At 29.5% G+C, this 144,179-nt stretch overlaps 3 protein-coding genes, 3 long non-coding RNA genes and 1 other non-coding gene across 7 annotated transcripts; 4 read left to right on the top strand and 3 right to left on the bottom strand.

The window, feature by feature from the left end:
* Positions 1-7,584: 7,584 nt before the first annotated feature.
* Positions 7,585-14,719, top strand: LOC113383102 (late embryogenesis abundant protein B19.4-like). The gene is made up of 2 exons (XM_026621355.1): positions 7,585-7,668; positions 14,423-14,719. Exons 1-2 carry the CDS (start codon positions 7,585-7,587, stop codon positions 14,717-14,719), a joined length of 381 nt encoding a protein of 126 aa, XP_026477140.1.
* An 8,485-nt stretch (positions 14,720-23,204) lies between these two features.
* Positions 23,205-26,777, top strand: LOC113383749 (CDC42 small effector protein homolog). The gene is made up of 2 exons (XM_026622005.1): positions 23,205-23,477; positions 26,098-26,777. Exons 1-2 carry the CDS (start codon positions 23,205-23,207, stop codon positions 26,104-26,106), a joined length of 282 nt encoding a protein of 93 aa, XP_026477790.1. The 3' UTR covers positions 26,107-26,777.
* A 3,290-nt stretch (positions 26,778-30,067) lies between these two features.
* Positions 30,068-31,222, top strand: LOC113383754. Its single transcript, XR_003367760.1, has 3 exons — positions 30,068-30,207; positions 30,588-30,838; positions 30,990-31,222. It is a non-coding gene; the product is annotated as an uncharacterized LOC113383754 (long non-coding RNA).
* A 2,080-nt stretch (positions 31,223-33,302) lies between these two features.
* On the top strand, positions 33,303-34,977 carry LOC113383753. The gene is made up of 4 exons (XR_003367759.1): positions 33,303-33,428; positions 33,799-34,015; positions 34,326-34,577; positions 34,721-34,977. It is a non-coding gene; the product is annotated as an uncharacterized LOC113383753 (long non-coding RNA).
* Positions 34,978-44,356: 9,379 nt separating this feature from the next.
* Positions 44,357-46,904, bottom strand: LOC113383752. Its single transcript, XR_003367758.1, has 4 exons — positions 46,780-46,904; positions 45,964-46,143; positions 45,043-45,223; positions 44,357-44,665 (listed from the first exon to the last, which is right to left on the bottom strand). It is a non-coding gene; the product is annotated as an uncharacterized LOC113383752 (long non-coding RNA).
* A 4,781-nt stretch (positions 46,905-51,685) lies between these two features.
* Positions 51,686-138,185, bottom strand: LOC113382776 (ras-responsive element-binding protein 1). The gene is made up of 7 exons (XM_026621007.1): positions 138,000-138,185; positions 118,833-118,917; positions 57,389-57,449; positions 53,570-57,032; positions 53,343-53,447; positions 52,451-53,264; positions 51,686-52,246 (listed from the first exon to the last, which is right to left on the bottom strand). Exons 2-7 carry the CDS (start codon positions 118,848-118,850, stop codon positions 51,824-51,826), a joined length of 4,884 nt encoding a protein of 1,627 aa, XP_026476792.1. The 5' UTR covers positions 118,851-118,917; positions 138,000-138,185; the 3' UTR covers positions 51,686-51,823.
* On the bottom strand, positions 104,756-104,847 carry Trnai-uau. Its single transcript is given in 2 exon segments — positions 104,756-104,791; positions 104,810-104,847. It is a non-coding gene; the product is annotated as a tRNA-Ile (tRNA).
* Positions 138,186-144,179: the final 5,994 nt, after the last annotated feature.

Below are 144,179 nucleotides of genomic sequence, written 5' to 3'. Positions count from 1 at the left end.
TTATATAATTATTAGAATATTTCAGCACTCACATTTTATAGACCTATAAGAGCTTATATTAGGGCAACAACCTTTATGTTTATAAGACAAAAAATATATATGAAGCAGTTGTGAATATAAACGATTTTGTGGTTCACTATTCATTATTGTTATATGATATAGATAGAGTGTTTAATATTGTATTCATATACTAATCCTGGCTGCCGATGGTGGAAGAGACCTTTAGTATCCGCCTGGCCTCTTTTATACCCTACGAAACGTCTATTTTCGATATTAATTTCGGGGTCCAAATTAATCTTGTGAGGTTTAAAAGATGGTGAGGGATTTGTTAAAAATCACGAAATATCACGTGAGAGGATGGGTGTCTAGTAAGATAACACGTGTATTATTTTAAAAAAAATCCCGAAATTTAACGGGGGGAGGGTCCAAATGTCCTCAAAAATCGATCACGTTGCTAATGAACGTCTCCTTTGATATACATATATATTTTTCAAATTTTCAATTTTTAAGTAGTTTGGAGATCTTTGTAGATTCTTGACTGAATCGAAATTATTTTGAAGCCGCTAGACCTTCTTTAAGGATGTTAATAAAACTCTTAGTTCACATATTTGCTTCACGATGATTCTATTCTTCAAAATTCAAAAATAAAGTGTATATTTAATTAATTCCATTACTATTACCCCGGTTCGTACCTGATTGCCATCAGCCGGGAGTAGAATCGAGCAGGGCTCTTCAACTTCAAACTCCGTCAGTTCAAAGCCAGAAGCGCATCGCGCCGGACGCGTGTATTCTTACAGCTGCATGTATTTAATCACGTATATTCAGTTTCCTCGTGTGTATTTGTGTTCATAATTCACTTTCATCTACTATTGACACTCTCCCAAATCTTTCAAATCTAATTTGAAAGTTTCATAGTGAACATTAGTAAATCTTAGTCGATTTGCGAAGAAAGTGGTAACTTGAACTACATTGGTTTTTCTTTTCTATACTTCGCCGCTGGGACAGGATTGCCTTGGTTTTAAAAATACTTTGTAGTTTGATGTGTTGAATTAAAAGGACTTTTTTAAGTTTATCATAAAAACTTTGGTATATTCGGATGTTATTAAGTTGAACTATAATAAAGTGCAAAGGAAAGTTATTATTAAAAATATTATTGCAGTGTTAAAAATTTAATATTCTGCTAATAAGGACTTGCTATAGGAAGAAATCTGGTTAAACCAGTTCACAAGATACAAGGTTGGATATATTTTTTAATTAACTTACAACGAAATATTGTATCATAAAGTAAATATATACACTTTATATTTAATTAACAGCTAATATATCTATGTGCAGGATACACATTTAAAATTATAAAATCATGAAGTTCAAATTAAAATTAATATATTTATATTGTACATTGAGTAATAAAATTAGCACCTTTTTAACTTACACTACATTAATTAATTAATTAATTAATTTATCCTTGAGATATATTTTTTTGGTTTATTTATTTTTTAAACAAAGTACCTACTCTAAACTTATATTTTTGGAAGGATGAGTGTAAAGGATAACTATCTATTGATAGTTTTCTCTATTATATATTTTTTTCTATTAAATTTTTTTTCTATTGAATTTTTAACTAATCCCAAGTAATATTTCATTATAAGTTCGTTTCTAATTTGAATTTAATCTTTGGCTTGACTATCCAGTTAAAGATCCAGATTTAAGTTTAACTATTAAAATTAGTTCAACTATTAAATTTATCTTTGACTATTCCATTCAGATTTAAATTCTGACTACTCAGTTAATTTTTATATCATATTTCAAAGAATTCTATTATTATATATCAAATACCATTAGCAAAACCATACGGGCAACTTTTCCCTTTCATCCAAAATGGAACTAATTTTATCTTCCACAATGTAATATATTATTTCAAAACTAGTCTATTTGTTGAAATTATTCTTCTATTTGACTAATTTTTCATTAAGTAAATTTTGTACAAAAAAGGATCTAGCTTAAGATAGCTCATAATTTTTTTTGTATCTAATTTTTTTCTTCTCTCCATGCATTTTGTAATTGTATACGAGTTTAATTTCTCAATGGCAAAAAATGACAGTTCTAGCCATGTGACTCATGCCACCTGGTCTTGAAGCAATATTTACATTTATGTACGCTTTTTATAGAAGTTCCTTTCTTGGAATTTTACATGCTGGAAATTTAAATTAAATTTAAAAAGAAGAATAGAATTACTTTTTGTTTTAATTTTTTATAGCTACATGTGAAATTAGGATGCAATTGTTGGCCAAAATTGGTTTTAAATTTATTAATGTAATAGACTGAATCAGTGGTTCCCAATGAGGTCTGCATGAGTCCCTAGGGGTCCTCAGGAGGTCCACATTAGCGAAAACAAAATACGGGGTCCACGGAATGAAAATTCGGGTCCCCGGTAGTGGATCACAAAACCCCACGTTAATATCTATTTACTTTTATTATACTATCTATAATAAAAAGCATATATATGCAATATTTATAAATAGAACTAAAAATAAATAAAATATTGTTCTTTTTTTTATAAAAATGTGTAAGTTCTGATATAAGTAGTCATTCGCTTTGTGGTTGCAATATGGTTAAGCTTGTAAAAACCCAATTTGCTGACTATTGAAACTTGATACTAAAAAAAAAACGACTAAATTTTTGTAAAATAGCGATCTCCTATCAAAAAAAATGCAAGTTGGGCATTATTAGTAATATTAAACTTTACAAAATTGTTACCAAATGTTGATAACAAAGCATTTACTTTATTTTTATTATTAATATTTCAAATTCATTTAATAAATATATGCAATTGTATATAATAAACTTTAGTTCAGTCGGAAATTTATAAAAATAAAATCGACATGGGTTAAATAGGTCTATAGCAAAGCCCTAGAGGTCGACGACAGGAAAACCTTTGGGAACCTATGAACTAAATCTTCAAAATGTTCAATTATAATCAAACACATTAGTCTCTTCTTTGAAGTAAAATATACACCTTCTTATCAAGCATTGATTTGAAATATAATCGCAAGTAGTATGTTACAAAACTGGTTTTGAGTCATTTTGTGGATTTATGGCTGCAGGGGTTATGTGCATAGTGCATGATATTTTTTCATGTTTAATTTGATATTCATATCTTTAATTGTCTGGTCTAATTAAAGCGAAGACTTAATTTGAAAATTAAAACATTTAATTGTCCAAAGTTAATGCAAGGGAAAAAATACTTTATTTATTATGATTATTATTTCATGACTCTAAACATTATTTGCTTACCTTTAAATCCTTCCTTCAAGTAGATAATATGAAGGCAGTTCCAATTATATCTTTTGTTGAAACCTGTATGTGGTTATTTACATTTTGACAAACTTGAATGGCATTGTCTTAAAGTTGTGCCTTTTGAAGCCAAGTCGGCATATTCGTGAAATTGAGGTCGTTGATGCGAAATTATAGTAATTTGCGATCATTATACTTAACGTTTTTGGTTTTGTGATAATTGTGTTGAAGTTTTGCATGCGCGCTATTATCCGTTATATACGCATAAACTTACATATATAAATGTTTACATATACAAATCCACGGGTGTATATTTCTAAATAATTTAAATGATAGGTTCCCAAAGTTTCTTGCATCGAGAAATACTAAAGCTGTCTAAAAAAAACTTAGAGAATTTGGCGAAGCTTTTCAATAGTCAGCAACTAGGAGCTTTACAAGCTCAACCATATTGCAACCACGGATCGAATGCCTATTTTTGCTACAATTTACACATTTTTATAAAAGATTATATTTACTTTTTAGTTCTGTTTATACATGTAGTAAACAGATATGTGACTCATTACTGTGAACCCACTTTTTCATTTCCATGAATTTTTTCTCTTGCTGACCTGTACCCTCAGAAAGTTGTCATAGACCCCTGTCATGTGGACAACTTTGGGAATCACTGGTTAAATAAATATCATAAATCCATCTTTATTATTTGCTATCAATTCAGTAATTCTTATTGCTTTTTACTTTACAATCCATATTATTGCTATGCCTCAGCTTCATATGGAGCCTCATACCACCTGCATTGACTATTGAATATTTTTACGACTGGCTTATGATTTGATTCATATGAAACATTTATCACTTTTGTATGAACAATACATTTCTTCGTTTATTGTACATCTTTTTGCAAAAATATTTGATTGTTTTATAGTTTTAATTTATATTACGTTATTTGTTATTTAATTCTTTGTCTGACTCGAACAGATCTAATAAAAAAATATAAAAAATGAATTTGTACTTCAATATTTATATAAAGATATTATCTTTAGATTTGAGATTTAATTTTTTATGAATAGAGATTTATTAGATGTAGAATTTCTATTATTTAGACGTCAATTACACGGTGTTACAATTATATGGGCAATTTAATCATGAAACAATAAAATAATAAAAATGACTATAAAAATTAATAAAGTATAATTTACAATAAAAAAAATATCACGGTTATATAAATAATTGCATAAATATAACAGGTGAGCCAGTAGTACATAAAGTCAGATTTTTTTAAGCAAAAATAAACATAGCACAAAATTATATTAAAGCTTTAGTGTTGCATTTTGTATATTAGCTTTAATAATTGAAATATAAAATTTAAAATATTAGATATTAAAAAATAAAATCTTGTGATAGAAATAAAAAGTAATAGGAACCGTTTTTAGCAGACAACTCGCTTGGGTGTTATTATGTAAATCATTTGTTAGACTCTATAATAATACAAGTTAATTAAATTTTATATACTAAACATTTTATCTCTGCTCTATAATATCTTCTATGGGTTACTTTCCTGTAATCACAAAATTAATTACAAAATATATCAACACCAGATACAATGTTCACTGCTTTTGCTTACAAAAGGATTTCTCAGCTCTACTATTACAGTTTGCTGGAATTTGTTTGATATAGTGGTATCCATATCCAGAATCTTAAAATAAAAAATTCATTTCCTAATGCATCTCAATCATCAACACGAAATCAGTAAAACAAATAAAATCCATTTACAATCGATCTAATAGGTTGAAGGAGCGACTTGGCGTTGAAAGATCCCATATTATTTTAGGCCCTCCAAGGATGACTAAAATGCGAACACGCACACCCGTTGTCAAGGAAAAAATAACTTAAACCGAATGCGCTAAAAATAAACGAAATCTCCTGTCTAATGTAAACATTTTGGGGCTTTTAATTACCTTCATGCGATAGCAATGAACGTCGCGTAATGGTTTTGGAATTGCCTCGTGGTAAAAGTTAGAATTATTAACTCAAGGGGATATCTTTAAAAAATAATGTTATTGAAGCTATTCTTTGGGCTTATATTTTATGACTCCCAAAATATTATTCATTGGGACTCTATTTTATTCCATTCTTTAAATTACAAGTGGCAAAATTGTACCTTGGACAATAAGACTCTTTTTTTTATTTACAATTGATTATTAGCTTTTGGCGTTGCAGTACTGAACATTAAGTGTAAAATATTAAATTATATTATTTAGTATTGACTTTTTTTATTAATTGATCAGTGGTGAGAACTTAAGGGTTCTACGAGCTCTTGCAAAGAGTTTCTTACAAACTACAGTTGATTTTTATAGATGGCAACCCAAACAGTTGTCCATCCCATCTCTATGTGATGATTTTTTATTATCACAATTATTGTAATAGTGATGACTATTTATTGGTGTAACAATGCCATATAAGGGCTATTTTCACTTGGAAACATTTCCAAAGAAAAACCGTTATCACTACTGCCAGACAACAGGCTGCTCGAAGATGGAACGAACCTGGGACCTCTGATCCTGGAACCTGGGACCTAAGCGAGCTCAGGATTGACATTATTGAACAAATTTTATTTTATTGCCCATATTAGACCAAAATTAACTAGCGCTAACACAGTCTGTGATCGATTGTTCCTTAGAATCGTCCTCCAATTCTTATTCTTCCAAAATTGATTTTTTTAAGCTCTTTGAGAGATTAGTTATTAAATTTTATTTTTGTGTTTACATGCTGTGTGCTCTTACTAATATGAATCAGGTATCTATTATAAATCCTTCGAAAGATGCGAAATATGCCGAGATTTTCTAATATGTCTGGTCAGGCCGGATTGTAAAACTATAAATAACTACGAAACATGTATGAAAAGTTGGCCACATATGCACGTGTCCCCTCTTCGTGTGTGTATTTTCACATGTGCAAATGCCGAGTCGTTTACATTTCATTTTATTCCTTGTCATTTTGTCTTTTTTATATGGCATTGTGTTTTATTTGAAAGAACTTGCAGATACTTATTGTTTAATGGACTTGATAGATATGGTAGATTTGAGATTTTAATCTTAGGTTTCTTGCTGTGGCGAGGTAATGAATTCTTATAATTTATCATTTAATTTGTTATTATTACTCATAAGATTGCTATTATTGCTTATAAAATGATATTTATTATGATTATTATACCATTGATTAATAATACCATTATTAATAAACCATTCAGTAATTTTGAGGATGCATGTGAATTATAGAGGTAAAGTACTGGAAGGTTACCCAATAGTAAGCCTTTTCGATTTTGATAAATTAAATTAAATTGTGCAGTCATATGAAGTATTTTTTTTTTAAAATAAATTATAACTAAAATAAGTACATATAATAAATAGCATTTTTAAAATAAAAATAATTTGAATTAGTATTAGAATATGCAATTGTTAAGAAATGTTATCAGTGTTCTTGAGAGTGGGCATTCCTGTGAGGCTTCAAATTTTTGTGAGATGGTTTTCAACTCTGTTCTTATATTTTAGAGTGACTAGTTTTATTTCCTCAATTATTATAAGCAATAAATGCTCAAGAATTTATGAACTAACCAGTTTTTAAATTTTGTTTTGAGACTTCTGGATTATGACAATGGTAGTAATGTAAAGGATCAAAATTTAGTTCCAGCAGTTTTTTTGTTTGGGCTTCACTTATTAATAAGTAATTAAGGGAATATTAATACTTCATAGATAAAGTTGGAAGTCATCGCCCTTATCATTTTGGGGCTTTTTAGTATACAGGTATATAGATTTTTTTTTATCAGTTTAGTGTGCCCTAATTATTAAGCACGCAAGCCGCTATTTTATCGAGCGAGGGTGTGTTCTTAATTTTATTATATATATATATATATATATATATATATATATATATATATCCAAAATTAAAATTTATTGATCTATTTCCGAATGTGTGCCCAATCGAATAACAAAACCTGAGCTAAAATCGCTCAATCAAGCATGAAATAGACATTAACACTTTTATAATCCACAAAAAGCGTTTACAGTTGAGCAATAACAATTAATTCAGCAATTGGCCGATTGGCTTATACAAAGAATGAAATTACGGTTTAGTGTAGTCGTTAACATTTTTATAATTTATCTGTTAATAGTCCACTTAAACATTTATTTCTTTTGTCAATGCGGCATTTAATTTAATCGTATAATTAAAAGATTATAAATAAATAATGAGTCAGATTTTATCTAATGGGATTGTTCTTGGCTGTCGGTTATCATGGATGAGGTGAATTTTAGCTTATCTCATCTAGCCTACGGATTAAGCTATAAAACTTATCAAAAATTAGATGCCCTTGGTGAGGTAAATCAACCTCGAGGGCAATCTTTCGATAATCAGGAAAAGTTCGGTTAAGTAGTAAATAATAATATTTTACCAATTACTTATCCTATATCTTAATTTATTTTTCATGCAATTGCAAACTGCTTGGAAAGGCATTGAGTCATTTTGTTGACTGTATAAGATTATGTTCTAAAATGCTACCCCATTATATCGGTTAAAATGTAATTTCTCATATTTCTGGGGTTGTTTGTGGAAATCAAGGGTTTGGCAAGTTGATTTGGATAGTTTTCCAGTCTTGTCTTGTATTTGGATGCAAATCTTCTGATTTCTTCCATTACTGTATGTATATTGGAGTCTTGGTCCGCCAATTTAGGACATACCTGGGTGCCTCCAATAACTTTTTCAGAATTTTATTCTTTGCAAAATGTTGGTTATTTTGATTTGATCCTATCTGTAAGTGATGAATTTGTTTAACCCTTTCCACTCGGATGCCGCCGCAGTTCCGTGGACAAAATACATACAAATTTTGAAATGCCCGAGTGGATAGGAACAAGGGAAAACTGATTTACCAATATTAGGTAAAGATTTTTTGGCAAAGTTTATACACTGGATGGAACACTTCGAATACCATAATAATTACAATTATTATTTTTTTTATTTTCCCGAATGACTAATTTCACAGCATTTACTAAACAAACACGATCCGATGACTTTGAAATTGTGATTCACCGTTGTTATGGCTCTGAAGTCGTAAGAAAATAAGCGGACAAGATTAAATAATGAAATAGCACATTTAACTAACTGTTGAGGTGTGTAGATTAACGGGCTCAAATTAAAAGAATTATTTTTCACAGTTACACTCTGTGTACCGCTTTTGTAATGATCAACTGCCGACTGTTTTATGGAAATATTAGAAAAGCCTTGCTAATTAGAAGTACTTACTGTGATGAATTGGTAATAAGTGGGTAATTGTGATAAACAATACAGTTGGAACAAATTTATTAAGTAACTACTTAAGTAATATTTCAGTTATTGGTGAAGTTTTTGACTACCTCATTAGGGCACCCCGTTCCTCTAATATGGCATACTTGTTTGCAGACTATCTTATTAATATTTTTAATAATATATTATATAATATTCAAAGTGGATAATTGTTCTAAACAATTCAGTTAGAACATATTTGTTAGTTACTATAGTAATGTGAGATATTGATTGAATACTTTCTGTTGTTGACCTTAAAGGCAGAGTTGTTTGCAGCCCTTATTTATTAATATTTCTTGTATTAAGATTTTTGTACAACAAGTTCAAATCTTCTTGTTTGTGCTATAATTTTCTATATTCATTATAATATAACCTTATTTTTTTAAGGTAAGTGTTACACATTTTCCAATGAATCACTATGTAATGTGATACTCTATTTTTACAAGTTGTGTGTTTGTTGAGCAAACATCATAATTTTTGAAGAGACAGTTAAATATAAATAAAAATTCTTCACGCTTAGATATCGTATGAAATCGTTCGAAAAATAAATAAGTGATAAATTTTATAAAAGTAAATTGATAAAGAAAAAGTTTGATAAAGAAAATGCAATTTTAGCTAACTGGACTTTCAGTGTAGTGATATCATATCATGAATTTATCATTAACGATTGAATATTTTATCACAATAAATTTTGTGCATTTTATTTGAAAAAGGCTTGTCCGTGGCTTAATGATTATGGCCTTGGCTTTCCAACAAGAAGGTTAAGGCTTGATACCCATTTGAAAATACAGATGGAAATATATTTCCTAGTGATAAACATAAATTTAAAGAAAGCATTAGTACTAGAGATTCTGAGTAATAAAAATCATATATAAGAGAGGAAAGCTCTTATAAATAATAAAAGATTTTTTAAGTATGAAAATTTTAATGCACTGAAATTACACTAGGTATTCCTGATGGCATAATGGATTTTACTTTAGAAGAAAATTTGAGAGCTGCGTAAATTTTTGCAGTTACTAACAGACTTAAGGACACATTTTTAGTTTTTATATATATAATAATTATTTATTTGTGATTTTTATGAACGTGGATTGTCTTGTTTTCCATACACGTTGCAACTTTCCTCTTCAATTACTATTCTGGATTATGTCCAAAATACATTTCGACTATAAATCAACTTTATTACCTTCACTTGTTTCTCGAATTCATTTAAAAACTCAATGCAGATACAACTTTTGCATGAAAATATCGTGTAGAAAACCTTAAATTTCTTCGTATTGAATATATTAAGACTCGTTTTGTATTCAACACGTCCAATATTCACAAATCGATAAAATTATTTAGTGTTGCACTTTCTAACATTACTTATGGCTATATTGATTTATTGCGATTGTTCCGGCAATAACTTTGCTACTGAATGCAATTAGTATATTTCTTCTTAGAAGAGCAGAGACGAAATCGAGATCCGTTATTTCTTTTGGATCCCTAAGATCAAGAGAAATATGTTCATGGGAAAAGTTATATTGCGACTAATTTGATAATAAGACCAATTGGTTGCAGGATTAAAACTTGTGGTATCCTACAACAAAAATTGTTAAAAAAATAGTTTCGAAACATGGAGCTGCAATATTTTGAATTTCATTATATTGGTGGAAAGTAAATGAAAAACAGTACCTTTATCAGTTAGGTTGGATCAGTATTGACTTTGTATGCGATTATCATTTTATTTCTTTATTAATTAATATCTACATGACTATATAATCATCATTAAGTCCTAATATGATAAAATTTCTATGTAATTACAATTAATTATTAGTAGTTCTTGAGCTAAAATCGCACATGCAATAAATTTGAGTTCCCACGTCGCGCATGCGAAACATGTGTGTAGATCGAATTTAAACTACTCACACATTGTGGAATGCAAATAAATATATGATGTTTGTTTACTTTTCATTACGCAATTAAATGTATATAATGTTTGAAATCTAGTAGATCGATTTGCAAAACACATGACTAGGTAGGATGCCATGGAATTGACGTAACAACTGGAATAAAATTACAACTAAAGTCCTAAGGCATACTCTGATCTCTGACTGAAATCCTTTAGCTCTCAACTACTAATGTTAGTGAGTCATATTATAAGAAATGTAATGCACAAATTTTATTTTTGGGATAAGAGAGCATTTTTGATCGAGTTAAAATTCTTGTCATCGTAGGCTCAACTCAACTGAACTATAATTTCATTCACTTAAATTTATTTGTAACATTTATGGTCTTGTCTAACGCTCATTTTAATTTAAATGATAATGTATGAAATGTTTAACTGTTAGCTTTCACGAGATAGAGAAACATCTCTTCTTCAAGTAGTTACAATTTGCTCAGAAAACTTCAACGAGTCCTTATAATAATTTTATACGGAATTAATTTTATATTCACTGATGATGAATAGTAAATGTTTATATACATTTTTGTACATTTAGGTATAAAATTAACGTTTTTATTATAATTTGCTCAAATTTGTCTTCTAAATAGGATATGATCGACGTCAGTACTGCATTATTAACAGTCGTTTGTTCAAAAACCGTTATAGGTATATAATACTTTAACAAATGAAGAAGTACGTTTAAACAAAGGTCAATAGATATATAAAGCTAAATCTTAGAAATGTAAGTAGAAAACTTCAAATGTACAAGACCTTTCGAGAATTTCTCACGTTTTGATAAAAGATCTCAAATATCCGATTTAGATCATTTATATCTTGTGAATAATACAGAACAAAAATACTATCTTTCACATTTTTGTTTTTTTTTGTAATGAAAAATTAGCATTAAAATAATCATGGGAATAATTATATGCTATTCTTAAAGATAAGAATTAAATTTTTATTCTAGTCTGCGCAACTGCATATAATCACACATCATTAATGAATTATTTTTATCTGACTATTTGCATTTTCAACGGTGCAAAAAATTAATAAATTTGCAAGTATAATGAATAAGATGTCAGGTTGGCCTTATGCCCTTTCTGAAATCATCGTGTGTTATTTGATACCCTTTTTAACGTAAAACAATTTTCTGAATTTGATAATAAAATATTACATTTTTAGTAATACTTAATCAGATTCCTATGAATAGTTTTTTATTACTTCCCAGTCTGTTGCAATTATTTTCTTACGGTCAATGTCGAATTTTTGTCGTTTCCAAAGGTCACTTCTAGAACAAAGCAATTTCATTAGTATGTAGAACGTATCCAAGTTGTTGAAATTATTTTGTTCACAGAGTAAGGAAATGATTGCAATCAAAATGCGATGTAAAGATTAAAATAGAATCTTGTAGTTTATCACGGTTTCTTCATATTTAAATCTAGCACAGGTGTGGGAAAGCTTTAATTTGCGAAAAAATCAAGCACAGTAATATAGTAATCTGAACATTATATATTTTATTTAATAACAGTTTTTATGCTACAAATATAAGTAGAACAAAATTTTAAAATGTTTTGATGTTTCACCTGCAACAAATCTTTCCATGTGATGAAATACAATGCAATTTCGTCTGTTTTTTAACATTTTTTGAATCCATTCTTAAGGTTGTTCATTTCTGTATTTGATCAAAAGAACTTCTCTCATACTTTCTGATTTTATGCAGTATTAAATATGCACAGTACTAAAATACGAGATATCCACCAATATCTACTATGTATAACCTTAAATTAAATGGAAGAAAGAAGAAGAAAGTCCAACAAAAGTTGAAATCTACGATGGTATTTCAACGAAAATTTTGACCTATAAGGTTAATTATGATTGTTTTCAAATCAAATTCTTTGAATTAGAATTGCATATAAAGATTTACATTCACTAATGTCTATATTATGTATGTTATATATGTACATATAAAGTCTCGTGACTTTCAAAATTAATTCGTGAAGTAATTAATTGTGCTAATTTTCAAAATTAACATGCTGAGTTGAAGAACTAAACTAGATGTTTGTGCAAGAAATACGAAAATAACTTGAAATTATGTACTGATTTTGTTTACTGAGTTCAAATTCAATGGTAAATATTTACTTCACTATTTAGAATTATGATATATAATGTCTGAAATAAATTATGTTCCTGAGTGTTTGCGAAATAAAACGTAAAGTCTTTTAGCAATCTAACGATGCCTATTAAAATTCAATAAAAAATCATTGTATGAATTCCAATTATAGGAGTAATTTTCTAAAATATACATATCTTAATTTATAGATTTCTATTTATTTTTTATTGAATTATTAATCAACAAAATAGGTTTTCCAAATTTTGGGGTAGAATTTTTTTATTAATTCGTACGTTGTTTATTTATTCAAGATTCATTTTTTTATTTTGTGGAACACTTTTTATTTAGGACGTCTCAAGAAATACTTTTACAGTTGAATAAATATCAAATGAAGCATAGGTCCTAACAAAATTTAAATAATTCCTGAATTTGTTTTCGTAATATTGAGCCAGTTTGAGCCATGATATTTTATTAAGTTGAACTTTCAAATCTGTAACAAAAGCCATTTTAAGATTTACCTTTCACCTTTTATTGCCGAGGTCGGAATAAATGCATGCTTTAAGAACAATATAAACTAACGTGCTAATTTATATTTCATGTTACTATTTATTATGGAAGATTGATATCAAATAATAATTTCAAGTACATTGCAGAATTGAGTAACATTTAGCAAAAGTAATCATATAAGAGCTTTAGTATTTTTTTGTACTAGTTTGACCTTTATAGAGATAGAGATACATTTTTGTATTGTACCTACTCATTAATTATTTTTATAAAAGAGTGGTCTCGCACAGTAATAGAACTATAAGATGTATAATAGATTAATACTTATAATTTAAAAATATTTTTTTATTGATAACAATTAGAACTTTACTAGTTCTAATGATCACTTCTTAATGATGTGGATTTATAGATGGCAACTTTTTGATGAAGTTATTATTAAAGTAACTCTAATAGTGATGACTTTTTATTAGACTCTTGGAAACATCTAACCATTTATATTTTTAAGTGAAAACCGATATGCCATTACTGGCAACATCAAGCTGATTGAAAGCCCCCAGCTCCAACTTAAATCTACGTGGGAGTCCCTAGTCATTCTTTGATATTATTTTTTCTTCTTAAACCGTTGTGAACTTGACAGATTTTCAAATATGAATTTAATTGTATTAATTGAATTACATCAAGATCACGTAATGTAAAAAAGCAATCATCTACACCTTTGTGAAATGCACGAACTCGTTCGCTCGCACTTTGATATAACCTCGAGTTCGTTGCATTGAAAAATCTTGTATAACGGATTCGAACAATAGACGCCTCTCATATATGAGATCGTTCTTCATTGTTCGGTATTTTTGGCGTGTCTATTGAACCGAGATCAAATCTAGGGTCGACCTCTGATCCATCCATACATTCAACTAACTTCTCACTACAATCTGTTATTATGATCGACACGAACGCACATTATTACTGTCAATGATGAGTGAGGTTCCTATCAATGCCAATATAAATCCATGAGCCGCTAGCACACGCGTTTTCGTGACTGATTGAATTCTTTTGTTGCCTTTTGATTTATTGGCCAATTGCTTTCTGATACGCATTTTGTCTGGGATAAGAAATTGGTCGTGGAAGGTGGTTCAATTCAACTTCTTTATACTTTTTCTTAGACATTAGATATTAGATATTGAGGGCCAAGGAAAAAACTTTACTGGGCACGTTCGGTAACAGGAAAAGAAACTTGATCGAGTCCATTCTGCAAAAAGAGTGCCGAAAAAGTAGGAGGATTGAAAAAAAAACTGAAAGAAGAAGGACTGAAAGAAGAAGGACTGAAGGAAGAGGGACTGAAAGAAGAGGGACTGAAAGAAGAAGGGCTGAAAGAAGAAGGACAGAAAGAAGAAGGACAGAAAGAAGAAGGACTGAGAGAAGAAGGACTGAGAGAAGAAGGACTGAAAGAAGAAGGACTGAAAGAAGAAGGACTTGAAAGTAGAAGGACTGAAAGTAGAAGGGCTCGAAGAAGAATGCATATGCGAGAAGAGAAAGCGCAAAACCTAGAGGCATGAAAGCAGAAGTTAATAAAAAATATTTTGGATATTCTGAATAGATTTTGCATTCATTTGAAAAATAACTTTTTTATATTCAAAGAGCAATCATAACTCGAAAGTTTCATGATCTGCAATATTTTGATGATATTTCTTAACAATGTAGTTTTTGAGAAGGCAATCTGACGGTTGGCATATCTCTTTTATATACATATGTAAATTATTATATTTTTTTAATAAGATCTGATGAATTTTAATTTGGTGCCGCAACTCCAGGGCTGTTTTTACTTGAAAACATGAAATATAGTTCAAGTTTCTAGACATTGTATGTGCCATTCGGCTCAATTGTTGAGCGAAGATAAAAGTAGACGCATTATTTACCTATAAAATTGATCAGGCGCCGTTGAGTCTGAAAGCTCTATCCGTGAACTCGAGTGCTCTGCAAAGAACTAGTTCTACGTGTTTAAATAATAGATCAAGATTTTAGAATTTTTCTTATATTCAGACCTAGCCTGTATTTAGATAAATATATTATATCGGTTTATAGTAGGTACTTTGTTTTATTTAAAAATTAAAATATTATGCTCGGTTGCTATTGATGTGATGATACTTCTGGAAGTATGTTGGATTTCTAAATGCTCTTGTTTTATATAATATATTACTTAATTGATAACTCTTTCATATATAAAAATGTGAAGAGACTTTTTTAACTTTTTGCACAATATTAGGTTGTCAAATATGCGCAGGAATTTATGTCGAGTTTTATTTGCTACGTTTGAATGCCATATTTTCATTATTTTATTACAAACAAATTAATGTAAATATTATCTTGTATACATTCTCATATTGTATTGTGATGCGATATGATACGCAGTAGTTTATTTATAATTTTTACTAAACTGTTTTTGAATTCATAACAGTGACAATTGGATATTGAATATGTAAATAATTTGTCTTTATTATCATTGTTAGCAATAAATTATGGCGCAGTTTGAAAATTACCAATTAAATAACCAACAAACTATACCTTCATATGATAAAAAAATCCTAATTATTCTTATACAAATTTTTATTTTTTTGATAACTGCTTAGGTGTCCGTTTTTGTGACTCTATTTTTTTGGTAATTATTATTAGACCAATGAGTTGTTTTGCTGACTTCTTAACGACGTTGTTTTTTTTATAAATTTCTCAGTGATAAATTTGTTATTAGCATTTCTGTAGTACTGATGATTTTTTGTTGATGCAGCAATTTTGGATAAAGGATATTATCAAGTGAAAATCAAAGTCACATTAGGCTGTCCGAAAGCAATATCCAACCTGGAACCTCTGATTGAAATCCCATAGCTCTCATGTATTAATTTAATCCACAAATATTTGAACGGTTGAAAGAAAAATTTATCAAACATAATTATCGTTTGAATAATATGTATTTAATCCGTGGCTAATATTATAATACAAATACACTCTCAATTACAATCAGTGGTCTATTTATTAGAACAATAAGCTCTCAGCATATTTTGTTATGTATTATATCATTCACATTGTTCGTTGTTATTGCACGTTTGAATTATATTCACAATGTTTAATTTCTTCCTTAGCGTGAGAATGGCTTCATTTGACTGGGAAATGTGGTTACGGTCTGACGAAACAATAATAAGCATAAACTTGGCCAGAATTTAGCATAAATCAGGGATTGGCAAGACAGATTTATTTGCAAAAAGTTTGTTAATAATTGGACGTTGCTGATTTATCGGCTGAGTTTCTTCTTAGTTGTTGTTCTGATGGAGATTAGAATTATGGTTGAGCCAAGAGCATATGGGCGCCCTTTCATACCAAATAGGCCTCATTGTGCTATTTAAACGACTTATGTCATTTTATAGGTCTTTTCGAAAAGAATTTTCTATACCAATTTTCAATTTTCTTCTGGCTCATCATTTGGCCTAGATATCATCGAAAATATGCCATTTTTCAAACTCACTTCATTAACTTTTTTTATCAAAATTAGTGAAAAATGAAGTGTTTAGTGTATGTACATTAACATATATAAATGATGTATACATATATAAATCTTATACATATTTAAACAGAAGTTGATTTTCCCATTACAATTCAGAGTAAGGGGCCTCAGAGTAATTTTGCGATAACATAGCGTTGTTATGGCAATGCTATCTTATCTTTTTTCTTGGTTACTAAAAACTGTGAAAATGCTAGCTATAATTTAACAAAAAAGTTCGATTTCCATGCAATAGTATACTTGTTAATATTTTTCAATTTAGTACTCTATAATCATGTAAAATAATGGAGTAGATAGAGTAGTAAGTACACATTAAAGACTAAATTAAAATTATTACTTTTACATGCGGTTTATGTATAATATTTAACCATAAACTTTTACGTGATTTTTATATCATTAATCCCTTTATGCAAAGATAACCATAAATTACAAAACCATTTCATCCTTTGAAATGCAATTAAAATTATTATTAGTTTTATTACCAGTTATTTAAAAGCTGCTTATAGTAATGGCATTCAAATAAATTATTCCAACGGTATTAGTAATTTTTTTAGTACTTAAAAACTTTATAGAATGGTTGATGTTTTTTTTTTCGAATAGAATTGTTTTAAATTTCTTTACATCTAAATTTTTTTTAAGATTCTCATAGTCTATATTTCATACTTTTTATTTATCATTTACTTTTTTGATCATTTATTTCGTTCTACAAAAGATTCAAATTATTGTGTATCACTCTCTATATTCTCGGTTTATTATTTCTTCTGGAGAATTTTATACTCTAACACAATAATTTAAAATATTCTAAATTATATTACTACTAAATGATTTTAGGAATTCAAATTTATCTTCGATGAATTAAATATTTATATGTAATGCAATAACAAATTGTATATTAACAAAGCAAAATTTAATCTCTTAGACAATTTTGTTATGGTAAGAAATAACTTGCATTGTCGAGCTTGGAAATAAATGTACTGTTATAAAATGCATTCGAATTATATTGATGGAAAGTTTATGTATATAGAAATAGGCATGTAGTTCGACTACATAAGATAAGGATAATTTAATATCATTGGTAATGCTTAGATTTAGATAGGAAATATTAAACAAATTACCTATATGTGAACTTACAAGTACAATATACAATTTTTTTTTACTTAAATTATGTTTACATTATATGAATGTTACTAATTGGGTTGGAATTTAAAACAAAAATTGGCACCAGACTCTGACCACTAACGTCTTATTGTATTTCATTTGGCTTTAAAGTGTTTTTGTCAGCAAGATGAAGTCAAAGTTTCCATATGCTCGCAGTGAATCATGAAATTATTTGCATGATTCACGTTTTCGTGATACGATTGTTAATAACATTTCACGAGTCAGCAAAAACAATACTAATTTTGTGGTTATATCATTCATGCAATTATTGGATATAATGTTTATTTTATATTAATTGCTGGTACGTGGTCTGTAATTTGGCTATCACAAATTTATCTACATGTTTAATGAAATATTTACTGTTTAGTATATATTTCTAATCTTCTTTCTAATTTGCGCAGATTTATTAACAGATAAAAAGAAAATCTTACCTAACTATCGATCAGCTGGTGTAATTTCTTAAACTGCCGTTAGAATTAACTCTAGCCTAGAGATCTTGATTTATTTGATGCTTGTGAAAATTTGACCTTAATTGATATTAACTTGTATAGAAGTACATATTAGGTGGAATATATGGCCTATATATATCATGGGCGCGGTGTGATATATCTTCTGTCCTTATGGGCGATTTATCATTGATATCATAAATAGATGCATTTGAACGACCTCCTACGCTAAAACAAAATAGGAAAACTGCTGCATAATGGACATAAAAATTATTAATGCATACATATATTAACGTAACGGGGTTTTTATGGTTAATATCTGTATTTTGTAGCTTTGTTAAAAGCAGAGTCCATGGCACATATTCGATTGCTCTAGAATTCTAGAATAACAATGTTTGTTATCTATTATTTGTAATCCTAGTAAAATTGTCAAATGTCAAAAATATTAGCATCCACATCTAGATTTTTCACTCACTTCCATCTCGTAAGTCATTTCTATTTCGTGGACTTCGAATTTTTTTCGCTGACGTGGATCTCCTGAATGTTGACCCTTGAGTGTTCATGTGGACCACTTTTGGAATCACTGGTCTAAACAGATCTTGTTCGAAATCAAGGGTTTTCGGGTTGAAAAAATAATTTTGTGTTTTGAATTGTGAACGTGTTCGGTTATCATGGTTTTAAGTTGCTTTTGAATTATTACCGTGTTGATGGAGGCATGCATATATAATATAAAATAATGTAATATAATTTGTGTGTTTGAGCGGTTATCTGTATGTGTCACCCGTATCTTTCAAGACTCATGTATTACATAAATCAATATCTAATCCGGCGTTGACAGAACTATCGTTACAAATCTTTCACCACTAATTAGGCACAAGGAAATGTTTCATCTGAGCGTTTAGACTTCTTCAAATAAACGACAAAAACAAAAGAATCAGTGTTGGTGTCAAGTTTTATGCATGTCCCGTTATAAGCAGACACTTTCTACATATATGTGCACGAATGCCCGTGGCGTTTTTTATCGGCCTTTTTTAATTCATTTCTCTGATCTGTTACAGCTGACGGGCGTTAAATCACTTTCGCTCGATTATATGCGATTAATTCAAAGCATCCTGTGGGAATTTGTAGGTTTCGATTTGGTTTATTACGATTGCAGACTGATTTTCCGTTTTGCACTTTAATTGCGAAATATCACTTTGGGAATACTTGGAAGAACAGGCTGATTTGTGATCAGAATGTTGAAACTTAAATGTTAATTAGTTTTATTTTTTGAGCTGTGAAAACAATTTGTAAGAGAGTAGTTGCGTTTTGACAAACTATTGGTTAACTAAAAGGTTTACTTTTTTCTAAAATGAGCAATCAGAACGACTTAATCTTATGTGCCTTTTTTGCTTAAGACTTAACCTAATGTTTCATAAGAAGCAACCCATCAGTTTACAATTCTTTTATATGTGGTGTTTATATTACCTCTTACGTCTAATATTTATCTAGAATAAATGTCGCAGCTATGCCCATGAAAGGCGATTTCCACTTGAGAATTTTTATCTGAAGACTAGGATGCCAGCCGAAACGTATAGATATCGAATAAACTTATAACAATTCATACGATTTTTATTGATGTAACGCCCGATCTATAATAGGTACATAAATATATATTTTCAAAAATTTATTTGAAAATATGTCAAATTATTTCAGAACTACTTTTTTAAAAGTATCTTCAACAATAAAATAAAAGAATTCACAAAAGTAAAAAAATCAATGTTGTTCGTCTAGTAGTTTTCTCTTTCAGAATGTATTTCGATAGTTCATCGTACACAGAATGATCAGTTATTTAAAACAATGGTTCACTTTTACTATTTTTTATCGAATGGTTATTATGTTACAATAATTTCGTTTTCGCGTGTAGTTCAATCGCAAAAAATCTTAACAATGAAGAAACTACTTTCGTAATACCTCATAGGCCAGGAGATACATTTTTGTTGATTTTTTATCATTGCCTACGCTTGAGGATAATTTAATGCCAGTTTGTTATGCAATTTCTAGTTTTTTTTTAATATTTGATTAATGTATTTATATGAAGTGATCATTAGATCGAAAGCGGAAGGTGTGCACTTGAACAAAATAAAGCTCTTAAATATTAACTTGTGTAGGAAGGAATATAGACAAGATACATTTTGTAATAACAAGTATTCTCGTTTACATATATATTTGAAATCAAGTAATAAGTAGAAATGAAATTATGAGAAAATGGTTATAAAAGTACTATGGTTTTCATGTTATAATCCGTGCAACTTATACTGTAAATTTGAAAAATTTATTTGGAAGCTACAGAACCACACTTCTACATTATTACTAAAAGATTTAACAAATAAAAATATCAATATATATCGATCATTAAAAAAATGAAAATATGAAAATATATTGAAACTCAACAGTCCTTCATTCTGAAAAAAATTTATTTAAGCAAAACAGATACGTTTTGCTGAAGGTTGTTTCACTCAACTACACATGGTATTCAAAATAATACAAACTTGTAATTTGTTGCTTTATGTGCATTCTAAATTTCAAAAAGTATTTATTACTTCGATTTATATTTTTTCCTTCATTTCTCAATTTTACACGAATAAATTAATTCTTCTTACATAAATATCTTTAAGCATTTAAGGTATAAGCTTTCTCTGACTTATATTTTATCAGATTTCGCAATTATAATGAGTTGTAAATAAGTGATATATTATATCATCTAAAATTCATTATAATTAAATCTTCTAATTATGTACCTTTTGATGTTTTTTATTACTTTATCGCATTAGTTATGCAAAAATTGACAATGAATTTACATAAGTTTTTATAGTTCAAGCAATAAAAAGCATACAAGTAGCAAATTGTTATTCTGTTTTAGTAATTATTTAATTTAGAACACTTTCATTTGTTACGCTACACCGCCGGGGACATAATTTAAAGTAGTTTTTATAAATAGATTTTTTATAAAACTATTCATAATTAACTATGCTTAATTATATAATCGTATTGTAAAGGCAATGGAATAATACATGGAGTGAAAAGCATTTTTGCTGAATAATTTGAATATTAATATTTTCATATTCATTGCGAGTGCAGAGTTCCATATGGTTAACATATAACAAACCTATACAAATGTTTTTAGAAGCGCAAATGATAGTAATATTTTATAATATTACACTATTTTGAGTTACAATTAATATTTCGAAATACAATTATGAATATAATATTTTGCTGGAGTTTCCAAATTTTCTCTCAAATCCAAAACCTTTTTATTCGATATTTACCATGATTATTGTACCATGATGCATTTCATTTGTACCATATTAGTCCTAGTTCTGTATTAATACACCAAAATGGGTCGTTATTGTTTAATTTGGTATATTTTTGTTAATAATCTCTTTTAATTATATTCACCGCTCAATAATAATATAAGACAATATATCAAATAGTTGTAGTAAACAAATCAATCACAAAATGTGACAAGCCAAGATAAGGAGCACTGTCAAAATAATAACATTCTAAAACAAAGAACATGATAAATGGATGAAGTAAATCTAAAAATTAAATACCTAAATATAAACAAATTATATTTTAATTTAAAACGTAATTTGATACTAAAAATCTAATAAATTACTAATTCTAAAAACTAGTTAATAATTTAGTAATAGTTATTACCTTCTTTTATTATAGTCCAATAATAAAATTTAAGTCGTACATAAAATTAAAGGCTCTGGGTGCATATAAATTGTTTTTTGAACCGCTCTGAATATTAATTGTAATTTTAAATACCAACATATTACTGTTACGAATAATATATTCAATCGTTAATGTTAATTACAATTACATCCTGCCAATACGATTGGAGGTTTTGGTAATGGGAACAGAATAGTATTGCTTGAAATGCTTAAAAATTTGACTTGCTTATTTTATGTGTTCTTGGGATTTCAAGTCATTTGGGATCGTTCAAGTATTTCTTCTGTAATGCCAAAAATATGAATTTATTTCTGAAATTTTAGAGTTATATTCTTGGCTAGTTTTGGAAGACATTTTTGCAAAAAAATCGCTTTTTTAAGGGGCACAACTAGTGTGAAATTTTCAAAAAATCAAATTTCAAATTGATATCTTAAATAGTTTTTGAGTCGCAGCCATTTAAAGAGTATTTATATAGTATATAGTTATAGTAGAGTATTTATATAGTATAAACGCGTTTTTCTCGAAACAGCATTTTTCGAATTTGCTGCAGCGAGATTACTCAAAAACAAATAATCCGATCACTATCAATTTTTTTTTACATGTTCTATATATAGTTCTCCGTAAAATGAACTATCGATTTTTTGATCGGATCAAAAATCGAATTTTGGCAGTCCAAAAACGACCAAAATTTTGGGTAAAATTCGACTTTTTTTAAAAAAACGCCGTCATTTTGTCAATTTTTGATTTTTTTTCTTTATCGTAGTTCATTTTACAGACAATATTATCTAGTTTAGCGAGATTTTTTTTTTAATTTCATCCACGTAGAAGGACGGAATCACTGCAGCAGTGAAGGGCCTTTTTTTGTCGCACCGTTGGAGATCGACGATAACTTAAAAAATATTTAATCTTTTTTTTCAAAAATTTCACTATGTATTCTTAAAACATGTATAAATATATTCCTAAAATTTTGAAATGATTGGTTAAGTAATTTTTTTAATATAAATTCCCAAAAATCACCTTTTTTTAGGCGGTTACACTAGTTGTGCCCCTTAAACCCTTTGAAAAATGCCAATTACATCTGATTTCATTATCCAAAATGTCGAATCAAATATTTTTTATATGTTGGCCTCTATTTATCAATTCACTAACTTAACTAATTTTTTAGTTAAAATGGCAACTACGGCGTCCGGAGATCTTTGGCTGCAATGGTTCACTTGCTGCGTAAATCCGGCGGCTTCGAGTTCTCCACCGGCGGTCGCTCGTCACAAGGCGGCCCAGCACCGGCGGCGCATCGACCGCGCTGCTATCGGGCCACCGACGAATTTCCAGCACACGGGGCACATTGGTTCCGGCTCTGAATTACTCAACGGAGCCCATTTGACGGCTGTGCAGAATCAAATGCAAGGAAAGGGGGGATATGGGGCGGCTTCCTTCGGACTCAAGGTGAGGAAGAGGATATTGATTGATTGTACAAATCATTAATATATATTTATATTTATACTACAGTAGAGCCTTGATTAACCGGACTAATTGTTGTCGATAGGCATTCGAATAATCGAAAATCCGGATAATCGAATGTGTAAAGAATAATGTTGTGTATTTATTAAGAATAACAAATACATACGTAGTAGGGATGGGTAACTCACTTCGGAGTTATCACTCCGATACAACTCCTCCCTCGGAGTAAATCCGAGTGGAGTTGTCTTACAGGATTCGTCATATCCGACTTCCCTAAACTGGTACTAAATCTGTTAACATGTACAGATATTTGCTTGAGATTTTTTACTAATACAAAAATTTGAGTTGAAAGAAGTGGTCTTTTTCTATATATATATATATATATATATATATATATATATATATATATATATATATATATATATTTGAGATGGGCTTATCATATCCGGATCCGAACCTTTGCTTCAGGGAGGAGTTATATCCGCTTAACAACTCCACAACTCCGACAACTTTGAAGCATAATACTTGGCACAAATGTGTTCTCTAGTGTGCTGTTAACATACCTAAGGATTTATTAAGACTTTGGAAATAGTTTACAAATAGTTCAAACATTTTTGTTCATTTTATTATAATAATTACTATTTTATGCGTTTCGTTTCATACAAATCTCAAATTGACAAAAAACTTAGGAATCAAAATGAATTTTGTAATTATTTTTGAAGAGAAAATATAGAATTCTTTGAATACGTTTACTTTTATATGAAAATAATGCAGTGAACCTTATATATGAAATAAGAACAAATCTTTGTGTATAATATTTTTCACAAAATAATAATACCTCACATTCTTTTATTATTTCATTTTCGAGAATTAATTATACATCGGGTATTTTGATTAGCATACTATTACTTTTACACAATTATAAAATCATAATTGTGTAAAAGTTATAAAATAATACTAAATATTTTTTACCTGGTTTGTATACCATTGAAAAAGCTCATTTACGGACAAACATTATCGTATACAGAATATAGAATACAAATAGCATTATTTTGAAATATTATATACCTGGAAAGTTCTAAAACTAGCTGTGAGACGAGAAAAAGACCACTTTTTTCGACCCAAATCTTTGTATTAGTAAAAAATCTCAAGCAAATATCTGCACATGTTAACAGATTTAGTATCAGTTTAGGGATGTCGAATATGACAAACCCTTTGAGACAACTCTACTCGGATTCACTCCGAGGGAGGAGTTGTATCGGAGTGATAACTCCGGAGTGAGTTACCCATCTCTAATATATATATATATATATATATATATATATATATATATATATATATATACATAAATCTATACACCTACATTTGCAAATTTACATCTTCACAAACACATTTTTATTTTTTAGCTTTTCATTTACATTTTACCTACTATGCCTACATTTACATTTTTACATATTAATCTGCTTTTACATTTTTTTGTTATTTTAAAATTTGCTTTGTTTGACTTAAATACATACATTGATTTTTACATAAAGATACAAATTGTATACACCTATTCTGGGAATATCATTAAACTATTATAATATAATATTGTTTGCATATACATATATATATATATATATATATATATATATATATATGCAAACAATATTATATATATATGCATTATATAACATTTATAATTTTACATCTACAACTATATTTGCATCTACATTTACATTTACTACATCCTACAAATGCAGTTATATTTAAATATAAATCAAAAGAAAAATGTCTTTATTGTACTAACATTGAATCTAACTCCGGGGACAGTCCCGGATTTTCACTTTTTGTCCCGGATTATTCTGAAAACAATATTTGTTCCGGATTTAGATGTTATGTCCCGGATTGTCTCGGGTTTCCAAAAAGTAGAGGCATAAATTGAATATTTATAATAATTGAATTTTACAATTCGTTATGAATGAGAAAATGCAAATTTTCAAAAGCCGATTAAAATAGCCCTTCACATTAATTTCATTCTCAATTTTACAAAAATTACCAAAAATTATGAAAACGAACTCTTTGAACAAGTGCTAATTTTTACTTAAGTTAATTATGAAGAAAAAATATATGATGTAATATAGCTAATAACAGAATAATGAAGTCCTACTAAAAGTCAGTTTTTCTGATTAAAAAATATATTATATTTAATGAAAATAAACTGATTTTCAATCATATTTTAGATATTGAGGACAATGCGCCTACCCGTTCCGGGCTTTGACTTTGAAAAGTATGGTCACCTTACTTTAAAAATCATTTCATTTATTATATTTACTTTATTTTAATTTAAATTTAAACAAAATTTATATATAATATTGGTATATAATCATGTGTTCTGTTAATTAGTGCTCTCATTTCTGTGTTATTTGTTTTGATTATTTGTATGAAGATGAGTTGAATCAAGACTGGAAACGTATGCTACTACAATAGACATTTTTTTTATTAAATTTTGATCAATCATTTTTGATCAAATCAATCATTTAGATTTTTTATGGTCTGTTGCAATTTTAATATCATGTCTTCAAATATTTATTATCATAATTAATAATTTTTTTTTTTTGTTCAGGCCTGTTAGCCGCCGTTTGCATGAATCCTTCTGGGCAGCATTTGTTATATTTAATTTGTTGAATGATAGAAAAGCGACGTCAATTTGTAAAAAAGATGAATACTATTTATTTGTGTTGTGAATAGTGTCTTAAGAACAGTATTACAAGGAAGAGGAGTATGTTATTGTCATATTGTTGATTTTATCAATCCTAACGTATTGTTTAATATTATTATTATTAAGAGTTTAGTTAAGGAGGATTAATAAGTGTAATAGTTTTATGCAGAATTTGGTTAGCATATTTAAAACTAAGTGTATATATTGATGTTACATTTAATTGTGTGATTGAGTGAATGAGAATTTTGTAAGGTATATTTGAGTTCTATATCTGCAAATACATCACATGAATAAATATTGCAATGCGAAAAAAATATTTTTTTAGAATATTTGTAATTGTAAATTAACAATATTATGTTTAGAAACTCCTGTGCCTCAAATATATGCCCGAGATGGATGAACGTTACTTTGTGAGATTAATAATAGTTTAAGCTAAATTTTGCAATATATTCAAGAACATTATTTATTATTCAGTAATATTCTTAGCATTTTTTCTACTCAAAATGACTGCAAAAGATGTGTCTTAGCTTTCTTTATTTATCCTTTAAAATATTTTCTTTATAGTGTGGTCGTTATTTTTATCCACATGCTATACTATTTTTAATTTATTTTAATGTTATTTATTTTTTACTTTTTGTTATTTTAATAGAAATATTTTCTGGCTGTGTTCTGATATGCATGTTTTATTTTGAATTTATTTTGTGTTAGAAATAAGCAAATAAATAAAATCAACTAATTCAATGTAAGCATTTCAGTCATAAATGGGCAACATACAAGCAAAATGTAAATAAATTTAGTAATCTGTATGCCTTACATGGGACTTAATATTCAATGAATTTTCAGTAATTAATGTTATAATATTAATCATAATTTTATTTTTTCCTCATCTGAAACGATAGATTGAACATTAGTTTGATTAAAAATATTTGTCATAATATAAAGTCTCATATACATTTTGTATTTCTAAAATAAAGCTTATCTTGTAATATAATTTTTATAAATATAATAAAAATAATTAATTATATAATAAACTATCTATAAACAAATAGTTTTGTTTTGCTAATTTTAAGTTCTTCACTTTTTTAAATGTTGATTTGAATGTACAAATACCTTTTCTAGTCAGTTATTATTCAGCAAATAACAACTGCAAACTTCGACAAAAAGCGAAAGCATTTTTTATAATTCATTCTATATCCCGTTATTAACTAGTAAATAATTAAGAGTTGTCATGATTTTAGAGAAATATCTGTATATATATATATATATATATATATATATATATATATATAAAGGTATATATATATATATACACCTTTAGATAAAATACAATTTTAATAACTTTATAATATACTTTCTATATATTTTTTAATTTAGCTAAATTATTGCTAATGATTTAATTTTTTTGCCTCTAATTATTAGCAAATATCAAATTATTAATCAAGAGAACAATGGTTCTTGTCTAAATTTTATCCCCTAGCACAAGGCTCCAATTTTAATTTTATTCAAAAAATTGTTTTTATGTATTTGAGAGAAAACTGAATTTTTTTTTCAGAGTTATTGAAAATTTCTCTCAATTCGCTAAACATAGCATAACATAATAAAAAATTACTTACCCTACGGGAAGTTAATAAAGAATGTTAGTATTTTACCCGTTGCAGTGTGTAAATTATAAATGTAATTTGTGTTAACTGCCTCTTTTATTTATATACCACCATTCAGAATTAGTTATTAATTTTTTATACTGGGTTAAAAAGGTTGCTTTTCCTTGTTCTAGACTCTATAAATTTTTATATAAAAAATTGTACATTTGAGTTCAAGAGTAATAAGAAATTTATATAGTTTATTTAACAAAGACAAGTTTGTACAAAAGTACATTTTGCGCACGTTAATCCAAGAAAATATCAAGCATACATATTGGTGAATCAATTGAATTGCTCACTATAACTATAGTTTTAAATGAATTCTTTATCGAATCAGGTTTATACTTACAATCTTTTTCATAATGAAAAATTAATTCCCTGTACCATCAAATACTTTTAAGCAAAATTGTTACTGAGTTGTAATTTATTGACTATTCATTGAAAATTAATATTGATCTGAACTAATGTAACTTTTATAAATATATTGTAATTTATAGGAATGTCTCGGAACTCATAATGTTTATTAATACCACTTTAATGCCAAAGAACAAGAAGGTGTCAATTGAAATATGTTACAAATAAATATTTTAAGTAAATGAAGGCAAATTAATGAATAAATATGAAATGATATAATGAATGCACATTAATGAATATATGCTTAAAATAGAACTCAGATATGATGAATGTTATGGCAATAAATTACTCAATGTTGAACTTACATAGATGTGATCTCATCTCATTTTGTCAGGTAAATTTCAAATATTTATTTTATATATTTGAATAATAGCCATCAATATTGTATATGTTTCATTTAATGATATAGTTCATTATTGAAATAATGTTGGTAATGATACTCCATTTTATTGTTTATTACTAAAGCTAAATTTGTTCCATTACAGGTGATTCTGAGACTGTAGAGCGGTGTATCTATCTGGATTTTCTGCGAACACTAGACAATCCTGATTCCTGAGTTCTGAATCTTACAATAGACAGCCTCCGACACACAATTTTGGAATACTACTTACTGTATATATTGCAGTTTCTCACAGACCCCTTGCACACTATGTTTGTTTATACAAACACCTCTTAATAAAATCAATTTAAAACAATTTGGTGACATCTATCAGATGCTACGAAGGACGAATAAGGAAGATAAAATATCTGAGCATGAATATTATAATAATGTGAAAAGCGAGTTGTTCTTGTACCTTTGGAAGCAGTGATATGACATTGTTAGGACTGCTTTTAGTTATATATGATGTTCTTTATATTAACTTTATCAATTGAAGTCCAGTATTTCTTGTAAAAGAAAATTTATAGAGTTTTTAATGAACTGTTTGGAAACAGATTATATAGATAGTTCAAGGTATATATATATATATATATATATATATATATATATATATATATATATATATATACATATACTACTATCCCCGGATTTATATATTGTTTTTCCATGGCAATAGTTTGTATGGAAATTGGATATATAAATGTATATAATTATTATGTATTATATATTGGATTATTATATTATATATATACCTTTATTATCATTAAATAATATATATTTAAAACATTGTGATTTTGCTAATTACATATGAGTATATTTGTAATATTTTGTAATTATATAAATAAATATTTAGGTAATTTAATTTGATTTTTGTTAAACATGGATGTGTAATTTATAGAATTTTTCAGGTTGGTTTTGGCAAATAATAATTAATAGCTCTATAATTAATTTTATTTACTTAATCATACATAAAGATCCATTTACATAAAGATGTATCCATTTTATTTTATATGATACTCATTAATTTATTCAAAAATCGTTTATTAATAATTCTTAAATTAATTTAAGTTTTTAAATTAATCTATTCAAAAATCCTATCCTTTTGCAATATTAGGGTAGCTGTCAAAATTTGAAATTACCGCTTCCTAATTTAAAAATATTAAATGCATGATTCAATATTATATATATTAATAATGGACACTAATTTTAATATGTTTATCCGTTAAAAATCCGTTAATATTTTGGGGAAATTTTTTGTAAGGAAAGTCACACTAAGGGTTTTAAATTGATTATCAAATTTAAATGGATTAGTTGTTCATATGTATGACATTAATATGTCAAAATGAATGTCATGTAAACGAATAATACTATTTAATTATTCAAATTATTCAAAAAAGCAAAATTATCGTTAACGAATAATATCTTCAAGTTTAGTGAACTACAAAGATGAAATTATATAGAAATGTATATTAAAATAATTTATTTAATAAAGGTAGTGTTATTATAAATAATGAAAGTGCAAATATATTACTTATATATTTTTGGCACTTAACAGTTTACAAACGTATTCTAGAGCTGCAGGTATATATAAAGATAAAATTTGGTCTATTCTATATTTCTTAATCAAAATAAGTAATCAAAACTGTTTCAATACGACCCTGAAAATGCATTTTTTGTCTAAGCTAAGATGTTCGGGATAACCTATAAAATTTATTGTCATTAGTTGTATAACTCTATTTTCTTTATTATTTAAAATTTCATCAAAGGCAATATGAGAAAATTTTTGTCAAAGCATGATTTTTTTATATAAACATATATATAATATATAAGACCAGATTGTAAGTATAGAGTAAACTTTATTCTTTATTAATTTATTCTATTTAATATTTAAAATAATATAGTTAAATGCTTTTAGTTTCAGACAGAGAGATCTCGACTTATAAATATATTGTAATTTGTAGGAATGCTTCGGAACTCATAATGTTTATTTATACCACTTTAATACCAAAGAAAAAGAAGGTGTCGATTGAAATATGTTACAAATAATTATTTTAAGTAAACGAAGGCAAATTAATGAATAAATATGAAATGATGTAATGAATGCACATTAATGAATATATGCTCAAAATAGAACTCAGATGTGATGAATATTATGGCAATAAATTACTCAATGTTGAGCTTACATAGATGTGATCTCATCTCATTTTGTCAGGTAAATTTCAAATAATTATTTTATATATTTGAATAATAGTCATCAATATTGTATATGTTTCATTTAATGATATAGTTCATTATTGAAATAATGTTGGTAATGATACTCCATTTTATTATTTATTACTAAAGCTAAATTTGTTCCATTACAGGAGATTCTGAGACTGTATTGCGATGTGGCTATCCAGATTTTCTGCGAACCCTGGACAATTCTGATCCTGAGTTCTGAATCTTACAATGGACAGCCTCCGACACATAATTTTGGAATACTACTAACTGTATTTCTTGCAGTTTCTCACAGACTTTATGCACACTTTGTTTGTTTATACAAACACCTCTTAATAAAATCAATTTGGTGAAATCTATCAGATGCTACAAAGGGCGAATAAGGAAGATAAAATATCTGAGCATGAATATTATAATAATGTGGAAAGTGAGTTGTTTTTGTACCTTTGGAAGTAGTGATATGACATTGCTAGGACTACTTTTAGTTATATATGATGTTCTTTATATTAACTTTATCAATTGAAGTCTAGTATTTATAGAGTTTTTAATAAACTGTTTGGAAATAGATTAGATAAATAATTCAAGGTATATATATATATATATATATATATATATATATATATATATATATATATATATATATATATATATATATATATATATATATATATGGCAAATTGTATGTATGTATTCTGAGTGGATAGATAGATATTAATTTAGAAATATGAAATAACAACACTTTATCAATTGAAGTCTAGAATTTTTAGAGTTTTTAATAAACTGTTTGGAAATAGATCAGATAGATAGTTCAAGGTATATATATATATATATATATATATATATATATTAATATACAAGGTATATATATATATATATACACCTTGAATTATCTATCTAATCTATTTCCAAACAGTTTATTAAAAACTCTATAAATACTAGACTTCAATTTGTCGTGTTATAATTTAAAATTTTTAAAATACGGAAACTTAAATTAGCATTATATGTGTTATCCTTTACAAGTCATTCAATATACATATATATATATATATATATATATATATATATATACTACTATCCCCGGATTTATATATTGTTTTTTCCATCATTATATATGGTCTAGCTGCTGTATAGTTTGTATGAAAATTGGATATATAAATGTATATATTGAATTGTACATTATTAGACTTAAAAAATCCATGCAGTATAATGAAATTAGATATATAAATGTATATAATTATTATGTATTATATATTGGATTATTATATTATCATTGAATAATATATATTTAAAACATTGTGATTTTGTTAATTACATATATGAGTATATTTGTAATATTTTGTAATTATATAAATAAATATTTAGGTAATTTAATTTGATTTTTGTTAAACATGGATGTGTAATTTATAGAATTTTTCAGGTTGCTTTTGGCAAACAATAATTAATAGCTCTATAATTAATTTCATTTAATTAATGACAATCATACATAAAGATTCATTTGCATAAAGATATATCCATTTTATTTTATATGATATTTAATAATTTATTCAAAAATCGATTATTAATGATTTTTTAAATTATTTTATTCAAAAATACTATCCTTTCACAATGATAGGAAGAGCCGACATCGAAAGATCGAAAATCTTCATAGTTTTCTACGTCTGTAATCGATTCGAAGTATCAGGAGAGCTGACACGATCAGAATATATATATGAAAGTATAATACTATTCGCTCGAACAATAGAACTTCATAGAAATTAGTGGATTTTTATATTAATAATTCATAATTTACATATTTATTTAATTCTACATATAATGTTTAAAATGCGGCCCTGATTTGTTCGTAAATGACGTCCTGCTCTCTGATTGGTCGTCTCCTTTTGACAGCTCCAAGTGTATGAATGACGGACAATTATCGTTAAGGTGCATCCACACTTAACGAACGAACACGATCGAACATGATGAAAAATATGCGCAGACTAAAAATTCCAAACAAAAGCGAACCAGACGCCATGTTCGTTCGTGCTCGTTCGCTAGGTGTGGGCGCATCTTTACTGACTACTCAGTGCATGATTGTGATGTTGTGATATAATTATTTAAAATTAGATCATTTTTTAATTCATTACTATAACGAATTTAAATAATGTCAAAGTAAACTTATTTGTTTCTGATCAGCTGTGTCGAGAAAGGCTTTATGATTCAAAAGTCAAGATGTTATATTTATAAACAAATATGTCATTAAAAGTCATAATAATCCAATTAATAAAAATATCCAGTAAGTACAGATTAATTCTTATTATTGTATTACAAATTTAAATCATGGTTGCAATGATTTAATTCTTTAATAAAAATTAATACTTGTTGCAAATTGCTATAATGTTATTTCAAATGCTTTTCCTTGGAATTAATCTATATTCTCAGGTGCTCGTAACTACAAAAATTAAATTAACTACAAACATACAAAAATTATATCAAATATATGATTGATGAATTATGTAAAGGTACACCATCTTGTACTTTTTAACCGTCTTAACAAACTTATAGTAAACAGAAAAACGAGGACGATGAATAGAAGCTCACATCTTTGAGTAAGTTTTGCAACATTTTATACACAATATTATATATTGTTTTCTCTTGCTAAAGATCATGAAATAATTGTTTGTTGAGTACTGTTACTGAGATTTATTTCATTTACATAAAAAATTAATCATCCAACTATGATTATCCAATTATATTTTCCAATGAATTAAACAATTTACGCTAGTATATTAAACTTCTGTTTTCTTCAAATGAATTGAGCTCAAAAATAATAAAAAAAATTATATAGTTTATGTAACAAACACAAGTTTCTACAAAAGTATATTTTGCTCACAATAATCTAAGAAAATATCAATACTAATATAGTGGTATTTTAGGTGAAGGTAGTTTAATCATATAAATTGTTTACATTATGTGTAGTGGTTTGGACTCCAGTTGCAAGTATACAAACTTTGAAGGAAGATAATTGCTCAGGAAGTTAACAGACTTATTTTTGTACTTCGGGGACAGTGAGATATATATTAATGGAAGAATGTATTTAGACGGAGTATGACACTTTTATTAAAGGTTACAATTACCTTAAACAGTACCAAGTCTAAATTTCCAAATGATATGATCTTTAAAAATATAAATATAGGTAACTATATAATTATTTATATGAATTATATGACGAGAATGAAGAATAAAAATCATATTAAAAATAATGGAGCCTTCGGGCTTTCAAATATATTTGTAACAATCTTGTGCAAGCATGATTTTTTTATATAAACATTTTTGTATATAAATATATAATATAAAAGACCAGATTGTAACCATATATCTTCTTGCCTTATTAAGAAATTCATTTTCTTATATTTAATGTTTAAAATAATACAGTTAAATGCTTTTAGCTTCAGGCAGAATGATCTGAACTAGTGTGACTTTTATAATTATATTGTAATTTATAGGAATGTTTCGGAAATCATATTGTTTATTTATTCCTCTTTACTGCCAAAGAACAAGCAGGTAACAATTAAAATATGTTAACAAATAAGTATTTCAAGTAAATGACAGCAAATTGATGAATAAATATGAAATGATGTGTGGAATGCAAATTGTTGAATAACGGTTTATGATAGAACTTGGATTTGATAACTAATATGGCAATAATTTACTCAATGTTGAACTTACATAGATCTGATCTCATCTGATCTCGTCAGGTAAATTTCAAACATTTATTTTAAATATTTGATTAACATTGTTGCATGTTTCATTTAATGATGTAGTTCATTATTTAATTAATGTTGATAATGATACTCCATTTTATTATTTATTACTAAAGCTAAATTTGTTCCATTACAAGAGATTCTGAGACTGTATAGCGATGTGGCTATCCAGATTTTTTACGAACCCTAAACAATTCTGATCCTGAGTTCTGAATCTTACAATGGACAGCCTCCAACATGATTTTAGAATACTACTAACTGGACTTCTTACAGTTTCTCACAGACTTCATGCACATTTTGTCTGTTTACACAAACACCTTTTGATAAAATCAATTTAAAACGATTTGGTGACGTGTATCAAATGCTATGAAGGACTAATAAGGAATATAAAATATCTGAGCATGAATATTATAATAATGTGGAAAGCAAGTTGTTCTTGTACCTTTGAGAAGCAGTGATATGACATTGTTAGAACTACTTTTATTATATATGATGTTCTTTATATTAACTTTATATCAATTGAAGTCCAGTATTTCTTGTTAATGAAATTTATAGAGTTTTTAATGAACTGTTTGAAAATAGATTTGATAGATAGTTCAAGGTATATATATATGCCAAGTTGAATCCATGGACTACTATCCACGGATTTATATATTGTTTTTTCTATCATTATATATGGACTAGCTGCCTTAGTTTGTATGGGAAATGGATGTATAATTATTATAATTAAATAATATATATTTAAAACATTGTGATTTTGCTAATTACATATGAGTATATTTGTTTTATTTTGTAATTATATAAATAAATATTTAAGTAATTTAATTTGATTTTTTTTTAAACATGGATGTGTAATTTATTGAATTTTTCAGGTCGCTTTTGCCAAACAATAATAAATAAACATAAATAATTTGACAAACAATAATTAATTATATTTACTTAATTACAATCATACATAAAGATGATATACCATTTTATTTTATATCATACTCTTTAATTTATTCAAAAATCGCGCCGTTCACAGCATGCTCAGAATATATATAACCAGTCTATATAAATATATGTTCATGCTCTAAGTATGTTCAATTTTTATTGTACATATTTTTAAAATATGTCAACAGTCTGTGTTGCCTGGACTTGGTTGAACAAGTTTCTTTATAATAATAATAAATGTACAAGTCATAAATTTAAATAGATTTAAAGTTGAAGTGTGTTTATTGTGAAAATATGATTTAGGTAAGTACAAAATAATGTTTTATATTTTAATTTTAAGGCAAAGTGGTTCATGTTTATGTATTTCTAAATATTTTGGCAAACTGTTGGGCATAATTCTAAACAAATATTTGTTTCAACACATTATGATATTCATTCAAGTCTAAAACGGGTCTAAAACAATGAGATTAATACATGAATTTGTTTCTTTAAACGTCAAAAGTGAATTAGATTGTCAAACGTCAAAATTGACAGTTGTTTTCGTTTGAAAATGTCTGTTGTGACAGGTTTATTCTACAAATGTGTTAATTATTAAATATTTTATTTGAGAATAAAACCACAAAAACTTTGTAAAAAAATCCGTGGATAGATATCTTTAAATTAATCAAGTAGAACAGGTCGCATTTAGTTCATTTTTTCTTACTTTTTCAAACTACTCAAAGTCAGAAATATTTCAAAAGAGGAAAATACTTGTTTTCATTATTCAAACAAAAGGTGTGTTTTTTATACAAGGAAATACATTTTTGAATGTTTTCTTTGAAAACAAATATTTGTGTATTAATTGTCGTGTTAATAATATTTATTAAAAGTGCAGTTGTTATCAATATTTCAATATTTACATCATAAAAGGGTCCAAATTCTTAAATACTCTTTGTAAATATATATATTTTTTGAAACATAAGTGCCATTTTCAATTAAATTAATTAATTAATTATTGGCACAAAATTAAATTACCAACATTTTTTTTTAATACTGGAATACTTTAAAATATCATTCAAAAGTAGAATAATGATTTTAGCGACCTAACAGTATAATTATTCCGTTTAAGATTTATGAATCATTAACCATATTGAATTCATGGACTACTATCCGGATTTTATCAAACAAATTTTATTCAATTGCATTCAATATGCGAGTTTGGGACATTTTTTTACATTTTGTCAAATGATTTTTCTAGAATTCAATGTATATTGTTATATTCACTTTTATATTAAAATTTTGAATAATTTGTAGTTGAAGCGCAGATTTGAATTTGATAATTGGCTATAAGTGGATTTTGGATGTTTTTTTACATTTTGTGAAATAACTTTAAAACTATGTTCAGAACATGTTTATTTGTTTATACTAGTATAAACTAGATGAAATTTACTAACAAATAGTATAAATTGTGTTATATACTTGCATATCAAAATTTTGAACAATTTTCAGTTGAAACACAAATTTAAACGTAATATGTAGATGGACTTTTTTTACTTTTCTTCAAATAACTTTTAATTTTCTTTTCGGGCGCGTTAATTTGTTTACATTAGTTACTACATTACATTACTATATCAAATTTACTAGAATTTAGTACAAACTAGTACATATAGTTGGATACTAAAATTTCGTATAATTTTTAACTGGAACGCAAATTTGTGTCTGTGTACATTTTATCAAACAACTTGAAAAATTTGTTCTGGGCATTTTAATTAATTTATATTAGTGAAAAATAGATAAAATTGAGATTTATGAATCATAAACCTATGCTTTGTTATAACTACAGTAATGATATCAAATTATTCGATTATAATAAATGATTTATTTGAAGTTGAATCCATGAATACTATCCATGGATTGTTTTAAGAGCTTTTTTTTAAACTCGATTAACATAAATTATGTACTTACCTACAAATTATTCGAATGTTTTTATTTTTTCACTAAGTTTTTGTGTATTGAATATTTGATTTTCAAATAAAATATTCTAAGCTTACTTATTGTTACTGGTCTGGTATTTAGTAACAAATAATCTTATTTTAAATGTACATCCATAAAATAAATATTTATTCTTATTACAGGTACTTATGCACTTATAGGAACAGGAACCATAAAATCTGGGTCTCCCCTATACTAAAAAAAATTTATGATCAAGAACTTATTGGACAAAATTTTTGGATAATTTTTTATTACGCCAAAGACGAAATTATCCTGTTTGATGAGCTTTCAGGGTGTGTTCCACTTGAAAACAACAAAAACTTTGGTTGCAACATCGGAATTTTAGCACAAAAATAGATTTGTTTTCGCAATTTTGGAAATATTTTGACTGATTCCAAAAGATTTTTGGACGCTGATTTCAAAAATGCTATCTAGTTTTGGATAAACCCACATACACGCCGCAAAAAATCGAAATCTTTGGTTGCAAAATCGATTTTTTTAAAAAAAAATCGGTTTTTTTTCGCGATTTTCAAAATGTTTTGATTGGTTTTGATTGATTTTGGGACGCTGATTTTGAAAATATTATCCGTTTTTGGATAAACCCACATACAGCCCCTGAAAAATCGAAATCTTTGGTTGCAAAATCAAAATTTTACTAATGAAATGAATTTTTTTTTCGCAATTTTCAAAATGTTTTGACCGATTCTGATAGTTTTCGAGGCGCTGATACCGAATGTGGAATCAGTTTTTGGAAAAAAAAAATCTTCTGCCCTTGGTACCAAATTGAAGTTTGAAAAATTGCCAACTTTGAAGCTGATTTTAACTATGAAGACGATGATAAATTTGTATTTTTTTGGGTTTGGTATAAAGATTGTACTTTAGTCTACACAAAGCATTAATTAAAATTATTAATTTCATTCATTAAGTGCCTTAAAATTGCATTTGAAAGTCACGATTTTGGCCAATTTTGGCTGCTCCTGATAGACTGTTAATTCATCGGAAAAATAATAAGATTTTGAAATTACACCAAAGTAGGTTTGGTTTACTGCTAACCAGGCGTGAATATGAATTTATTAAAAATTATCTTTCTCTTATTATTTCTTATCTTTTATATATTTATATATTTATTATATATATATATATATATATATATATATATATATATATACATTTATATTTATATATATGCACATGTATATTATGTCAATTTTTGTAATACTGGCAGCACTCAATAAATTTAATTATTTATCTATATATCTTATTTATTTACACAGTTAGAAAAATTATTGAATTTAATTTTTTTTCAGATAAATGGGTTCGATCTAGCGAACCTCGAATTATTATTCTGTCCTAAACCGACCGTATCTTTACGACCTCGGCCATTCGCACAATTGGCACACAACTTTTTTAGGAAGCTTATATCTTTCATTATCAAAATAAGACTTTATATTTTTGCAAATAGAGGAGGGTTCTTTATAACCAATTGGCCGAGATCGTTAAGTTGCCACTACGGTTGCTCATTGTTTCTCGGTTCAAATCCCCAAGATGTTTGAAAATTCGAATGTATAGTTTTTCATAAATATCAAATATTAGTTCAAAATATTAAATTCAGGTGTCGCATTTCGACCTTGACACTTAGTGAATTTCTGAAAAACTCAAGTTTCGCACTTGACTGTAAGAGAGATACATAAAGATAAAAAAAAAAAAGTAGAGGAAGAACTGGGGAAAGAGAGGGGTAGAGGCAGATGATGAATAAGAGAGATGTGTATGATACATATTCTTTATTAAAATTCAATATTAATACAATATAGGAATAAAAATAACTTTTATCATCAATAACTTAAATAGCCGAGCGGTTTAAATGACCGCATACTCGGTGAAATCGCTCTGGAGGCAGGCACAAGGTGAGACGGATCGAATCCAGCTGAAGGCGACGACGACCAACACGGAAGCAGAAAAAATGGAACAGTGCTGGTGGCTGGCTGTTGGCGAGCGCAAAGGGTCCTGAAACGAACACACCAAGTGATGGTCAACCTGAGGTCCATGGTGCGAGAGGTTACACGCAGGGAGACACATTGCGGAAGATGCATGCCGGATCCAAAAATCTACCGAAAAACCACAACATGAAAAAAAATGAAAAAAAATGAAAAAAAATGAAAAAAAATGAAAAAAAAAGGAAAAAAATGGGAGAAGAAGGGGAAGGAGGAGGGGCAGGGGAGGTGGAGGAACCTAAAAAAACCCCCCTAAGTCCCAGATGAATTTTTCTCTTTTCTGTTCAATGCTGAAACTTTTTTATGTTTTTTAGTGTTCCCTCACACCAATTCCCAAAGCCAACACTCGAATGAAATGAGGTCAACGTTGAAATTTTCACAACGAGAAAAAATTACTGGGACTTAGTTAAAATTTTTTAACTTTGTCCCAATAAAATTTTCTCGTTGTGAAATATTCAATGTGAGCCTCATTCATTCGAATGTTGGCTTTGGGATAATACAGCATGCATAAATAACTCGTCTGTCTTAATTGAAAAGGTTTCAGAAAATTTGGACTTAGAAAAAAAAATTATCTGAAAGAACTTAGAAAATAAAAATTATTCGAAAGAATTATAATCAGAAAATTTGGACTTAGAAAAAAAAAAATATCTGAAAGGACTTAAAAAAAAAAATTATTCGAAAGAATTATGATCAAAAAATTTGGACTTATAAAAAAAAAAAATTATTCGAGAGAATTATTTAATTAATCGATGAAATGAAATCATATTAACCGAATTAAAATCGTTTATACGACTTGATAAAATATGTGAAACGTTTACAATTAATCGAGACAAAAAATATAGCTGACTTGAATAATATACAAATTATTGGAAAAAGCCAAAAAAGAAATTTGATAAAACTTGTAAAATGAAATAATAAAAAATATTCAAATGTAAACATTAACTACTTTAAAACTGTTTAAATCTGATTGTTATCCTATAGAAATTGAGTTAAATAATTTTTACAACTTGATTCGAATAATAATCTTGTAAACAAAATTATGTTTTGTCTAATCATTCAAGTCAACTCTTTGAAACTTTGATTGCTAACACTCGAATGAAATGAGGTCCACGTTGAAATTTTCACAATGAGAAAAAATTACTGGGACTTGCCCCAATAAAATTTTCTCGTTATGAAATATTCAATGTGGTTCTCATTCATTCGAGTGTTGGCTTTGGGATAACATAGCATGCAAAATTAACTCGTCTGTCTTAATCGAAAAGGTTTCAAAAAATTTGAACTTAGAAAAAAAATGATCTGAAAGGACTTAGAAAAAAAAATTATTCGAAAGAATTATTTAATTAATCGATGAAATGAAGTGATATTAATCAAATCAAAATTGTTTATATGACTTGATAAAACATGTGAAACCTTTACAATTAATCACAAACGTAGTAACAAATGTAGTTGACTTGAATAATATACAAATTATTGGAAAAAGCTATAAAAGAAATTCAATAAAAGATGTGAAATGAAATAATAAAAAATATTCAAATGTGAACATTAAAAACTTCAAGACTGTTTAAATCTGATTATTATCCTTTAGAAATTGAGTTAAATAATTTTTACAACTTGAATCGAATAATAAACTTGTTAACAAAATTATGTTTTGTCTAATCATTCAAGTCAACTCTTTGAAACTTTGATTGCATGTCTTGATCAAAATTGTTTTTATCAATAAAAGAATAAAAATCTATTATTTAGCTATGCAGCAATATAATTGAATAAATTTAAAATTAAACTACAGTAAAAGACTTTTAAAAGCTGCATTTAATTAACAATTTGTTATGTCGTATTTGAGTATTTGAAATAATTTGATCAAAACCAACAATCGTGTTATCCATAAATAAGAATGTTCATGCAGACAATGTCGCTACAGGAAAAACACATGATTCTTGATACTGGAAATGTCAAATACAAATACAAATATTTTTTCTGTATAATAATGAACAAATTGTGTGATAAAAAAGAGATTTTTGTAACAAAGTAAATTTGTAATTTGCAACAAAATACCATCAATTTAGGAGTTACCTAAGGAAGGTTGCTAGGACCCCTCCAACAAATAAGTAATCGATGCTTATAAAAAGCTGTATTAATTAACTAATAATTTGGTAACAAAAATTTAATATACATATAAAAATTCTGGATTCCATATAAAATCAATTCATAGTGTTATTTATAGAGCAAGAGAATCTCTGGTGGAATATTATTATGGAATTGTAATAATATAAATTACTTTCAGCGTCTTTGATACATAAGAGAAATAGAAACTTTTTTCTTTTATATATATTTAAAACAAGTATAAAATGCACTTGAATAAATAAATAAAAAATCTGAATCAACATGTTTTCCCCATAACAAATTAAATAAGAACCTAGTTTTTCATACATATGTCTGCCAAATAAATTTAAAATCTTTTATTTGCAAAATAGTTGTAGTTGAATAAACAAAAGATAAATTGTATTTTATGCATTAAAGATTAATAAAGTATACCTTATTAAGAAAATGATATTGACTCAAATATTATAATATAAACAATATTTTCAGCAGATATATGTATATAACTATATTAATAATGCACAAGCCAAAAAATATTCCACTAAAATATATACAAGCTGCTTTATAAATGATATCGTATAACAAAGAAACAAGTTCTCAAAGCACCTTTCAATTAATTTCATTTAATATGAAAAACTAGCATAAAATATTATTATTGAGAAATATTATTATGACAAGCATAAAAGTAGCATGTAATACAAAATCGGTCAGTAGTACTAAACCCTTTTCAGGAAATAAATTATAAGTAATATTTTTTTATTCATTAGTATTCAAATTATAGTTTCACTGAAGATGACAAACAATATTGTGTCGAACATCAAAGATTTTCATAATTATTTGATTCTTGTTTGAATTCAAAATTAAGCTAAATATTAAATAAATAAATAGTACGTTAAATGCCTGTATATAATATCAGAAATATATTCTTTGCCTCGCTTTATATAAAACATGCTCTGCACTTACATTGTTATAAATCCTCTACAGCATCTGCCAGAAATCTCAAGTACTCGACACAAAATCACTACTTTAAAACCACTACATAACTTTGTCTTTTACAAGTCTATTTGACATTTTACAATTGTCCGAGTAAATTCTCTACGAAACACGCAAGACACGACTTACATTAGAGACTTTTGTGAACTTAAAATTGAATAAATAGATATGTGGAAATGTGCTACCATAACCTACAAAAGTATACACATTCATATATAAATTATACAATTGCTAATTGCATATATATAGATAAAGGATACATTAGCACTGAAAGTAAAAGGTTTAATTATAATATTGATTCGAAATGGGGGTCCTGAAAGAGATAACTATTACTATTCAAGGTACACATATGCATTTCCACACATATCCATTTTTTTAACTTTTTACAAATGTTGCACGATATATTTTGTATGTCAGATTGATCTACAGATTTAATTAAACGATTTTATGCATAATTTAATTAAAACTAATCAAGGATTTAATTAAAAACTCTTAATTAACGCGAGATTAAGATCATTCACAAAAATCTCTTGACATTTGAAGCAATTGAAGTTAGTAAATTGACCGCTGCCCCAATCTTGTACAATTTAAAGCGCGAAATTCAAACAGAAAATTTAATCTGCAAAAATTATGAAGTATTGTTATATAAAGTTATATTGTTCAGAATGAATAAATTAGCTTGAAAATATATTTTTTTCCAGTTAAAATTGTTTATGAAATTATTCTAGCTCATTAATAAATATTTTATTTCAATTTCATACTTAAAACGAGCTGAAAATATAAATTATATACCATAAGCTTTTACAATACAATAATAATTTATGCAGTTATCGAAGACTCAAATACAATTTTAATTGCCAGAACATAATTATTACTAATCAAATTAATAAACATTAACTTGATTACTATCAATTACATTTTAAATCTAAATAAATAAATGGACATATATTGCATTGCATAGCACATCATTCTATAAAGGCCATTTACATGAACTACTTGACTTGATTTAATAAAAAGAAAATACAAAGAATATCATATGTAACTAAAGCTAATTTTTAAACATTTACACTGTCGTTTCACTTCTTCTCAGAGATACAAAGGCAACTTGCTTTTTACATCATTATAATATTCATTCTCAGATGTTTCATCTTCCTTATTACTTATTCAAGATGACGACAGATTGTTTCAAATCTATTTTATCAATAGGTGTGAAACTGTAATGATTTAACTGTAAAAGTTCCAGTTAAAGGTACTCCTAAAGTCTGATATGGAAGTGGTCCACTGCAAGGATTAAACTTAAAAGATACTGAGGATGATGGCATGGGTAAAAAATTTGGAATCTCCTATAATGGTATTAGTACTAGAAATATTATTGCTGGCACAAACAACTTTAATTTGCCTTAAAACATATTTATCAAAATATAATTAAAATGTATTTAAAACTTAAACTTGTTTAATTGTGATCATATGACAATAAAGCTATTTCACCTCTAAGAATAATTAATTATTTGCTCCATTTGCGACATTTTAGCGAACTCATTATGCTCTGTATTAAGTGTAGAATTTGATAATTCAAAAAGAAGCCAGCATCATTAGCCTGTTAATCCAGAAATAGCAGCTTCAAAAACTTGCTAACATCATTACAAAATCTTAAGTTTATTGCTACATATTATATAATATTTATTGCTATGTATTATATTGATCATCACAACTTTAAGTTGTATAAAAACTTCTGTTGTAAGTTTCAAACAGTTGATAAAAAATTATATAAAGTAATCTACAAGAAATACTTTTGATAAAAAGTCAATATAAAGAAAATCATACATAGCTAAAGCTAAGTTTCAACTATTGACACGGACATTTCATTTCTTCCCAAAGGTACAAAGGCAATTTGCTTTCTATATCATTATAATGTTCATGCTCAGATATTTCATCTTCGTTAATTGTGCTTCATAGGTTAGTTCCAGTTAAAGGTACTCCTATAGTATGCGTTGGAGGCGATCCATCGTAAGTTCTTAACACAGAAAATGCACAGCATTATCCATTGCAGACACAAAAAATCTGGATAGACACATCGTTCTGGATTCTTGGAAATTCCTATAATGGAAATATTTTAGTTGTAATAATGAATAATGATATGTTACATTACTAGCAAAATCAATTACATAATAAACTATATGATAAAAAAAATTCTTATTTTTGGCAGTAAAGTTCATATAAATACTTTATTATTATAAAAAATTATATTAATTCAGATCATTCACTATCAAATTAATTAAATTCTTGTAATTACACTGTTTTAAATATTAAATATTCAAAGAATAAATTTATTTTTATAATGTTAATTGAGTAAAATATTAAATATTTTACATTTGCCTTTTGTTTATTGTATAAATGTATTTAAAACCTTGAAGTTTTCTTATCTTATAATTCTTCATTCTCATTTTGTAGTACATGCACAAAATTATAGTTACCTATATTTATATTATTAAAGACATCATCATTTGGAAATCAGCGTAAATGCATACTTCTACTAATATATGTACCAGACTTGTCTCGTTATCTCTGAAGTACAGGGACAATCCTGTTACCATCCTGAACAATTATTTTTCTCCGAAGTATGTATAACTTGCAACAGTGAAAGAATCCATAACACTATAAAATAGAAATTCAGTTAAATTATTGTTAATAATTAAATACTTGTTTGTGAAACATACATATTATATGCACTATATAAAGTTCTTATTATTTTTAAACTCAAACTAAACTGATGTTTAATATACTGGCATTACTAGTTTGATTTACCATGTCATTGTATTCTATTTACACATTTTCTTGGAATTTCCTATAATAGAAATATTTGAGTTGTAATAATGAATAATGAAATGTTATATTACTAGCAAAATTAATTAAATAATGAACTATATCATATGAAAAAGTATCATCATACGAAAGTATGAGTCAAAACATTCTTATTTTTAACAGTAAAGTTTCTATGAATTACTTTATTGTTATAAAAAATTATATTAATTCAGATCATTCAGTATTAAATTACTTAAATGCTTGTAATTATACTATTTTAAATATTAAATATTTAAAGAATAAATTTATTTTTGTAATGTGTTAATTGAGTAAAATATTAAATATTTTACATTTGCTTTTTGTTTATGAAGTTACATATATATTCCTTTCTTAGTTTTGCGATTTATCTATTGTATTTGTAGATATCATGAGGTAAAATATATGGTTACTATCTGGTCTTTCATCTGCATGTGATGAAAAATGTTAACGTCTCCACAAGATTGTATAAATGTATTTAGAGGCTTGAAGTTTTCTTATCTTATAATATAATTCTTCATTCTCATTTTGTAGTACATGCACAAAATTATAGTTACCTATATTTATATTTTTAAAGACATCATCATTTGGAAATCAGCATAAATGCATACTTCTATTAATATTTGTATCAGACTTGTCCCGTTATCTCTGAAGTACAGGAACAATCCTGTTACCATCCCGAACAATCATTATTCTCCAAAGTATGTATACTTGCAACAGTGCAAGAATCCATAACACTATAAAATAGAAATTCAGTGAAATTATTGTTATTAATTAAATACTTATTTGTGAAATGTACATATTATATGCACTATATAAAGTTCTTATTATTTTTAAACTCAATTCATTCAAAAAGCATTGTCATAGTAGAAACTAGTATGTATATTATTCGAAGCACATCAATAATTATCAATTCATTGACAATTAATTAAAACTCAGTAATGCTTTTGCTTCAAAGTACTTTTGATAGAACAAAGAATTCATTTTTCATTATAAGTATAAATCTGATTCAATAAAGAATTTATCTATAGAATGACTTACAGTGAATTCACTCATTTCATTTGATTCAATTACATTCACATGAAATTCTAATAGGTTTATGTGGTAATTTTTTCTTAGATTATTGTGAGCCAAATGTACTTTTGTACAGAATTGTGTTTCTTAAATAAAATATAAGCATTTCATTTTTTTGGCTCAATTCATTAAAAAATATTTGGCGTTTTATGTAACTACAACTGAAGTTTAATATACTGGCTTTACTACTTTGATTTATCATTTTATTCTATACTATTATCACAATATATAATATATAATAGCCACATGACACTTCATTTGAAATATAATAATCATAATGATAATCAATTTGTACTTACATTAAGGTTATTTGAATTCGTAATAGTCACACCATACATTGTGCACGAATAATATTGCACTTTCATATATATATTCTGACGTTTCTGCTCTCCTAATACTTCGAAGCGATTACAGGAGCATTTTCGTAAGAAGTAACGAGAATTGTCCGCCATTTATATATTTGGAGCTGTCAAAACGAGGCAACCAATCAGAAAGCAGGACTACATTTAACAAGAAACCAGGACCACATTTTGAACATATTTATATGTTGAATAAAACAAATATGTAAATTCTTTTAAAAAGTCGGAAAAACACGTTATTATAAAAATTGCACTGATTATAATATTACTAATAAATGTAATTTCACTTTAAAATATACTATGTGTCTAATTTATAAAAGTTAATAACAAAATAAATTTTATTTTATATTATTTAACTAATTATAAAGAAACGGCTCGGCCGATCTTTACCAAAAACTGAGAACTATGATTCCCCAAAAATATCTTTCAAATAGTTCATTAATTTTTAAATTCGATTTAAGGATTTTATAAAAAACGTGGGCAAAATTTTTGCACATTTACACTAATTTTAAAGAAACGGCTTGACCGATCGTCGCAAAAAATTAATCGGGTAGAGTGCTCATGAAACCACATCCGATGCTTTTTAAATTTTCAAAATCGGTACAGCCGTTCTTCTGGAAACGTTGATAAAAAGTCGAAAATTGTAGTACGCACACACAAATAACTAAATTTTGCAATTATCAGCTACATTATGCACATTTACTTCTTTTTTCAATGCTTATACAATAATATTAATGTTAAAGAACCATTCCCAACACAAAAACCTATCACAATATCCCAAAACAATAAATTGCATTTTTAATTTTAAAAATAATTACCCCTAACATTTCAGCAGCCGGCCCTGTGAAATACGAGCGAAATTTGATTGAAAAATGTGTCTGCTACCCTAATAGATCGGCCGAAAAATTCGTATGGAAATGTATGAATTGTATGAAGCGTACGCGAGTTCGATAGGTCGCGCGTATAGTACTATACTTTCATATATATACTCGGAGCGCGTCTGTTCTCCTGATACTTCGCAACGATTACAGACCCAGTTTACTATGAAGATTTACGGTCTTTCGATGTCGGCTCTTCCTATCATTGCGAAAGGATAGAATTTTTGAATAAATTAATTTAAAAACTTAAATTAATTTGAAAAATTATTATTAATAAATGATTTTTGAATAAATTAATGAGTATCATATAAAATAAAATAGATATATCTTTACGTAAATGGATTTTTATGTATTATTATAATTAAGTAAATAACAGTAATTATAGGGCTATTAATTATTGATTGGCAAATTATTTATACTTATTTATTATTGTTTGGCAAAAGCGACCTGAAAAATTCAATAAATTACACATCCATGTTTAAAAAAAATACAAATTAAATTACTTAAATTACTTAAATATACCAATGGTATATAAATAACTACCACCACATCCATGTTTTAAAAAAAGAATCAAATTAATTTACTTAAATATTTATTTATATAATTCTAAAATATTACAAATATACTCATATGTATAATTAGCAATATCACAATGTTTTAAATATACTTCTTAATGATAATAATATAATAATTCAATATATGATACACAGTAATTATATATATTTATATATCTAATTTCATTCTTACTGTACGGAGTTTTTAAGTTTAATAATATACAATTCAATATCTAAATTTATATATCTAATTATATAATTATACAAACTAAAGCAGCTAGTCCATCTTTAATGATGGAAAAAACAATATGTAAATCCGTGGATAGGAAAATGGATATATAAATGTATATATTGATATTCCTCGAAAATCTGGACCATAATTATATATCTAATAGCGTATAAAGCGATATATAAATGTATACATTGGTATTTCTCCTAAGCCATCATTATATATAAAAGCGTATAAAGGAATCCAATAAGATTTCTAGATTCATAGAGGCGATTGCATGCAGCGCCTCTATGTGAAATCGTTCCCAGTTCGTGAGGAACTAACGTGAAACGTTTGACAGTTCTTGTGTGAAAAGGAATCCAATAAGATTCCTGAGCAATCACCGTAGGAGCCGACATAGCTTTTTGCTCTTTCGATGTCGGCTCTTCCTATCCATGGATTCAACTTGACGTTAGTCTCTCACGAACTGGGAACGATTTAGAAACTTAGGAATCTTATTGGATTCCTTCTTACTCAATCGTTTGACATTAGTTCCTCACGAACTGGGAACAATTTTGCATAGAGGCGCTGCAAGCAATCACCGTAGGAGCTTAAGAATCTTATTGGAATCCTTTTCACGCAAGAACTGTCAAACGTTTGACGTTAGTTCCTCACGAACTGGGAACGATTTTGCATAGAGGCGCTGCACTCTTCATAGAGTTTGGCGGGATATTTAAATGTGTCTTTACGTTCCAAGAAATAATTAAATATGATATTATTATATATATAAGTATATATGGGCAAAGAAACAAGCTAGGTGTCGAGATCTACAACAGGTTTTCCAATGAGTGGAAATGTAAAAGCAGGAATGGTTTTAATGCTGCCATTAAAAAACATCTTACAGATCAACCCCTATTCTCTATTCAATTAATGATTTTTTTAATCCAAGTTAATTATTAATTGTCATTAGGTTAATCCTAGAGTTGTTCATAAATATAATTGATATTATTTTAGTTGTAATATTGTGATAAAAATAATAATTGTATTGACGTAAATTGTAAATATTGAATTTAAATAAATTATATAATTGTATATCTATATACACTTATTAATTTAGAGTCATATCTTTAACAAAAATAAAAAGACAATCTTTAATTTTAAATTTTATTCATCGCTCTCTTACACAAAAACATGTTTTGGGTGCAATCATTCTCAAAAATAAACCTAATAATGCACAATATATATATAAATAGTATTTGGTATTCTGTGGTAATTTTAATGACACTTCTATCAAAGTAAATATTTGCTTAATAATAGTAATAATTATATATATATATATATATATATATATATATATATAATGATGTGCTTAATATTATAATAACATCGCAATTCATTCAAGTTATTCTGATCCAATAAATTATTTGCTAGTTTATAGTACACGCATATATTTAAATAGTATATTTTGGTTATGAGATAATGAGCAAAGTATTGCTTTTATAGTGTAAATTTAACTATAGATTAGAATCAATTTCAAATACTAATAGCTAATATGTTATTAATATTAATCATATAGTTTTCGCATATAAAATAACATCACAAATATATTTAAATTAAATTAAAATATAGAAAGAAATAGAAATACAAGCCATTATGTAGACAAAAATACAGTAATAACCTTTATCTAAACTTTGGTATAGCTGTATTTAAACTTCTCTCAAGAACATTTAAGACTAAGCACTAAACTAATCATTAATATTAATTCATTACAAGCTTATGTCTAAATTTAATTTTAAGTCCGATAATTACAGGAAAATATAACTAAATATATATTTCTAAAGTCATTTATTAATATACTATATTAATAATAAATAAATATATAGATATATATATACATATATATATATACATATATATATATATATATGTATATATATAGCACACCAAACAAAATTTTTCTGTTATATTTGAAAATTATTTTATAAGTTCTATACCTATTTAAATTCACACCAAATAAATAATTTCCTATATAGCACACAATGCAAACGATCATCTAGTTTCATAGTTTAAGTCAATTAATATTCTACACTGTATAGAAATTTATATACTCAATATTTAAGCCACTCGTGGAATGCATCAAGCTTACAAATATAAATATTAAGACAATGATAAATGATAATACTACTTCCAAATAATGAAAAAAAATTAAGAATGGTTCACAAGAATATAACTTTCTAATTGTTTTACAATTTGCTTTAAATGCATAAGTGCATAAGTGGTCAATGGTGTATAATTTGTTACAAGCAATTGAGCAATTCGACTAAGATTTGAGCAAAAATAATATATTGTCAATTAATAATACTAAACCGCTTGATCACAACTAATATAAAAAATATATTTTTGTAATCAATATTTGTGAAGTTAATATTATAATATATCTTTGTCATTAAGGCCTTTTGTTTGTTATATCCTATTGTTTTTTATAATCTGATTAAATACTACATATTTTATCGTGATATATACTAATATTTAAATATTTTAATAAATAATGTAGGCACTCTTTTATTATTATATTACGATGTGAGATAATACTTTAAATTTGATTCAAGAATTTGAGAAATATGAGACCCTAATAACTATCTTAATTTTATTTATATAAATTCTATTATTGGCAAATGCAACTGAAATATAATTGTAATTTAGGCAACTATCTTCAACATCCATGTATAATTCTGACTAGATCCAAACCATTTTAATAAAACTTTTGTTTTTCTAAGTCTAACTCAATATTTAATAAACTATCTATATTAACATTTTATCAAACGCAACTTAGGCATAAAAATATGACTGATAAAATTCGAATATAGCAAGTCCAGCTCTAAAAAGAGCTTATAAGATCACATCTTAAGAGATTTTTTATCATTGAAATAGAAGTGTATTTACAAGTCATAGTAAAATACTCTCAACATTTTTTTGTGCTGAATAGTTTTTAACTCTTCTAAATGTACTTTGAAGGAAAATATATTATGATGTTCTACATCGAACTCGAGAAGTTTAAATTTCATTTTAAATGAAGATATTTAAGATTAGCAAAAATACTTCTCATAGTAACATTAAAGATAATTATTAGTAAATTCAAGATAATGCCTGATGTACAAAATGCACATAAATATTATGAGCTACAATTTTTTAAAATATGGCTCTTGTATAATTTGTATTTAATATAAAATTATTAATTAAGGTATTCATAGAATTTGGTTTTACTATTGAAATGTACAATACATTCAAGCATTTACTGTTACACACATTCATAAGTTATAAATTAGTGATCAAACTTTTCAATTTTATTTACGATGATCAACGCCAAGTAGCATAGCTGCTTCATGAGCAGATGCTGAAAAGAGTACTTTATTCAGCACTCCTCTATCACTAATTCCTAATAAATTGCCAATTAGATCTCCATCTGGTCTTCCATTAGCAACAGCAGTGTTTTTAGCTTCCTCATCACTTGTATCGGACACAGAGTCCATTCCTCCGTTATTTTCAACCTGGGAAGATTCACTTTCGGTGGTCGTGGATCGCAGGCGTAAAGAGTGTCTGCTTTGGGCTGAATCGTGCTTCTTTCGATGGCGCAGCATCGAATGTTTCAGGGTGAAGCGACGCCTGCAGACATCGCACTGAAAAGGCCGAACGCCGCTGTGGGTGCGCATGTGCCGGCGAAGATCTTCGGCGCTCCAGAAGCGGCGCATGCAGAAGGCGCATATTACCTATTCAAGATAAGAAAATTTAATAACATATTTAAATAGGATTAAGTGGTATTTTCCCTCACAAGGGTATTATGGTCTAGATTTAAAAAAAAATGTAAATCGAATATGTGTATAGTGTACAGAGAGGTTTTTCCAAATTTAAATTATTTTTGGAGATATAGGTGTTTGACCAATGCATGCATTAAGAAATCGATCATCACTCACCTTCCTGTTGGCATAATCTGGAAAACGTCCTTTTCCTGCTTCAGATGTGGCCTCTTCATTATCATCATGCTGGTTGAGATTTTGAATTTCTTGTTCAGCATCCATCGCACCCTTTGATACAAGTAATTCATATTCTTCAGAATGAGAATCCTTGATATGATCCAATGCTATTTGTCTTTCCGGATAAGATCCTTCGCACAAATGGCACTTGAATGGGAAATCGGAGTTCATAACATTGCTAGGATGATGATTTTCATTTCCAGTTGTTTTCGTGCCGATTTGAGCTTCCCAATCAGTCACTTTAGGTTTCTTCTCCATGTTTTGATCTGATGCATTTTCCGAAGCAGGACTAGCAGGTCTCGAGCCGCCAGAAAGATGTTCAGTTGAACTAGATGTATTAGAATGTTTGCAGGACATATGCTTCTTCAAATTGCTGATAGTAGAGAAAGTACTGCTAGGGCAAGAAGAACACTTGTAAGGGCGCTCAGGAACATTGCGAGTTATAAAGCCCATGCTATTGATTTCTTCACGAGCGTTTTGGTTATTTTCAATATTAATCGAAGAATTTGGTGTCTGTTGCGCAAGATGACCATGCTTACGTAACAAGTGTCTATCGCAATTCGATTTTGTTGTAAACAATAAAGGGCAGTGAGCGCATTTATAAGGTTTTTGACCTGTGTGAGTTAATATGTGGCGCCTGAGAGACGAAGACCACGGAAATTTGCGATGGCAGTATGTGCAGGATACCCTATTAGGCGCCAGGCTGTAGGCAGATTTCTTTTTTTCGCCACCTGGCCGCTGTTCCGATTCAGATCTATTATGAGAAAAAATTGCAAATATTAATAAACCATCAATTTTTGAATTTTTTACTATAATAACTAGATATACGTACTTATTTTCATCGCTTCCTGAATTATTTTCTTCACTTGCTGATCCACTAGCTACTAAACCTTCTTCTTCGCCTTCACTCTCATCTACACTTGGCGCTTGATTATTTCTAAAAACGAAATAAAATCTTGATTAAAAATTCACATAAACCATTTTAAAAAAATGTTTCATAATTTTGAATTAGGTTGAATATTTATGAAAAGAATAATAGTATTAATTTAATATAATTACCTAAAAAATTGTCCAAATGGCAATTGTGAATTAGCATTATCTAGCAATTTTGATACTGATGCTAAATCTGCTTCTTCCATTTTGCCTTTAGCTTCAATTTGTGACTTTTTAGACAAAGCTTGTGCTAATTTTCCATCTAAATTCAATGGGGTATTTTTCACTGTAGCTACTGGGATGAAACTGTCCGACTTAGTAAGATCCATCGGCGACTTCGGAATTAAATTTGATACGATTTTCAAATCGAAATCTTTTTCTTTAATACCAGCAGCAGTAGCTTCCATAAATTTAGCTTGTTGCAGAATTTCATTAGCCACTTTTCGTGCTTTAGCATTATCGTTCATCGTTAGATTAGAAGGTTCTTCTTTGATTTCTGGTTTTTCCTCATGAGCTTCTTCATCAATAACCAATTCTACGTCTTCGTCGTCTTGTTCCGGTCGTTGAGGAGGTAATTCAGAACGTTGCAGTTGTTGCGCCAAAATTGCGTACTTTACTTGATCAGATATATTAAATCCAACTGGTTGATTTTGATTATCAATCGGATTTGTCACCTGCGAGATAGTTTGACTAACAGGTCCTCTTCGTATGACGTGTCCTCCTGATCGTTGCCTTTGGGCCCAATGTTGTGGATGCTGCTGCTTCACATGTCGCTCCATATTAGATCTCAAAGTAAAACGTGCAGAACAATGTTCACAAGAGAAAGGTCTTTCTGTTCTGTAACGTCTTTGTTTTTGTTTAGGCATTAAAACACCATTTTTAATAACCATCTTCACTGCTCCTGGGCTGTGTGATGTTGGAGTGGATGTTTCAACTTGTTTATTTATCGGTGAATGATGATTTGGAGAATAAGGCGAGCTATTATCCAAACTTGATGGCGGAGTTGTATTCACTAGTAAAGGATTTTTTATATCTTCATTAATAATAGGTACCTTATCAGTTTTGGCAGCTACAGCTATGTTGAAAGCCTGTTGTTGAAAAGCTTGTAAACGTTCTGATGCCAAGGCCATGTTATTCATAATTAAGCTTCCGCCAGATAATTGTAAGCCACGGATTATTTCTTTTTCTAACTCTTTCATACTTGCTATATCTTGTGCATTATTTGGAGGTGTAAGAAATGGATGCGCTGCTGTAGGTGGAAGAAAAAATGGAGAAAACGCAGTCGGTGGCAAAGGAAAACCACCACGATACCATTCTTGAAGTTGAGCAGCATAAAAATTTGCAGCAGGTCCTTTGAGGCGCTCTTGTTGTTGGGCCATTTGTAACATCGCCGCTGTAAAATCTAATCCATTTTTAGATAAATCATGTGGCTCAGAAGTAATCGGTGTTACAGGCAGAGGTTTCTCTTCTGGTTTTCTCTTTTTGCTCAAGTCAAGAGCATCCATGCTTAAGTCTATGGGTCTATAATCATCTTCTTCACTATCTGGTTCACATTCGATATAACTTGGCGGTCTCGATAATTCTTCTAAACTTTTTACGTGTATTTTCTGTGGTGGAATATTTTCGATTTGCTGATTGGCTTCAAACATGCGAGTGGTTAAATTGCATTGAGGTATGACAATAGATAAATCTCGTGGCAAAGCTAAATTTGTGGTAGATCGCTGAGATATTAAGTGAGATAAAGGTGTAGATCTATCATTAGGTATATGTTCAGGTACACTCTCAGGATCAGTTTCGGGGGTACCGAAAATGGACGGAGTAACAGTTTGCACATGATTAATTTGTTGATCTCTTTTTAAATCATCATTGTTCGGATCTTCTGAAGGATGGTAAATAATAGATTGTTTTACCTCTTCTCTTGTAACTTTAGCATGGCGATTACGTAAATGTCTTTCACAATTGGCTTTAGTCGTAAAAGCATAGTTACAGATGGCACATTCGTAAGGTCTGTCTCCGTTGTGAGTGCGCATATGGCGCACTAACGCGGCCTTATCGGTAGAAGAGTGAGGACACATATTACATCTGTAAGGACCTGGTCCATTTCCAGTCAAATGCAATCTGTTATGCCCTTTTAAAGCTCGCAGGTTAGGGAAAACCGCCGTACATAAACGGCAAGGAAACTCACCTCTAAGCTTCATTTTTCTAAACTCAGCTGAGAAAAGATCTTGCGCTTCTTCTTCAACGGGATTTTCCTTAGCGCCTTCTTGAATCGGCACTTCTTGAGGTTTAGTTGAAAGTTGTTTTAGTAAAGCTTTTGCTGAGGCCATGGATATGATAGATTGAATATCCGCTAGATCCTTGTTATCATTATTTGTAATCAGAGGATTCAGCAAATCTTTATCTATGAGTTTCTCCTCCGATTTTACTTTTATAGTTTTGTTTTGTAAATTTAAGGTAGCAAAAAAATCTTCGCGTTTAACGTCATCGTCTGTATTGACATTCGCCGATGTTTTGTGAGATACTGCAACAGATTTGCAAGTTTTTTCGTGTATTTCTAAAGCGCTGGCACATGGAAAAGCCAACGAGCATCTCACACATTCAAAACATTTGCTTCCGTTTGCAGGTTTGTGCACATTTAGTTCACAAGCAGCACGTGCTATATGCGGAAATTTTTCAGCAGAAAAATCTACAAATGTCAAATCAGAAAAACCTACAACAGGTTTTCCATTACCTTCGTCGCTTTCCTTGTGCTTCATAAATCGATGAAGATGTAGAGCACGAAAATTGTCGAAGTTCAATTCGCACTTCCCGCATTCTATATCGTGATCGGGATGAGCACTTTCAAAATGCTGTTCAAGTAAATAAGTCGTCTGAAAATCATTCTTGCCACAAACGGGGCACGACGAGAAGTCCTTGTCATCCGTGTACTTGAATTGTCTTTTATTTTGAACATCGTTAATAATTTCTTCATCGCATTTGCGTTTGATGGCTATTCTGTTATTGTTGTTCTCAAGTCGTTGACTTTGAGCATCGCTATTGGAATCCGTGGAGCCGTCACTTTCACAACTGTCGGTGCGCGCGGACGAATCGTGGCTCCTCATATGACGATGCATATTGCCATTGGTGTTAAATGTAACAGAACACACGCGACATCGGAAAGGTTTTTCGCCACTGTGGACCAAAATGTGCCTATCCAGACTAGAATTCGAACTAAGCATTTTGTAGCAGATCTTGCAGGTATAGTCTTTCTCGTTTTCATCGACATTGTTATGTGTTCGAATGTGTTCAGTAAATTCGTGTGCCGTCTTTACTTCAAAGTTACATACCGGGCACGGAAATTTTGTCTGATCGTCTCTATTTGTTCGGTAGTCCATGACGTTTGTGTCCGACAACACATCGCCATAGGCTGATTTCTCTTTTGAATCTTTGGTAATGGCTGTTTCCATCGCTGTACCGGATTTATTACAATCGGCGGAGGGACAGTGATTTTTGATTGGTTCTTCTTTTGGCGTATTATTCAATGATGTCAAGGTTTTGGTAATGAAGGTTTGGTCATTTTCTTTGGTTGGCAATTCCATTGTTGTTAGATCTGAAAAACAATAAATTATTATTTATTTATCTTATAAAATCTTAATGAAACAAGTCAATGTAATAATAATAACCCCATCATACGTGTATTAAAACGTAAATTATTTTGTTGGCATAATAATAATAAAAAGCCTCTATTTTTATTATTATTATGATTAATTACGACTTCTTAGAACCCTTACATTATTTTAGGTAGTGGCATGTACTATAGTTTTATTATTGATAACCCACTTTAATCAAAAATACAAAAAAATTAAAATACAAAGTTTAAAACAAAATTCTCACATTTAAGACAAATAAAGCTCTTAGCAAAAGTAGAGAAAATTATTTGATCGATAAATAATTTTGATAACTAACCTTTGGCTATGATTCGATTCGCTCTTGTTATTGAACGTCTCAACATTTCAATAAGTGTCACCTGGAAATAAAAAAATAGTTTAATCAAAAATCGTTATAGCAAACAAATTATTTCAATTTTATCAAATCTTTGATATCTAAGGAATCTAATACTGTTCGAGTTAGATACTCTAATTCATAGACAATATGATGTCATATATGACGCAATAAAAAATAATAACTATTGAATATTATTACGATATATGGACATATTAGCCAACAGCTCGTCTTCTTACATGAATGCTTGTCTATCATGGGCCGTTAGAGATTGTGCATATGCCACGCCGCTGCATATATAATTTGTTGATATAACATAGGCATCATGCAAAGAAAAAATTGCACGGAATTTAAAAAGTAAAAACAATGTTGTTAGCATTTGTGAAACTGAGTGAAACACACATGCGCTCAGTAGCCAATGTGAATTCGAGTGGAACCCTTGCAGAATAGATTTTAACTCGATAGAAAGATATTATAGGGATTAACACTTTGGTAAAAGATATAATATAAATGCAACTTGAGATAAACAATAGTTGTAACAGCCACAGTTGTATCAAAATAGATACAGTAGTAATATTGGACAATACGAGCATAACGATTGATCATTTCTTTAGCATGAATCTAACCACATTAGTACTGGTTTGTTCACACTGAGTTAGTTCCGAATTACCACCCCCATTATCTAAAAAAAAACGATATCCCCTGTTTTTTAAATGAGTGGTATATAGAATAAAAACGCTGGAATAAGTTCGCTTAATGCGCGGAACCCCTACACTAAACATAGGTTCCCAGATATCCCCTGATAGGTTTCACATTTTACAAGCGAATTGTAACACATAATATTGAAACAAAATTCGTATTATATGGGGTAGAAGTATCTTTCACCTGTGCATTTCGACACACCTGCGAAAGAAAAATTATGTTAAAGCCTAATGTTTATGTGCTCAATGTACCGCAGAAAAATGAAGAATGAGTGAATAAACATTAGTTAATTCGATTTATTATAAAAAATATATTTAAAAACAAATTATATATGTATTGTATATTGTGTATGTGTGTTTATTTATTATGTCAATTAATTCTAAGAATGCAATCATGTAATTCACTCGTACTGTATGCATTAATCTAGCAGAAGTAGGTATACGAGTACATGTGCAAATTCAGCGCAAAATCAAGAAAATCGGAATACTAAATTGATCCAGAAAGTTGGGTCAAGGATATCAGGCTGTAGCACGCACCACATTCATGTTATCAGAATGCAGTGGTTTACTTAATTATTAGATAGCTGCTGCTCTACGCGATCGATGGGGTGAATACATCGCACAAATACATATTGGAGAAGAAATTTGTAAAAATTAGGAATGAGGAATGGGGACAATTTTTGTAAGTGAATTTAAAATTTTTACTTGATCGTAACCGTTCTAGAATAAGATAGAACGCATAATATGATACTAAGATCCATCATAAAAGCCCCATGTCAGCAACCAAATCATCTATAACGAACAGAAAATTGATACAGTAAGCACAAAATTTAAAAAAATATCAGTAATAGCTATTATTGATATTTTTATCATTTTGCTTACTGAAACAATTTTTTGATGCCACTTAAGGATTACTCGACGCTCAAATCCTAGCATGTAACAAATAGTAAATCACACGCCGACTTTGTGAAGGTTGAAAAAAATGGCCAAAAGATAGAAACCGTTTAATTAAATTTCGCATTAAATAATTAGCCCTAGCATTATTTAATATAAACCTTATATTAAATAATTAGCCCTAGATTACTTAAGATAGAGCGAAGCTTAAAGTTAGCATCTTTTGACAACAATATTTGAAAGTAGAGAGAAAAAGATGTGCAATCAGCCATCGCCTTATAAATCAAGCTACGATAAACAGCTACACATTTAAAAATCTGTAACAAATGTTGTTTAGTTTACAAGGTCTTAATATAATTTTAGGTTAACTTTACTTAATTGTTTTATCAAATTATTCTTTATTTTAATTTTGATTCAACACAGGTTTTTATATAACCTTTATAATATTATAAAAAATACTAACTAAGCCTGGCAAAATCGTAAATAATAAAAAAGCAATTTTGCACAAAATAAACTAAATTAAAGCTATTATATAGTAAAATCCCTTAAAAATAAAAATAAGACATTGCATCGGTTTGCCCCCAAGCTGCTCCATTTGACCCCGTCTATGGGGTAAAATGGGACAGATGACAAAATTTAGAAAACAGTAATAAAACATTTCTATAATCAAGAATTTAGTGGGAATTTTACTAAGCATAGTCGATAGTTGTTGTGTTGTGATGTAGTTAATTTAGTTTAGACAGCAAAATTACTTAAAGTCAAGTTGGACCATTGTGCCCGACCCTATCTTACCATAGAGGGTAAAAAGAAGATTAAAGAAGATTGTGATTCTATTCTATATATGTATGTGATTAGATCCATGAAAAACTTTATGATTCTATTGTCTGTACTGAAGAAAAAAAGGAGTACAAAATCTTGAATTATTTTGAAGAAGTACGTGGAAAAATGTAAGATTCTATTTATTGTCCGGCCCCAAAAAAACATTTTTCTTCGTGATATAATTTTATTCCCGATACTACGATCGTCAATCTCTCACGGCATCGTCCGACATGATGGTTCCGCGCCAGCGATTCGCCGCTGGTACCTATTTCATCCTGCGTTTTTTCCTTTTTTATCCTACGCGGTCGCCCTTGGCTACGGCCCGCGTAGGTAGTATCGACCTGTGCGCTGGCTTGGCTGGCCACCTTTCGTCTCCGCTCCCGCCGCGCTGACCTGGGCGAAGCGCGACGCGCGGATCTATCGTCGCCTGGGCGACGCATCTACACAAAACCGGCGTGGTACAGTCTCGTCGGAAAACTGCGGAGAAAATGGCGATCGAAGGGGGAAGATGAAATAGATACTTGGTAGAAAATTTTACTGGTTAAAGCCTATTTCTCAAGAAGTTGTATGTTCAATAGTTGAAGAAAATTGGGGAAAATGGAAAATGGAGAAAATGGCGATCGAACGGGGAAGATGAAATAGATACTTGATAAAAAAATTTGCTGGTTAAAGCCTATTTCTCAAGAAGTAATATGTTCAATAGTTAAAGAGAATTGGGGAAAATGGAAAATGGAGAAAATCGCGATCGAACAGGGAAGATGAAATAGATACTTGATAGAAAATTTTACTGGTTTAAGCCTATTGCTCAAGAAGTTATATGTTCAATAGTTGAAGAGAATTGGGGAAAATGAAAAATAGAGAAAATGGCGATCGAACGGGGAAGATGAAATAGATACTTGATAGAAAATTTTACAGGGTTAAAGCCTATTGTTCAAGAAGTAATATGTTCAATAGTTCTGGAGAATTGGGGAGCTATTGAGAAAATATAACATGATCAAGATGAAAACGCTGTTTCCAACATTAATACCAAAAATTTCCTATAATTTCAAATTTAAGTAATCAAAAACAAAAGAAAGATGAAATAGATACTTTATAGATATTATGACTTATCATAGTTCATTTCCCAAGAAGTAATATTTTCAATAGTTGTAAAGAATTGAGAAAACGTAACGCGACTGATATAAAAAACATTCACACATATAATGAATATAGGGTTTATTTTTCTAGAAATAATATTCAATTAGCGAAAGGAATTGGGCACAAATAAAGAAAAATAGAATCCCTATTTCGTACATCAACGCCAAAAATTTGCTACTAAATTATTATTTGTCTTTTTTCCTTTCTTTTATAGTTGATCGCATTGTTATTGACAAAAAGCAAGAAATCCACAAAATTCTAAATAATTCCTGTCTGGCTGGTTTAGTGATTTTTTTTTATCACAAATTAAGAGCAAGAATTCAAATTACTAATTAAATTATTCATATAATCAGCGCTAATTTTAATTAGATAGATATCATTAAGATCTAATTATGAATAAGTAATGTGCACATATTATTTATTAATTGGTTTTGTAGGTCATTTATAATTGGCAAATTGTGTACCTACTAAATTACAATAAAAGTGAAAATTTTACAATAAATTACATTATTTACAAGATTGGATATTAAAACTTTCTTCTAATAAAACAGTAATAAATATATGATTTTAATTGCTATGAACCGATAATTACATAAACATGATTATGACAACATTTTTTGGCACATACATATCATCATACTCGTAATGGAAAAGTGGCAGAATTTTGTGTATTGACGAGTATATTCATCATGCGTATAGATGTTTGACCAATGGCTATTTAGATTGTATTTTTTAAATAAAAATATAGAATAAATAGTTGTAAGTGGCACTACAAAACAAAAATTTAACACTATTCTGACGGTACAAAAATATGCACAATATAAAAAAGTATTCATCATTGTTGAGAATTTTAAAATTCAACGCTGAGCGATATCAATCACTTAATCCTTTCTTGTATGTATAATTAATTAGTCTGATTTCAATGCGGCGATTCGCTCAGCCGATGGAAACTAGTTTCGAGACGTAATAGATGAAAATAAAATGAAAATAAAATCGACCGTAAAAAGGGAGCTTTGGCAATGGGCGTAGACATCGCCAAGTATTGTACAAAAGTGGGGATATAATAAAACGTTCGCTTTCGAGATCTCGGATATAGCGAGAAGAGGAAAATCTTAAGACTACTATACATCAGTTGATGTACTCTTCTGTATATATGACTACTACACCACTATAAGAAGAAAATCGGTGCTGCTGTTAAATATGGTAGATTTACTAGAATTTAACCTAGATTTTTTTTTTAATTTTGTCCAGAGTCAGATTCAAACCCACGACTCCGTCTACACGAGTATGTGCGGTAGACAATTACGCCATAAAATACCCATATTATATATATATATATATATATATATATATATATATATATATATTCATTATCGCCCCCTTGGCACTTAGTTTGCGCAGTATAACAACATGTAAATGGTCCGCGAGTTTGTCTTGTCATGGCAGCAGCTCTTTTATTTCGTTGACCCTTCTATAGTGAAAGAATCGACCTGATACTTGGCGTTCGTGCGACCCCAAAGCAAACAAAATTGTGCAACGTGTTTGATTTTAATCATAATATTACTGTTTAGAATAGCACGGTCACATAAAATATGTATGTAACATAAACTAATATTAAAGAGTAACTAGGATTGATTTTTTTTTAATTTGGCGCTCTTGGAATGATTTTTTTTGGTTAAGGTGTTTTTGCCTCAGAAATTTATATTTTATAGACAACATTTTTTCATTTGGTAAATCAAAAATATTCTATATGTATTACGAGTCGTTGTATTTTCAATCCTCCTCCTTTTTTCTTTAGAAACACTTAATAAGGTGACTAATAATAATAGCTTCCAAAGAATATTTCAAAACAACCTCTTCATACAACACATCAAAATGTGTTTATGATGTCTATTGTGTCTTTCGGAGAGTGAGGTCGCCGTGAATCACCCACAAACACCCCGATGTCCGTGCGCATTGTTCCGGTCGAGCGGGCGTTTGTGTTTTGATTCTTGCCCGGGCGACGGTAGCTATGGAGACCGTGCAGGTTACATTCAGAGCTATTCGTTTTGCCTACCTTTGTACATTTCTCGTTTTGCGTTGCGTTGCCAGGCAGGGAGGCAGGAGGCAGGTCACCTCGACCCGGGACGAAGGATAGGATAGGGCTTCTGTTCACTCGGGGAGAACTATAGCGGGTGGCCATGATAGACGCCAACATTGGCGGAGATACGGGTCGTAATAAAGCGATGTGGTAAAGGTTGAGATAATAAAAGAATAATAAAAAATCGTGATTTTCAAATTATTACAAATTGATAATATTGTAAGTAGATTAGTTATTTGATCTATGGTAAAAATCGAATTTGGGGATGAGAATGAGAGAGAAGTCTATAAAGAAAATTCCCTGAAAACGTGTACATCATATTGAAAATGACAGTTTAGAGAAAAACGCATTCAAAGTTTCGCAAAAGAAAGAACCAGAAGACGTTATGATCAAATAGATGTATCTCTAAATAATTTAAATTCTAAAAAATGCTCTCGTACATATATTTTTGAATAGATAAGTTTTGAAAATATAAAAAACGAAAAAAAAACGATTTTTTTTAATTTCTACACTAGAATACTCCCTTAAAACGATCTTAAGTTCTCATTAGTTCCCAATCTCAATATTTAAATTGCTGCCTAGTATCTTTCTCAATAAAGAGTCCCATGTCTCGTTGAATTATATTGATATTCCACCCAAACATCAGTCATCCATCTATATCGACGTTGATGTTTTGACATTGCACATACTAGAATATCTATCGAGCTAGGGCAAAATGTGGTGAGGGAAAGCAACGTTGCCCGGACGCTAACCTAAATAGCTGCACACAGAGGTCGAAGGGATGAATCATTAGAAATCGCAGAAAAAACATTAGTACCTGCTAGAGTCAAGATTATCTACTATTCATATGTGTCTTCAAATAATGTGGCAACAAAAATAATATCTTACGATCAAGATAGCTCGAATTTATTGCCTACCAATATGTCTCGCAATACGTTATGTAGAGCATGTATGTTCAGTTATTTCTCAGCCGAAGGTTAGCAGAGGGGATACAAATCTCGCATACGCCAACGGTTGGGCGCAAATCGAGGTAGTTCATATAAATTTCATGGTGGGTGTTTTCTTGGCATGCAACATCCTTTAGCAAGCACACGGAATCTACTATGCAGTATCAAGGACATAAAATAAATTCATGGGGGATTTATTTTTCCGTTTCTGTATTATCTCAACTTCGGAATTATTTATAAATATACTAGCTAGCCCAGCAAACGTATAAATGTTTATAAGGCGTATCAGTAGTCATTGCAGGTGCCAACTTATCTGAAACTGATTTCATTAAAATTAAATTGGCACACTTGGATACTACTCTGGCAATTACTACGAATTGATTATTATTACTAAATAGGTGTAATTCTTAACTCAGCATTGTAATTCTGCATTCCACATAACAGGCTTGATATAATCCTTCCCATATGTATATAAATCAAAAGAAAAATCATGTTGGGAAACAATCATTCGCCGTCAAGGCAGATACAGCGCCTCATATATACCAAAAGTCTCACGTCTGAAGTCTCGGACTGAACAATAAGACGACTCCTTTGTTTTGAATACCTGGACGTCAACCGCGTGTAACGAGTGGGTACGCATACTCGGAGATCGAGGATGAAAATTATTTGTTTTAATTCTTTAAGATAGATTTGTTTGTTGCAAATCTTGATACATATTTGCGTTGTGGAAAAACACACAGTGTATGATATCTTTGCTCCATGACAAATTCATACAGTATCTTGATTAGATAATGGAAAATTGTGTATGAGATGTGGTAATAAAATTCCGTGTTTTTTGATGAAACTTCCCGATTTCTCTGTATCTCCCTTTCTAAAAAAAGCAATCAATTATTCATCTCATCAATACAAGTAAAAAGTTTTTGAATCATTCTAATCGGATGCTCCGGGCTCTTAAAAATTGCAATTTTTGGCACATTTTGTCCCATATCTTCTAATCGACTAAACCAGCCTTTACCAAAAGCTTCTCTCCTCATCAATACGAATCGATGCCATTTTCGGCACATTTTGCTCCGTATCTTTTGTAATTCTCTATTCTATCCCTGTGTCACGTGAATTCGTTTGAATTCATTTTCTAATTACTATGCGAAGGAAAACTTTCCTGATCTCTACAGTACATTAATCAAGTCCAAAAGGCATGCATACATAACAATATCGGTATGCTCATTAGTAAAACACATTGTAATCTTTGAATTACATTACACTAGCTGCCCGATCGAGTGCGATCATCATTAAACGCCAATTACTTAAATTCCGGCTGTTACATCATAGAATTCCATTCGTAAATAAAATATTACTCGTGGTGAGTAGATATAACACTTTCTCGAAGACTGACATATAGGTAATGATATAGTGATGAAGTAATGGTATATTGTAAAAATTCTCTTTTGTCAGAAATGGTTGATCCGAAGTACGGGTCTAAAATTTATCGATTTAGTATTTCAGTTGCATACTAATCTGTGCCAAGTTATATTTTCAGTTAGAACAATATTTTTATGATTATATTTTAGATCAATAGTACACCAGATGAAATCCATACAATGACAATAAAAAATATTGATTTCTTATTGCTCTTCTTTAATTATATAAACAAGAACCTCCACAAATACGTTCAAAAGTAAATTTAACATCTTTATTATCCAATTTCACAATATCTCTAAAACCGTTCTCTATAAATCATAAATATGTTCCATGTATCGAATATCTGAAAGTCTCTACCATGACCAAGTGTGGCATTTATATGCAAAGTATTGATCAACAGTGATTTAGAGAAATCTTGGAAATATCGCTTCATTATTCTTACTGTTACAAAACCGAATATGAAACTTAACTTCATGCTTTTCAAATACACATGAAGATATAGAAATAATTTTATGTACAATATACGTAATATTGATATTAGGCTATAGATGCTAATACTTGTAAAAAATTATAAAAAATTGGTTCTTGGTTCATGACTTTATATTGAGCAGTGGTGTCAGATTTTCACTTGAGATTATCGGTCGAAGTATACTATCAGGTGAAAATAGTTTTTTGGGGTATTGCTGTAATATATATTAATATCACAATTTCAGATATATCTAATACAATCTCATCAGAAAGAGAATAGATAACCACTGAGTTGCCTTTTAAAAATTCTACACAGGTTTAAAAGTGTACTTCCCAGAGAAAACACATAGGTCTGATTGCTACTTAATATATAAGTGAATGCTAAAATAGCAATGAAGAACAAAAAAATAAATTTTGATTCAGAACAAAGTAAAAAAAATATGTGGCTAAATTCTTTGCTGAGGGCAAAACAAAAGCTATTATAAACATTCAACACATCTGCATTTCATTGTCGATAAAACTTAAAAATATATAGTATTCTTCTCATTTCTACCTCGCCAGGTATATCTATTCAAAATTCGTTACGCTCAGAAAAAGATAACATTTTCTGCGGGTTCCGGTCTCTCTATTAACCAGATCGTTCGATTGTGACGCTTTTCGGTTATATCGGTTAATTTATCTAGTTATCTATTAACCCGGAAACGATACATAGTTCTGAGTGGTAAGATAAGCCTTCTGTAAAATAGACCTGAGCGTCTGTAAAACCTGGGATCTGGATATCTGTTTATATTTGTTCGATTCTTAGTGCGAGTTTGGTGTGCGCAAAAGTTTGCGTGTAAAACAATGACAACAGGACATCGAACTTCGGATGTTTTACCGATCTGCGGTCAGTACTCAGACAGATTTTTGTCATGTTATTTATGACTAAACCATAAAATAGACAAGCCAATATTGATACATACTATTAACAAAATGCTGTTCGAAATCACATATCTAATTTTTATTTTCATAAATATGGTATATATCCGGTGCAATTTTCTTTATATATAATAATAATTTTCTGTTGTAGTATAATAGTATCTCCATTTATTGCATGTGCATTTTTGCTCATTTATTATGCATGCAGTTTTAACACTTCTTTATTAAAACATACTCTACTGCATGAGGTCGACAGCTTTGCGGTTAATTCATTATAACCCTTGGCTTGAGCAAAAAAATCGCTAAATAATTCTGCAGATATTTTTTTACTGCATAACATACATTTTGGATTCATGTAATTGATAAAAAAATTCTAGTCGACATAAATTAAATTTCAAGAGGAATGTTTAACTTGCGCAATGAATAGAGTTGTAAAATACATAAGTTTCTTGCGAAAAAAACGATTATCATATCATACATTTCAGAACAACGTCTACTCAAACGGATGTCCCACTAAGAATCATCATCTACTGATTATTATGATTATTGGTTTCCAGTGGCGTCGGAACCAAATTTTTGATGAGTGGGCTCGTTTTTTTTTTTTGGTAGACAGCCAGTGGGCTCGTTTTTTTATATAGAGATATTAGCTCATATAATTTTTTGAAATTGATGGGTGGGCTGAGCCCCCCCATCAAAATTCATGGGTGGGCTCAAGCCCACACAGCCCACACGGTTCCGACGCCACTGTTGGTTTCATAATTAAAATAAATGATTTCAACAAAACTATATTAAATAATTTTTTTATAAAACTAGGAAAAGACAATGTGAATTTATCACATAGAATAGAAGGAAAAATAATAATTTAAAATTAACTCCATTGAGAGAAAATTTAGTGTTTCAATAACAGAAAAAAAATTTGCTGATTTTTGAAACTCAAAAATAAGCTACTTATTAATTTTTTTTGCTGATTTTCAAAATTCAAAAATAAGCTACTAATTCCATTATTTTATTGTTCGATATAACTTTCAATTCCACGATAATTCATAAATCATAAGAATGCGTGCTGATATTATACGCAAGTACATTAATATGAAAGTTATAAGTACTTAGCATTCTCATAAAATAACAGATTTATCAAGAATCCAAATTCAATGGAATTATTGATTGCTAAACTTTGAAATTATATCGGTAATGACAAAACAAGCCAACCAATATTTGTAGTAATAGATAATCATTTCAATTTTTTCATTTTTCCTCTATCTTTTCCGGCCCTGTAGTGTACGGGAACAATATTATATACCTTTATATGCTCGTGGGCAGTGGAAACTTGGCTCTGAGTAAGAACATAAAGAACGGGGACCAAATAAACAGATCGTAGAAACGATTCTTGCAAACTAATAATCAACAAGAGTTCAAGCTAGAAAGTGCGTTTCGCTCCGTTGGTCCTTGGTACACATCTCAAATGTTCTCAACTCCATTATATTTGACAAAATTTTGAATAATTGAGTAAAATTGATTAAAATTCTAGCAACTTATTATCGGTACCTACTCTAACGGTATTAAATTATTGTAAATATTATATTTAAGATCATCTCAAAAAAGTAATTTTGAATATACCGACGTATGATTATATGCACCTACATAGAAACATTCGTTACCGAAGCTCTACTTGACTTGCGATCATCGGAAAGAAGAAGAGCGAATGGGACCAATTAGGATGAAAGTTGAACTAAGAGTGGGAATAACAAAATTTTAGAGCCTCCTCCCACGGGGACAAAAGGCAAGAGATAAACTGAGGTTTTAGTCTGTATTATACCCGGGCGGTATTGAGCCTGACATACCCAGACAAAAGACCTAGTCTGAAAAAATTTAGTAAAAAAACCTACATAAACATTTAACCAGTATTAACATCTGAGGAAAGTATTTTCCTCGCTATACATAAAACAACTGCCTGAAAAAATATTTTATCCAATTTCCTTTACTATGCGTTGTCTAAAGTTAATGAGACCAGAAGCTGAATTCCGAATCACCTCTGACCAATTAAAAAACATCGAAAACAAAATAATTAAAACTAAAACGTCTAATATAGTCAAATATGTAAATTTGACCAACTTTTAAGAATCATTGTACCTGAGAGGCAGACACGCGCTCAACAAGCATGCGATGTTTTTGGAGACGTATCATCACAATTCATTGTTCTGTACCGGTTGTCAGACGAAATTTAGGGTCCGAATCGGAATACACTCATTTAATATATATATATATATATATATATATATATATATATATATATATCCCATAAGATGTTAATGTTGTAGCTTTAATACCCATGTCGTCTGAGCCAACCGAACAATGAAATTCGATGCTGATTACTGCTTGACAAATGATTACAGGTCATTATTTCAGTATATAGGAATCTCGCAATTACTTCTGCACGCTCTCCGTATGTGCTTTACGCACTATAAGCATTTTTCAGTCACGAATTTGAATATGAAAAAAATTGCAGACGGCTGACAGAAGTTTCTAAATTGGATAAGAAATAATTTTAGAAATTTATTCTGTTTGGAATTGTATTTGATAAAATACTTTTTGGTTATTAGAATTTATTTAATATATTATTTAATTAAATGCAGCAATGCCCGAGAAGGGTTATTTTCACGCAAGAGCATATTTTGGGTCTTTATTTCCAAATTAAAATAGACTTCACTACTTTGTCATATCAGGTGAAATTAGTGAAATGTATTTAAAAATTGTACATTATTCATTAGTACATACAAGCACGATCTAAATTTTACTTATAGCATAATTTAATTTAAAAAATTGCATTTATATAATCAAGAGCGGTCCAAAATTTGATATTCAGAGGGAGTGTTGGAAGAAGTAAGTTTGAGAAACACCGGTATAAATATATTTTTTGAAATTAATCATTTCAGGCACGCGTTCTAACTATCCATTAGGCAAAATACTACAAACATTGGATCAAATGCACTCAAATTAACAGGAAGCCAACCAAGGGATTCTTCCCATGAGATATTTAATATACATATATATATATATATATATATATATATATATTGTGTCAAATTAGCAATGCATCCCTTCAAAGTTTTGAACAGTGCAGTTTTCATGCAGTTGCATGTTGAATGAAGCGTAAATCGATTAATTGCCTGCACTATTACACGCATTGATAAACCATCGAAATTATACCGTAACAGATAAATGGATAATATAAAAATGCAGTAATAGACCGTATACGGTAAATATATGTTATGTATTGTAATTACAATTGCAGCAAGATTTTTCTGAGTCATAATGATAGAATAAAATAGGCCGATCTCGAGAACGAAACGGTCGCAAATCACGTAGAAAAATTGAAGAAGTTATTGCATGATATTTTATTTTACACATGAAAATTAATAATTCCAAATTAATTACTTTTGAAGTGTTTTATCTAACAATGTTCGAGTGATATGCTTTAGTAAGTACCATACCAAAATAGATTTACCTATATCAATTATCATTTTCCTGAGCAACAAAATCAACAACGATGAGCTATATGTGGATTTGGGTTTCGGAAAAATCAGTCTTTATCTGGCGGAAGATAAAGCCCACCGCGCCCTGCGGTTTATCTAACGCTCTGACGCAGAATTCCATATGAAACATTAAATCTTATCTAATTCGGCGGTTTAAGAGTTTACAGATAATACTCGCGATGATGAGAGTATTGACTTAATTGCTATAAAAACGCGGAATTCTGCGAAAACTGAATGGTAAGCGATATTTATAATAAATATACAATTTTGTCTAAGAAAAATATTAAAAATAGTAAATTGGACCAATAAGAAAACTATGAGATAAAATAATAAATATTATACAATAATTTTTAATATTATTTAATGATAATTTCAAATTAGGAAATATTCTCTTATTGATCTAATAAGAATCGACCCGACCTAGATTCCCATGAGAATTAACCAGGAATCTCGTTAGAATCTAGTTTTTAATCATTGTGGTTAACCGCATTATTCTATAATTAGTAAATGTGCAATGTTGCACATTGTTATCATGATTAAAATTAGACGTAAATGATTGCTTTTATCGATCTCGCTATTATATTTGGACTGGTCAGAGTAAAATATATTTATAGAATTCTGAGATCTAACGCAATTCCTCGAGTTGACTAACCTGCAAAGAGTTAGAATAATAACAATGGGAAAGTTACTCAAGAAAATCTATCAATAAAATAATATAGATCTTTGGAACAAATTCAAAGTTAATTTATGAAGAAGGCTTGCTTATGGCCTGGAAGTTGGAGCTAGGGATTTCGAATCAGGACGTCCAGGATTGGCAGCAGCAGTAACATCGGTTTCACGTCAAAATATAGATAGCAATATAGAAAAATATAGATAGCAAGAGAGAAAAGGCCTGTCCCCAGTATTACTGCACCAATAAAAAATCTAATAGAATTTTGGTAAATTATTTCAGGCGTCAAATAAAAATTTTATATTAGTAGCTTTCATTTATCAAATGTGCCAAGCGTGCAAGTCCGCATCAAAACTAGTCTTTTCCCCCGATCGTGCGTATTTGCAAAATAGAATTTAATATAAAGTGCGTTCTATTTCAAGTGGCATCGCAAAAGTCTTTCAATAATTGATTAGCTAGCACTTTTGTGCAGGCTGGTTTATAATAACGTGAGCAAAAATTCCGTCGATAGAATTTCCTAGATGGGGCGCGGGCACGCACGCACGTAACGCCGGCGAAATAAATGTTTTGAAATCAACAACGAAATCGGGACAGAGCGAAATGTTGGATGCTCGCAAAATTCGGGCGAGCAAATAAACATTTCGATATTGCCGAGTTGAAAATTCGGCCATGAAAGATAACATACTTTTTCATCGTAATAAGTTACTCATTCAATACATTTTTAAACGATAAGCTAAAAGTTGAAGAAGATAAATACATTTTTGGAGCGCAACGTAACCATCGATGACCCTTATCAACATCGTCAACAACCCTAATTATATTTAGAACATTTTATTATTGAAATTTCTTTAATGCCGATGATAACCGAACGGGTAAATAAACATTTCGATATTTCGGCAATGAGAGATAACATACTTTTCATGGTATTGAAAAGTTAACTAAAAATTCGACGAGATAAATCCATGTTTGGAGAGCAAGCGTAGTCTTCAACAATGTTTAGGTAAAAGTAAATAATATTGAAGTTTTTTTTATTTTTTGATCAGAAATTAATAAGAATTCTATGAACAGTTGTAACAAAGCTTCATCTTAACGATGCCCTTTAAAAGGCAACCCAATGTTTATTATAAGATCAACTTATGATGCACTTTTCAAATTGATGCAGCGATAATGCCATTATTTCTAGATGTTCTAATATATACTCGTATTTGAAGATAGAAATAAATATCACCACTCTTTGATATCAGACTGCCCCAGATAAGAATTAAACAAGCAAACTTGTGGTTGCAAGGCCAAAGCTCTCACGATTTGAACCAATAAAATGGATTGACTTTACTTCGTGATAATGCCGAAGATACAACAACAAACTACAAGAATATGAAAATTAAAAAAAACTAATTGTAAAATCAGAACAAAAAAAAGTTTTACGTATTCTGATATTAATTAATTATCTGATCCAGTTGTTCTAATATTTTTCAGAAAAATCTATCTATTTTCTAAAAATGAGAAAAAAAGATGATTAAAAAAATTTCTACTATATTTTATTGGGTTTATTTTTTCAAGGTGTCGAACAAGAACAACAAATTCAGTCCACTATCACAGTGACACCAAAAGCCAAATTAAAACATTAAACAAACACTAAATCGTTTTCACTAGAATAAGTTTTCTTCGCACGATTCACATTGGAATGCTATAAGATTATCGGCGCGTTCACACCTATTTTGTGAATCATCTTCCTTATGAGTACTCGGTAAATATAATCTATATTCTCAAAGAGATAAAATGTATATATGGTACATCTCAATGCGTCATGATCATCCGACGACGAATATGTGTGTTTCCAAATAAAACCTCAAAAAACTAAAACAAATAATATTTGTATCTTGTGTTTGTACAGTGATAGCGAAGATATCGACTTTGAAAAATTAGGTGTTTGAATCAGTTATCATATTGTAAAGGATTAATATTGATTAGTAATAGATCTAGGAAGTATGTATTCTCACGTATTTAATAAATTTGATAATAACAAGATCGGATAGATCCCAAAGATACTTCTCACGCAAAACGATGAGCCGTATATATATTTTTTCGTACCGAATTCCAAACAAATCAACAAAATATAATAAACTAGCAAACCCGACGAACTCCGTTTCGCCACCAGATGGTTTCGTGAGAAAGATGAAGAAATTTTTTGTTTGTTTTATATTTTAAAAGGAAAAATTTGATTTTATTATACAACAGTAACAAATTTAGTTTGATTACAAAAATGAAATGTTTTTTAGTTGAACTTCTCTAAGTAAATGAAAGTGAATCCGCAAATTATCCGTTTCATGGAAGTGATCTTTGGTAAACCACATTTTTTGTTTTTTGGTCTGACGTTAACACAAACAAAGCGGATGGTTTTCCAACTCGTGAACCGGCAACGTATAACTGCCCATACACCGTAATTAAAATTAAAAAACAATGATTTTCTAAATAATCTATTTGAAATTTATCCCGCAAACACTAAGCGATTGGCCTTGCGACATGTTATTGCGAACGCAAGGCGAACTGGATATTGCAATCGTTTGAAGTCAAACGGAAGACCAGTCAGAATCAGTGGTATGTCACCAAATCGCCAGCAATTTTTGATTGAATGGTGAAATTCAGGGCGTGTACATCATTATTCTTTGCGGCAAGAATTGCTCGTTGACTTAACCAAGCATAATTCTGATAATTCTCACTAATGTCATTACTCGAATTTTTAATTACGGTGCGTGAAGTTCCAGCAGCTTGCATTAAGGCACGATGCCATGCACAACTAATTTTCTTAGCTATAAACCTTGCGGAGCCCGAGACCTTTCCAACGAATGCAAAATTGTCGAAATCGGTTCGTGCGTTCTGGAGTTATTTCGTCAGGAAGAAAAACCCGACTTATTTTTATATATATAGAAGATAATCTATTTGAAATTATTTAAAACAGTTGTTGATTATTTTTATTACTCGAATTTTTAATTACGGTGCGTGAAGTTCCGCAACTTGCATTAAGGCACGATGCCATGCACAACTAATTTTCTTAGCTATAAACCTTGCGGAGCCCGAGACCTTTCCAACGAATGCAAAATTGTCGAAATCGGTTCGTGCGTTCTGGAGTTATTTCGTCAGGAAGGAAAACCCGACTTATTTTTATATATATAGAAGATAAACAAAATCTGATATGAAATATGATTTCTTACTATAAAATCCCCCATAAAACATAGATCGGCAAACATTTACAATAGAATTTTTTTTTTTTTTTTTTTTTTTTATTTATTGTTTGAACAGCAATCAGAACTCCTATATGTTCTATAAGCTGTTGGTTAACGACTTAATACTACTTTATTTCATGAGAGGCAATCCATCGATTAACCATTCTCTTATGTGTGGGATATTTATGATATTAGCTCTTACGTCTAATAGTTGCATATGATTGGATGTTGCAGCTATGTCCACGAAGGACGATTTCCACTTGGAATTATATTGTGATCTATAATCCCAAGTGAAAATTTGACATCAAAGCTGCCTGATGTCGGGCTACGACGGTAGCGGGAATCGATCTAGCGAACCTGGAACTAGTGGCTGCTAGTCCACGCTCTAACCGATATCGCCACCGCCGGCCCTACAATAGAATAAGCACGTTTTCAGATGAGCATCGTGCGTTTCATAAAATAACAACTGAATATTATTCTATTGTTGTTTAAATAATACACAGTTGATACAACCAGTTAATTTTACATAATGGTGCATCGCGCGGCAAGTGTTAAATTTGAATTAGATAAGAAGATTAGAAGAATCTTTTTATTTGAAATCGAAGTGTATCGGGAAATTTATTTTGTTATGATTATGGATAGAAAATAAAGATAAATAGTTAGCACGTTTGCGGACGTGAATGCTATAGCATTCATTTTCATTATGATGCAGAATGACATGAATGCTATAGCATTCAGATTTTAAAATCAATTAGTATGAATGTATTTTATATAACCTTACGTTTTTGCAAACATTATGCCTGTCGAGGTAATGCCTAACTGATTATTCTCGTATTATGCTATCTTCTCTCGTAGTCACCAATTAGCAAACAAATTGCGTAAATAATAAGTGTAATACTTGGTGGATGTTATAGCATTCACCGTATACAACGATTAAAGTACGATAATCTGTCTACCCTTAAAAACGGTGTTAAACAAATTTTTGATACCAATTTAAACATATAATTACACTTACACATATCACAATCAAATATTATCAATACAAATATATACAACATCGAAAAATTTTTTTTTACTATATGATCTCTGAATCAATAAAATCGTAGGTACGAACAGGTATGTAATTTCAGCATCTTTTCTACTATGCTTTTATTAAAAATACAGTTATCAACGCAAATTGTAAATATTTTTTTATAAATTTTTTGTTCTAATGATCTCAAGATCTATATGATTCAGATAAAATATTTATACATAAAACTGGGGGTACGAGGTACTCCCTATTGGTGCAGAATCACAAGAAGGACATTTGCGCAAGGCATGCGCAAACAAAAAATTTGATAAATTATCAGTATGAACTTTTTTTTTCGCATAATATTATTTTAATATAATATTTATAATTTGATAAAATTATTCGCAAAATTAAATTAGAATCAGATTCAAATAATCTTCTCGGAGAATCACAAAAAGACACTGCGCAACGCATGGGCAAACAAAATAACTAAAAATGATCAGTGAACTTTTGTTTTCTTATAATATTATTTCAATATTATTTATTTGTTATAATTATTATGAATATAATTATTCGCGAAATTATATTAGGATCAGATTCAAATAATCACCTTGAAAATCAGTGGGTACCTACAGCATTTGCTCATGAACAGATTTTAGAATATAAAAAACATTATGTACTAGGAAAGGAAAATAATATAGTTCATAAAATTAGCATAACTTTATATATACATGTTTGTACTGGTATATTATTGTATGTACGTTTCTTAGAATATCAGGTGTTGGCAATATGATTTATCCCAAATGCCATTACAATAAATAAAAAAAAATAAAAAAATCAATGGTCATAAATCCATAATAATACGAAGAACCAATAATGGCATATTTGAAGTAAAATATACTAAAATTCATCATTTATATTTTGTATATAATTACATAGATTAGTAGAAATAGTAATTGATTTTTTGTTACATTAGTTTTTAATATGCTTATATAAAGTTTGTTAAATTAAAGAAAAGACAGGTAAGTCCAGTACTAAATAATGTGATTACATATTTGAATCCAATCCCTTCAAACGTATCTATTCCATTTACAAAATAATCCCTTACCTTATTGTCATATTAAAGAAGCACTTTTATATTACAGCAACAATAAGAGCAGTTCATTTCACACAGTCTAATAATAAGGCACATGAAATACATTCATAATATTGCTTGTTTTTCAAAATTATCACAATTTTCATTCAAAAATGACATAAAAAATAATTAAAAATAAAACTATCCACAGAATACTAGAAAAACACAACACTTAGAAGAAATTAAATTACAAACACAACTTTTATCCTTAAAAAATAATAAACAAATAAACAAAAATTGCGCAAAATGTTCAACAGTCTTTTATCGAGCTCAGTGTTAAGAACTTAAGAGTCAAACATCTCCGTCTGACCGACTGAGTCCATCTGCTCAGATCGTTCCACGCAGTACTCGTCTACCGGCCGAGATGAAAGAGAAAAGAGACGGATGATCGGCAAACTCGAGGCAAAAGTGGGGATCGGTGGCTCGAAATGCACTGCGACAGAAAGAGACGGCCTGTGGCTACGAGCTGAGAGTTTGTAGCGGGTGTGAGTAAGCGCGGAAGATTGAGAGAGCGAAAGGCACCTGGTAAGCGGCAAGAGAGCGAGGTAAGAGGTAAGAGTTAAGAGATCGCGAGAGAGCAGAACAGCGCTCTCTTCTTGAATGGGTTGGAGAGAAGACCAGTGGGTGTTGGAGAAATTTCGATAGGTGCACGCCCGGATTCCGGATTTTTGATTGATTAGTTTAGCACTGATTTTATTAGTTTGATATCTACAAAACTAAGATGCATTCATATACATACATCTAATCCAACCATTAATAAAGGGATCGTTCAAGTATTACGTATGCAGATTTATTACAATTATTTACCCCCCCCCCAACCCCTTTGTCAGCAAAAGTAAGCAAAAGTAAGCATTTTGCAATTATTGTAAAAAAATAAAAATACAACCTATGACGTAATCATCATCCAGACTCCCCTGCCCCCCATGTCAACCCAAAATAAGCAAATCAACAACCCCCCGCCCCCATATAGTGCTTACGTAATACTTGAACGGCCCCAAAGAAACGGAATTAAATATCTAAGTATTTGAAATTGGAGTTGAAACAAATTTTGTCAACATCTCACAAATCGTGTCCAGACAGATATCAAGCAATATGTCAGATTTTTACTTGAAATTATGTCCAATTCATGTCATCCAAACATACTTGTAATAACTGTAAATTAACTTAATTTGTTTAAAACATTTCATTTCATCTATTTCGGATTCTAAAAATGTATTTTATTTAAGTGTGGACATAAACTGTAATCAGTAGATACTCAGGATCAGTAGAACCTTCATACGACCACGGGCGACATAGAACTCTGATTAGAATCGCACAAACGCGCGGAGAAATTTTAAACTTTGATGATTTTTTATAAATCAACCGCTTGTCGTAAGCCTTTTATATTTCAGTATGTAATTTTAGACTACGAAATTTAACGTCATACAAAGTTTTATCAAAATCATCAAACATTTTTTTCAATATTTAGTTACAAAAAAACGGCCAGACTAATCTTTACCAAAAACTAATAAACGTGATTCCCCATTATATTTCAAGCAGTTTTTGAATGTAAAAGGTTAAAATTGATTCAAAATTGTGGCCTAAAACGTGGACGAAAATTTTTTAGTTATTCACTGCATAATTGGCTAAAAATTTGAAAATTATGTAAAATAGAATTATCATAATTGACTAAAGTAAAAACATTCAAATCTTATCATAAGTTTTTAATTTTTTTTCCTATCTGAAAATTAATATGCATACTAAATAAAGTGCTCGTGCACCATATATTTGCTAGCCTTGCCAATACGAAATATTTACAAATGATGAAATACTTAGATTCTGGTGAATTTACAGTTACCTTGAAGGTTTCTAACAAAGTTCTGAGATTCCAGGAAAGTGATTTCTTATAAATTTCAAGCATGTCACGAGAAACAATATTATGGTAAATTATTGCTGAATTTTTGTTTATCACAAACATGTTCTAAACATTATACAATCGTGTGTATTAGGATTAGGTAGTCAGAAACATAATGAATGCATTAAACTTTGATAATATAAGCAGCAATCAAGGATATAAAACTAGCTGTAAGTGGAATTCTGTCTTGAGGCAATTATGGCATCGTGCCTTGAGGCAATTATGGCATCGTGCCTTGAGGCAAATTGCTGGAACTTCCCGTACCGTAACGAAATGTTCGTGGAATACTGAATGTTTTCAAATAGATTATTATAAATATTGTAACATTGTCTAATATTTATAAGAATTATATAAACTGAATTGCAGAGTTGAAAATATTTGTAAAGTATATTAGAACTATAGTCAGAATTAAAAATAAAATCTGAAATATTTCGATATACAAAAAACTAAAAAAAAAAAAAAAAAAAAAAAAAAAAAAAAAAAAAAAAAAAAAAAAAATTGGAACAAAATTTTTTTTTCCAAAATCAATTATTTTGTTAAGACAAGCAGAAAGTTCTTTGAATCATTTAAATCGGACGCTTAGTTCTCTCAAAAATTACCATTTTTTACATATTTAGCTCCGTATCTTCAAAATGGCTGGGCCTGCCTTTGCCAAAAACTAATAAACACTTCTCCCAATCATTACTAATTGAATGTTTTTTAGATCATTCAAATCGGATACTCCGTTCTCTCAAAAATTCGATTTCTATTTTCTGCACTCTTTGCTCCGTATCTCCGAAACGGCTGGACCTGCCTTTGCCAAAAACTAATCAGCTCTTTTCCCTATCAATACGAATCGAATGTTTTTTGAACCATTCCAATCGGTTAATCCGTACGCCCGAAAACGTGGACGAAAATTTGTATCCATACATACATACACACACACACACACACACACACACACACACACATCCATTTTTTCTGAGGTATGCCAAAACGTTCAGAAACCTTCAAAACGTCGAGAAATGTAAAAATTTTCAATTCCGATTTTCGGCCCATTACAATAACTTACCCTACGGGAAGTTAATAATGTTGCTAAATCATCTTTTGTTAGACTAGGGGATAGTTGTTAAGCTATCTAGCATATCTCGAAAACTATTGCCTGAACCGATTTATAAATTTTGTCACAATCTTGGTAAAGTATAATAACAATGTGTGCCAAGTTTCATCAAATTCGCAAAATCCGCTTTTGAGAATATACAATGGTGCATTTGCTTAAATTCGTTAGGCTAAATGTGCTCTCAACCTAAAACTACGCTAGTTTCAGGTCAGAGTGCGTTGGTCCGTAATCGCCAATACTAAACTTGTTCAGTTGTTAAGCGATCTCGCATATCTCGTAAACTATTGCATGAACCAATTCAAATATTTTGTCACAACCCTGGTAAAATATAATAACTATGTGTGCCAAGTTTCATTAAATTCGCAAAATCCGCTTTTGAGAAGATACCATATTTTTAAATATTAGTACTGAAAATTTATTCACCACTATAAGTCATAAGAGCTTTAGGTTCTGATTTCGGTTCAGAAAACAAAATAATAACTAATTAATTTCAGTATCACGTAACTCCTTAACTTCTAATTACAAAAATATAGTAATCTTTATTATTTATGCAATTTATAATCAGACACAAGTATTTCTCAAGAGCTGTACCTTACCTACGTACATCGTTCGAATTACCAAGTGTCGCAATTTGTGATAGCGACAAAAAATCCGCTGTCAAATCATTTTCAAACAGCGATGAACTTATTCTTTCGTGCCGAATAAAATCATAAATGTAAGCAATAAATAATTCAAACAGGCCGTTATCACGTGCAAACGATCTACAATGTATAGTGCAGAGTATAGAAATACCAAGCTCCAACTCCGAAGGTATTGTTTGTTTGTGAGGCAAAGAAATTGTATGCGGCACGCGCCCGGCTAGTAATAGTTTTTATCTAATTATAATCCGCCAACAACGGAAATATAAGTTTCACATAATGTAAAATTTTAATTATGAACCAAGAAACGTTTTACTTACTGTTAGGATAAATGCTAAGTTTATGATTTTAATTGAAGATTTGAGATAATGACATGAATTCTTGCCTATGACATGCACATGCCATGTGGCTGGCAAATCAAGTAGAAATATAAACGATTTATGCACTATATTTTATACATTTTTGAGAAAATATTGCTTTGCATACGAAAGATGAGGAGCTTCTTGAAAAAAGTTAAGGCTTGATTCGAATAGTCGATTCTAAATAGTTGAGTTAAATTAAAAGTAAGAAGAAAAATAGATCGGAACACGCGACGATAAAAGGAGAGTGAAGATAGATATTAAGATAAGTATTTGAAAGACTATTTTGCAAGATCTTCAGCCATTTCAGAAATAACTTTTTAAGATTGATACGAAATCTTCTGTCATTTTCATCCTTCAAAAGCAGTCATATAATTAAATTTACGCGACACATATTTAATATTTCTGTTCCAGTTTCGCCATAAGTTTATCACTCGGAATGGCCATTGCATATTCGTAATTAGTGCCTTCAAGTTGTGTGCAATGATAAATAATCGTTGCTTTGGAATTAGAATTACACATACTCACATATTTAATAAGAACCCAGTTCTGTTTACGATAGTTTTGAATATATTAAAATATTAAATTTCAAGGCGAATAAACAGGAGAAAAGGACGCATTGTGTGCATTCTGAATAATGGTAAATCGTTTAAGTTTATTAGACTAATTATTGCTCGCGATTAGCACGGATATCGGCGTCATTGGAGAAGTCATTGGGAAGTAAAATATAATCGTCACTCTAAAAATTGAAAAGCAATTGCAGGATTATGATATTGGTTAAGTAATTTTGCATAATTTCTCGTATAATTTTCTTAATTATCGGCATTTAGTAATTGAAGAATTTAGATTTAAATTTGAAATTAAAATTTAATTTTATAAAAATAAAATATTTCGAATAATTTTAAAAATTATTTTTTAAATTAAAAAAATAGAGTTAAAATCAAAGCCATATTATCCATATAAAAATGATTTAATAAATTATATTAAAATGTATATATGTTTCTCGAGCCAGCATCCAAATAAATATTAGTTCCACGATAATTCGTTATCTTCTTACACAGGCACTTGTGTTTATTTTATAAGAATGATCGAAAAATCAATATTATCTCTTGTGCAATGCAACAAGAGCTCATCCAGGGGATCAGTATCTCCTAAGTACATTGGTAATTCTACCATTGTATAGATATGGGACAATTTACGATATTTATTACCTATATTGCTTTTAGACGTCTAGACTTCGTGGATTGACTTTGCGTTACACCTCGGGACGAGACAACTAATATGTACGCAAATGACGTGATCAACCGAGGCGACGGCGGACCCGAAATATTATCGACGATCTTCCTATATTGCCCATAGTTAGAGACGCGACTGTTTAAAATATTTTTAAAATATGATTTTAAGTTGATTATTATTTAGATATATAGTATCGTTCAGTATGATGCATACAATTAATCACAGTGATCATCACCTAGGACCAAATGAAAAAAATAGAGAAAGGCAGATATTAGAAACTATCAAATATCAAATTACTGTAAAGAGTTTTTTTACGTAGATGGTTGGGTATAATTTAAACTTTATTTAATTTTATTATATAATATTTAGCTAAAAAATAACAATGCATTAATTCCACGCTCGTATACCACCATGCACTTAAGTTAATTATTCTCACCAGCGCAGTTTTAAGATGCTAATTGAATATAATAAATACATTTCCGATACAAAAAATAGACAATGGCATTACTAATATCTATTTTAGATAAAGATGTTTTTAAAATGAAGTAATATGTAATTAGCACATGCTATTTGAAAGAAATGCACATCGCGCCAACGGATGTGCTGACGCAAAAAACTTATTTCGGAATTAGATCATCAATGATGAACGCATCAGCAATTTGGGTATGCAATCGTTATTCTTATATAACATAAATGCCATATTAATAATTGCTAAATATTTTGTAGAGTAGATGTATGCAATTATAGAGATATAAGGTCATTTGGGAATAAATCACCCCGAAACAGAAGAACTATTGAGCTAAACAATGCACCACTATATAAAGTAATAGAAATAGAAAAATGGAACTTGATACATGAAATCCAAAATAATAAATAATAAATATCCAGGATATTTATGATTACCCATAAAACCATAAATAAATAATTATAATATGTGATGTTATTATAACAACAAATTATCTTGACAAAACGATCATAGATTTTTTATATCGACTTAATTAATTTAATTTTATTGTAACAAAAAGATTTTCATAAAAGGTACAAGAAACGTGTGAAAAAGCAGAACATGCAAACTTAACAAAGTTGTGAGGCTTTGTGTTTTTTATCATGTTGATCTTGGGACCGCATTTGAAGATGGTTTTGGTCAGAAGTAAGTGATGCATGACAAAATAATAAAATAATCGTTATGATGATTATTTGAAAATATTCGTAAATTATAGATTGTACAAAATTCATTTTTATATTCTGCTAGTGTGGGATAGATAAAAAAATCATTTATGCTTGGTAAACTACAATTTTAACTAGGCAAGAGACAGAAGTATCCAAATATGTCTAAATAACCCATTTGAAATTTACTAATTTTTATAATGGTGACGACGAAAGTTTAAAACTTTGATACGGTTCATCATTCCAGTCTTTAAATTATAATTAAACCACTTTCAGTAGCCCTATAATATATTAAAATATACCTCAAGATCACAAAGCCAGTCAGCATACAAGGTATCATGAAAATCATCAAAATAAAGTTGTACAATATTTAATTACGAAGTAATAGCACGGCCAATAGTCTCACAAAACTCATCACCGCTGGTTTTTATGGAATAAATAAAATGCAAAATATTGAAAACCGGATAAAAAATAATCTACTCTGATTATAGAGTATTTCCATATAAAGTTTGACCCTGGCCGGACCCTCAACGGATGCATCCCAGAGACATAATTAGAGAAGATCTACCTGTTTGGACACGCACGGCTAATTTCAACATAAAAGAGTCAACTAACTGAAGAAAAGACTTCAGAAAACAGCAAAACTTGTATTTGATAATTAAATTTTTATAAAATATTCAAAAAATACTTCTGAACTATCAAATGTAGTAAATACATTCACACTCTTATTTTTGATTAGTTCAACAGAGATCTTATAGAGATCCAACAATCATCAACAGAGAATTAACCATTATACTTATCATAAGCATTTGATATAATCCATAATAATTTTATTATAATGTTTATTATTTTCTAACTTCTAACAAGATCATAAAACATTAATTCACACAATAGATCATCCCCCGTAATGTTTGCTAAACATTGCACGCCCAATTCATTTGAGGGTGCTACATGGGGATGTTTTGACTTCAGGGCTTTTGTCACGGGGATTATCGTCCCAGATGAGAGGTTTAGCCGCACAATAGAATATCGTTTAGTCGGTGATGATGCCGTTTTGTATAGAGGAGGAGAGGATTAAATTTAGAAATTTTAATTTAAGTTTTATCAGAATAATTTGGTAATATAAAATATTAAAATTGTATAATGATTGTGCTTTGTAAAAAATATAGTAATTTTGTTGAAATTATTTGTTTTAGATCATCCGGAGCTGGAGTGGCTCATAATATATGAAATTAGACCAATATGCAAACCCAGAAATGCACATAAATTAATAACCATACTCCAATTAGGAGACTCCAAAACTAAGACTTACTAAAATCATTCGAATATTATATTTTACTAAGACAGATTATTATCTATAGGGGCAGCTTCTCAGAGACTTCTATATGACATAGCATGGATCACTTAGAAATTGTTGTATTTCTAATTGTCTGTGATAAATAAATAAACAAAATATGTTCTGAAGTTAAATTTGGTTGAGCTGTGCATAAAGTAATTCTTAATTATGAATAGTATCAAATATAAAATTTCTGGTTGCACAAAATCGGTTTCCAAAATACAAATTGAAGACTTGAACCTAAAAACACAACCTCGAAAGGCTGCATACACGGTATGTGAATAGGTTCCAAATCCAAATTCATTTTTAAATCGTTCCTAAATTGTCATACATCCCTATATCAAAATTATCCACCCTTCAAATGATGTTCAGCAAAAGGTCACATCTCATCACTTATTGTGCAAATAAATGATCTCCGTTTTATATGGGGGTGTTTGACAACAAAAAGCTGCTCTCATCAAGCTTAAATTTGATACGCGTGGGCCATAAGGGATGTAATACAATATAAAATTAAATGAATACCGAATTTTGAATTGCAGAACGGGTAACATAAAGTTTACATATCTAATTATGGGTTTGTTTTGATAAAATATTGTAAATTATACGTAACGATTACTGAAATTAAACAGAGAGCATTTGTAATGTGAATTTGAATCATATTCTCAGTGGATGTAAAATCGCTTTGTATTACAATGTTTAACCAGCATCATTTATCGACAAAGTAAAATACAAAATTAATATTTCACTCAAGTGCTATTGATAGAAAAAAATATCAATAACACAAGATTTCTCACCTGTATCACTTGAATTGATAACGTTTACGATAAGTTCGTTCCTTGTCAATGCGCCGTTTTCATCTTAAATTATCATCAAACGTCTACGTGCTCCGCATCCAAAGGTTATTACATGATTATATATCTCTCAATTTTATATATCTCGTAATCAAAATTTATCGATGGGTATTAATCAATTTAATCTTAAAAGCTACGTGAACAGTCACTTAAATGATACAGTCAAGCAATAATTAAAAGATATTTATAAATGTTCTATGTAGACGTTGGAGTAGAATTCCCAGAAGAAGTAATTGAATGAATGTAATAATAATTAATATTATGGGTAATTTGAAATTTCTCATTAAATGCTACATGGTATTAACGTGCTCGAGCTAAAATGTATTGATTATAAATCTGTATTGCTTACCATAGATAAATATATTTTAGGAGCATCTATAAGGAAAAGTAGAAATGCTTCTGATAATTTTCTTGCTTTCCCTTCCCTCTTTACCTCTCTACTTGGCTATCTGTCCACCTGCTTACCTAGCTACCTGTCAACCTATTTACCTGTCTACCAATCCAACTATTTATCTGTATACAGTTTTGCTCGCTTCATGAATAAATTTCCATAATGTTTATTAATTGTAATCAAAATTTTTGTCTATTTAGAAAAACCACGTCCCATTATCAAAACAACATCAATATACACATCTCAAATAACATTAATTATTTATAAGCACAATCTTCATATCTTGATGGACTTTAGTATTTTGGTATACGTGCTCAAGCTCATCATTATTACAAAACATTTTGCATGATATGTTTTATCACAGATATATCTCCTTACGTCAGAGGCTCTAAATCATTTTATATCTAAAATTCCAATTCCGTATTTCTTTTAAAATACAGTGAGCGAATCAAATTACTTACTGTGAGAGACAATGACTACCAATAAACAAATATTTAAAAATTATTCTTATTATCGAGATAACGTACATAGTTCGGCATAATTGTTCGACTCAGAAATGATTGTTTTTTTATGCAAAATTTCGCAAAATGAATAAATATTTTCAAGAACGAGGCCGCAATGACGTACTTGCTCAAATCGGGGAATGCACAACACCATTTATTTACAAAACTATATTTGCACCGTAGATAATTTATCGTGATTTTTTCACCGAAAGTTCAATAACTATCAATATGATTACATTGTTGATAAAATTGTTTATGATTACATAAAGATAATACTGTGAATGGGAACAATCTAGTGTATTATTGAAAAAAGCATTGTGTATATCTCATTTTTATCATGATTATTTTTGTTCTTTAAATTCGTGGAATTTTTGTAATTGTAACAAATTGGAATCCAAAACACAATTCATTAGTATTTTTCATTTAACTATTTTTAAAGCCTCAAACATATTTGATAGCTATAGTCTCAAGAAAAATTTGATTCTACCACTTTATATCAAGCTGACCTAAGCGGGTATCGAACAAGTAGCCAGTGGTTGCTAAACAAAGTTCTGAGTTCAAAGTTCAAACCACTGAGCCAAGAAAAGCTCATATATATACTACTGCTTTAAAAAATACTTTCAAGACCATTATTTGTCAATAGGTTTCTCTATTTTATAAATCTGCCTCGAACTCCCAACCCATATAAACTACCTTTTTGATTTTATTGAAATTTATTATCAATTTTTAGGTGAATTAGTGGAATGTATTTAAATACGTTATTTTGAACAGTGTAAAACGTATTTTTTTTCAAATATAAACAAAAACATAAATAAGACATTATTTTGCTTAATGTAATGCTTTACATTAGACAAATTCATAACAATTTTAAATATTTTGCTAATTAAGTTAGGTTTTATACTTGCAAATATCGTTTGCTAATTGTTATATTTATACCCTGTTAGTAAAAATAGATAGTGTAATCTTAACATAATTATGTTGAAAATAAAAACAAATAAATTAAACATAATTGTAGTAGGTTTATGGTTTGAGTTAAAAGTGTACGTTTAGATTTAGAAAAAAAAACGTATGATAATATATCTACAACGTTTGCTAGTATTTTTTAGTATAAATCTTCATTGATATTATTTCAGCGTAAAACTATCAGGGCTGTTATGATGAATATTCCCCTTGACATTGTCGCTTTTTAGAGAACAACTTTAAAGTTGGCGTAACCATATTCAATAAATTTTTATTGTTAAAATTTTTTTAATTCTGATAATAGAAAGGACCATTTTCACCTTGAAACATATCTAGAAAATTTTTCCAAGTGAAAATGGATACCATTACTGCTTGATAGAAGTAGTGGTGGTAGTAGTTGAGGTGTAGTATCAATCCTAGAACCTGTGGTAGCAAGGCCAAAGTCCTTACCACTAAGCAACGACAAGTCTAATTTATAAAATTGACATTTTAAATTCTGCAAATAAAATTCGAAGCCTGAACCTAAAAATAAATCTACTAAAATGTTTCGAAACAAGAGTAACTGTCTACAACTCACAAACAAATATAAATGGTTAGATGTGAATGCTTGATTAGAAATTGGTATCTTTTCGAGAAGTCAAAACAGTTAATTGCATGTGATTGCAAATATGCAATAACTACCTGATGGACGCCGCTGATAATTATTTATATACGCAAATGTAAATGTAAATGGTCTTACCCACCTGTAATTACTTTTACAAAACTTTCCATTAACACAAGAATGACATCACAACGATGACATCTATCTAGAATATTTTGGAGGCAATGAACAATTTTGGATTTTAGTTTGGAAGTAATTGATAAAAATAATTAGTAAAGAAAAATCTAAAAATATTTGTGACTAATTGAAATACATACAATTGGAAATCCACCAGCAGCACTTATTGTTATTTACCATATATTCGAACTTATCAAGTTTTATTTGGTAGTTTAAGTTAGAACTATAAACAACCTAAACCAAACATGAATTAATTAATTATAATTACTCAAAATAAAACTATTATTTTGTTTTCTAGTAAATTCTACAAATTTTCCTATTTCTCAACAACCGTTTATCAGTTATGGAAATTGAAGAAGCTATTTTTATCTGAAAGTTTCAGTTATGCGCAATAAGCATACAAATGCATCTAAGCGATTCGTTTTATCGTCGGTTTTTTCTAAATAGAACAATTATTTTTATCATAAAATTATAAATATTAGGTTGGAAGTATTTTTACGACTGCGTAAATGACTGATTGACGCAAAAAATTATCTTAGGTTAATGAGAGACAATAAAAGACAAGTGCTCATAATTATATCTTTCAGCTTATACAAGTAAAATAATAAGAAATTAAAATCTAAGGCACAATACATATAGTTTGCAAAACCCCAAAAATATTCATATTACAAAAAAGTATAAAATATGAACTATAATTGAGGACCCACTTAACTATTACGAATTCATAAAGCTCAATGGAATTAATTTAATAATTATGATTAGTACAAAATACTGACAAATTAATAATAAGAAGATAAATTTAGAACAAAAAACAGAAATATTGTATGTAGCTAAATGATATAGAAAGACTAATGAAAGTATAAAAAAACATACCTGCATTGGAATTTCGCACATTTTGGAAGATCCCTATTACAGAAATTGTTATAACAATTCATCACACCAAGTTAAGACAACTGTTTAAGTTTCCATCTGCAGATCCAATTAATATCAAGTACATAGCATTAGGTCAACTTAGCACAAAAACTTACAGGACTCTTAAGATCTGATTGCTGTTAAATAATAATAAAAAAAATCTGCATTGCATAACTAACTAATCGCCAGAATCGTAATTCCTTAGCTGCAGACAATCTTAAACTAAAACGAAATCAATTCCGAATCGTCTACTGAGAAAGTACAAAAATATTTGAGATAAACTCGAGTTACCTGCGAACATCATAAACAAAATTCATCGACGTGTGAGTCGCTCTTGATATCAGCAGCGCGGTAAGGCACGGGTATTATGTTTCATCATCAGATTTTTATTGCTTCGTGATATAAATACATTTGCAACGCATTATTTATTAGCACTTTCTATAATCTCCAAGAATGTAGAAAAATGAGTAGTCCGTTATGCAGTCAACAAGCGAAAATTATAAGATTTATTGTAACACGCGATGCCTACTGGACTTTGCATAATGAAGCTGAAATACTGAAGATGGTGCAGCTTGTAAATATCATAATTATCGAGATAAGCAATTTGTTTGTGAAATTTGAGTAAAGGACATATAAAAACAATTGATACAGATTAATGTCTTGTTTTAGTTTTGTTAATGATGCGACTAAAGCGTTTCGATAAGAAGGAACTGTATGCACAAGGGTCAGGCATAGGTACTTACTTTAGATACTTATGGTTTGATAATAAAAACTAGTGGGGTGTATGGCATCGTGCCTTAAGGCAAATTGCTGGAACTTCCCGTACCGTTGTCAAAACCTAATCAGCACTTCTCCCTATCAGTAGGAATCGAATGTTTTTTGAACCATTTGAATCGGTTGATCCGTGCGCTCGAAAGCGTGACTGGAAATTTGTATCCATACATGCATACACACACACATCCATTTTTTCTGAGGTATGCCAAAATGTTCAGAAACCTCCAAAACGTCGAGAAATGTAAAAATTGATAACCCCACGGGAAGTTAATAAACCCTTGTATGAAAGCTCTTAAAAAAATGCAAAATATGTTTTAAAAAAGTTGATACAATTTCGAAAAAATTATCCAAAATATTCTAAAAATTCCTTGCCCTTTGTCGATAATTAATATTAACCCTTTGCGCTCGCATGCTTATTAAATGCTCTTACATCTCATTTATCTACTTACACAAATGATTAATGTTATATTTTTCGTGTGGATTTTTATAATATTTCAGAGTAATGAATGAGCCAATTTTTGATCTTCATAGATAAAAATTAATTAAAAATAATTTTACTTTTAAATATAATAAATTAATTTTTTTGTGAAAATATTATTTGGTACCTCATCACGACCATCATCTTCTATTCTTTCGTAGGATCTTAAAAAAGTTAACCATAATTAGTTAAATGTTATGCAGTGCTAATTTCAAAAAACCTTGAAAATTTTTTACCTTCGATGCGAATTGAAATCAGGTATTTTTAAGGCGACAAACAAACAGATGACATTGTGTTTTGCAAATTGCAAATTTTTTACTTATGTAAAAACAAAGCTTAACCAGTATTTTTCCATGCACGAGTTCAGTTCAAAAACAAAATATATTTTTCTGAATCCATGTCTGGTCGTAAACTGTTACGAGTACATTACTGAACAACAACGGTCGTTTAAACGGTGGCCCATTAAGACAATGGAGCAATATTAAACGCGCATAAATGTGAACATTATAATAGAACGAGAGCTGGTGAGATAATTAAAACATTCATAGAATCACTTTTTGAACAGCAATCTGAAGTATTCTTAATGTTCTCTGAGCTGTTGTGAAGTAACTTTTAAAACCAAGAATTCTTGAAAGCAACCGTTGTGGATGACCTTTCTCTTCTTAATGAGATCATTTTTAGATATTTCTTATAGTGATGTAACTTATACTGTGAAAAGATTTGTAATTTCAAGTAAAAATTGATAACACTACCACTTTATATCAAGCCGACCAAGAAGACATTAGAACCTTATAGTTGCAAATTCAAAACTTTATTGATAAAACCCTATTGATGAATTGGAGAAACTTCAATAAAATCCTTTCAGATCAGGCAATCCTTTATGATCGGATTTAGCCAAAAATTATTTAAATTTTAAACATGATTTTAATTAAATCAAATGAATAAATTGACAAATTAATAAATGAGCAAAACTGATATTTTTAGATATTACATCACAATTGAATTAATTAATCACTACATACATTCTTTTAAAATTATTATTTTAAAGTTATGAAAAAAGTATCAATAAATAAATGTAAAAAAATATATCACATTTTATATTGAACAAGATAGATTCTCAACACAGTCTTTAAGAGCTTTCATGTTGTTTTAATGGCAACATGTTTTTTGGAATATAATATGCGAGTTGTATTATTAGTGTATCGAGTTTTAATAAAATATTTTAATTTGTTAAATTTTAAGCATTGTAGAATTGTTGGATGCAGAAGACTTCTTTAAAAAAAATCTAAAATCAGTAATCATTGTGGTAAATGACTTAATTAAAAATTAATATCAAATTAGTGCAAACTTGCGTAATTAATTAATATTTTTTTTATTATTATCTCTTTTATTTACAACTGTCCAGTAAAGGACAATCAATAAATTTCATGAATTTACAATAGTCGCCCGAAAAGGGACATTGTACATACTACAAGGGCATGTTGGAAAAAACAACTCAGTAGTTGTTTTTCCATTCGATATAAAATTCACAATATTTTATTGATATTTATATAATTTTAACTATTTATTTATTAAATAATTTCTTATAAATAATGATTAAGTTATTTCCATTTTTTATCAGGAGATTTTTACCATTTACCATTTTTCCACTAGCTGCTAATTACAAAAACTATTATAACGACAATGACGCGAGGAAATCACTTGTCGCTTCTGTGGACCAAGTGACATATCAAAACCTGAACTATGACCAAATCTGTTTTTTTACAATTGTGAGAATTAAAATGTATTTGCCTTGTTCATGTTTTTTGGCTGAAATGTCCGAAAAGATGACACGAGATGAACGCAACGACATTAGATAACAGTTGCTTCTGTAACATTTTTATTTGATGCGTTTTAATGTTGACATATGTATCTACAATTTGTAGAAACACGAGGATAAAATTGTGCTGGGAATTCTCAGATTTAAGGTGTTTGATATATATCTAAATATACAATAAAATGTAGTTCTAGAAATTGAAACATCTTTCTTGAAACGAATTTTTGAACATGGAAAATCATTGTGGGTTGTAGTTCTATGGAAATCATAAATGATTTAGATAAAATATGTCTTAAGGTTTTGATTGATTGTTTAAATATGTATATATACCTATATAAATACACTTACAATTCTACCTATGTGTATTTTTTTCTGAATTGTTAATTGAAATTTACTGCATTGGATCTCTCCACAAACGTTTCCATAATTCCCTTGAATCAGACTCTAATTCTTTTCTCAATTTAACAAATCAACAAAATCACTTTACAATTCCTTATAAACCAACTTATGTCCAATGTTTTCTCATCTTCCTTTGTATTAAATATCATAATTTGTCACAAAATATCTTGTCCAGTAACCTGATCTATTGGTACGGTCTAGTATCTAGGTCTAGAACTATTGTCATCCGTGGAATACATGAAGATTTCTCACATAAATCAGAGAAAAAAGGATTCCGGTATCATAATCCGCGGCATTGCGACACAAGACTTGATTCTAGTGAAAATGCAACATGACCAAAAGAACTTTATTAAGAAAAACTCGTTTTTTCCTGCAAGGGAACTGCTGAGATGACACATCTTTTTCTCTAAAATAATGCTCGAAATCCGGCATGGATTAGATCTGAATTGCGCAGCCGATTGACTGATATGAGGAATGTCAAAGTTTTAAGAATAATATATAGATAAGTGCAAAATTTTTCTGTAGATTTTTTTCTTGACTATTTTTATGAGACCTTGTATGATGATCTTATGTATTATGATCTTCACGAACATCCTAAAATAATATAGGCCTACAAAAAGTAGTTAAATAAAAAATCATCAATGAATAGAATAGTGGGCTGTGTCAAAATACCAAAATTCCATTTTCACAATTTTAAAAATTTGAATCACTTATTAATAAAAGAGCATGTTAAAAGTATAGAATGTCATAAATTGGAGGATGGCCTCTGAAATAACTCAATACTATACCCTGCTTTTACTGTTTCACATTAAAGTTTATAAATTTAAAAACGGTTAATACATCAAGACACCGACATGATCACAATAAACAGTGAAATACGACCTGTCTTTACAAAAAACCAATCAGCTCGTCTCCTCATCAATAGGAATCGATTGTATTTTGAATCATTCGCATCGGTTGATCCGTGGTCTCGAAATCGTCGACTAAAATTTGTATTCGCACACACACACCTACACAGACACACACATACATACATCAATTTTTTCTAAGGTATGCCAAAATGTTCAGAAACATTTGAAACGTAAAGATATATAAAAAATTTCATTTTCGATGTTTTTGCCGATTACTATAACTTGTCCTACGGAAAGTTAACAAAGCTCAGGATAAAAAAAATTTGAGAGACCCTGGCGAACGCGAGCCAGAGGCGCTGACTCGTGTTACCGTGATTCTCCCGTTGCACCTCTGAGGTGTGTATTTTGTAACAGCTTGCGTTTCCTTCATATGATCATAATATAATAACATAATCTTTTACTACATCTCTTCTCTTCATCTCGACAATTTTTATCTTCCACGGTATCATGTACAGTACGAGTACATGAGTTCGTACAATGTGTGGAAACAGGAGGTTACGCGCGTTGACTCTTGTGTTTTTCGGTTGCTCAGCACTTTTTATGTGGCTCATGGGAAAATTTGTCTGAGGCGACTGAGGACAATGATCGGGGTGAAAAAAGGGACAAAATTGATAAAAAGATGTATTTAAAGTTAAACTAGATCATCTACATGATAAGGTATTTTCCATATTGATGGAAGGACTTGTCCGCGATTCAGTGGTAAAAACTGAGGTCTCGACAAATTTTCGCGGCTCAATTTCCTCACCATCGCGAAGTTAATACAATAAATAGAATATTAAATTACAATATAATTAGGTATCATAATTTTTTTTATTGATGATAATTCACGTCAACCATCTATATCAAGTGTCCTTTCTATGTTTGATTTGGATGTCTTTTTGCTAATAGTGACAATGTAATTTAACTTATTGCAGAAATGTCGGAGAGATCCCATTTTTACTTGAGAAAACATTTTGATCTTTATTTTCTTCAAGTTACAACTGATATTATCTCTACAAATATCAAGTTATCGAAACGCGGATTTGAATACCAATCTGAAACGTTTACCACAAACACAGGTATTCATTAATAATTAATTGACCATAAATAAAAAACCAATAACATAAAGCGATAAATCTTTCAAATAATTGTGTTTATCAATTTGAAGAATTTTTCTTCGAAGCATACATTCGAAGGAATCCTGCATCACCTGGCAAGATAAAAGTCAAAACAAAAGACAAATTATGAATATTAAAATTTCTAAGAAATTCTTCTCAAATGCAAGAGACGCATATTGTTCATTGTGAAGTCTGGATGAGAAGTCGGGCCGGATGTGTACAGTATCCCATCGTAAGCACGATCACGCATCGCCTTATAAGATGCGGCCGACAGTTACATTAGCCTATGTCTGTACGCAATATTAGGATATATGATAATCAGGCTATGATCTAGTCAACAAATGATACTTGTGCGTGTCCGTTATGGAGGAAAATAATAGCGCAATAAACGCAAAGGACATTAGAAAATGTTATACCATAAATAATTGTTTTCCCAGCAACGATCAAAGCGCCTAGTACACTTGGGGGACGTCCATTAACTACATGATCAATTTTTTTAGAGATTTGTTGAACTCCCTCCTCCTTAGTAATATTTAAAATTACCCCCTCTTCCCCACCAAACATTACGTGTATTTTTAGTTACGTATAATTTTACTTACAAACTTTTCAAATTTATGAAAAAGTATATTCCTAATTTTTTTTGAAAATTTAGGTAAAAAATAAATACACTAGATATCTTACTAGACCCCTTCCTCACGTGATTAATGTACACCCCCTTGGCAGTATGTAGTAAATAAAAATAAATATTACCAATACTTGATTTTCAAGTAAGTCTACTACTAGTTTCTCATGAATTAATCAAAGCCTAATTTTTAAATTATAAATACTTTTCAATCCTGCCTATCTAATAGTTGTGAAATATTGTATTACTAAATGTATTTTTTTATCATGGACATGTAAATTTGTATCCTTGATATATATGATGGGAAATTTTGTTACATAGTATTTGTGAATACGAGAGAATTCTGAATTTCGGATGTCGGAATATGATGCTGACTGGAATTACAAATGTATCATCATCGTATTGTTTTGATGCATATTCCCACACAAATTCTTTGGACCTAGTGAGGTGTACTGACCGAGAAGAAAAAACATTTGGTGTGCAATATTAAATGATTATTAGAATAATTGATGTTATATTGGATATTGAAGTGTTACTAAAAATAAAAACACGTGCCTATTTTATAAGTTTATAAAGAATCTACCTTATTATTAACTCGTAAGGGTTACAAAAAATTCTAATGTCTAAAATTTGCTCATATTTGTGGTTAAAAATTTAGCAAATGTTATATAGTTTTCATATATAAAAACCAGATTTGCTCTGAAATTTATCATGCAAAAAAACTGCAAAACCAAGAATAATTCCTAAGGTTACTAACTATTGTAGAGTCTAGAACTTGTTAAATTTGTGACTTAGCTTATGGAAGTTTTATCTCATTTTTGTATATAAACAAAATAACTTAACATTAAAATAAATCAAACACAACTCTCTTATATTTGTTACTAAACTTTGGAAAAATCTTATCTAATTTTTATATATAGAGAAAAGAACTTTGCTCTATTACTGATCACATAAAAATTGCAAAAGCCAGAAAAAAATCATATGTTTAAATTTATTATCAGTTTGTTTGTCGCACTAAATATTTGAAACTCTAACTGCAGTTAATAAATTTGATAACTTTTGTATAAAAAGCACCCTTCACTTTTACGAAATAATTCACATCTTACATAAATGCAATAAAACACACCCTTGTCACTCAATTTCAATTACATTTATAGAATATATTTTTCGTCAAATATATATATGTATATATACTATATATATATATATATATATATATATATGCGGAAATATTTTGTGTTTCATGATCTCCCCTAAGTAAATCTTTGACCGCACGTTCTGATGTGACCCCTCATTCAGATTTTGACCTTAGGGTCAATCTAAAAACACTGACCAACGACCAATAAACAGAAAATCTCTGCGCCTCGTTTCCCATCGGATGACCCTTGGCGGATAAATCTCATGTCAAAGTCTACAGCCGGTCCGAGGGCTACTTGACCATAATTCAAAAATGAATTTAAATAATTTTACAACATAAACACTTTATTAAATTGTAGACAGCTGATTTAGAAGAAGATGGGTGTTTGAAAGTGATTTGGTTTTTCTGAACTAAAAGGATTCAGTTGATAATAAAGCATATAAATCAAACTATGATGGTCCAAAGATAGTACATTCATAAAGTAGAGATAATGATTTAATTTTTTAGCATTTTTGAAAATTGTCACATAAGTATAAATTAAGTAATTTTTGACCATTACATTGCTCTTAAAGCCTTCGATTTAAACCACAGATATTTTTCTCACGAGACAAAACAGAAAATCTCTCACATGATCGTGGAATCAGAGAGTTGGCTATATAGCCAACAAAATAGTTCGAACACGTACATCCATACTACGTTCAAAGAATATCAAAAAGCATTCCTTGCACCAGTCTCACCATCAGAGATATCTTCCAGTTCTCAAGATGATTCTATCAACGTCCGAAGATCAGAATAAAAAATCACAAACACTTGGGACAGAGGCAAAAAAAATATACTAAATTTTTGAAAAAAAAAAAAAAAATGAAGAGTATTATTATAAGTCCAGTTATACAATGAAATTTAAAACGTAGTTATAAATTTATGCTGTAAATTTACACATTTAAGACATAAGCAATAAATAACAAAACTATCTCAACCAGATTTCTTTTTATCCCACTGGCCCACTTACCACCAAATCTTTCCTATCATCTCATCTCGTTTGAACAAAATTCTCTAAATCTGAAGTTCGAAAATAATTCGAATCCGTCTAATATGTGGTTTATGCTCTACTTAAATCCAAAAAATAAACATTCACTACGATGTTTACTGAATTGTCTCAACCTCGATAGCCGAGACCGATAGATGATGAAGGCAGACTACAGGCGAATAAGAGATTCTTTATTATATTTATTACCACGGTTCTGCATCGCTCGGATAATTTAGAAACAGAAGATGGACGCATGTTACGCCTACCTGGATAAGACGTGGGTAACATGGAAATAGAAAATTATTTTTTCTTAAGCCTATAATATTTTAGACCTTGGACTCTACTGTGTGAGATATGGTAGCAACACGCGTTGGCGTAGGTTTTGAGAGAAAAGAAACCAATAGCATCTCAATTTTTTCATTAGTAAATAAGATCCAATTTAGAAATTGGTAACCCCGACCGTCATTAAAATCTTGCTTTTCTATACTGTGTTGCATACTAAAAACAAATGAATAAAGCCTAAAGTAACCTGATTAGAAATTTAATCTAACTTGATCTCGATGAACCAATTAATAATCTGTGAAATGAAAAATTGAATTTATTTTTATTCAATTTTAATTTGAAGAGTTGGCTGCTAAGTATATCAAAAATGTTTCATATTTGCATTTATATATTTATATTTATATACGATTTACTCGTTTTTCTCTATCAGGTGTCCCAAGCCTAACATATTAGACATTAAGAGATTTAAATGGAATTTTAATATTAACAATCATGATGATAAATGAGTTTAAGAAAGTTGTTCTACTCTTATACAACGTACGGAACTTTTCTATTTAGATTGTGCACAATGAATTGCCATATAGATAATTAGCATTTTCTTTCATATTTTTTATAAATTATTTGTTCTAGAATAACATCTCTTTCACATTAATTAATTATACTAATTATTTATAAAAAATCGCGTTCAAATAAGATTTATGAGTGATGTATGGTAATGCTAAAACAAATATTTTTTTTCAGAAATAAGTGAATCACAAAATTGCATGATGGATATTGAGTATTGATTGATAAATTTTATGACAAGGTACGTTTTCAATAGAAACTTGAATTTATCTGTTATAATGATTACTTTGCAAAATTTTAATCGAAGCGGAATGATGCAAAATGTGAGATTGGTTCTTGAAAAAACTGGACCTGATAATTAACAATCTGCAAAATCATTTATCAAATGCGCATTTATCAATCAAATAGATTCAATTAACTTCTCAAATTTTTAAGATACTTAAATTAGAGAGAGCAGAGTAATTTTTAAACTAGGCTGGTGTTTACAAAACAATAACCGTTGTTCTAACAGAATATGAGTTGTCCAAATAAAACCAAACCAGTTAATAATGATAACATTAACGTCATATAAGTTGGTCATTTAGAAGAAGCTGCCAAAAGAATAAAAACGAGTTGTGAAATGTCGAAATAGGATTACGGACCCGAGATCGCGACCCAACGCAAAAGTTAACTGTGTGAACTGCTCCAGTAAAATACATTATGATTGTGGACAGTTGAAATTTCTTTTGTAATAAAAATTTCATGAAACTTATTTAATGAAAATATACTCATTTTTAAATTACTCTAAAAGAACCTTCAATTTTATATAAATTTTAAATTTTAAAACGTCTAATTATATGTGCAATTAATAATAAAAGGCATTGTCAGAGACAAAAAATGAGTTGTAATTCAGGTGGAAACTTGTTAAATCATTTTTAGAAATATGAGTTAAGGACAAAGATTAGGTTTTATTTATATATGTTTGATTATATATACTATGTATTGTTTAATTATATATACATACAAGTCGTCGTCAAAATATAAGCACTTATGTTAGAGATCTATATATACAGTATTTAATTAATTAAATTAATAATTAATTGAAAATATTTAAAACAATTGCTATTGATCATTGGTCAATTTTTAATTAATTATTAATTATTTTTATTATGCGAATATTTATCTAAAGTACGGGAAGTTTAAGTCACAATGGCTGCACTAGTTATAAGTTACGTTTATTATCTTCCCGTTGGCTAAGTTATAGTAATGGGCCGATATTCGAAAATGTTTGCATATCTTCACGTTTCAGAGGCTTCTAAACATTTATATACGTAAAATATGAATGAAATATATATGTAAAGATGATTTATGTAATAAATAAATTGTAGAGAGCTTTGCAAATGACTCAGAATCTATTAATCGAAAATTCTGCCAATAAAAACTATAAAAAATTACAAAATTTAACAATTTCATACTAATAAACCGAAAAGGCAAACATCTTTTGTTACTAATGATATGATCATATCACATAACACGCGTCCCTAGAAAGCGTGACGAATAATCTCTCCGGCTTGCGCCAGGCGCAGAGACACTATTCCACAATTGCACCGCGTTCTTTGGAAATGTTTTAAATACACTCGTCTACAAATTATTTCTTTATGAACATCTTGATACGCTTATTCGAATCTGGAGAAAGCAAATAAGAGTAGGAAGCGCAGATTTAATTGCTTTTTGGATGCTCAAGTTAAATAGTACGAATAATCAGCTTTTGTCTGCGAACGAAATGGGAGAAAAAATTAGAGAAAAATGACAGAAAATTGTTAAATGACACTGAAGCATAAGTAAAAAACTTTTGACTGTGGTCCTAGAAAAGCTATTTACAGTTGCTATTTCAAATTTTAAATTCAAAAATAATAAAATATAATGCAACAACCAAAAAATGATCACAGACCGAAGCTATAGGTTGTACTTAAATTTTCTCAGATTTTTCAAAATGCTTAAGTTTTTTTTATTTTTTTTTATTTTTATGATAGCTGCAATCATACTATCACCCTGTTTTGAATTGACGTTAAGTTCTGGGACACCCATATAAAATTATGTGATAGTAGGTAAACTAATCACCTAATCACGCCTTCAGCTAGTTAGTTAACGAAGAATTTTTATTTAATAAATCCATTACATTATTTCTCTATTCCCCATGTGTTATGAGTAAACAGAACGATAATTCACACACTGCGTGATATGATATGATCCTATTAGTAGCACTTTCCGTATTCAGGTAGATATGTTTCCTAACGCATACCCGGAAGATGTTAAAAAAAGAGAAAATGAACTACATGTTCGACCACTAACGTAATCATCGTACTGGCAAAGTCATACAATAATAACATCAGTTGTATAAAAAAAATATTTACATTTAGGCGATGAGCTAAAAATATGATGAGGTGTCGGGTTCAATATCCACCCCTGCCAACTTGGTAATATGGTATCAAGAAAACGACATTGGGACATTGTTGCAAATATATCTCATAAATGATCGTTCAAGTATTACGTAAGCAGATTTATTACAATTATTTACCCCCCCCCATCCCCCTTGTCACCAAAGTAAGCAAAGCTCTTATCCCCTACCCCATGCTTGCGTAAACATTTTGCAATTAATGTAAAAAAATAAAAATACTACCTATGACGTAATCATCATCCAGACTCCCCTGCCCCCCATGTCAACCCAAAAGAGCAAGGAAATCATTTATTGTGGTGGCTCTCACACCATGGACCTGCCTTCGGGCAGACTACCATTTATTACATTATTATTATGATTATTTTACCAAGGTTTTCATCGTAGGTGGCTTCAACAGGTGCCACACGTCTTCAGTCTTATGACTGGAGACACAATACATGGGTAGATCATAAAATAACTGATGAGTTTCCTAGTCATAATAATCGTCCAAGTGACATTATGTCCGGACAAACAGGCGACTGTTATGATGAATCCGAGATTAGATAAAGAATCAAAGATGTACTTATAAGTCTAATGATATTGGGGCAGACAATTATGGCAAACAAATTAGAAACACATCAATATTTTGAGGAAATGAAAAGGATTTTATGGAAACATCAATTAACAAGAGATTAACTTTGTAATTTTTCCATTGTGTTAAGGAATATTGGGTGATTGCCTGAGTTTAGTTCAAAAACAGACCTCCAAAATCCATTTTATACCTATCGTATATTAGTGCCTTCTAATATACTTGTTACTAACACACCTATTTGTACTCTCCTTGGCAGAGGAAACGCAGATAATTACATTTTTTTTAATATTTCATGAGGAAGCTTCCTTTCACTCTTCCTCAAGAGTACTCACTATTTGAAGAAGAAGCAACATTGGTAACTTCTGGTTTTATAGTCATATTTTTTTATTTATTTGCTTGATAACCATCTATGTAACCATAAACCTATTATGCTTGTTAACTAACTTTTTATCAGGTACAAAATTCTCTAATATAGTGACCATATTTATTTATTTATTTATTTATTTAAATATATAGCCCACAGATTACTCCAAGAAGACTCATATATTTTTTAAAAAAAGTTTCTTTAATCATTTCCATGTAAGTTCGTTTTTTTACTGTATTATCTTAATTGTTTTTCAGATGTTTAAACAAAAATGTATATATAAATATATATATATATTTTAATATTTCCAAAATTAATTAATTAAGAAAAATGGAGTACTATTTTAATTGACTGTATATGTACAAAATCATATTATAAATCCTGTCATAACTATAAATCTGAACAAATTAGGAAAACACAATTACTCGAGTCGTTTTTATAACCGTTCGTGATCTGCCTAAGAAATCAATCACTAATAATAAAATTCAAAATAATGTAGTATACTATAAAACAAGTTGAAATCGTGAGATAAATAATAATATAATTATAAACAATAACCTGTTTATAATTAAATTTTAAAATTAATTCTGATCAAAATTGCTATTAAGTTGCACACTCGATGACTACGACTACAAAGATACTTATGAGATAATTTTCTATAATTTCCTGGAACTAAATACAATCAACTAATAATGTTATCCATTATCGCGAAAGATTAAATATATTTTTGAGTTTTTTATTACTATTTCATCATTCTGATTTTGTTATCTATCATTGAGATGAGTACAACCTTGATAATTTCTAAAATTAAATAATGTTTATCATAGACAAAGTTGATCTACTCAAATGTAATAACATTCGTAATTGATAGATTTGGTTGCAATATTGCTGGGAATTACAAAATACAAAGGTTTACACGATAAACCATTTGGTCTCTGCATTGCATATCAAATTACATTTACAAATTTGAAAAATGAAAGATAAAACTACAATTAGTTAAAGGTGTACATAAAAATTATTCAGCGTGGGAGCATTGTTCAGAATAAAATATTCGCAGAAATTTATCTCAGCTGAACTAAATAAATACTTGTGTAAACGGCGCACCTTTTTCTCAAATGAAATATAAGATACTGTGAATTATTATCTTTATACATTTTATTTGAAGATTAAAGTTATCTCATTAAATTAAAGATTATTATGGGAATAAAAAAAACACTTGCTATTCGATTCAATGACCTTAAGATTTTATTCCACACAAATGTTGATATTTTTTTACTAGAAACTAGTGATGCATGACATTGTGCCTTAAGGCAAATTGCTGAAACTTCTTTGAAATCCTGCTTTGAGAAATATGAAATTTTTCATAACTCGTCTCTCCATCAATAAGAAGCGAATGTTTTTTTGAATCATTCAAACCGGCTAATCCGTGGTCTCAGAACCGTCGTCAAATATTTGTATGCCCACATATATACATACACACGCACACACATACAGACATCAAATTTTTCTAAGGTATGGCATAATCCTATCAAAAGTATATAAAATGAATAGAATTACTTTAATTATTATTTTCCATGATTTCTAATAATTTATGTGTAGGTAATTTTTATTAGCATTATATGTAAATCTTTTAAAGTGATACTTATTATCCCAGCGCTACCTGTCTTTCCCAACAGAATTTTATCTTACCTACCGCGCGTCAGAGGCGTCTGAAAACTGAAACTGCTTCTTGTACCAAGAAAGGCGATAAGAAGTCTTAAACTGTCCAGAAGGTGGATTATATAACAGGTGATTAGCAATAAACAAACGAGATGTCAAATAGAGAACTTTACAGGTAGGATCAGATTGCTGACGATCAGTGCACGCAGACGAAAGAGTTTCGAATGACCAAAAATGAAACGGAAATCCGGCAAAAAATTGTAAGATAATGTGTAAAGGAATATGAGGCTGAGAAAGTTAAGTTATTGATCTGAGTAAAAAGAAATTAACTCTTATGATAGCATTTTTTAAATGCTGTAGTATATTAGACAAAGCTGATAACAATCTTCATCAAGGTAAATGAAGAAAATACTTTTAAACTTAATAGTTCTATCAGCTTTTAGTGATGTCTTCTTAATGATGTGGCTTTGTAAGCCGCAACCCAAAGGTTGGCCTATCTTTTTTATAATGACTCTAATACTGATAGTCTTAATGAGCTAGTCATATTTTTACAAAATATGAATTTTATAAAAGTATGACTCACACAAGATATTTTTGGATATTTATGGCACAAATTATCTGTAAACGGAGCGCCAGTTTAGCTGGAACAGAAGGGAGAGTCCCCTTATTGATAAGAGATAACGATAATGAAGAATCAAAATCAGAGTCGAATTACTGGAGATAAAAATATTAATTTCATTTATAATAAAAATTAATCACAAACATAGATATATCTATTTTTTATATTTATATATACTCTATTTTTCAAATTTTATATATATATTTCTATATTTATTTATATACTCTCTTTTGGAAATCCTAAATCAACAAAGCTATAGGTGAAAATTAAATTTATTGCAATTACTTTTTGAATGCAAATTTTTGCAAAATAATAAATTAGAAGTCCACTTAATACACAAAACGCAATAAGTTGCCCTACTTAAATGTAGTCAGAGAAAAATATCACTGATATATAGATTTTGCTACAATGAAATATTCCACAAAATTAATAACAACATTTCAAGATATTTTTTTTATTATAATATTTGATGAATAAATTTGGGTCGAATGTCTTTTCGTTTTCGACGTATAAAATCTTTGCATTTATAGTAAAATGTTTTTTACAAAATTGATTATTATTATTATAATAATAATATTAAATTGGTTATATTATGTGTCATAAACAAATGTGTGAAAATGAGGTATATGAAAAAGGGTTAAATGCCTGTTTGTTTCAAGTAAAATATTTTAGAAAATTAATAATAATAATAACAAAAAAATATTTAAGGAAGCGTCCATAAATCACGTAAGGTTTTTAGAGGGAGGGGGGGTTGACAAAAATCACGAAATATCACGTGGGGGAGGAAGAGGTATAGTAAGATATCACGTGTATTTATTTTTTAACTGATTTTTTTTAAAAAATCGAACATTTTCAAAAAAATTACTTTATTTAAAAATTTTACAGTTTTTTCACATAACTAAAAATACACGTAATGTTTGGTGGAGCAGGGGGGGTAATTTTGAATATCACCACGTATCACCAAGGGGAAGGGGGGGTCCAAAAATCCTTAAAAACTCGCTCACGTGATTAATGGACGCCCCCTAAATTGTATTGCATTTAATGATATAATATAAATATATAAAAAAATCGCTTTGGTATGCTCGCCCTTTCGTTTTCCATATTTTTTAATAATTTACAAAATTAAAATTACAATAATGATAATAGAAAAAAATATTCCTAATCGTATAAAATTTTATGAAAAAAGATGAAAAATTTTAGTTGCCAGGGTTTTAAATTGCAGTAAAATATTTTACAAAATTAATAATATTTAAAATAATAATAATTGTAACAATTTTCTTCATTGCATTTTTGTATTACATTTGATAAGTAAAAGTGGATATATAAAATTACGTTTGATCGTTCGTGCTGAATGATTTTTCACTTTTGAAGTTCAAAATGTTTAAATATTCCCAAAATACTATTTTTCTATATTCGAAAAGTGCATTGAGTCCAATATTTTTAAAAAAAATTATAAAATAAGGTACAAATTATCTATTACGGAGTGAGAAAATATTTCCCCAGGTGAGGCTCGAACTCACAACCCCGGCATCGCTCACGTACACTGACTTATAAGTACCGTGCGCTAACCAATTGCGCCACTGGGGAGATGTAGGAAGTGAGCAGATAACCGCACGGCCAGCTTATAGCGCCAAAAATATGAGATACAAGTAAATATTGAATCGTATATGTAAACCTTGATATGTTAGGGAAAAAATAAGTATTTTAAATGGGTTAATAATAATTTAAGATTTAAAATCGTACAGTCACCATATTTATTTAAACAGATTACTGCTAGATATATTTTTCTTATAATATTTAATTCATCAATCTAATCATTCTCGATTCGAATGATGATTTCAAATCTAATTTTAAAGCTTTAAGGGGGTATTCTAGTGTAGAGCGATAAATTTTAGGTCATTTTTAAAGTGTCGTAAAAGAAAGCAATGAATGTTTTTACTATAAATTTTTATACCACGTGTTTATTAATATTATTAAAATACAGATCAAAAATTAAAAAATAAAAAAGTTGTAAATTGTAAAAACTGGCAGCTGACGAAGTGGGTGATCTCAAAAAATTGACACCTCAGTCTTTACATGATTTCAACCCTCCTAGCCATCGGAAATGCAAAAAATAAAAAGATTATTAATCTACAATGATGTCGTAATCGCCCGAACTAGCGATGAGTAAAAAAAATTTTTTTCACAAATTGGCGACTGTTTGAAAAAAGTGTTATTTTTACTGTTTTCTTGAGTTTCTCGAATTTTTTAAAAATAGTGAAAATTGGAATTTGGGAATAATCTTAGTTCGGGCTATAAATAGGACTATAAACAAGACTCTCTGAACATATCAAGTGAATCGGTCGATTAAAACTCGAGCATCGTGTCAACAGTACTGAATAAGTCTTTTCTGAGAAAAACGCATTCAAAGTTTTGCGTGAAGCCAAACCTGTATGGAGACCGAGTCAGTAAAATGCCTTTATCTCCGAAAATAATTCAAATTTTCAAAAACCTTCTCGTACCCATATTATTAGATAGCTAAACTTTGAAAATATGGAATAAAAAAATCGATTTTTTTGAATTTCTACACTAGAATACCGCCTTAATAGTCAACGTGTTAAAAAAGCTCTACTAGGATGATTTTTTCGCAGTTTCGAAAATTCGGAGCAACTATAATAGCAGTTTTGAGAGAACAGCGCATCCGATTACAGTGATTCTAAAAGCATATTGCCTGTGTCGTCGCTTAAAATAAAATACTATGATACTATGATGAAATGTACAGTATTTATAATAATTATTTTATAATATTTAAAACAATTGTTATTACTCATCGATAAATTTTTACGGATGCTTGATTATTTATTTCGAGTATGTATAATTACTGTACGAAAAGCTCCAGCAATTTGCCTTATGACACAATGCCATGCACCACTAGTAATTCTGGTATATAAGCTCTTTCATATAAAAAATACCCCTCCTAACTGATTTCAAATAAATAAATGAATATTACCATACCCTATAGATATTTGGATTACCATTCCTATCTCCAATAATTATCACCTCTGTTTGATTATTGCGATGCAGTCGCACCTCTCATCCGACAGATGTACAGAAAACGAGATAACGTTTTATTCGTATTAATCGTATAAATATATTACATTTATCTGTACTAACGCAAATAGATCAATGAAATCTGTCTCGATTACACAAAAATATTTCACAACTAAAAATCAGATCAGTTGTAAAGGACAGAAAATAAATATACACAAATTGTAAGTGAAATCATGAAACTGAGAAAATGTAATAGATGAGCAAGTACAATTTGAATTCAAATTAATTCTACATTTTAAATCAGCTCCAAAATATATAACAGGAAAAATTTGTTCTTTCGCCAATATATTCATTAACAACATTAAACTTTGGTAGGAATATGAATTGAATTTCAATCATAAAATTCTCGAAGATAAAAATCACAAATCGCGCAGGTTATCAGAAATTCGCAAATCGCTGAAACGATATCTCCTATAATCGTTCTTGTGTTATTTTACAATAAGTCGACAATTTTCTAAAACTCAAATTCTAGTTCAACGAACCTTCGTCTGCATCAAATTTTCAATGTGATACATTATTGCAATTTGAACTCGACTAAGTTCTTCGGAAATGGATATAAAAATCTATTAAATGACTGATACGGTAATTAATAACAAAAGAATGTGTGTTTATTGTGAATAAAGGTAATTGAACTTATCTTATGCGAGGAAAAATGATCAAACAAGTTCAAAATCGTTTGTAATTGCAAGACATGTTCAATAAGTAGGCAGTGATGTCCGTAGATTCAAATTAAATGGATTCAGATATTTTTACTATTTAGTCATAATTTTCATAAATATTAATAATCATGATCTTCGTAAATAAATGGAAAGATATAGTTTCAACTCGTTTGGGAAATATAGTTCTACTATCAAATCAGGTCGGAAAATGAACAGAGAGAATTTTCATGGGAAAAACCTTGAAAATATCGTAAAACAAGAATACGAAATCATTAGCGGTGACATCCACGTACAATATTATCAATGGCTTTTATAAGTTTTTTTGCGATAACTAGAAATGAGAACATTAAATACTAGCATGTGTAAAGCCGACAGTAGGTAAGTATTATAATTATTAGATAAAATAGAGTATTTGTCCAAGAAATTCAAAGTTTTTTTTTTTTTTTTTTTTTTTTTTTTTATTTATTTATTTATTTGGCTTCAACCTTATGGTTATCTAGCACATTACAGACATTTATAATATTAATTATAACTATATATATATATATATATACATATATATATATATATATATATATATATATATATATCTAAACTTAACTATATACATATCGATACATATATACACATACACACATGCACATACATATTTACATATACACATACACATACCTACATATACACACAGATATCAATTAAGAAATTTAAATTTTTATTTTGCATTTAGTAATAAAGTCCAAAACGATTTTATAAATTTGTATATTGTTTGTAGCGACTAATATGACTGTATTTATTGGAAATGACATTCCCTTTTCACTCAGACATTTGTATAGTTTATTACGATGTTCATTATGAAGATGGCATTGCCAAAATAAGTGATCAATTGTTTCTGCAGCTCCACATATGCATTTGTTATTATCTACGATCCGAAACCGGTATAACTGGTCCTTGCACAATGTATGATTGAATCGCATTCTACAGAAAATTGAAATCAATTTTCTGTCGATGTCTAGCCTTTTATTAAACCATGTATTAAATTTTGGAGATGGATTAATTGTAGCATATAGCCTTCCCTTCCTTTTTGATAAGGTTTTAAACTCCTCTTGCCAAGTTTTAATGGTTTGTGACTTTATCCAATAAAATAGATCAGTACATGGAACTTTATAAGGGTCCACGTCCAGATCCCATGCCTCTTTCGCAAGATTGTCGGCTATGTCGTTACCCAATATGTTGGAGTGACCTTTTACCCATAATAATTTGATTGAAAATTTATCTCTAGTTAGTTGTATTAAAATTTCTGTAGTTTTTAAGATAAGTTTATTTGGTTTAATATTTGGCTTGTTGATAGATTTTAATGCTGCTTTGCTGTCCGAAAGAATTATCACTTTATTGATGTTATTTTGTTTGATATACTCTAATGCTAAATAAATTGCTAATACTTCTGCAGTGAAAATCGATGCAATGTCCGGCAACCTCACTTTTCTTTTATAATTAAAATTGGGGATGTAAATAGCACAACCTGTTTTTCCTTGTCCCCTTGACCCATCTGTATAGATTTGTATGTGATCAGGCCATTTTTCATTTATGTAAGTCTCCAATTCCCTGTTTCTGACTCCAATGTTTAAAATATTCGGTTCAATTGGAAACGATGTAAATATTATATCGGGTTTCTCAAACTGCATTATCCACGGAAATTCAAAAAGTGGTATGGTCTTATTTATAGTTATATATTCATCAAACTTTTTGAAAAAATAAAAACTTGATAATAATGGTGGAGTATTTTTCTTGAACCAAAATTTTTTGGTAATATGGTGATTTGATAACAGTTGTAATTGATTTGGAATTTCTTCGCATGCCGAATTAAATTTTTTCGTAAGATATTTATTTGATAACATTTGTATTCTCAGCTGAAAAGTTATTTCACCTGCTTCCGCAAGTAAACTATTTGTAGGAGTTGATTTTAGAGCTCCTAGGCTCAATCTAAGTGCTGAATATTGTAATTTATTTAATTTTTGCATTTCAGAAGAGTTTATTGTGCCGTAAATAAAACATCCATAGTCCATTTGAGATCTTATTAAACTCTTATATATCATCAAGCACGATTCTGGGTGAGCTCCCCAACTGGTATTCGCTAGTTTTCTCAAAATGTTTAAACCTTTTTCACCCTTTTTGCATAATTCTTGAATGTGATTTTTAAAACTCATTTTGTTATCCAAATAAACACCGAGTATTTTTACGCATTTTTTAATGGGAAAGTCTAAACTGCCCAACCTAATTTGGTCTTGCTGGTATGATTTGTTGTGTCTGGTGAATATTGTTATTGAACTTTTACTTGGGGATATACTTAGATTGTTTTTATTGAGCCAATTTTGTAGTTTCTTTATTGCTTCACTAGCCTTCTTTATGCATATCTCAATTGATGGTTTTGCTACATATATAAACAGATCATCCGCATACTGTAAGATTTTGATATCGTTTGATTTTATTATTTTGATCAAATCGGAGGTATAAATGTTAAAGAGTAGTGGGCTAAGTATTGACCCTTGGAGAATACCCGTATTTGTTGTTCTTGGCCCTATAATTCCTTCCTTAGTTTTGATATAAATTCTTTTTTGTGAAATAAGATTCATAACGCAATTAATTATAAGTTTTGGAATCTTAAACTTTCGCATTTTATTTTGTAGAATTTCCTGGTTTACGTTATCGTATGCTTTTTCGATATCTACTGCAATAAATAGGAGGTAGTTATTATTGGAATTTGAGATATGAATATCGTTTGAGATAATGCTTATAACATCCATAGTGCTTTTACCTTTTCTAAATCCAATTTGTAATGGACTTAATAGATTTTGGTTTTCGATAAACCATTCCAGTCTTGTTTTAATTATTTTCTCAAATGATTTTGCCACGCATGACGTTAATGCTATCGGCCTATATGAATTGACGTCAAATGGAGATTTATTGGGCTTACATAATGGTAACAAACAAACATTTCTCCAATCTTCGGGAATCATATTATTTTTAATTATCTCGTTAAACAGATTTACAATGATTTTTTTAAATTCCCTAGGGGATTTAGAAATCATAGAGTAATGGATGTTATCCATTCCTGGCGCAGAATCTTTTTTATTTCTCAAAACATTATCAAGTTCTTCGGTATTTATTGGACAATTTATTGCTTCCTCGTTAATATTTCGATTTCGAAGTCTATCATTCTTGTAGTGACGGATGCAACTTCTAACATAATCTGGCGTATAGTTTTTCAAAATATTATATCCAAAATCCTGCGATATTTGATTATAAGAATTTACTTTAGATTTACTGTTTGAGAATATATTGATTTTTTTCCATAGTTGTGTAATAGGCATGGTATTATTCAAGGAGTTAGTAAAGTCTATCCATTTTCTTTTCTTTTTGTTGCGAAGCATTATTTTTATCTCTGCATTAATTTTTTGATAATTAATATAGTTGTTATAGTTGAAATTATTTAACATTTTTTTATATGCTATTTTTCTTTTGGATATGATTTCCATGCACTCTTCATCCCACCATGGAGTAGGTCTAAAAGTCCTAATGTAATTCTGTTTATTTTGTTTTATACTACTTATTGCTGCTTTTTCTATTATGTTTGTAATAGATTTATATTTTACTTGGATGTTTTCTGTGTGATTAAAGGTTGTTGTCATTTTGTCAATATTTTCTTCAAATTTTGTCCAATTTGCTTTCTTAATATTCCATCGTTTATTTATATTAATGTGTATCATTGTTTTTATATACACATTCGCCGTTATAATTATTGGGAGATGGTCTGATCCAATACTCTCATTAACTATATTCCAATCCAACAAACTAATTAAATTGTTGGAACAAAATGATAAGTCTATTGGTGAGCTTCTTTTGTATTTTGATTGAATTGTTGTTGTTCTTCCATCATTCAGTATACAAAAAGAATAATCTTCTATTAACTCATATATTGTAGCACCCCTTTTGTCTATATAATTGCTGCCCCACGCAAAGTGGTGGCTATTGAAATCACCCGAAATCAAAATTCTTGCTCTTTGACATTGTTCTATTAGATTTTTAAAATCCGTCATATCTATACTTGTATTAGGAGAGTAATATACGGACATTATATAAAATGGTGTATGGGTTTTAATCAAAACTGCACAGAGTTGTATATTATCGTTATCATTAGAAAAAATGACTTCTTCGCAAGCAATTTCATTTTTTACTAAAATAGCTACCCCGCCATAACCATCATCTCTGTCATCACGAAATATTTTATACCCAGAGAAGTTATAATTCCTATCTGGTTTTAGCCACGTTTCTTGTAGTGCCGCTATGTGGATTTGGTTTTGGAACATAAAGTGTTGAATACTTTCCCTATTTGATACTAGTGATCTGCAATTCAGTTGTAAAATTTTTAATTGATTCATTTATATTTTTATTTTTATTATTTATTTATTTATTTGTTTTTTTAATCAACTATAATTATTGTCACTAATATCTTTTTTCTCATTTTCTTTAGAACCAACTCCTATTGTGTTTTCTACTTGAGAACTTACTATACCCAAACTTTCGATTATCATTTCTAATCTAATTTTTATGTTCGACATATTAGTTTCCTTGCTTATATCTATACCATATCTTTTGTCTTCTAGTTTTTTAATTATGTTTTTAATGTCGCTTCTCAATTGAGTCCTTCGCGCTGCTGAAATTTCTTTATCCTCATTGCTTTGTGACCTTTTGTGAGACCTAATCACGTCAGTTCTGTCTACCCTACGTTCACCTCTTCGATACTCATAATTTGCTTTATAATAATTTCTTCTATCATTTCTGCTTGAGATATTTGTTGGTTTATTCATTCTCATTAAGTTATCTGTGTCATAAACCTGTTCTTTTTCTATTAGATTTGCTAATATTTCATATTTATTAGCATTTGGTTTATCTGAACTGCTTCTCATATTACTATTAAGACCTGGAAAGTTATTTTGATAGGATTTATATAAATTCAAAGTTAACAGATCTATGAGCTGAAACTGTGATCAATTGTTGGATTGCTTTCTAAAAAGGCAACTTCAGGCAAAAAATCATCACAAAAGCTCTTGGAAATGTAGAACTCTGGTTGCTGTATATGAATGAAAATCAAAAGAGTCGTGTTCACACCAATAGGTTGATATTGAATGATCCAAAAATATTAATCCAAAGTAAATTAAGTAAATATTAATAAGATTTAGATTACTTTGGATCTATCCTCGTTCATTAATTTATAGTTCATTAATTATTTTCTCACGTAAAGGTAGCTTTACGATAACTAAAGCAAACTGATATGCATATTAACAATGATTAGTCGACCTAATCATCGTTGCCCTAATTGTCTTTTTGAATATGAATTTCCTAGTTTGTCATGACAGCTTGTTATCTATTCGAAGGCTTTGCGGTGAATAAAGTTGTGCCAGTGATAAACACGAAACGTGTTCCAAACAGATTACGATTGAGAAAACAATAAAAGTTTTCATAATTTACATATGTACTGAATAAGGATTTTTGACTTTTGGGGTCATAGAACTCCGAGGTAAATAAACACTTTAAAATAAATTATAAAACCTAGGGGCGTTTTCACCGTTCTAATTTAGGAATTATCAAGAAATGTTGTCAAAATGCCAGATCAAAAGCAAATAAACTGAAAAAATCAGGTATAAGATTAATGGGATTATCTAAGTTTTCACAAACTATTGAAATAAAGGATGAAGAATTTTTTCTAAGACTCTATTTAGTGAATCAAGAACATTCTATGTAGTATTAATCTATCCTTTTAATTTAAGTAGTTACCGATCCAATTGATCCAATGATCAAGAAATGACAAAATACCGACGAAAAGAACAAGAAGATAAATTCTGAAAAATTCAGGTATATTACTCATGGGATTATCCAAGATTTCAAAACTATGGAAATAACGCTATAGGAATGTTTTATTCTGTTAAGTCGCTATTTATTAAATCAAAGCCACTTCTTATACTTTTCTAGGCAGTCTTAATGAACGCTTTTTATTTCAATCGGAATGACGCCTAATATAAAGATCTCTCACCGTAAAGGCAAGATAGCGGTTGAACTAGATCTGCAAAAAACATTTAAAACAAAAAAAAATATGAACATTAATATCAACAAATATTATTTACTACTGATTGAAAATCGGTAGCTTTCAGTCATTCATCCTCTTTTCATAGAAAAGCTTCTTTCCCCACGTGGGTGATCGCTTCCCACCAGCCCGGACACCTCCAGGTTATTGCCGCATGGTTCATAACTAAACGTACACTCGTTCAATGGTGATAATTCAATACCTACGTGGCGGAAGTATTTCAGATAAAAAAATAGATACACATATATGTACAATAAACTTTTTGAGCTTGCTTGTATCAGCTCTTCCGAGAAATAACGCTGGCACTGTCGTAATCGCGCATTTCGTCGTGAAGTGATAGCGAATACCTGGCTGCATTAATTATTTATGCTAATGCGAGCAGAAAACGAAAACAGTGCAGATAAAAAATAAATATGTACACGATAGACGGAAATCATAAAGAAATTTTACTCAAGAGTAAAGGATACATGGAAAAAACTTTGAGCAATTATATAGTGAAAACCAAACCAATTACATCCCAACAAATACCACATATCAAACAAACAACTATCTGACTAACCAACTAATCACTGTAGAAATATATTTTAAGCAGTTTTTTTCAAAAATTTGTCACTTGGTCCTTTTTACCCCATATGCGGAGAAGAATGGGACAGCAAAGGAAAAACAGGTCAAATCTAAAATTTTAAATTTTAAAGAGATTTTACGAAATAGTAGAAATCTTCGGTTCAAGTGAGTTGAACTCAATGGAGTTAAATGCATGTTCTTTAGGAGGTAATAGACTTATTTTAAAATTAAAATAGAAAAGAAATTGAGAAAAATAAATGTAAAGAATATATTTAAGAGACGTGTTAACCCTTCAAAGGTCGGCGACAAAATAGCTTCATTATTTAACCGATACAAAAATTAACTTTCAAGAGTATATTTTTTACAGAGATAAACACTGTATACAGCCTTGATCTTGTATTTCGTCAAAAGCAAAGTTAAAAAAAAAAACAATTTATTTTTCTTATCTCTTGTAAAATAGCTTTTTTAACTTATTTTTTCATTGGTTATACCTTTGCCAGGGTAAAGGCTCTGGTGGTCCTTTTTATCCCAGCTACATATAAACTTAATAAGTCAAGCTTATATTAAAAATATATTAAAAATCGAGATAATAGTTAGTTATACATATTTTTTCCTCTACTTTCCAATATTGTTGTCAAAAAACTCTTAGTTTTACTTGTTTTTGAGATATTGGTGGTGGATCCCAGCTCTTCTCTATTATAATAATTATCCTATTATGACATCGATTTTAAATTGATATGAAAACAATCTATTATAAAATAAATGTCTTTTTTAATTTTTGAGTAAATGTCGACCAGATTTTACTCTAATTGTAATACTCGCGTTTGCTCAAACAATAACAGCACGTGTTCCGCATCGTTGTAAATCGGAATCAGGCAATAGAATTAATGATTATGAATGATAATTTAAAGAAATCGAATTCATAACACTTCAAGAAAAGTGCTAATGGGATATTTACTGTAAAGATTCATTTCCTGTATAATTATACGATTTTACATGATGAAATCCTTATTATTGCACTGATAATTCAGTTGCCATCATATTCATCATAATTTTTTCCAAAATTTATTTTTTATAAAAATTTATCATGTATATCAATTTTGAAAACTTAATTCTTCTGATAAAAAATCACTTCTTTTTGAAACTGAACTCATTTCAATTTGAACCTATGTCAAGGTTTCACTTATAAAAAAAATCGAGCGGTTATTTCAAGTCATTGTGTGCAAAAGAAACTAGATCAAAATAAATAAATATTAAAAAAACTTTTGTAGACTAACGAATTTCAGTTACATATACACACAGATATATATATATATATATATATATATATATATATATATATATGAATTATAAAATATTACTATATAAGTCCTGTCAGAGGCGAATTTATTTTTGTATTGAACTTCATACCTGTACGAATCTAATTTGTCAAAAAATTCCTAGAAATTTAAGTCAACCTTTAATGCTAATAATCAAATACGAGGCATATTCAAGCAAATTCTATATAAATTTTAATTTTTCAATTGATCATCTTTCTTGGAATTCAAAATAGTCATCTATTACCACCCTCCCTTTGCAAGAACAAAATACACATACCTTTATATCTTATCTTCAAAAATGTATGTATTCTTATATTAATCAAAATAGAGCTTTGAGCTTTATTTAAATCTAATTTTACATTTATTTAAATGGAACTATGTCCTTTATTTCCAAAATTCATCTCTGTGCAAAAGGTTGGCCCACTTAGAATAGGACAGAAAATATGGCGCTTTTTAAAATGAAATGCTTTTAGCTACCTAAGAAAAACTAGTTACTCGCAATCATTTAACAATGATTTTAAATAATAACGAAGCAATCTTTCATGTTTACAAAAGTTTTACAACAATAGACTGAAGAAGACGACCAATGGCTTTTAGACAATTTCAAAAATGGTGGAGAACTAGATCAAGAAAACGGTTTGAAATGAATAGATAGTAAATAAAATGGATCTTTCTTCGAAACAAGTACAGTCATGATAAAAGATAAGAAAAATAATCGCTAATATATTTATAAAACTGAAAAAGGTATTATATTTTATAAAAAATATAGCTATTTAATTATTAATTTTGATGAACCAGGATTTATAAATTTCAACAGTCATATTTAACAAAGTCAAGTTTTAAATTTGAAATCTATACCCGGTAGTTAATATTGTTAAAAAGTATTTCTAACAATATGCATATGGAAAAAATGAAAGTAATCATTAAGTTAAGAGTAATAAATTAAAATACATATGTTAGAAATATGTAAAATTAATCTTATGCATGCACGGAAAATTCTTGTAATACTGATGTTCATTAAGCGAGCTTTCACGTTATATTAAATTAGCAGTAATTACAGTAAATTTATACATATATAAGATTCTTTGATAATTATGATAATTACATAAGAATTTATATTAGATGATGATTATATGATGATTAATAAAGAATTTTAGCACGTTGCAGGAAAAGTGAAAATGGTAAAATGAAATTTTTCATAGAATTTGAAATTTTGAGTTAAAAATTTAAAAATAGAAGTAAGAAGTAAAACTTAGAATAGTTCAGAATTTGAGTTAAATTTGAAGAAAAATATAATAAATATTAAATTTTTCGAGCAATTGCATTTTTGTACAAAAAAGTTCAAATAATTCCTTAGTTTTTTTATCATGACTATACCCAAAAATACGTTACAGAAAATTCGTTATAGGTAGGTATAATTACTGGTCACAGCACACCATAATGGCCACTGCATATATCACAAACTAACAGACTTTTCTTATATTCGTGTTAGTAAAAAACCGATCATATTGCAAAGAACAAGGAGGTCCGTTTTGCGATCTATATAATATTATACTGACCCCTTCCTTTCCGGGTTCCGACGCGGGTCATTCCTCGGTGACCTCAGAGGCAAATTTAAACTGGGGTACAGAATGAAAAAAACTCATATTGTTCGTGTAGGTTCAACAGGTAAACAAGAGCAACATACCTGTAAACTAGTTCGATGCGGACGTCGGGGTCTTTAGAAACATATATCAATTGAACCAGTTTAGATAGAAATTTTAAGGTATCAGATTAAATGGCTACCTTAATAAATTTTGCTAAATATAATAAATACTGAACTAAAAAATTGAAATTCCGGAAAAATATAGAACAATAATAATATATACAAAAAAGCTTTGAATTTTGAAAAAAAATAGTTGAAGCAAAGTTTTACGTGCACCTAAGAATAGATAGAAAATAGAAAACTTAAGTGCATATAGAAAAACAAACGATAAGTAACACACAACTTTGTTAAGTATATTAGAGATTTGAAAAATATATAGCCATATAGCAAAATATTCATAATAGTAAATAAAATTATTTTTAGGTTTTCTTTAAAAAAATAATAATAATATACAACTATATTAATTTAAATATTTTTTATATAGGTATATTATAATAACAAAAAATAAAATTATTAATAAAAGTAGTTTCCTTATATATTTTTCAAATATTATTTTCCTTAAACCCTTTAACTCTATGTATAAATCCATGTCCTCAACGTGTAAGACACCAATTGACTGGATGTTTTATATCCTCGTATAGGCCATAACAATAAAAATTCGGACACCCAATATCCCACATGAGCGAAAAAGAGACAAAATTTTACAAAAAACTCCCTGGTCCACTTGTGACCAAAACTTCCATTGTGAGGTCATTCGAAATAGGGCGATTCTCCGCGCGCAAAAGGGTCACGAGCAAAAAATCTTAAAAGGTTATATCGCAGATGACCTATGGTCATAGGAAGCAGAAGGGAAGGTAGGTCCTTAGGGATTAATAAGGTCCGGCCAGAACTATCCACGGGTCACCGTTTTACCTGCTATCATTTGGATATGAAAGACCCATAAAGTATCAGACAGATTTAAACGTTTTTTGATACCAGGGATTTAGGAATGTTTGTTTGGCAGCAAAATCAGGAAAGCGCAAATTTAAAATAGGTTACTCGCGATGTATACAAAATTTTCTTCATTTATACCTGCAAACTCCGAGTCTTGAGAAAATTTCTGGGTTGCGTTACCAAAATGACCGTTTGGACGAAGGATTGCGAATGCAAATATGTTTTTTATTACCGTTTTATCTTTTTAAGGATAACCATTGTCCATCCGCGTTGCTCTAATTTCAATGGACTTTATATGGAGCATAGAGTTGTGGGAACCGTTTGAGAAGGTAGTCAATGGGTGTATCCTTGATACCTATTTTAGACCGTTGGATAGTCCATTCACGTAATATTTGCATTTCGTACGAAGGTTTGTATTTTAAATTTAAATCGCACACATGTGTAAAACTGACAGTGGTTTTTTGTACTAAGACACGGGCAGTAAATCTTCAACGGACATTTTAAGAATTTGTTGGCTGGATAATAGACATATAAAAAATAAACTAGATCATATAGAGAATAGTAAATATGGTCGTTGAGCTTTTGGCGCAAATAAAATAATTCAAGTAATACTAGTAATAAATCACCTACCTTAAGAACATGTTATCCTCATTGATATATTGAGCTAAGAGATATAAAAAATCAAAATTTTAAATTGCATAAGAAATACATGAATATTCCCAAAACCGTGGTGAACTCGATCAAGCGATTCATACAGTTATTACAAAATAATTATAATACTCTGTAGTGAGTCAATAATTTGAAAGACACGCGAAATCCTGTTATAAAAAGTAATCGACAATCAGTTATCAAACCTGACATTTTATGTTTACGAGAAATTTATCGTTATTCCAATTTTAAGTCTATTTTATAATATAATATTGTTTAATTATTGATTATTTTTCTAAACGATTGCTTTTAAATTCAATGCTTTAAAGTTTAAATAAACAATATTTAGACATACTATATGAGATCATAATATCTATTCATATCACATCTCAGTTTGATCCGTTTGTGAGAATTGTCCAAATATCCGCCGGACCGTTATTTAACAATGAGATTCCAAAACTTCCGTCATAAATTTGATTAATGACCTCAAACACAAAAAACTGTGTTGAGAAAACACAAGGGAAAGGGGTTCGCAAATATGATTATGCATAGACATATACGGTCAAAAATCCTACCTTTCGGCTGAGGTCCATGTGATGCAGTCGCTTCTCTGACCCAGGCAACCCTCCTAGAATTAGGATGGTAATAAGAGCTGGAAACCTGTGAACAAAATAATTTTTTTACAGATGTTGGTTTTTGATTGAGTAGATAAGAATAATTATATTTTTGTTGTTTAATAGAAGTGTCAAAATGATAAAGCATAGATAGTGAAAATATTTACATATTTACAATTTGAAGACAAACATCAAAACTATTTTTTAAGATATTCTGCGAACCAATGGATACAAGACTTCATCTTTTGAAGATGGTCTAAATTATAGATTCCCAAACTATTTTGTGTGTGGTTTTGCCACAGACCGTTATTTGCCCGACATCGATTTTTAATATAAATGTATAGAAATACACAATTTTTTTTACATCATAGGTGCATTTATAAATATTGTATATGACTGAATTATAGATAGTATAGTATAAGTAAATACTGAATATTTATAAACATAGTATGTTGTAAAAATGTGATCCTCAACCGCGGATGCCTATTTCCATTTGGTGGACTCCAAAATTTTTTATTGCTGACATGGACTCCTTGAAACTTGTCATTGACCCCTGGGGGTCCATAAGCCCACCTTTAAAAATCTTTAAATGGAGACATAATATCAAGCCTCATATTATCAAGACATTAAATTATTTAAGCAATCTTATTGTATTTGTATTTAGATTTTGTTTGTTATCTTTAAATATTGTGAACTTATTTTAACTTAATATTGTAAGATTCTGTAAATCTGATAAATCTAAATCTATGTCCTTTGATCCACTACCGCAGATCCCCATTTCCATTTCGTGGACCCCAAAAAGTTTTATCGCTGACGTGGACCTTTTGAAGGCTTTCATTGACCCCTGGGGGTCTATAGGCCCCACTTTGGAGATCTATAAATAAAGACATAATATCAAGCCTCATAAAATTATTTAAGCATTCTCCATTGCATTTGTATTTTGATTCCGTTTGTTCATTTTTAAAATTGTGAATTTGAGTAACTGTGAAATTGTGAACTGATAAAGTAGAAATCTAAAAGATATTGAGATGATAAAAAAACTCATTTAATCCTATTTTCTGTATTGGTATGACAACTTTTACACCAAAGCAAACAAACTTTTAACCAACGGCCAACATGACAATCCAACAATAAAATATTTAAATACAACATAAGGTTCTCTATTATTCTCGATCACACTAATAAACTATTTTTTCCATCATCCCAGGTAGCCATCGGTCCTCGTGCATAATTTTATGCAAACATCACGGGTTTGTTATGCAAATGAAAAGAAGACCCGAGTCCGCGCTTCCGCACAGCATCAGTACTGATGGCGATCTTAGGAAAGGGTGAAATGATTTGTTTCTTTTGTCACAATAAATTATTAATAGTTTTAATGTTTGCTTTTCAACGGAGAAACAGACGGTTGGAGAACAATGTTTGTTATTCTAGATGCCCATGACTTTAAGGTAATTAATAGCGGGGCCCGAAAGGTGCAAATGACTCGGTGATTCTATCTAATGAGATCATTTGTAAGATATATGAATATAAATGATGTAATATAATATAGAAAAATAGTTTATTAGTGTGATCGAGAATAATAGAGATCGAGAATAAATGATGTAATATAATATAGAAAAATAGTTTATTAGTGTGATCGAGAATAATAGAGAACCTTATGTTGTACTTAAATAATTTATTATTGGATTGTCACGTTGGCCGTTGGTTAAAAAATTGTTTGCTTTGAATAAAAGTTGTTATACCAATACACAAAATAGTATTAAATGAGTTTTTTTACCATCTCAACATCTTTTAGATTTCTACTTTATCAGTTTTCCAAAATTCATTTCAAATATAGTAAATTGAAATAGTATTTTCCTTGAAATATCCATTAATCCATAAGATTAATGTGTTGAAATACCCATTAATCTAAATTTGTTAACAGTGACGAATTCTGTTATTGTTCTATCAAAATCAAAAATAAAAATTCATCTAAATTGTATGTCTAAGTCTTCGTTTTGCATACAATGAATTAAAACAGTCTATATAGAATATACAAACAGAAAAAAACAAGACTATAGACATAAAATGCTATCATTCACGCATGGTTTTGCACGGCGCTCTTCGGCGCACTCCGCTTCACCTTTTGTGCGTGTTCTCTGACTTAAGAAGATGTTCCCTTGATCAATTCTGAAAAAGGGTTGAGACTGCAAACCGGTTGGCCTCTTTACTTTGCGGACGTTACAACAAAATAACGCTTTATATTCGCTTTTATTTTTATGGCGAAGGATTAATAGAATGTGATTAAAATATTTCATAATAATAATAAACATTTTGAGATGCGGACTTACAACAGACAGCGTTTGGTTTCAAAATTATTTTATTTGCCAGAACTAAATATTCAATCTCATAAGTGTGTATCAAAGTAAACATTAAATATAATATTTTGGTATAACATCACATCACAAAAGATCATCAATTTGAAGGTGGTGCTGGTTACACGGATTATCTTTTACCTCTACTTTCAAAAAATGTTAATAAAAAATTCCTAACGTATGTCGTTTACAAATATTGTTCTTGAAATTTTCTTGGCGAGATGCGAATTTACGACAATGTTCGGCTACAAAAATATTTACAAAATATTCAATTCCAGTACAATATTTTCGTGTCGCTTTACAAACAAGCCTGGCAAAAGAGCATCAATTATGCGAGTAATTCAAAAACAATAAACAATCACAGCGAGACTTGTATCATCTAAGTACGTATTATATTCAATAGAGAACCTAGCAATAAAAGCAACATAAAACTTTAATGAATCAACACATTCGTGAAAAATACCAATATGGATAGAAGACGTCATTCTTTTTTATAGTGTATGATGATTATAAAGAAAATGCTTGCAATCAATATGCAGCAAGAAAATGTATGATGACGCCTGGGTAAATGAATGATGAAGAATCATATTTTGGTATGCGGAATAAGTAGTCATATGAATAAAAAAATAGTAGTAGTAGTTCAAAAGTTTAAATAGTTGCAAAAGATAAATGATATGAGTATCATCAACACTAGATACAAAAAAAAAAAAATAAACGAAATGCAACAATTATCTACAACAGTATCCATCACATGGTGCGCATGCAAGCAAAGTCCTTTGAACTTAACAGAAACGCCAGCTGAATTCAATTCATCCGTAGATATATTATATTATAGAGGTAACAAACACACCTCTAGCCTACCTAACATGCGGGCTTTTTAAAACACACCGATTCGCGCCCAAGTCCAGCTGCGGAAGTGTTCATCTTCGAGGAGAAATGACTAGAATTAATGAAGTTTACGGTTTCATATCATAGGCATAGTTAGCGGCACATTGAAAACGTCGAAAACTATCTTTTAAGTAGCATTTTTATCTGCTCATTTTAGTAGTGTTTTGTAAGAAATTTTTTATTAAATTCAATGATTCTATGATCAGCCATTCAATGACTCTGAGGCTGCTATTCTATAACAAAACGTAAATGATGTTTAAGTTGGATTTTGGCACATTTTTGTGAGCTAGTTAGTAGCAGTTGAAATTATTTATTCTGTACGTTTCCATTATGTATGTGTGTCATCATTCAATTTCATACCAATAACCAGTAAAATAAACATTTTTTGTTATTGAACAATGAACACAAGAATTAAAAATAAAAATAAAAATTAAACAAAAATACAAAAATTCATGTTCCAATTTAAGTCCGGCAACTATGCCATTGTCATAAAGATAAGGACCAATAAGCTAAATGTCCAATATGCGCATAATTATTATGTTAACATACAATTAAAAATATTTACGAACAAGCAACTCCTTGACACACATATCCTGAATTATGTACGAGACGGTTCAATATCGAATATGACGATTAAAATGCAAATTCACTCATATTGCATTGAGGCGATAGCAGTTCATAAAATCAAATGACAGGAAATATCAGCTCGTCTTCATTTATTATTGAATTTAGTTTATATGAAGCAAAGTATCGTATTAGACTTACGTACCTCTATATATCAATAAAAGGAAATAAATAATCCATTGAATCCATTATTAATAAACATACATAATATTGGATTTCATTCTAATTGTAAAAGATTACATTGTTGTATCGAATAAGCAATTTCGTTGTAGGTGAAAGAATACGATTCGCAACAATATTTTAATAAAATAATTTTCGAGTTAAATTTTTAAAATAAACTAAATAAGACTTTTGCATAGATTTCTGTCATCAAAATCGAGTCAAGATCAGCATATTTTCAGTTTTTCAACCATTGGTGCAGAAATTATTAATATTTTCTATTTGTTTGTTTTACTCCGGATAAGCCTCAAATTTTTTTACATATCTTGCAATTCAGTAGTATGTTTTGTTTTTCTTCAAAATTGCAATTTAAATTCCAAAGACAAAGAAGAGAGACTTAAATGTTTGCGGTAAAAAGATCCACCACCAATATCCCAAAAACAACTAAAGTTAGGAATTTTTTAACAACCAGATCAAGGTTGTATAAAGTGAAATCTTTGTAAAAACGGGTCCATAAAATTGTAACCAATTGAAACAAATGTATTTCACATTGATTAAATAATGTAACCATTTTTTCTAAAGGGCTCGCCCGTAGGTAAGCGGTTAAGAGCGTCGGGACTTGTTTCAGAGGTCCCGGGTTCGATACCCACTTCGAGCAACCTGTTGTCAGGCAGCAGTGACAACGATTTTCACTTGAAAATATAGATAGTAATATAGTTTCCAAGTTAAAATAGCCCTTGCCCGGCATTGCTGCACCAATAAAAAGTCAGCCCTATTAGATTAATTCTAATAACAAAAATCATCAAATATGGATGGATTAACCATTGGGTTACCATCTAAAAATACGAAGTAAGGAGAAGTTTCAACCCAACAGCTCATAGGACGTAAGGTTGTGATTGCTGTTAAGAAAAAAAAAAAATTTCTAAAAATCTTTTTGAAATTAAAAATAAGAGATTGGAACTTTCTGCCTATCTCTTTTCTTGTCATATGTACCTCGCCATGGCGTACAGGTAAAAATTTTAGAATTTTTTTCTGAATTGTTGTAGTCATAGAATAGTCATTGAATTTAACTTTTCCGTATAATAATTTATTCACGCCAATCATAATTTATTCTATATTTTGTTAAAATTTAACAAAAACAGTTTCGCTCGCAATCGATTCAATTTGAATTGTTTACTTCCCACAACTGTTTACTGGTGATTCTTTGTTGGAATTTGTCTCCGTTGTTTACGTCACCTATTATTTTCCACATTCTTTGATTCGGTTACACGTTCTTTGAGCACGTGCTCTTGATCAATGTTGTGAATGTTGTATTAGACGAATGACGCACTTTTCTTGAGCTCATGTAACCCTCTAGGTAGATATATTGTTCGGTTATGAATATTCCGCTATTGTGAAGCGCGGTCAATCAACGCGACCTCTTCATCGGCCATCGGCGAACGGGAAGCGGCCGTAGATGCATCAGTAATGTGATGGCCCGGCTCCAAGGGATCATTCGATAAGGATGGGAATAATCGATAATCGATATTGATTCGTTGTTCGATTAACAAATTAATGGTAAAAAATTTGTATCCACACACACACACATACACGCACACACACATACACACATACACATACACACATACATCAATTTTTTCTAAGGTATGCCAAACTGTTCAGAGGGTTTTGAAACGTAAAGATATGTAAACATTTTCATTTTTGATTTTTTTGCGATTACTATAACTTGCCCTACGGGAAGTTTAAAATAGTGTTTATCGATCATTCGGATGTACACCTCACATGGTAGGCATCTATTGGAGATTAGATCAGATCTTGTTTACTGAGGTATTTCTTGACTCTCCGAAAAAGTTTGTTTTTGACAAAAAATCCCATTTGCAAATCTTAAGTTTTTCGAAGTCTATAGTCATTCTGAATCCTTTGGCACAAAAATTGGAAATAGTATGTGTGTGAGCCAAAATATGTAATTTCGTCGACGTTTTCTCAAAAATATGTGCACCGATTTCAATAAGACAAAAACAATTTGGTAAAACTCAATAAGAACTCCAGTTGGTTAGTTTTGTGCGATGATTGCCTAACCTAAGCCGTTTATTAATAATTGAAAAATAAATAGTTTATTCTTGTTTTCGCAAACAATCTCAAACCGATGATGAAAATTTGAAAATTCTAAAGATTTAAATTGGGAATCGTAATGATTTGCCAAAGATTAGCAAAACTGTTCTTCCTAATTAATTGTTAAAGAAATTACAGTTTTGATAAAATTTGTATGATGATAGAGTTCATTGTCTCATTGAAATATTATATAATTACGGAAAGAAATTTCATAATAGAATTACATTCATGTTTCCAATATGCATCAATTTGAAAATTATACCCTGATGTTTTAAAAAGTTAAAAGTTTTCATTCTTGTTGATCAATTGAAGTCAATTGCTTGCACATATCGAGAAGTTTAAAAACTTGCCTCAAGACAAAATGCCACTTACATCTAGTTTGATTGTGCACCTATTTCATAAGTATCAAATTGTCTATAAAAATATTAACTTGAGTACAATTTTAGTAGTTTATATATTGGCATATATTAGCTCTGATTTGGTCTTACAATCAACTACTAACGAACAAAATAACAAAGGCAGTAATGGACAAAAGTACAAAGACTCACAGTTCATCAGTAACTTGCAAAATAAATCAGTAAATCATATAATAATAATAAATTTAAAAAAATAAAGAAATCAAAAACTAATTGGTTTTGCTACACCCATATCAAAAGTGACGCCCTAGAAGAAATTAAAACTAGAAAAATCTTAATAGTTACATACGATTTCTTAAAGAAATATGTCGATCACTTCTCCAATATCGATATCGATCAATAATTAACCATATTGACTTCCCTAAGTATTGTCATCGCGGTTTTAGAACAATCGATTATAAAGCATAGTCTTTCATAGCAGGCACATCCGATCGCTTCTGAATCTAACGGATGGCTTGTATTTTTTAAACTTTATCAAAACTCTGATGTGGAACCTTGAAATTTATGCGTATTGTTTTTTTGAGCCATTTGACCCCTGGCGAGACCCCCAGCTCTTGTGCGGTTTCAATAGAGAGAACTCTATTGTGTTTTTATTTTTCTTAATTAATTATTTTAAAGATACGAAACGAATATTAATCAGTCGGATTAAATGAAATTTTGATTCTAAGTAGCGTTTAGTATCTTTTGGTATTTAAATACAATGGAGCGATAAAAAGATTCCTTAAACATTTTTAGTTCAAAGAAACATACAATTGACGTAATAATTGAGCAAAGGCTCAAAAAATTAAACAATACAAAATTATTAAATCTTACAAATATATTTAACACCCACTATTGGCTTTCAAACAGACCCAATTAGCTGGAACCCCACAAGTTCCTCTTACATAATCGAATCATCCATTCTCAATGATTTAGATGATTTACCACATCATTTACCAGCAATCTGCACCATCATCGCAATGTATTCTATCTTTCCCCCAGGTTCGAAGCAAAGAGTAATTTCCTATATGTGATCCAATAGACTAATAGACTATCTAATTTGCCGTGTCTCGAATTGACTCGGCGCCAGATGTTGTGTGCTTTTGTAATCGAAAGAAAAATTGTGTTTTGGGGATGCTTTTTGTTAAATATAATGGAAAATATATGAAAAATATTTAGAAAATAGACACGTTGAATTTGGCATATATTGGAAATATTAAAATCGCTTTTTTACTAGACAAGATCTACAAAAGAAAATTATTGATGATTTCATCTTTATGATAATAGTGATATCAGGTTGAAATGGAAATTATTGTTTCTGAAAAATACAAGCGAGATTAATTACGAAGAACAAAATTCAAATAAACGTTCTTTTAAGAGTTCTAATATACGCAATACGCATAATTTCATGGTTTCATCAAGATATCAATAAAATCATGCATATTTTTCAAACTTAATAATTAATATAAAAATAAACTAAAAACTACTTTCTTCAGAAAAGTTCGAGCAGTTGCAACTAGATATATACCTTTTTTATTAAAAACAATTTTATTAATATTTAATCTTGTTAGAACAGTCTCTGGTGTTTTTGAATGTCTCGCTTATTTAATTTTCTCCTCCAGATTATATTCCAGATATACTAAAAAATTTTGTTCATAACAAAGAATAGATTATATTAAAAAAATAGAGAAATTACCAATGAATCGTAACAGATGTTATTTTAACCATGGTATAAAATATTACAAATGATCAAGGATTTACTGAATCACAAAAAAATATATGAAATATATTTAATTGATTAAAAACTTAGAAGGTTTATGTGAATGCATAAAATAGAATTTGGAAATGTGCAGATAAATCAAACTCAACAATAATCCACAAGATATAAACTAAAAACTTATGCAAAATTAAAACTAAAATTACCGTAGTGCTTCACAAACTAATTTAGAATGATATATAAATAAAAGCAGTACAAGATATAATGAAAAAAGAACCACGAATGGCAAAAATGTTACATATTCGAGATGTTAATCAATTAAAAAAACAAGGCCATTGAATAACTCATTACTTTCTAAGAAGAATCTTTGATTTTTGTTTCTTAGATATTAATAATATTAAAAAATTTCATTTAAGTAAAAAAAAGTCTTGAAAGGGTTGAATAATTTAGCTATTCTTTCGTGAAATACCTTCAAAATTAAAAATAAGACATTGAACTCTTTGCCTCCTGGTTGTCCCTTTTAACCCGGCTATGGGGTAAAAAAACTAGGTAATAAATTTTTGAAAAACAACAATTTTTTACAATGATGATCTAGTTGGGAGTTTTACTGAAGATAGTCAGATATTTGTTTGTTCGATATGTGTTATTTGTTGTGATAAAATTCATAATATAATTTACTCAATGGCACATTGAACCTTTGTCAAATTAAATCTTTGTCAAATTGGCCACCCTACCCTATATAATATATATTAAAAATTTTCAATTTAGTAACAAAATCTTAGAGATTTGTATTTGATTGAAAAATGAAGCACAGAAAGTGTATAAAACTAGTATTTAAACATGAGTGAAATATTCTTGTTTTCCAAAAATAATAAATGTTATACCTACTTAATTATCATGATATTAACAATTGAACATTTTCAATTTTCAAAATGGTCTAGAATTTTTGTTTTCAATAAAATGGTCTAGAAATTTTGAAAATGTGAAATAGTTTAGATTAATTGTCAATTGCCTGGTGTATTAACGTTCAAAGAATTTAAGGAAAAATACAAAGATAAACTGGAATCGCATTCAAACCCATCAATAGGCGACATTTTACAACCATTCGGCGTAAGAAGATTATAACGTCAATGGCCTTTAGATTTAGTCTTAGATTAGTTTCGATATATCGTTATCTTTTTAATTGTTAAACTAAGAAGATCTCATTATAGCTCTCCTTAGACATCGCTCTCAAATATTGTCACTTTAGCTTATAGGAATTCTTATGTATTTTTGATTGCTGAATAAAACAGAGTTAAAAAAAATTGACTGGTGTAATATTTGTTAAAGATTCCATGGTATATAAACACACAAACAAAGAAATGAAGAACTATTCGGTTTTCAAATAATAAACATTATATGACATTTATACAATTTAATTCCATATCCTCTCTGTGGTTTTTGCCCGTGCAAACAAGCGAGATGCTATCACGTGTCAATTTCATAATTCCAGGGATGAAATTTTCTGTTCTCCCCGAGTAAGGTCGCGTGCTAGATTTAGGTGCGGCCGTGGGCGCTCACACCCTCGACATCTCATGCTATCACGGCTCGCTATCAACATCATCAACTTGATGTGCCGTGGTACGCGCTGTTACGGATCTTACGAGCCAAATGTCAGAGAAATACGAATTAGAGAGAGAATATTTAGATATCAGAGACAGGATAAATGTTAGAGCATAAAATTAACACGGGGGTAATGGAAAGTTTATATTAGTAACTTTGTCTTAGGCAAGGAAGTTATTAGTCAAAACTTGAATCTAGTTCAGTACAGACTATTAAGAGAAGATGGAATATTAGTTATCTTTTGTAAGCTCGTCTTGAAAGAAAGCTCCCAAATGATCTAAAAAAGACCAGTTCATGATAACTCATTATTGGAGAAGATGGAAATATTAGTTGTTATTTTTTGCAAGCTCGTCGTAAATGAAAGCTCCAGAATGATCTAACACCATCATTATTGTCGAATGTTAATAATATATTTATTAAAGGTAAAGTAGTAAAAATAATATTATTGCATATATTTTATTTTAGTTTTATAATAATCTGCCACGTTTTACAAAAATTCCTCAAACAATACTATGTTATTCTTTGGAAATATTATATGGTAGGGCGGTGTTAAAAGATCCAATTTGACTTTGACCTATTATATTGTGAAAACCAAACCAATTACATCACAACAAATACCACATATCAAACAAACAACTATCTGACTATGTTCGATAAAACTCCCAGCTAATTCATCATTGTAAAAATATGTTTTTTTTTTATTTTTTAAAAATTTGTTACCTGGACACTTTTATCTCATTAGCTTGGTAAAATGGAATAACCAAGACGCAAAAAACTGGTTCAATGTCTTATTTTTAATTTTGAAGGAATTTTACGAAATAATAGCTACATTATTCAACCAATGAAAAATATTCCCATAGGGACATTTTTTGTGTATATAGTCTTCATCTGGTATTTCGAAGAAATATTCATCAGCAGAGTTGGAATAACTAGTTTTTCAATTTATTCCTTATAAAATGAGTTCTTTAAGTAAATTTATATTTTTTTAGTATTTTTTATTGTTTACGCCTTTTGCCAAGGTAAAGGTTCAGTGGGTCCTTTTTACCCCACCCATATGTGAGCTATTTTAGAGGTTAAAAACCTGTTGAATTTTAGAGGTTAAAAACCTGTTGAATCTATTAAATTTAATACTACATCTTATTAAACAAAGGTAATATTTTCGAACTTCCTAATTTCCCTAATTCCTAATTTGCCAACTAATATTTGTAATTTATAAAATTAAATAAAAACTAAATTTCTGAATTTCGTGCGTCCCTACGTTATATCTACTCTCTTCTCTATTAAATTAAAGTTAATCCCAAATTTTATCAAAGTAACCACGAATAATACACTTATATGCATCATTCTAAAGCTAATATTCTAAAGTAATCTGTTACTTCACATTTTTATAAAAGTTAAGTTTTTCTAATAAAAATATTTATATTGTTAATTCAATATTTATCATATTGAATATTAAATTTATATACTATGTTTATAAATAATTCTGTCAAACGCATTCTAGATCTGTTTAATAAATTGAACAGATCATTCTAATATGATCACGTTTGAATTAAACCTTGAAAATGCAATTAGATAGATGTTATTATTTCTAAATGAAAATAACGTCATTAACACTTCTAGAAAAAAAAATCTTTCCAAGTACATATCAGTGATAGCACAATGATTGTACTGGTATGACCTTACTTAATAATTTCCAAGCATTTATATTTACGGAAGCAACGTGCAATTAAATCAAAATAATCTGAGCTGCAAAAGTTTTATTTAAAATAGAACGAGTAATTTTTATATGTCTTCGTGAAAGATCTAGAAGGTTGCATAAATAAAAAGAGAAAAATTTAAGGTAACAAATTGATTTGAATTTTAAAAACAGTATTTAGAATATGTGCCACATCAAGGAATACCGCTAACAACAAAAATCTGTCTATGAAGAAATTGGTGTATATGAAATATTGACTTCTTAAGGTAATCAATCTAATTTTATAATTAAACTACTTCTCATAGGCCTATAATATTTTTAACTGTTGGAATTGATCATCAACTGTGACCATCACCATGCAGTTTCATCAAAATCCAAAAAGAGTAAACCTGAAGTGCCCCTTCTCAGTATAATATTTTGTAACTAATCTACAAGATTCTATTACAATGCGGTTCTGTTCTAATATGACCTTTTGACTGGTATATTAATTTCATCTCGTGTCACACTACCGTAAAAATATCATCTCCATTACCAGGGAGAGAACGGGGACGAAAGTCTACCTACGTACTACTACTAACATTAGCTCAGTCAATTTCCCGAGGAAGGGAAGCAAACAACTTGGGGAGAAGAGTATGACACAGGGATGATACTTTTACTAGTATCTGGCGGGGTAAAGCCCTTTTTAAACCAAAATAAAAAACAATCCGAACTTTATTCAGAAGTTCAATTTAAGGGGGAAGAGGTCCACCAGCGATATCTCAAAAACAAGTAAGGATTTTTTTATTAAACAAGTAGGATTTTTTTTTATCAAAAATATTTGAAAGTAGAGTGGAAATATGTATAACCAGTCATCGCCTTGATTCTTTCGACTACGCCATCAGGAGATAAAACGGTAATTTTTGGAATATAAAATTACCACCCAATATATTTTTCATTAAAAGGCAACGCAACATTTTTAATAGTGATGATTTTTTGACATTTTGCAGTGATTTCCGAAAGAGCTATTTTTATTGGAAAGAATATTTTGGTCTACATTTTGAAGTATTTCACTACTACTTGTTATCCAGTTGCACGCAATTGTGGATTTGAACTAAGAGCCTAAAGTAGGGCTTCTTAAACTTTTGTCTTTCGCGACCCCATTTAAGATTGCAAGCTTTTTGGCGACCCCACTTATGATTGCCAGATTCTTGGCGACCCCACATATATAAAAAATACATTAAGTGTTTTATTTATTTGTTAACAATATACATATACATATAAATATACATATACATATATATTTTGAGAATTTGTCGGGAACATATAAAAACTAAGACATAATGATATGAAATGGTGTAAATATTTGGCATTAAAATCTTTCGCAACCCCAAAATTTTTCCTCGCAACCCCAGAAATTTCCCACTCGACCATATTTGGAGTCGCAAGCCGCGACCTTTGACCTGACCTAGAGTGATGTTCATAATGCACCAAAAATTTAAGAGAACAATGTTAAAATTGATATTGAAAAATAATTTTTTTCGTGATAGTTTTTCTAAAATACGATCGTTCTATTGTCTAAAGTCCAAATAGTGCCTAACCCGGCTAGACGGACTATCCCACACGGAAGGCAGACTCATGAAATTATTTCACGGTAAAAGGTTAGTTAGTTAGTTAGTTAGCCAATGCGCGTTAATGGACTGGAGAGTTAATTGGATGAAAACTGCACATATCTAAGAGAGGACAGCGATAAAGACCTTGATAAAATTTTATTTCGTTGTAATAGGCACTAAATAGGTTTATTATGTTAATATGAGATTTGACCCTTGGTTAATGATGGTATAAGAACAACGCATTTGCATTTGGAGTAATAAAATATAAAATAACATTTTATTAAATATTTCACTAGGTTATTAGAAAATTAGTTATGTATGAAGTTAATATTATGGTTTGCAGGTATGCAGAATTGAAGTAATTTATTAAAAAAAAAATCTGCAGAATTCTGTGTTTGATCAAATTATTTCATTAAAATTACACTTTTAAAAAATATTGCACTAGGTCACTCATAATGCACAACGATGAAAAAACAGCATTTTTAATAATTTTGAATAGTTACTACTAATTTTTAAAATTTTTCCAACGCTTCTGAACTATTTCGTTAGAAAATTTGTTTAAGTATATGAAAAAAGATGAGCATATCCGTGACACAGTGGTAATTGCTATTGTCTTGCAAAAACAAGCTGCAGTTTCTCTACAATTAATATTTTTATAGTCAAAAATGAGAAGGAAGCATTAGCATGACTTAAGTCTCATCATTAGTAAGGGTAATCAAAAATTATTGCTAGTACAAAATGATTGCTAGTAAATTGATATTTATGTGGTGTATTGTGATGCACTACCATGGTCCTCCATTTTCATTTTTTGGACCCTAAAATTTTTTACGCTGATGTGGACCTATTGAACGCTGTCATAAACTCCTGGTGGTCTATGTGGACCACTTTGGGAATCACTTATCTATATCACTAGAAAATAAAATTGGTTTGCATTCCCTTTATCTAAAAGTTTCATTACTTTCTATATGCGCAAATAGCCTACTATAGTATCATAAATTCTGCATACCGAGCAATCTGTGTAATAATCGATATATGAGTATTTCGGAGAAGCCAGGTACGCAATAAAGACGGCACGTAAGGCGCGCGTGTCTCGGAAGATGTTACCTCACGCGGTCGCTTATTTGCGACGCGGGAATGATTCGAAAACAACACAATGAAATTTTGCCGATGTTTGCAACTACGGAGAAATTATTTAGAAGTGTTGGTGCACATTTGCATCGGTGGCTCGAATTATATTCTATGCGTCATGAGCGACCGTGGACCGAGAGAAAACAGTAGCGCCGAAATAACAAAAAACGCTAGGTGGCCCCAAATCGATAAAGATATAGATTAGCAATTTCCAAAGTGGTCCACATGGTCCACCTGGAGTCTATGTCAATATTCAGGAGATCCACGCCAGCGACAAAAAATTTTGTAATCCACGAAATGAAAATGTGGGTCTAACGTTCATGGTAGTGGATCACAATACACCACGTTAATATCTAGCTTCTTACATTTTATTATCTATATTAAAAAGTCATATACATTTTTATAAATGGAACTAAAAAGTAAATAAAAATTTAGTTCTTTTTATAAAAATATGCAGACATTCGATTTATGGTCCCAATATGATTCAGCTTGTAAAGACCCAATTTGCTGATGATTGAAAGACTTGGAAATATTGTTTACGCTTTTTGAGACTACCATAGTATTTTTGGATACTATAGATAAAAAAATGATTTAATAGTTGTAAAATAGTGATCTTCTAACAAAAATAGATGTAGACTGGACATCAATGGCTGCGAGATGTAAGATTAAGCCTTACAAAATTGTCAAATGTTGATAATCAAACATTTTCTTCCCCATACTTTTTTGTTATTATTATTTTAAATTCAATTAATAAATAAGTACAAATATTATGTATTTTTACTTCAAATATTTAATACTAAACTTTAGTACAGTTAGAAATTTATAAAAAAAACGATATTGAGTAAATAGGAAGTCCATGATAAAGCCCAAGGGGTCCATGATACCTATGAAAAGTTTGGGAACCTATGATATAGATGAAGATTGATTATACATACGTGGGTAAAGTTTCATTAGATGTTACTATAAATTAGTAAAGAATATAAATAAAAAATCAGAAATTTTCGAACTGAATCATTTTCACAATTTGTTTAATAAATTTAAAATAAATAAACGATATAAATTTCATCACATAGATTTATGAAAACCGTTTGAGTTGCCATCTATAAAGTCATGTCATCAAAAAAAAGTCAGCACAACAGCTCATAGAACACGTTAAGTTCTGATTACTATTAAAAATATTAAAATTAATATAAATAAAGAATCTTGAATGGATGTCTTAAATTGCCTATTGATTACTAGATACCTATTATATTTTACTTGGTCTTCAGTGCATTGGTATAATTTCAAAACTATAAATATTGTTATTATGTCGGGAATTTAATTTTGAAAAATTAAAAATAATGATTGTAATTGAGCCAGGTCGATTCTTAAAGCATCTTATACATCACGACTAATATTTACTACCAAAATTCCCGCAATTTTTTACTACCAAAATGAGAAAGTGAAATCTTCAGATCTGCTGATCGAATGTTGTATATCCACAAAAATAACGAAATATAAGACTACGAAGCATTGTGCAATTATTTTTACGCACTATAAAATTTATTTCTACATTGCCTTAATAATAAATAATAAGCATAAATTCATATCTATATGTGATCTTGCGTCGGGAATGCGTATGTTCTCTTTGCTCGCCTTTCACTGATATCTGGTACGTTTATTTTAAAACTCGTACAAAGATTATCTGAATATTTACAATTAGAAGCAGCACATTAATAACTTAAATTCATATAAAAACCATCATCTTCTTATCAACTTTTTTCCTTCGTACGACTGAAGTTAGTAACTTTCTTCCCTCAGTTATTTTATTTTACGATACTATACGAAAGTGCCTTTTAAACCTTTGCGTGTCCATTTTTTTACTGCGAAAAGAATCAGGCACGAAATAGTTTGTACAAAAAAATTCTACACCCTAATCTATGACAATATAACGGTAAAGCAATAAAACTGCTTCCCGTGCGAGAGATGAGATGGACCGAAGGCCGATCGCCGGAGATTTCAGAGGTAAGGAATGTTTTCTATGGAGTTTTATGGCAAAGAAAGCAAGTGCAAACTAGAAAATATTATTTGTAATAAGGTATAATAAATGCGCATATTTCAAAAAATCCCAGGGTAGACGATAGGAAGGCAAGACCGAGTCGAGGCGTTTTCGAAAAGGACTCATGCTACAAGAGTATGGAGGATCATAAGCATATGCTGATTTATAATTATATTTAATAGAATATTAAAATCATAATATATTATTCAAATTATTATCCCAACTTTTAATATTAGAGTATTTATCTGTAAATAACAAAGAACTCATAAATAACGTCATACACCACCCCATATCATACAATACCCTTCTACAAGAACTAACAATTCATTTACATTTAGCAGTATAAAGATTAAGTTGATCTATTTTACCCCACCCATATATAAGCTTTTATAGAGGTTATTTAAAAAAATTGTTGGATATGACTTAAAAAAATCAATAAACCTTGCATAACAATTAAATAACGTGTACCTAAAAATTATATTTGGTATCATGAACTAAATACAAGAGCTCAAAACCAAACAAAACTACTAACGAAAAACAAACTTTTGGTATGAATATTGATACATTTTTGTTTATCTCCTGATTAAGGTGATGGCTAGTAGCGTATTGTTTGCCTTCTACTTTAAAATAGTATCACTAACAAATTATATACTCTGATTGTCTTTGAGTTATTGATGTTGGACCTTTTTACCCGCGGATTTTTAAGCCCCCTGTTTTTGTTATCATTTCACAGAAAAATAGATATATTTACTTAGCCTCGGTCAATATTCGGTGTTTTTTTGGTGATCACGTAATACCGACATTCCCAGCATCATAAATCAGATCGGGATGGCAACCTTATGACGGACAGCAAGTGTTTACAACTTGTTTACAAGCATGAAAATTCGAATTGTACCTGTGCTATCTTTTATTATGCTTATCTGAAGTCATTGAGGAAAGGAACATGTGCATCCGCTAAAATCAACAGACTTTCTTTGAAGGCAATAGTTGCTTGGTACTAGTATTTTGAATTGAAATATTTTCATTCAAGAATAATCAATAAGAGATTTAGCAAGCTTAATTAGAAAATGCTAGGTAAATTTGCAAGAAGGGTATCCAATTTTTATGTCCAGAACTTCAAAAATTTATAAAATTAGTACTTTGACAAATTAATAAAGATTCTTAAGAATACAATTAACGATTAATTACTTGAACATAACAACAACTCCCAAATTGACAAAATTACAAAATAAGCACAGTTCAAAATGGATCAGAAAGCGTCATTGAAAGGTAGATGATGCTTTTTTAAGTTATGCAATATGATTTTTAATTTCCAAAATTAGATAGATCAAATTTGTTTGCGTAATAAATTAAAAACTAGAAAATACATAAAATTAATCAAATTACAACTTTTTAAATTTTTTTTGAATTTTATCTATCTTTATTTTTATCAAATTTGATAAATCAAAAATTTATAAGAGAATGAGTTACTATACTAGCAAATATAACAGAAAAGCATTAATTAACCGAATTCCAAAATAAGCACAAAGAAAGCTGGAACGTAAAAATATGCACCATTGGAAGATAAAAAATACGTAGCTAAACACTTTTCATCAGAGAAATTAAAAGGACATTTTAATCTGAACGACGACGATTTAAAAAAATATATGTAATTTCATAATTTATTAAGGAACCGTAAGGAAATGTGTTAAAGCGAATCACTTGAATATAATAAAGAAAGCAATAGTTTTAAAAAAACCAAAATATTCATAATCAAAAATAGAATAAAAAAAATAGAGCCTAGATTGTATTGCTATTAAATTGTTTGGTTTTTTATAAAACTGATCAAATTTGCTGAATTTGAATACACTATCAGAAAAATTACTCCAAAAATATTCCAATTTAAATGTTGATGATTTAAAAAAAAAATTAAACATCTAATTTGGTATATTAGAAACTCATAAGTGAATATGGTCAAAAAATCACTTGAATGTAACAAATTTGTATTAATTAACAAAATTTAAAGGCCATTAAGCGACACACCTAGTGTGAAATTTTCAAAAAATCGAACTTTCAATTTTTTCATATTTGATAGGTACCTTTATAGGCAGAATATAGGTAGATATATACCTTTAAAAACAATATACCAAAATTTTAAATCGATATCTTAAATAGTTTTTGAGTTAAAGAGTATTTATATAGTTCCCAAAAATCACCTTTTTTAGGCGGTTACACTAGTTGTGCCCCTTAAGATTTTTAAATTAAAATAAACCAATTAAATAAAGTCATAGATTGCAGTAGGAAAAATGCAAATTTGTACGTTTCAGTTTTAGTCATTACAATTACATTAAAATAACCAGTCCTAATTGTTTTTTCCCTAGCTGTAGTTTTGTCCAATACATCCAGTTAACGGGGCAATGTAAATAATAATTGCTATGTTAAGGAACAATTTAAAAAATACATTTTGCTACATTTTTATATCACAGAACAGCACGTAGTGACTGATGTAGACCACGAAATATTTTCGAATGGATTCAAATTAAATTTCAAATTGTATGTAACATATTCATAAGCATTAAATAATTATTTATATTTTCCAAAGCATAAGTTAATTCAATTCATTAAAGCAAGTCAAATTCGTTAAATAAATTCAAAAAAGCTGATCCATAATCAATAAGAGATTTAGCGAGCTTAATTGGGAAATGCTAGGTTCATTTACCAGAAGAGCATCCTATTCAAATGTTCAAATGAAAATAACATAATTTGTACCAAATCTTTATTTTCCCTATCAACTCCATACATATCCCTATCCTTTACTATTCGAAAGAAGGCAATGAAAGTTCCTACCTGGTGCTTGAGTTTTATTATGGTTGAGTCAGTTGAGTCACCCCGGCCGTCGCTCTGGCGAAGGTATGAAGCTATGAAGGTATTCCGTCTCTCTCAAAGCGCGTATCGATCGACACAGACGTCGACTCATGCAAATGCACAAATAAAACATTGCTGTGCCAACCTGGCGACCGCTTAGGGCTGGTCAAATGGACAAATTCAGACTGGGGTAATGGATTTTTCCCAGACAATGAGGAAGGATCACCTGGAATCTAATAAGAAACATAATTTATAATTTTTTTATTTAAAATATTAAATACCAATATTTATTTATTATTTATTTATTATATAGCCCACAGAGTAGCTCCAGGATGACTTAAAAATACAATTTTGATAATACATATTAATAATATGTCTTTACCAAAAAAAAACATTCAGAACATATATGTAAATTATCGAGTTAAAGTTGTAAAAGGTTACCCAGTACTAATACTTTTTTTAAACAGGTTAAAAAACAATAGTTATGAACACCAAAATGGTTTATGATGACTTTTATTGTTGTTGATAGCAATAATATGTAAAACAACACAGCAAAACCATTTAAAGAAGACTTATGAATAAAATATATTACAACAGAACATAATTTTTTAAATAAAGTCAACAATTTGTGAAATCTTTTTTTCTTGTATTGAATTTTCCTTTCCCTTTGTAGTATGTCCTCTTTCGTAGTTTGTTTTACAATTAGTTAAGTTAGATTTTTATGTGTTTAATCTTTACCCAAAAAGGGCAAGAAATACTTGTCACAACCGTACCCACAAAATTTGTCACAACCGTACCCAACGCTTACTTTTAAAAATATCACTATCATTATTACTGAGCTAAACTATCAAAGCAGAAACTAATTGCCAGTAACTAACTAATAATGTTCAACTTAGAACAAAGTGATCTATATGTATAGAAGTAACAGATATAATTAATTTTTTTTGTCATAATTTATTTACGTTAATCGTGACTTTATTAGCTTATTATCGAAAGAAATTGAACAAAGAAAGTTTTTTTTGACTTTATAAAAACAACGTGGTCTACAAATCATATTAATGTAAGGCCTGACTGAAAGCAATAATGGAAACTTGTTCGAGCAAACATACTTCATCTTTCGTCCATTTTGGACCCTATCTCAAAAACAGTATAATATAGCTATTATGAGGACAGTCACTACTGCACCCTGGCACAACCGTACCCAATACTTCCCTATTTAAAAGTCTATTCCGATATACAAAAGTGAATTTTAAGGTGTAATGCTTTTTATGAATTTCAGTGTAACTTTGTTTTAACCAAAAAAATGATATAAATAGATACAAATGCTCTTATATATTATTCAAAACGATAATTAATTTAGTATACTAAAAAGATACAAAAATCTCAAAATTATGTTAATATTTTAATAAAACGTTCCACTAATTCCTATTAGGAGAATTTTAAGAACATTGCAAATAAAAAGCAAAGGGTTCTACTGGGGTTGGTTTTAAATTGTGTAAAAAAAATTATTAAACTATTCTTTATTCAAGAATTTTTTTTTACTATTTTCAATTTGTGATATTTGAAAATAATTATTTTAATGCAATTGCGTTTATTTGTTCACTCGATAGAACCAATAAAACTTTTAAAAAGTACCTTTGACAACAAGAAGAATGATGAAGATTAAGTTGATAAAGAAATCTAATTTATTTATGTTAGAGAAACCAGGCAGAAAATGGCTAATAGATTTAATTTTCCGCTTACTACTGGGTAACCTTTTAGATCTAATGTTTAATATTTCATATATCACCAAATTTATAGTCGATTACTAAAAGCCTGTTATAAAAAATTTGCTTGTAGTTATCAGGAAAAGGAGTGGAAATGAATCTTTTACATTTGTCTATTGAAGACGAATGTATTATTTAATAATGAATGAATTTTGTTACTCCATGATGAATTATTATTATCTATTGCTTTTCTGACACATCCCCCAAGAATGCAATAGCGTGCTTTTAACAGGAAATTACCAGCCCTATCAGTGCGAGGCCCACAGCTCTCCTCTATCGCGCGGCGGACTTGCCCGGCAGTAGCTAAACATCACGTGAATCATTCGCCCAAACAATGGACAGAACAGGGCTTACGAACCTATAATTATCTCGTTGAGATTTTTACACACCTGCCCTGGGAGAGGGAAAAGTTTGAAACAATGATATCATCGATCCGGGGAAGATATATTGGCATTGGTGATAAATAAAAAACACTCAAGTGTTTACTAATAGAAACAGATCAATATGTTTTCCTACGCGATCAAACTTGGAAAAAAATTAATTTAACAATTTAAGGGAGTCTTCCTATGTGATGGGTTGAAAAAATCTTTTTTTTTTTTCATAAATTGCTCCCTTAACATGTCTAGAATACGGTAGTAAAGCGATTTTAGAAAATTCGAAGTCGTTTTAAAGATGCAGCAGGTAAAAGAAAGAGCGGTTCGGAGCGCTTTGTAACGGACTTGAAACTTTAACAATATTTTTTTTTAAAATATTAAACACATAAGCCACTACAAAAGGGATGATGAGCTTATTGTATATGATTCTGTTGCTAATAAACCATTACAAACATACAATCAGCACTAACTCAATGCAATCTTGATATCTATAATATCTTTTTTCTATTCAATTTTCTACTATATATATGGAGTGTGCTAGAACTCGATCCGAGGATCTCTGCAAATCTAAAATGTTACCACTCAGCTACGTATGCAGCATGAATAAATTTAATTCTAACTTGCTATTTAAATTATGTATATAATTTCAAAAATATATACAATACACATAGAATATGAAAATGGCTAAAAAAGTCAACTTTTTTCAGAATGCTCTGCAGAAGGAAAGTAAAATTTAGCTAACTTATCGTTGAGACTTCCAATCAGTCTACGTTGAGTCGTTATATTGAAAATCGCTTTATTTTCCTATCATTATCGATTTTCGCTATGTTTTTTATATAGTCGGTTGATTAACAATGAGGCAGTGGACCCGCGCAAACGCCCGTACCAAATTGTTATCGGCACCTGTGCATCTATACATTAAAACAATCCGTTATAGGGGCGATGTATCACGAGGGCAGGTGCGATTTGTTACATTCGCCACTACGAGGAGAATTATTCTGCGGCCAGGAACAAAGATAAAAATTCGAAATATACACATATCGATGGAGTAAATTCATTCATTCAACATTCAAAAATCATAATAATTGAACGTTTTTGATCATATGACCAAATTTAATAATACATGTTTAGTGGGATGTAGAAAACATTTTTGGCTCAATAACGCAGATGATGCAGAAATATGCGTGATTCCAAATAGATAATAATTGTTTGTAACATATAGAAGCCAATTCTTCGGTAAAATAGACTGTAATTGCTTTTTTCTTGGTACTAAAAGCTCACAAAATGCTTTGTATTTACTATGAAGTTAGGCGTTTTAGTTATAAAAACGAAATTAGCCCTTATATATTATTTTTGATTCTCTAATAAAATAATTAATATTTTTCTTAATGTTTTTATGATTTGTTTTTGAAAGACAGTCAGAAGTATAAAAACAAGTTGTCTGAACATTATAACAGCTTAGAAAGAAAGTTGTAAGATTAAATCCTTAATAGCAAGAGATGTAAGATTACTATGTGAGAAATTGATTGAAAAGTCCTATTCAGATAGACGATAAAAAAATGCAATAGTATTGCACATAAATAATTTAAAAACAAAAATAATTTTGTAACTAATACTTGTAAATTATGATGTTACTCATTATATAAAAACATGTATGATAAAATTGATGTTATCAATTAACATTAATATGAAAAATAATTACAATTAAGAATTAAATTCTGTTCCTTATCACTATTTTCATTCTCCATATACTTTATGCGTTGCGGTCGCACTGAATAATCATCAACATGAATATATTTTCACAATTTAAACGTCAGTAAGTTTATTATCTCAAAAACGTTTTAAAAAACGTATGATTTACGCGCAAATGATTTACCTTGAGCTTTTCCTAGTTCGTTATGTATGCAAATTGCATTTGAACGCATGAGATATAAGTTTGCGAGCGCAAAAAGTGGAAAACAATTTAAAGGATTTTTTGCATAACTTTATTAAGACTATCATTTGGTATGCGTATGAATAAATTTGCTTATGTAATGAATAAGAAAACTGTAAAAATATGGGATATGAATGTGTTTGTAAAATTAAATGAAAAGTGTAGATAATACCAATTGAACGATTTCATACACAAATCGCTATTTAACTTTATTTTTCAAATTTTCAATCCAAGCTACTGCATCGCCAACCGTGACAACTATTTGAATAAAATTATTTTGCCTTATTAACTGGAAAAAATGTAATTGTAGTTATTCGGCGGTCCCTTATTTTTCTATTCGTGTAACCCAAACTACTATATTTACTACTCGTAGTACTTCGATTACTACTCATTCCTTCATTGAATACTCCTCGTATACTACTTTTAATTCGTTCATTGTAACTACTCATGCTACTCGTAGTTGATATTAATTATAGTTCATTCTTGTTGTAATTCATACTACCCTATTACTACTCATTCATTCGTGAAATACTCCTCGTAGTACTACGATTACTACTCGTAGTACTACGTTTACTACTCGTAGTACTACGTTTACTACTCGTAGTACTACGATTACTACACGTAGTACTATGTTTACTACTCATTCATCATTGAATACTCCTCGTATACTATTTTTAACTCATTCATTGTAACTACTCATGCTACTCGTAGTTGATATTAATTATAGTTCATTCTTGTTGTAATTCATACTACCCTATTACTACTCATTCATTCGTGAAATACTCCTCGTAGTACTACGATTACTACTCGTAGTACTACGTTTACTACTCGTAGTACTACGATTACTACACGTAGTACTATGTTTACTACTCGTAGTACTACGATTACTACTCATTCATTCATGAATACTCCTCGTATACTACTTTTAACTCGTTCATTGTAACTACTCATGCTACTCGTAGTTGATATTAATTATAGTTCATTCATGTTGTAATTCATACTACCCTATTACTACTCATTCATTCGTGAAATACTCCTCGTAGTACTACGATTACTACTCGTAGTACTACGTTTACTACTCGTAGTACTACGTTTACTACTCGTAGTACTACGATTACTACACGTAGTACTATGTTTACTACTCGCAGTACTACGATTACTACTCATTCATTCATTGAATACTCCTCGTATACTACTTTTAACTCGTTCATTGTAACTACTCATGCTACTCGTAGTTGATATTAATTATAGTTCATTCTTGTTGTAATTCATACTACCCTATTACTACTCATTCATTCGTGAAATACTCCTCGTAGTACTACGATTACTACTCGTAGTACAACGATTACTACACGTAGTACTACGTTTACTACACGTAGTACTACGTTTACTACTCGTAGTACTTCATTCATCATTAAATACTCCTCGTATACTACTTTTAATTCGTTCATTGTAACTACTCATGCTACTCGTAGTTGATTTTAATTATAGTTCATTCTTGTTGTAATTCATATTACCCTATTACTACTCATTCATTCGTGAAATACTCCTCGTAGTACTACGATTACTACTCGTAGTACTACGATTACTACTCGTAGTACTACGATTACTACACGTAGTACTACGTTTACTACTCGTAGTACTACGTTTACTACTCGTAGTACTACGATTACTACTCATTCATTCATTGAATACTCCTCGTATACTACTTTTAATTCGTTCATTGTAACTACTCATGCTACTCGTAGTTGATATTAATTATAGTTCATTCTTGTTGTAATTCATACTACCCTATTACTACTCATTCATTCGTGAAATACTCCTCGTAGTACTACGATTACTACTCGTAGTACTACGTTTACTACTCGTAGTACTACGATTACTACACGTAGTACTACGTTTACTACTCGTAGTACTACGATTACTACTCATTTATTCATTGAATACTTCTCGTATACTACTTTTAATTCGTTCATTGTTACTACTCGTAGTACTACGTTTACTACTCGTAGTACTACGTTTACCACTCGTAGTACTACGATTACTACACGTAGTACTGTGTTTACTACTCGTAGTACTACGATTACTA

Source organism: Ctenocephalides felis, unplaced genomic scaffold (genome assembly GCF_003426905.1).
Source record: "Ctenocephalides felis isolate EL2017-DRISC unplaced genomic scaffold, ASM342690v1 CF-g0.4_SCAFFOLD_03570, whole genome shotgun sequence".
In the NCBI taxonomy this organism is placed as follows: Eukaryota; Metazoa; Arthropoda; class Insecta; order Siphonaptera; family Pulicidae; genus Ctenocephalides; species Ctenocephalides felis.
Note: the sequence above shows the minus strand (reverse complement) of the source record. Positions and strands in the feature narration are given on the sequence as shown.

Coding starts and splice junctions, on each gene's coding strand:
- LOC113383102 (XM_026621355.1), top strand. CDS start 7,585: ATGGATGAGGTGAATTTTAGCTTATCTCATCTAGCCTACGGATTAAGC. Junction 7,669..14,422: donor AATTAGATGCCCTTGGTGAG/GTAAATCAACCT, acceptor TTCTGCAAAAAG/AGTGCCGAAAAAGTAGGAGG.
- LOC113383749 (XM_026622005.1), top strand. CDS start 23,205: ATGGCAACTACGGCGTCCGGAGATCTTTGGCTGCAATGGTTCACTTGC.
- LOC113382776 (XM_026621007.1), bottom strand. Junction 53,265..53,342: donor TCAGGAAGCGATGAAAATAA/GTACGTATATCT, acceptor TTCTCATAATAG/ATCTGAATCGGAACAGCGGC. Junction 52,247..52,450: donor CAGATTATGCCAACAGGAAG/GTGAGTGATGAT, acceptor TATCTTGAATAG/GTAATATGCGCCTTCTGCAT.